The sequence below is a fragment of the Urocitellus parryii genome, chromosome 4 (assembly GCF_045843805.1).
Source record: "Urocitellus parryii isolate mUroPar1 chromosome 4, mUroPar1.hap1, whole genome shotgun sequence".
Taxonomy (NCBI): domain Eukaryota; kingdom Metazoa; phylum Chordata; class Mammalia; order Rodentia; family Sciuridae; genus Urocitellus; species Urocitellus parryii.
The window spans coordinates 210,872,024-210,974,822 of NC_135534.1; the positions used below are offsets into that span (position 1 = coordinate 210,872,024).

The following is a 102,799-nucleotide window of genomic DNA, read 5'->3' on the forward strand; positions in this document are numbered from 1 at the left end:
TGCCGCGCGTCCTCCCGCCCAGTCCGCCTCGCGCGCCTCCTTCCTGCCCGGCGCTGGGCCGGGTGGCATCTGCGCTGGGGACCCTCCCTTCCCGGGGCCATCTTCTAGTCTCCGCTGGTCTCTTCCTGAAGTAGGATAGAAGGCGTAAAAGGAACAGGTGGAAAGGAGAGACGGAGGAAGGACAAGGAAAGATTTTGGCGTAAAGTTCCGCATACTTGCCGGGCCTGTCATCCAGCCTCTCCGGAGGCTAAGGCAGGAGGACCGCGAGGAAAAGCCAGCCTCGGCAACTTAGGGACCCTGTCTCGAAATCAAACTTGAAAGTCCTGGGGATGTGGCTCAGTAGTTAAGCCACCCTGGGAGCCACCCTGGGTCCAATCCCTGGTACCAAAACGGTTTGGGATACTCTTCCAGGCCTGTCCCTTCCAAGTCAGTGGGAAGTCACTCGTGGTAATCACCTTGTCAGTGTTCTTCGGCGCGCCGGTAAATAGGTTCTGCCAAGAGATGTCACTTTCAGAAAGCTATAGTCTATGGGAGTTTGCACGTTTGCTATGAAGTAGATGGTGGACGAGACCACATCCCTACACACCTCTCACACCCACTTTCACCAGGTTTGCTCTAAAAGAGCTGGATCCCCAAAACACTCTCTCAGTGCGTTCTCCCTGGAATGTGTATTTGTTTCCTAAATAGATCCTCGTCTGTGTCTCTGGTGCCTGTGGACGTTCTCCATCACTGGTCCCGGGATCCTGTGGGAAGTGTCTGGTGTGAACTCCTGTCCTTAGAGTTCTCCCTCTGCTCCCTTTACTCCCCCCGCCCCGTGGTGCTGGGGACTGAACCCAGGGCCTTGAGCCTGCCAGGCAAGCCCTCCACCAACTGAGCTGTGTCCCCAGCCTCACTCTCTTTACTTTCTTTTTTTTAAATATTTTTTTAGTTGTCAATGGGCTTTATTTTGTTTATATGCGGTGCTGAGGAGGGAACCCAGGGCCTCTCCCATGCCAGGCAAACGGCCCCTGAGCCCCAGCCCAGCCCCCCTTTACTTTAAAGGGTTAGGGTTAGTCCTGTTTCCAGGACTGCCTAGATTCTTCAGAACAGGGTTCAGCCAAGATCCTGTGGGGGTATGACTTTTGGGGTGATAACAGGGGGAGTGAACCCCGATATTCACCACATGCAAGCCCAACTTTCACTGCCAGTCTCTTTAGGCTTCTGCTGTGATAGTTCTGAAGGTGGATTCTCATAGTACTCTTGAGGTACTTCTGTGATACGCACAATCGTGTTTCATGCTCCAGTTAAACTGGTCTGTCCTGAGCTGCTACTGGTAATGAGGAAGCATTCTCAAACCCTGCTTTGCTAAATCATGCTGATAGTCATGTGAATTTTCACCTTCTCTTTGCACAATATTTGCCCAAGTTTTGCTTGTTTGTTTTTGGTTCTGAGGTTTGAATCCAGGGACACTTAACCATGCTTAAGCCACATCTCCAGCCCTTTTTATGTTTCATTTTGAGATAGGGTCTCACTAATTTGCTGAGGCTGGCTTTGAAGTTGTGATCCTCCTGCCTCAGACTCCCAAGCCGATGGGATTACAGGCGTGTGCCACCATGCCTGATCCTGTTGCAGTTTTAATCCCTGATGTTTGTGTACCTGTGTGTATATATACACCACCCACACACACATGCGTGCACACACATGTATTATATGTAAATATATGTATTTCTAAAAGAAAATGTCCTCCTTGACCACCTTAGTCAAGACAGACCCACACCTTACTGGCAGCCCCACCTCGGGGAGCACAGTGGCGGTACTGACGTGGTTTGTTTTGCGTCTGACCTGGCCATGAAGAGGCATCTGCTGTAAGTCAGTTTTTACTGAATCTTACCTGACCACCCCATCCTGGAAGGCCTTTAGATATTCCTAAGGGCTACAAGGTCTGTGTGTCGGCATTGTTTTTAGGATCATAAGTTCTCACACAAAAGAATTACAAATTCAAGCACACCTGGATTATTTAAGATCTCAGGATATTCTCTCCGCCTCTGGTGTTTATTTATTTATTTTTGAAAATCAGGCATCGAATTGAACCCAGGGGTGCTCAGCCACAGAGCACACACATCCCAGCCTATTTTTTTTTTTAGTTGTAAATGGACACAAGACCTTTATTTTGTTATTTTTATGTGTTGCCGAGGACTAAACCCAGGGCTTCACATATGCTAGGCAAGTGCTCTGCCACTGAGCCCCAGCTCAAGTCCCCAAGCCTGTTTTTTATTAGAACTTTATAGTCTGGGGCTGGAGATGTGGCTCAAGCTGTAGCGCAGTCGCCTGGCATGCGTGCGGCCCGGGTTCGATCCTCAGCACCACATACCAACAAAGATGTTGTGTCCGCCGAGAAATAAAAAATAAAAAAAAAATAAAAAAAAGAACTTTATAGTCACACATAGCTGGATTCATCCCGACAAACTCGTACATGCATGGAATTCGATTCAGTTCCTGATCCCCCCGCCTTTTCCCTCCCCTCTTCCATTCTCCTTCTTCTGCTGGACCTCCTTTTGCTATTTATTTATGGATGATTGGTTCTTCCACCCATGCATAAAGATCATAACAGGGTTTTGTAAGAATTCGCTTTGCATTGCCTGCTCTTTCCCATCCCTGTAATCTAGATCTCCTACATTACTGACCTCTGATCTTCCCTTTATGTAATCCAGTCCTGTAACAGGGATTGAACCCAAGGCTCAACCATTGAGCCACATCCCCAGCCCTTTTTATTTTTATTTTATTTTGAGACAGGGTCTCACTAGGTTGCTTACAGCCTCGCTAAATTGCTGAGGCTGACTTCAAACCTGTGATCCTCCTGCCTCAGCCTCCTGAGCTGCTGGGATTATAGCATGCACCACCATGACCAGCTCTCCTTCCTTTAAAGATTCTTTTTAAATATTTATTTTTTAGTTGTAATTGAACACAATATCTCTATTTTATTTATTTATGTGGTGCTGAGGATCGAACCCAGGGCCTCTCATGTGCGAGGCGAGCGTTCTACCGATGAGCCGCAACCCCAGCCCTAAAAAAATTTTTAAGTCAGTGTCTCACTAAGTTGCTTAAGGCCTCTTTAAATTGCCAAGGCTGGCTTTGAACTGGGATTCTCCTGCCTCAGCATCCTGAGCTGCTAAGACTGCAGGCGCCTGTCAGTAATTTTCAAACCCCCAGTGTCACCTGGAACCAAATTTCCACCTTGATGGTTTCAATGTCTGCCAGTAGGTGGCAGCAATGAGGCAGGTTACTATTATCTAATTCTGCTTTAAAGGTTTAAGCCTTTTGGATCCTGGAATATGGGATAGACAAAAATTGTCTGATCCCCAAACCCAGTTTGTGGACATAAATTATCCTTTCCTTTTCCCCGAATCTTTTCAGAAAAAAAATGCAAGGAAAAAAACTCTTGAAGTGTGCAAATTACAAGATTATAGGTAATTCAGCCTCTGTCACTGAGAATTTACCCCATGGAGCATAGTAAGTAATGGAATAATTTTAAGGCAGAGGGCTTAAGGAGTTGATTTCCTTCTGTGGTTCAGCCTTGCCTTCATATGTGTTAGGCAGTGGAGAAATATGGCCTAAAAATGGGACTCAGATTTAACACATCAACTTGATTCATTCTGTAAAGGGAAATAAAAATGGACAGAGATCCCACATATTCAAGCCTTTATGACCCTGTATCAAAACCTGAAATCACAGAGCTTGTAAGGTGTCATGCTCAGACCATGGAGGATTCATTTTTAGGTGCTCCCAACAGCTTCCTCGAGCACCCATTGCTCAGAATGCAGGACCAGCAGCATCCCAGAGCCTTCGTTTGAAAGCCCTGGACAAAATTCTGAGCCTCCCTCTCCCTCTTCTCCACCCCTTCCCCTCCCACTATCTGCTCCTCAGCCTCGTTACCAGGAACTAGCCCTGCAGGGCAGTGAGGCCCCTCCTGACCCAGCTTCTAAGCCCCCCAACATGGCCTTCTCCTGGAGGTGCTGGGTGAGACTTGACCCTTTTCCATGACTGACTGGCACAGGTGCTTTCTGGAGGACCCTGATGTATTCCTGGAGGAGCTCCAGGCCCTGACGTTGTGCGTCATCCGTGGGGGCGGACCCAGTCATCTTCCCACCTGCTCCCTCCTGAGGGAAAGACCCATGAACGGGCAGCAGCAGGGCAAGTGAGCAGCCTGTGGGAAAGGATACTGTCCCCAGCCAGAGTCCAGAGTCCACTGGATTGTCAGAAACAGAGCCGGGGCAGGAAACTAGGGACCAGCCTGAGTGGACCATGTAGTCATGAGGAGGTCAGGGGGACACTGAGACAAGGTGGAGATCCTGCTCTGTTTAGGGGGCATTTAACTCACTTAACTGAAACCTTTCAGAAATGTACTGATATTGATACTAACTCAAGTGAGGGATAAATGTTAGGGACAAACTTGATCAGCGAATCAGCTCTTGATAGTAAAAGAAAACTTCAGACAGAAACAGGTGATGGAACTTCAAACTAATCAACTTAAAAAATTTGGCCTCTGGAGTTTTCAATAGTAGGGAGACAAAGTAGAAAAGGACTTATGAGCTGTGTGTTGACCTTGCCTGGAATCCCATTGATTCAGGAGGCTGAGGCAGGAGGATTGCAAGTTCCAGGCCAGCTGGGCAACTTAGCAAGACCATGACTCAAAAAATAAAAATGGCCAGGGATGTGGCTCAGTGGTAAAGCACCCCGGTTCAATTGTTAGTACCTCAAAAAATAAAATAAAAAATAAAAAGCTCAGAAGGGATGCATGAAGACTGGAGAAGTAGCCCAGGTGCCCTAGCTTGGGGTTCTAGGACTTGGACTTCAGAGATACCCAGAGGCTCCTTACCAGGAAAGGGGAAGTAACTTGAGACCTGGAAATTGGTACTGCTGCAAAAGCATGGTCCTCGGAGCAGACAGCTCCAAGTGAGGTCCAGCCACACCTGGGTTATGCCCCTCTGCAAAGAGGGAAATCTCTGAAGATGAGATCGCTTTCTTTCCAAAGAGAGGGGAGGCCCTCTGCTTCCATTATGGTTGCCCTGGCAGACCAAGGCTGCCTGAGCCTCTGAAAGCACTCTTTGGTCAACTGACATCATGGCAGAAGAGTCCCAGGTGACTCTGGAAATGCAGTAGAGATGTTAACTTCCTTTTGGACACACAGGCTCAATTCTCTGCTCTGCTTGAAACTCCTGGACCCCTTTCTATCTATCTATCTATCTATGCTGTCGATGAACACAATACTTTTAGTTTACTTATTTATTTTTATGTGCTCTACCACTGAGCCACAACCCCAGTCCTCCTGGACCCCTTTATAATCAAACTTGGGTTGTGACTGGTGTTGATGGCCCCCATGAGGCCCAGCAATTTACAGTGTCTTCACCTGGAGATCTGGAGAACTAGTTTCACTCAAGCCTTAAGTTCTTGCAGTATGCCCCTCACCTTTGCTGGGAAGAGGTTTTCCAGCTTCTCCAGGTGCCCCTCTGTGTAGCACCAAGACAGCCAGCCTCCTTGTTTGGTAGGTACATTAGTAGCAAGGCCAACAGATGAGGGAAACAGATCTGATGGTGTTTTATCTTAAGCAGATCCTCAAGTCTGGGGACCTAAAATTCCAGGAAAAGCAGTTAACACCCAGCTTGCTTCTGTTTCCTTGAACCCCAGTTTATACCCATAAATGGCAATATCCTAAACAGAGACCCGCCCAGGACTTCAGCCTCTCATCTCTAAATCTCAATATGGTCTTCTAGTTCATGCCAATCCCCACGTTACACCCCCATCCTTTCTGTGTCAAAACCAAGTAGGGATTATGGGTTAGTCCAGGATTTGGGGGCAGTTAACAAGGCTGCAATCGCACTGCACCCTGTAGTTCCTAACCTGTCCATGGTCTTTACTCAGAGACCCAGTGGATCTGCCTGGCTCACTGCTCTTGATCTCAGATGCTTTCTTCTGCATCCTGACTCACAACCGCCATTTCTTTTGGAATGGACTGATCCCGTTGTCATGGAAACTGCCTGGCATACTGTGCCCGTGCCGCCTCCGGGACTGAGAGGCATCCCCACTGGGTTGGAAATGCTTTAGCAAAGGAATCAAGATCTCTAACTCTTAAAAATGGGGTTCTGCTCCAATACACAGATGATCACCTTATCTGCATCCCCACCAAACAGTACTCTGGTAATAACACTCAGACCTCTTCACTTCCTGGGAGCCCCAGGATATCGAGTGTCTCCACAGAAGGGCTCAGATCTCCCAACAAAGGGCAAAATGTTTGGGCCACATCCCAGCTCCAGGGAAATGAAATCTCACCCCTGTGAGAAAAGGATCCTTTTAAAAAAAGACTACCTCAGACCAAAAGGCAGCTGAGAGCCCTCCTGGGGATGCCTGGGTTTTGCAGATTCCCAGCTTTAGACTTGCAGCTGAGCCACTCTATGAAGTCACACAAGGGGCTGATTATGAGTCCCTATATTGGACAGGAAAATAGCAAAAGGCCTTTCAAAAGCTCAAGGACTTGCTGCTATCTGCCTCAGCACTGGGTGTTTGCCAGTTGGGAAAGCTGTTTGCCCTACATGTGGCAGAAGACAGGGAGTGGCACTGGGAGTCCTCAAAGCCTGGGCCACCCCGAGACCCCCCGTGGGTTATTTTTCTAAACAGTGGGGTTAGGAGGCCTTCAGAGCCCTGACTTCATTTACCACCTGCTGCTCTGCTGAGAACCAGAATTGCTCCTGAGGCCTCTCCAGCTGAGCCCTGATGAGATGCCTTGCAGGAGACTTTCCTGAGCTCAGATCCTGTTGCTGAACCTAAGACACAGGAAACCATTAAATGTGTCATTAATTTAGACCAAGTTAAAAAGCTTTATTAGAATACGGCAACAACCCTGGCTCCTGATGAATCAACCTGTATATCAAAAGTACAACCTGCACAGGGCACAGTGGCCACACCTAGGGTCCCAGCAACTCAGGAGGCTGAGGTAGGAGGATGAAAAGTTTCAGGCCAGTCTAGGAAACTTAGTGAGACTGTCTCCAAAGTAAAAAGGGGAGGGATGCAGATTGGTGACAAAGCACCCCTGGGTTTAATCTCCAGAACCAAAAAAAAAAAGTACGACCTGGTGACTGCATCTTACCCAATGTCTGGAGAAAGGACTCCCTTTGGATTAGTTTCTTCTAAAACAAAAGGGTCCCTCTCTGGTTCTCCTTGATACCCGACGGCTGTTAAATCACAGGAACACAGTTTGTGGGTTCATGCACTTAGAATTAAACCTGTTCCTTCAGACACTGTAGAAATAAACTTCATTTTCTTCTTCTTTTTTTTTAATATTTATTTATTTATTTTTTAGGTGTAGATGGACACAACACAATGCCTTTATTTTTATGTGGTGCTGAGGATCGAACCTGGGTCCCGCCCATGCTAGGCGAGTGCTCTACCACTGAGCCACAATCCCAGCCCCTCTTCTTTTTTTTAAATTGATTTTTAAAATATATGACAGCGGAATGCATTACAATTCATATTATGCATATAGAGCACATTTTCATATCTCTAGTTATATATAAAGTATATTCACATCAATTTGTACTTTGGATAATGATGTTCATCACATTCCACCATCATTTCTAACCCCCTGCCCCCTCCCTTCTCCTCCCACCCTTCTGCCCTATCTAGATTTCCTCTATTCCTCCCATGCTCCCCTCCCTACCCCACTATAAATCAGACTCCTTATATCAGAGAAAATATTTGACATTTGAAACAAGCTTCTTATGAGACCTGGAATCCATCTCAAGATTCCTACAGGGCCTGCAATCAATATTATTCTGAGCTGTTAGAAGATATAAAAGTATTGTTCAAGAGAAACGAGAATTCAGGATAAGCCTGTTTTTGTATACCACTAAGTGGCTTTTTGGTGCTTCTATGATCTACTTTCTAGTTACTTTGGGGCTCACAGCATATCACCAAGTATCAGCGAATCTGGCTCTTTATGCCATCAAATTGTTTTTTGGCCTTGCATATAGTTTTTATAACTGCACCATGTCTATTTGAACTCAGGCTCATCCACTAGCTTGCCTCCTGACCCTTACATCAGTCTCCCAGGGAGAAACTAACTCTCCTTGACTGGGCCCTACAATATGTCAGAGATATTAATGAGAATGCCTCATTCAGGACATCTGAGTGGCCTGATGCGTCCATGAGAAAGGCCATCTTCTCAAGCCAAGTGGCCCTTGCAGGAGCATGTTTGGATCACTCTCCAAGAACTCATGAGAAAGCAACAAAATGAAACTACCACTTCAAGGCTCACACTGGATCTGATGATTCCCAGGGTCCTGTCCAGTGTCTTGTCCATGAGACCTTAGGAAAGAGCCATGGAAAAGATTTCTCTCTTACTGAGACTAATGCTCAGATGTGGCATTATGCTGGGCCATATTTTTCTCAAACTCCCAAGACATCTGGGATAAAAGGTGATAATGATGGATACCTGAAAGGTTATCTTGAAATGTGGGATAAAAGCATTTGGCTAACATCCTTGTGGGGCAACTCAACCAAAAGGCATCACCCTGTCGGGAATAGAAATCACTCTCTTGATCCTTGGAGCAATTCCATGTGTAGAATGGGATGATCCCCTGCAGAAAATTGCAGTTACACAGCTCCACCCAGAGACGATGGTTGATGCTGGTTCCCCACCAACTGGCGGTGGCGGGCAGGACTGCTTTCCATCCCCAAATGGCACCCAGTGGCTGTGTGCTACCGGCCTTTGACCCTGGTTACCTCCCAGCTGGATGGGAAGGTGTTCGGGATGTCCTGGGGCACAAAGACACTGGGTTGACTGTAGAGGGTCCAGCTGACTTCCCAAACTTGCCACTCCAAGGGGCACCATCTGCCTTTCCCTGGTGCAATATTCTGGCTTCTCCTGTCATTCCCTAAGTCGGGCTTGAAGATGTGATGAGGCACACCAGGTCTGTTAGCCGGTGTACACAGAAGGCCCTCCAGACACAGTGCTAGCATCTCCTGGTTAAACCATGAGAAAGGCCATCTTCTCAAGCCAAGTGGCCCTGGGTATATTAACTGCAGCACAGGGAGGAGACTGTGCAGTCAAGGTGGACTGTTGTGCTCCTGTCCCGATAGCCCTGGGAATATGTGTCCTGCATGACAAGACCTTGGTGCTCAACAGGAAGTCTGATTCTGCCTTAAGTTTTAATGCCGTCCTACCCACCTGGTCTTCTGAACAACTGGGTGGGAAAAGGCTCTTATTTTCTTAGCCATTGCACTTTGCATAGAAAGCTTCTTTATTTTCATTTACGAATATCTTTCATGCCCATGCCTTCTTTTCTAGGCTACCAAAGAATGCTTCTAAAACCAGCAAATCCCGACCTTCCTTTGTCAGGACAAGATTCCCCACCCTGGCTAGGCAGAGTCATTGTCCCTTATCAGCCTGAAGCAGCCAAGGAAGATGGACCTGCTTAGTAGGGATGCTACCGACCACATTATATTGTGTGCATGTGTGAATATGTTACAGTGAGTCCCAGTGTTATGGGATTGTAATGCACCAGCAGAAACATGTTTAAAAAGACAGACCTTCTCCCTTCATCAGTTCTTTTTTTCTTAAATATTTATTTTTTAGTTGTAGTTGGACACAATATCTTCATTTTATTTATATATTTTTATGAGGTGCTGAGGGTGGAACTCAGGGCCTCACAGGTAACAAGTAAGCGCTCTACTGCTGAGCCATAGTCCTAGTTCCTTTGTCAGTTATTTTTTTTTTAAAGAGAGTGAGAGAGGAGAGAGAGAGAGAGAGAGAGAGAGAGAGAGAGAGAGAATTAGAGAATTTTTAATATTTATTTTTTAGTTCTCGGCGGACACAACATCTTTGTTGGTATGTGGTGCTGAGGATCGAACCCGGGCCGCACGCATGCCAGGCGAGCGCGCTACCGCTTGAGCCACATCCCCAGCCCCTGCAGTTATTTTTTTAAAATATTTTTTTTAGTTATACATGGACACAATATCTCTATTTTGTTTATTTTTATGTGGTGCTGAGGATGGAACCCAGGGTCTGTCACGTGCGTGCGAGACGAGCGCTCTACCAGTGAGCCACAATCGCAGCCCCCCTTTGTCAGTTTTTTTTTTAATTGTTATGTTCTTTTTTTTTTGAGAGAGAGAGAGACAGAGAGAGAGAGAGAGAAATTTTTAATGTTTATTTTTTAGGTTTTTTTTGGCGGACACAACATTTTTTTGTTGGTATGTGGTGCTGAGGATCGAACCCGGGCCACACACATGCCAGGCGAGCGCGCTACCCCATTTGAGCCACATCCCCAGTCCCCCTTTGTCAGTTCTTAAGAACAAAAACTTGAGGCTGGGACTGAGCTCAGTGGAGAAGCTCATGCTCAGTGTGTGCCCTCGTTCCATCCCCAGCCTCAAAAGTAAATAAATAAATAGAATTTTATAAAACAATAAGGGACTGATGTCTGGGAAGAGAGGATGAGGTAGGATAGAAGACATAAAGATGTAGGTATGGGCTGGGGATGTGGCTCAAGTGGTAGCGCGCTCGCCTGGTGTGCATGTGTCCCGGATTCGATCCTCAGCACCACATACAAACAACCATGTTGTGTCCGCCAAAAACTGAAAAATAAATATTAAATAATTCTCTCTCTCTCTCTCTCTCTCTCTCTCTCTCTCTCTCTCTCTCTCTTTAAAAACAAAATTAAAAAAAAGTTTAGGGCTGGGGATGTGGCTCAAGCGGTAGTGTGCTCTCCTGGCATGTGTGCAGCCCGGGTTCGATCCTCAGCACCACATACAAACAAAGATGCTGTGTTCGCCAAAAACTAAAAAATAAATATTAAAATCCTCTCTCTCTCTCTCTCTTAAAAAAAAAATGTAGCTAGAAAGAAGACATAAAATAAGAAAAATTTTTTTGTTTGTTTGGTTTTGGAGTTTTTTGGTACCAGGGATTGAACCCAGGGGCACTTGGGCACTTGGCCACTGAGCCACATCCCCAGCCCTATTTTGTATTTTATTGAGAGACAGGGTCTCACTGGGTTACTTGGCACATCAGTTTGGCTGAGGCTGGCTTTGAAGTCCAGATACTCCTGCCTCAGCTCATGGCTGCTGGGATTATAGGCATGTGCCACCCCGGCCATCAGAAATATAGTTTTAATTTAAAGTTCTACATGTTTTTCCACGACTGTCACTCCCAAATTTTAGGGAAATCTGTAAATCTTAAAGTTAATGGTAAATTCACTCAGTTATGATAATCACCTTGTGTGCTGTTAATTAGAGATAATTTGAGAAACCTACAGTGTAGGGGACTTTCCAGTGTTATCTATTGATCAGACAAGGGGGACCAGGTCAGCCTAAGGCCTCTGAGAATGACCAGATTGACATCATCCCTACATATATTCTCATACCCATCTCTCATCAAGTTTCCTCTAAAAGAAGAGCTGTGAACCCCCAAAACATGTCTCATCCTTTTTTGGGGGTGGGGGTACCAGGGATTGAACTCAGGGGCACTCACTCACTGAGCTGAGCCGCATTCCCAACCCTATTTTGTATTCTAGTTAGAGACAGGGTCTCGCTGGGGACATAGCTCAATTGACAGAGTGCTTGCCTTGCATGCACAAGGCCCTAGGTTCAATCCCCAGCATAAATAAATAAATAAATAAATAGATAGATAGATAGATAGATAGATAGATAAATAAATAAATAGCTATAGAGACAGAGTCTCACCGAGTTGCTTAGCACCTTGTTTTTGTTGAGGCTGGCTGTGAACTCTCCATCCTCCTGTCTCAGCCTCCTGAGCTGCTGGGATTACAGGCATGCGCCACCATGCCCAGCTGTCTCACTCTTGAGGTGGCCCACATTCTCCCCTGAGTGTGCTTCTGCTTTCCTGGATGAATTATCTCTGTCTGTGCCTCTGACTGACATGAACTGAAATTATTTTCCATTATGTATGTCAAGGACCCTACTGGTCTTTAGTCCATTTCCCTGCTCTCCAGGAATTCCTTGGGACCCTCTCCTGGTGGCGTCTCTTCTACAAGGACATTCTCGAGCACAACTCTACCAGCAGTCCCTGCAGTGCCCTCTAACGTGGCTCCAGGGAAACCATGTATCTCAAGGAGGCCTGAGCAGGAGCCCCCAGCAGCTGTGAGAGCTCCCAATGCCTCCTAGCCCCTGGGCTGTCTCAGCCCTGGTGAGGGGCCGGGCAGGGGCACGAGGGGGTTCCTAGGCACCCCAGAGCAGTCTCCATTCCAAGTGTGGACTCCAGTTCCCACAAGGCCCCCAAGCTCCAGCCCTCAGACAGCTGTGCACACTTGGCCCCCTTTCCTACCACCTGTGTGCTCCCCGAAAACTGTTCCCGCCTGGGTAGTGACCAATCTTAGCACCTTGTTCATTGCAAGTGCCCATCTGTGGAGTGAAGATGGGGCAGTCTTTCAAGAGCCGATTGCCTCTTGAGAGTGGGCTGGGCTCGTAGTAGGGGTGTGAATAAGAAGGGGAGGTCTGTGATGGGGACAGTCCTGCACCTCGAAGGCACCCTGCAATGACTTGGAGCACCGTACCCACGTCACATTCCTGAAGGCTCTTTCTTTTGCTTTTGTCTTATGGAACCCAGGGCTTTTTGCATGCTAGGCAAGTGCTCTGTCCCTGAGCTGCATCTACAGCCCTGCTACATTCCTGCATTTCCTACTGTCCTGTGTGTGTGAGATGCAACCATTGGGGAAAACTGGGTGAAGGGCACTGGAGACCTCCCTGGCCCTTAGGGACTGCTTAGTATAAGGTACCCTCACCCCTTAAGCCCCTGCAGCCCTTGCATTCAGGACAGACCCCAAGCAAACATCAGAGAAACTGCATAACTGAGTGTGGTCCTGTGATCCCAGAGGGGTGATCCTCCTGTCTCAGCCTCCTGAGCTGCTGGGATTACAGTGGCTGGGAGGCTGAAGCAGGAGGATGGCATGTTGATAGTTCAGCCTCAACAACATAGACCCTATCTCAAAATAGGGTGGCTCAGGGGTTAAGTGCCCCTGGGTTCAATCCCTGGTACAAACAAAGAAACAACCCTAGAAGGTGAAATTTTCTCTGTTGAACATAAAATTTCACAACATTTTTGTTTGTCACCAGAGAATCGTTTAAGCCAGATGTGCTCTCATGTGCCTGTAATCCTGGCTAGTCAGGATACTGAGGCAGGGCCTCTAGAGCCCAGGAGCTTAAGGACAGCCTGGGTAACAGAGAGAGACCAGCTCAAAAAAGAAAAAAGAGCAGGTGCGGTGGTGCACACCTGTAATCCCAGCCACTTGGAAGGTGGAGGAGGCAGGAGGATTGCAAGTTTGAGGCCAGCCTTAGCAATTAAGTGAGGCCCTGTCTCAAAAAAATGAAAAGGGCTAAGGGTGCGTCTCAGTAGAAAGCACCTCTGGGTTCGATCTCATTTAAAAAAAAAAAGAAAGAAAAAAGACATCAAGTGCAGTCCCATTCAAGCAGAGGGAACAGGCTCCACCTTGGAAGGGGTGGTGTGCTGAGAAGGTGCAGATCTGTTGAATACCTGTCTGTCCCCATAGCTCTCTGTCCCTTCATGCTGCTTGTGTTTCCTCAGAGTGAAGCCTGCGTAACATGGTCCAAGGTACCTGGCTTCCCTGCTGCGCCCAGTCCCTAGAGCGGTGTCCCAGGCGGAGCAGGTGCCTGGGAAGTGGGATGTTGGGAAGATGTCCTTCCCGAGAGTGGGAGTTGGAGATGTCAGAGAGGAGGGATTTGTGGGGGAGGAGGCCAGTACAACAATGTGGATGATGGTGTGGGAGCTGGCATGGGCACGGGGCTGGACAGAAGATCCAGTGGTGTCTCGCTGTTCTCTGGGAGGGCCTTGGGGCTCCCCCAGATCAGGGACAGAGGCCTGGCTCTAGTCAACTTCTTTGTCTGGCAGCCAGGCCTGATGATGACAGCCGCATTTCCCCGGTCCTGATGTGAAGGCAGCTCCCCAGCAGCTGGACTTCAGATGAAGGCCTATCCTCTGCCCTTGGCCATGTGGGCAGGGATGTAGAGTCATGGCTCAGTAGGCACTGAGTAGGCATGACTCTGTGCGGGTGGGGCTGTCCCTCTTCCCATCCTGTCAGATTCCTCCTCTCAAACTGGCTTCCTCTTCACAGAAATGCATACACAGGTGAATCTTGAGCCCTAGTTCTCAGGGATTCACCTCTCAGACTGGACACACAGCAAAGATCCTGATCCAGTTTCCGACCCAGTCAAGAGACGAGGGAAGAGGCTCGAGAGGCTGAGGCAGGAGGATTGCGAGTTCAAAGCCAGCCTCAGCAAAAGAGAGGTTCTAAGCGATTCAGTGAGACCCTGTCTTTAAATATAAACTACAAAATAGGGCTGGGGATGTGGCTCAGTAGTTGAGTGACCTTGAGTTCAATCCCCTCTACTCCCCCCCCAAAAAAAAAACTAAGAAAGAACCCTGATTGGTCCATTTGGGTCATATGACGACCCTTTGGCCAATTAACAGAAGTCAAGGCGAGGCTAAGGAGAGCTGTTTGGTGATTGGGCAGTTGAGGTTGAGGTTGGGGACAGCCAGAGGCATGAGGTGGGGCCAAGCTGGGAGGCCCAGCATCCTCTGTGTCCTCCACCACTGGGGACCTGTCCAAGGAGTTTGGAACAAATACTTGAGGACCTTCTGCAGGAGAGGTGGTGCCTTTGACTCTCCAAAGGAGGGGGAGCCCTGATTTGTAGGGTTTGATGAATCCCCTGGTATAAATGATTCCATGGCTAATTTCACGTTCCCAAGTGTAGCAACTGGCTGACAGATTTCTGAAATATCAGCAATAAGCTCTTCAGTGCCAGTCCAAGCCACCTCCATCCCCCACTGGAGGAGTGGGATGAACAGGTGACCCTGGAAGGATCCCTTCCCCCACCTCCGTTCTGTCCTGGAATTGCCTGAGCCCAGGCCATCCCCACAGCCTCCAGGCTCTGACCTGCCAGAGGCCACAGACTTCAAAGATGGGCTTGACCCTGTGCAGGTGGGGCTGACTCTGGGACCTGAGCACCCCCATATGTGCTGTTGGGAACAGCAGGGTCCCAAGGCACTAGATGTTCCTTCCATCGTGTTCCTCAGCCCCGGAACAGAGCAGGGTGGGAGCTCGCAGCAGGATGCGTGCACACAACTTCCGGCAGCTATTCCCTTGCATTTGAGAGAGGAGCCAAGAAAGGGAGCTTGGCAAATGCCAGGGTCCCCCTGCCCTTCCTCTCCTCCAGAGTATGATGACAGTGGGGGGAGGGGGAGGGGGAGTAGGGAATCTAGCTCTCCCCACTGCACTGCTCGGACAGACTTAGATGTGGACACCACCCTGCTTTGTCCCCCTTGGGGGCTTTTGCAGTTGAATGTGCAGAATCCTTGGTTGCTATTGGAAACAGTGATGTCAGCAGCAGGGGGCGGAGCTTCATCTGTCCTTTGAGTTTGGGAGGGGGAAGCACACTCCAGGGCTGGATGGGGACAGGGAATTAGGATCACAAGGAACAGAGGGACAAGGGAGGGTCTGGGAAGGGAGTCCTGACACACCAGAAGAGTGGCTGCGGACCCGGTGTGGAGTTCATGCAGGGCATGGGCCATGCCTAAACCAAACATGGCATGCTGGAGCCCCTGTAATGCTCCTGTCTTAACTTAGTCCCGACTGCTCAGCTCCCTTTGGCCTTGGTGTCTTCATAGCTAGTTGGATCCAGGTCCCAAGACTCTCCTAGAAGGTATGGTTGCATGATGGAGCAGCCACTGTCACTCCTTCTATTCTTAATCCTCTGGAGGGATTTTATGTCACATGGTGAAGCCCATGAGGTCTCTCTCACATTTTTGAATCTTGGGTGGAGGGGAGCCCCAGGGTCCCTCCCCCAGAAGCCTGGCTTAGGGCCTTTCCACACCCTGGGTCTCCTTCCTGTAAGAGTTAGGTCCCAAAATATAATGAACTATGGGTGAAGGCTCGTGCACGCACGCACACACACAAACCATCACGACACACACCCAGTCATGCTTACAGAGGAGCAAGGGTACAGGTGCACAACGTCACATGGATTCTTTTAACCTTCCATAGCTCGGCGCCCGCAGGCTCGAGACAGCACAGTCGCTGTCTTTGGACCCCTCTACACGCGCGCACACACGCGAGGACGCGGGTGCTCCGGTTCACGCGCGCAGCTAGTGCTCTCGCGAACGCAGGCGCACGCTCTGTCGCGGGAGGCGCCCCCTTCGGCTCCGCGTCGGGAAGCGGGGGCGGCGGGAGGGGTAGGACGCGTTGGTCCCGCTCGCAGCTCCGCAGCTGCCGCAGTCGCCGCAGCCTCCGAAGCGTCGGGACCGGGTCTAGCAGTCCTCGCTGAGTCCTCCCCGCGCGCGGCGCTCGGGGCGGCCTTGGGTCCCGCTTCAGCACCGCGGACAGCGCCCGCCGCACAACCGGACGGCGGGCGGGCCCTCAAGTACCCGGCGCCCCCCGCCCGCGCCCGCGGGGCCCGGCGGGAGCCGGACCGCAGGGGCACCCCACGGGGCATGCACTTAGGGCGCCTTACTCGTGCTGCCCAGAACCAGGCCCGCTGTGGCCGGAGCCCATGAGCACCATGCGTCTGCTGACACTCGCCCTGCTTTTCTCCTGCTCCTTCGCCCGCGCCGCCTGCGACCCCAAGATCGTCAACATCGGTGCGGTGTTGAGCACGCGCAAGCACGAGCAGATGTTCCGCGAGGCCGTGAACCAGGCCAACAAGCGGCACGGCTCCTGGAAGATCCAGCTCAACGCCACCTCGGTCACCCACAAGCCCAATGCCATCCAGATGGCCCTGTCGGTGTGTGAGGACCTCATCTCCAGCCAGGTGCCTGCCGCCTCCCTCCTTCCCGCTCTCCTGCCATCCTCTCACTGGCCGGGTTCATTCCTTTTCCCCAACCCTTCCTTCCCCTTAAGAAAACGCAAGCAAGCCACTGGGCTTCTTCCAGGAGGCTTAGTTTCACTGGGAACAAAACACCAGGTTCTGCTGGCTTCCTCATCTTGGCTCCCAGACTGGTTACCTACTACCTTGGCAGGTCCCCAGAAGGGCTCTGGGGCTCTGTGTGCAGACTTGTGGCCAATTCGGGTGGTTTGTTTCATGGTGTCAGTGTGGGGCCAGGCGCTGGGGGAGTTGGGCAGAGGTGCGCTGCAGGTGTCTGAACAGGATGGGCCTGGGGCCATCTTTGTTTCTGCTCCTTGATTCTTTCCCTTTCTCCCTTCCCTTGGCCCCTGCCACAGGCCTGAAAGGGGAAGCATCCCAGGTGTGGGAGCAATGTGCTTGGGGGGGGGGAGTGGGGACTGCGCATGTGAGAGGCGCTGGGCACAGCATGGGAGCTGTAGGCAGCTAGCACTGCGGGGGAGGATGCGGCTCCCCAGATTTTGCTGGAGCCAGCTCCTGGCAGTCGCCTGCAGAATTCCAATGAAGCCTGAGGATCACTGCAATGCAGCCCTTCCTGTGAGAGGCAGGGCAGACTGGGCCAAGCACTGTTCACGTGCTCCCTGACAGAAGCACCAACCCATGGACACGCATGCTCACACACACCACAGGAACACATATTCAGGCACCTCAGTGTTACACAATCAATCACACGTGCCTACTGGCACACACATGCACATCTGTGGACACACTGGCATGCCCAGGTGCACATACAAACATGTGTTTACATACATGGACAAATACAGACACATTAGGCACACAATATGTACATGACATGTGTGCTTACACACCAGAAGTGCAGACATGTTGAGCATGTAAGGTACACATGTCCTGGCATGTGCTCATGAACTCCTGCACAGCCCCACAAAGCACATGTGCACCCCTGCCCATGCAAACATCCATCTGCTGCTCTGTTGGGCACCTCTGGGTGCTGACTGGAGATGAAGATGGGGGAGGGAGGAGCAGTCTGAGAACCCCATGCAGAGGCCATGCCAGAGTGTTTCTGAGAAGCTCCCCCCACCAAGAGGTGTGGTGGTGCACACCAGTTATCCCTGTGACCCGGGAGGCTGAGGCAAGAGGAGTGTAAGTTCAAGGCCAGCCTCAGCAACTTAATGAGACATTGTCTCAAAAGAAGAAATAAAAAGGGATGGGGATGTAGCTCAGAGGCAGGACACCCTCACCTCAAAAGTCACCCCCCATGCTCTAGCCCAGGAGGCCAAGGTCAGGACTGGGTAAGGCACTTGTGGCCAGTGGCTTCTGTCACGTGTTCTACCTGGGATGATGATGTGGGTGGGTGCGGTCAGGGGTTCCAGGCAGGGAGGGCCCTTTGAGGGAATCCTGTCACTCCCTTGAAGCATACCTTCCTGGGCCTGGGCCTGCTCAGCAGCCAGGGCCAGGAGAAGCTGTCATTCACAGAGCATCCGATGGGCCAGGCACTGTTAGCACAGCAGCCCCAGCCCAGTCATGTGGGCAGGTGCATGACACCCTGTCCCCATTCTGAGAAACTGGAGGACCTGTGTTCCAGAGCCCCAGGTAGTTGGGGATAGACATGGTCCCTTCAGATGTGACAGTGACATGGAGCCCTCGCATTCCTCCTGCCACCTGGGGAGGGGCTGAGGAGAGGGGGACATCCGCTCTAGGGGCCACTGACCTTGAATCTGCCCTCAGGGATGAGGTCAGCTTCAGTCAGGAATGGGCTTGTGTCATGCCACCCTATGCCCAGCCCCTGGGAACACTAGCAACAGGGCCCACAGTACTCAGTGGCAGCCCCTGACTGAACTTCCCCACAGCCCCATACAAACTACAGGGCCACCTGCCTTGCTGGACCCTGAGCTCTAACCACTTTTGACCAGGGGGAGGCTCAGCGGCTGGTGTGGGTGTCCATGTCAGCATGATGCAGGACCAGCTGCTCCCCCAGGCCACCCAGTGCACCCCATGATCTGGGCGAGGACATGAGCAGACCCAGGGAAACCTGAGAATAGGCCTCCCCCACCCAGATCTCCTGGCATGCTCAGGGCAGCCCCTTGGGTCCCTCGTCAGCAGGGCCAGGGCCTGAGGGGCCAGCTGGGCAAGTCCTGGAGCTCCCTGCATGTGTCCCTTTGGCGCCTGGAGTCTTGCTTCACCAGTCTCTATGGTAGGTTCACATGACCTACCAATGGTGAAGCCTCTTGGGTATCTGGGGTTATTTGCACATGAATAACACCACCTACCAGGCCCAGACTCTGTAGGCCCCTGGTCCCCCATGGAGCTGAACTTCTCTCCTATGTCCACAGGTCTATGCCATCCTAGTTAGCCACCCACCTACTCCCAATGACCACTTCACTCCCACGCCTGTCTCCTACACAGCTGGCTTCTACCGCATCCCCGTCTTGGGGCTGACCACCCGCATGTCCATCTACTCAGACAAGGTAAGCCCAGGTGATTCTCTGGCCCCCATATTCAGCCCTGCACGGTCCAGGGCCATTGGCTGCTGCCCCACACAGGATGGAACCAAGCACTGGGTCAGGGCAGGGCAGGGTGCTCCACTACCCTGGAGGAGCCTCCAGGCCACACACACTCACACCTGAACTCAGAGACGTCCACGCCTGCACCACAATCTGTCTCCTGTCACCTCCAAACACTGTACTCACTCACTCAACTTGTGCACTGGGGTTTGTGCTCTGGCACCCCCACACACTGTCCACATTCACAAGCACCCCATACACCACAGGCACCTGGTCCTCCCACACACATGCTTGTGCACACAGGTATCCCTGCAGTCTTACACATAGGCAGGTGGCCTACTGGGGTAAAAGGTGCCAACAGCACCCCCTCTGGGGAAGGAGAAGGCCCCGTGGGCTGGAGAAGGGATGGGCCGGGAGGCTTCCTGGACAGAGAGACTGCAGGGGGCAGTGGGAGAGCTGCGGGGGGGGTGGGTGTCCAGGAGGAAGATCCACCTGGATAGAAGGGGGTTATTCAGGAGGGCTATGGTCACCAGCCTTGCTCACCACAGGGTGGGGGTGGGAAATGGTGTGGGGTGGACAGACCAGGTAGCTCATGGCAGAAGGCTCTGTGCCTTGGGGGTGGAGGCACCCCGTCTCAGCATCCTGGAGATTCTTCAGCCACAGGCCAGGGTCAGGTCTCCGTCCAATCTGGTGCAGCCCCAGGAAGGGCAGAGAGCCCTTCCAGCCAGCTTTACAGGGTGCTGCAGCCCAGAGAGGCACAGGGGCTGACCAGGCATGCAGCCCTGGTCGGCCAGGATTCTGGGAGGTCCCACCAGCTGGGAGGCTTTAAGGGCACCACAGCCTGCAACTCATCCCCCACGGGCACAGGGCCACCCACAGACACACCAGGGAGGCCACTCACCAGAGTATTGGTGCCCAGTCCAGAGGGCCGGCTGGTTTCTGTAGCTGGACTTCCAGGCCTTCCTGCCCTCTCCAGATTCCTCCTGCCCAAAGCCCACAGTTCTCAATCAAGTTGCCTTAAGGCAGAGAGCAACCCAGGCATGTCTGAAAGGCCCCGGGTGGGTCTGCCTTCAGGAACAATGTCATGGAGACCTGAGCACCAGTCAGCATATGCTGCTGGGGACACCAAGCCTCCACCTCTCAGGGAAGGGTTCCCTGGGCCAGAGGAGGGTCATCCAGGAGGACCCCAGAGAGAGGGGGCCACACAGAGTCTGGAACAGCCACTCCTCCTGAGCTCTGAAGCCCTGCTCACTGAGGCAAACAAACTGCTCCTCACCATGCCCACGACCACGAGAAGCAAGACTCTCATCCTGGAACCCTCTGCCCGCTGCCTCTTTCCCCTCCTTGGCAACAATGCCTCACAAGCAGAGAGAGAAATGGCCCCACCCCAAAAGACAACTGCAGCAATAAGAGGTCAGAAGGGACTCCACAGACAGGGGCAGCCAGACGCCAACCAAGGGCCAGTTCCATGAGCCAAAGGTGGGGGCCAAACCTCACTGCCACAGCCTGGCCCCTCATGGTCCCAACCACAACCAGCCTTGTGCCCAGCACATAAGCCAGCAGAACCCCATTTACAATCTGCCTACACCATGTCACAAAGACAGGAAGCATGCTTGTACTTCAAAGCACTATTGCAGGCCACCACAAAGGAACCATGAACAAGGAGCCCAGAGCCTGAGAAGACCATGAGCTCAGCCTGGGCTGCAGGGACACAGAAGGGACAGTGCTCACGCGGACAGGCTCAGAGAGCCCCTGGCAGTTAGCGTACAACAGGTACAACATTGTACAACATAGTGTACAATGGAGTCAGGGCCTCTGGACTTGAAAGAGACATTAGTCCTGAGATTGAAGACTTCCTAATAAATAGTCATTGGAATTTGGCAGACTCCATGTGCAACCCAGTGGGGGTCATGTTGATGCTCACATTAGCCACAAATTTATGAGCTGAGGTGTCCCTCAAGGGAGCAAGCTTCTGGGGAGGTGATGAGCTTCCCCCAGGAACAATTTCACAGACACCTGATCTGTCAGCCTGCTGCTGGGGACACCAACCTCCACTTCTCAGACCAAATGTGGGGAGGGGGGAGGAGAAATGTGAGGACAGTGGAATAGGGACTATCCCGTGTCAGAAGGGTCACCCCAGTGCTGTGAGGGCAGAGTGGGAGATGGGGGGTCCCTGGGTCAGAAGGGTCCCCCAGGCTGTGAGGGCAGAGTGGGAGATGGGGGGTTCCCAGGTCAGGAGAGTCCCCCAGGCTGTGAGGGCAGAGTGGGAGATGGGGGGTCCCCAGGTCAGGAGAGTCCCCCAGGCTGTGAGGGCAGAGTGGGAGATGGGGGGTCCCCAGGTTAGCAGGGTCCTCCAGGCTGTGAGGGCAGAGTGGGAGAAGTGGGGTCCTGGGTCAGGAGGGTCTCCAGCCCTTGTGAGGGCAGAGTAGGAGAAATAGGTTCCCCGGGTCAGGAGGGTCCTCCAGGCTGTGAGGGCAGAGTGGCAGACGTGGGGTCCCCAGTCAGGCAGGTCCCCAGTCTGAGAGGCAGAAGCTGGCAGACGTGGGGTCCCCAGTCAGGCAGGTCCCCAGTCTGAGAGGCAGAAGCTGGCAGACGTGGGGTCCCGAGCCAGGCGGGTCAGGTCAGGGCTGCTATGGCCTCAGCACCCTTTGCCACCCACAGAGCATCCACCTGAGCTTCCTGCGCACCGTGCCGCCCTACTCGCACCAGTCGAGCGTTTGGTTTGAGATGATGCGCGTCTACAGCTGGAACCACATCATCCTGCTGGTCAGCGATGACCACGAGGGCCGGGCTGCGCAGAAGCGGCTCGAGACGCTGCTGGAGGAGCGCGAATCCAAGGTGAGGCCCGGCCGCCGGCGGGGCGCCCCGGGCGCGCAGGAGCAGGCGGGCCGCGCCGTGTCTGTGGCTCGTTGTGAACACCTCTCTCTCCATCCTGCATGCTCAGCACCACCGCGTCTGGCGGCGCCCGCCCCGGCCTGTCCTCGGCTCATTTCACGTGCTTTTGCCATTAGTCGAAATCTCCTTCGTGTCAGTCCCTGCGGGGCGAGGGCTGAACCACCTGGAGCTCCGCAAACACCCCTGCCCCGCCCCTCCGCCGGCCCGCAGGCCCCTCGCCCCAGGAAAGTCGGCCAGCCTGCCCTCCCACCCGTCCCGAGACCCAACCTCTGCCCTGGGGCGGCTCACCAGGGTGGTGGTCACCCTGCCATGTCCCTTCCCAAAGAACCTGTCCCACTTCTTTTTTAAAAAAACTTTCTTTCTTTATTTTTTTTTTTTAGTTGTAGTTGGACACAATACCTTTATTTTATTTACTTTTTATATGGTGCTGAGGATGGAACCCAGTGCCTCGCTCATGTTGGCAAGCGCTCTACCTCGGAGCCACAACCTCAGGCCCCCTATCGCACTTCTTGGTGGAATCCATTCCATGTCCTTACCTCCGTTAGCCTCCTCCCACCCACTCACTGCTGCCCTCACCAAAGCCCCACCCACCAACACCTGCCAGCCTACCTGCTGCCTGGGCACTCCCCACCAGGACACCCCCGCCCAGGGCTGGGCTCTGCATGCCTGTGGGACCAATCAGATCCTGACCCCAGAACACACTGACACCCCAGCCCAGCCCAGCCCTCCTTCTGTGAGAGGGCCAGAGAACAGAGCCAGGATTTCTGGGGGTCTAAGTGACCCCCTCTTGCCTGGCCACGCCTGTGGCCAGCCTGAGGAGGATCTGGTCGGGGGTCACCTCTACCCATTCCCAGAACCCTGGGCACTGAGCAGAGCCTGTGACTCTGGGATCAGGCAGGAGGGAGGAGGCCCAGGCTGGGAGTCCCAGGAGCCAGACGGGATGGGGCATGTTCTGTCTGTGAAGTCAGAGCTGGCCTCCCCACACTTAGTGCAACCTGGGCTCCCTAAGGCATCATTGCCCCCAGAGCAACTAGAGGGTTTGGGTGGGGGTGAGGCCAGAGGTAGAGCCAGAGGGTCCTGGGGAGGGGTCCTGTCATGGGGGACTGCTAAGTCTGGGAGGGAGGGCTGGCTACAGATTCAGAGGGCCCAACCGTGCCCATAGGCATCTCCCCTCCTGGCATGCCCACCCACGGCCACATAGGCTTCTCCATAATCACACACCTGTGTGCCCAGCCACCTGCCTGCATGTTCACAGGTACACCACAGTTCCCTGGAAAGATCCAAACTCCACCTGCCTCCACACACCTCCATGTGGTCCGGGAAGGGCATGCTCACTTGGACACACAAGAGTGTCCTCTTCGTGTGCACTCTCCCTGGCACACACCCACTCACTCACACACATGTGCTCGGTCAGTCCTGGCCCTCCCCCTTCCCCATCCCCATCGAGGATTCCCATGCAGATGCCCATGGACACAGGTCACCCCGCAAGGACACATGCACACATATCCCATATTGCTCACTCTTGGGCGCACATGTGGGCTGTTGGGCTTGGGCACACAGTTAGTGAAAAGAGAACACCTCAGCCTTCAGGGGCAGAAGGGAGGACAATGGGGGGGAGTGGGAGGGACATGGGGCAGTGCCCCAGGGGCTGCTTTTCCCTACTCAGGGTGGGTACTGCTGGGGCCACACAGCAGGTGCATGGCAGGGGTGGGGGCGGCAGGCGGGACCCAAAGAGTGGATGCGGACAGGGCCTCCCTTCCTCCTGAGAGTAACCGTTCCAAGAGCACAGCTCCGTGGTAGGGAGCCTCTGTGGCAGGAGCCTCTGTGGCCCCCGCCCCCGTGCCCCTCTGTCCCCAGTTCCAGCCCGGCCCCAGCCCCGTCCCGGGCCTCGGTGTTTGCGAGCTCCAGGTACGTGCCCGTCTGCAGACGTGCCGAGGAGGTGGTGTGATTGCTTTAGCGCCGTCATTTTCAACCGTTTATAATCTTCTTCTGTGTCTGCATATTTTCTCTGTGCACATTATTCATCAGAGTAAAAAAAGGAACTATGAAAACCTCGACCAACTGTCCTATGACAACAAGCGCGGACCCAAGGTATATATGCATGGACGTGCACGCCACCCACCGACTAGCCAGCCCCGGCCTGCGGCTCCTGGCCACTAGGGCCGCTGTCTGGCCCCGCTGTGCCGAGCCGCAGGCCTGAGCAGTGAGGACAGCCAGGTCGTGAGGCAGCAGCAGGCAGGCAGGAGAGGGCAGGCGTGGGCAGCCTGGGTGCCCACGGCCCACCGCTGTGACCCTGGCCTGCATCCTCGAGGCAGACACGGCCGCAGGAGGAGCTGCTCTCTGGGAAGTGCATGCGAATCTCCAGGACCCCCAGGGTTTCCTTGAGGAACCCTGGAAGGGAGCCCACCCACCTGGCCTCTGCTGGGTTCCGGCTGCTCCTGCAGGGGCCTAAGGAATGAGGCCTGAGCTGAGAGGATCTCCCGCGGTTTTGGAAAAGTCGGCCCCATCTCCATTCCCGGGTGCATTCCAAAACTCTTTTTATTTCCTGTCCGCTGCACGTCTCTTCCTGAATCTTGGTCCACTTCAGCTTGCATGCTCAGTGCAAAAGTGAGGACAAGAGTGAGGTGGAGAGAGAGCTAGAGGAAGCAGAAGGAGAGCAAAGAGTGAGTGCAGGACGGTGAGCAGGCTGAAGAACGGACAGGAGGAGAGGCCAGGCCAGACCCCGAAGGAGGAAGGCAGGTGGACAGTACAGGTGGCAGACGCAGGCCACGGCAGCTCTAGCTCAGCTGCCTTGGGGTTCCTAGTGGCTTCGGCCCCCCCCTCTCGCCACTGAGGTGGTATGTCCCCTGCCCCAGCTGCCTGCTAACACTCCTGCTCACATCGCAGGCAGAAAAGGTGCTGCAGTTCGACCCTGGGACCAAGAATGTGACAGCCCTGCTGCTGGAGGCTCGAGAGCTGGAGGCCCGGGTCATCATCCTCTCTGCCAGGTGAGGCTGGACTGCGCCCTCTCACATCACTCAGGGCTGTGCCTGGGCCGGAGCCCACCCTCAGCCAGGGCTGGGCACCCATGGGCAAAGTGAGCTTCAGCCTCCAAAACACCTTCACAGAGGAAAACCCCTTCTCACCTCCCACACCTGGTGAGCTGGCCACTTCCATCTGCCCACCCCCTCCTGGCCCTCTCCCTCCATAGCCACATGTGCCTGCTGTCTCTGAACTGAACTTGAGGTGAGGGATGAAGACTCCGCCCTTAGGAATCCCAAGACTCATGGAGGACACACATGCAAACACCTTGAGTGACATGCAGGTGGGCAGGTGAGCCCAAGTGGCAAGGCCCACACAGGGAGAGGGCCGCCACTGCCAACTGAAGGATCAGAGCAGCTAGGACGAGAAACCAGGTAGGGAACTGTGAAAAACTGGCTGCACCTACATAGGCCAGCCCCACACAGTGCCTCTGGAACAGTCCCTCAGGGGACCCGCCCTAGTTGCAGATGACTAGGTTCTCCTGGGAAGGGAAAGAATAGGTCACAGGGGCCTGCGGCGGGGGCTCAGCCGCGGAGCGCTCACCTACCTAGTACACGTGTGGCCCTGGGTTCCATCCTCAGCACCACATACAAATGAATAAGTAAAAGTATTGCGTCCAACTACAACTACAAAATAAATATTTAATAATAATAATAAAAAGAATAGGTCACCAGGGACAGGAAAGGAAGCCTGGGAAGGATGGCAGCCCTGTCATGGACAGCAGGGGCCCTGGTGGACCCACTCTCTGTCCACCCCAACCTGAAAGCTCTGCTGGGAGTGGAGAAAAACAGCAGGTCCTCAGGCCCAGAGGAACGCACCCAACCTGCCGTCCTATGGCAGGGAAGGGCCAGCGACACCCAGTCACAGGACAAGGGTCTGTTTGCACATTTGGTCAACAAAATCTTTGGCACAATGCCCGCAGCACTCCACCCACTATCCACAGACAGGTGGGGCCAACTAGGGCTCCTCAGGCCATAAGGTAGGACTTACCCCTCCCCAGATGGCAGGACTGGGGCCAGGGGTCCCACTCCCAGCGAGAAGGCAGAAGCTGGGGCTCATACTGCCCCTGGCCTCTCCTTTCTGCAGAGCTGTGGCAGACAACAGTGACTCCCCACTGCACTCTGGATTTTACAGTGGCCAACCTAGACCTCGGAGTCAGGGTCACTTGCCTTTGCCTTGAATGCAACTATGGGCACCTATGGCAGGCTAGGGTTTCCTGAGAAAGGATGAAAGTTGGGCCCAGGCAAGGGGGCAGAGCCGCAGAAACCCCTCTGAAGGAAAGTCACACCCGAGGGAAGAACCCTTCCCCACACAAGCTTTGCCCAACCCAGGGAAGTCCTGCCCTGGTAAGCCCCGCCCAGGGAAAGCCCTGCCGGACCCTCCTTCTTCTTTTCCTTCAGTACTGGGGATTGAATCCAGGGGCTGAATTAACACCATTGAGCTATATCCCCAGCCTTTTAATTTTTTTTATTATTTATTTTGAGTCAGGGTCTGGCTAAGTAGCCCAGACTAGCCTTGGACTCATGATCCTCCTGTGTCGACCTCCCCAGTACCTGAGATGACAGGTCTATGCCACTATGTCCTGCTCAGACCCTCCTATTTTCTGATCCATTTGCTCTTCTTTTCCTCATTGCAGGATTCAAGGGAGGTTTGGTGGGTGTGATGGAACAGAAGGCTAGGTGGGCATGCCTGTGACCCCAGAGCTCAGGGGCCAAGGCCGGAGACCACAAGCTCCAGGCCAGCCTGAGCTAATTAGCAAGAACCAGTCTCAAAATAAAACAGAAAGGACTGAGATGAAGCTCAGTGGTAGAGTGTCCCCTGAGTTCAATCCTCTAGTTAGTGGACAGATTAGAGCAAGCTCAACTACCTGATCCATACCTTGTAACTGGGGTGACCAACAGGACCCAGACCAGAGAACCACATGTAACACTGATCCACGGAACCTCTTCATCTAGGTCACAGCAGAGGAATGGACACTTTCTCTGGGTTTTCTCTCTGGTAAATGGTCCCTGGTACCACCACTGCAGCCACAGGGAATTCCCTGTCTTGGGACACAGGCTGCAAGGGGCCTGTTGACAGATCCCAAGGTAAAAAACACTATGTTTTGTTAGACATAGCTCTAAGAGAAAGGCCAGACTAGGGAGGAGGACACTGTCATGCTAGACACACATACACACACACACACAAACACATGACCTTGTGCAAGCTGCACACTCACGCACATACAATGCACCTCACACACACACCTGCATGTCATACACATCCATACACCTGCACATACAAGTGCCTACCCCTCACCACACATGCACATGTGTGTACACATGTGCACATGCACCACACACATACCCCCACATGCCCCACATCACACATGCACACATGGACAGGCATGTGTACCACTACATACACCACACACACTTATACACAGGCACCCACAGAATCGCATGCCTACATCCATATGTACACCACACATACCCTCGCACACATACTCGTGCATGTGTGCGCACACCATGTTCACGCCAGGCACTGCATACACATACACGCCATGCTCTACACCTGTGCATACACAGCACACCTATCAACCACACACACACCTACGGCCTTCTTATAGAACCCAGGCAAGACCCCTGGCCTGTCAGGGATGGCAAGGACCCTTCCGCTCACACTCTGGGCCCTTGGGACAGAAAAGTCAAAGTCCCACAGCAGAGGATCATTGACCCACCCAGCAGCACCACGCTCAGGAACACAGGAAGGCAGGGCCCAGGCAGCAGCAAGCACAGGCATTCTTGACCCTGACACCATTGTGTGTGTGTGTGGTGCTGGGGTGGAACCCCGGATCTTGGGCATGCTAGGAAGGTGCTCTTCCGCTGAGTTGCAACCCAGACACCAGTCACACTTTGGCTCCTCCTTCATGAGGGTTGTTGAGAGCAACACAGTATTGAGACCCCATTTGTGCCAGTCTTAAATTCTCGTCAGTTTTCTGTAGGATGTAGAGAAATCACTTCCCAAACTTTTCACTCTCATCAGCGCTTTCCTGAAATTCCCCTACTGGAGTCAGCTGTTTCATAACGTAGTCTGATGAGGTTTTGATGGATGGATAAGGCTTATCACTCTCCAAGTGGCACATCACAGGTCTGGATCTTCCCCAGCTGCATGGTGCTGGGCTCCTCTGATCTGTGTGCTGGCTGCCCCGCTTCCTGCCACATGTTCTTGCCTGGATCTCTGTGAGGTGCTGCTTGCAACATCAACCCAGCGCTGCCATAGAGAGCAAAGACTGAGGGCCTGTGTTTGTTAGCTAATCCTTGAGAAAATTGAGGGCAGGCCCTTCAGAGGACTGAGGATCCCCTGCTGGCTGAGAATCAGCCATTGTGAAGCCAGCCCAACCCATAGGTAATCCACCCAACCTTGCTGTATCTGCACTGTGCTGTAAAAAAGCAAAGTGTCCCTTGAAGTCCAGGCCCTACTGGGATTGGCTCAGACCCTGCAGGGAAGAGTCTGACAAGTGGAGGGTTGCAGGAGGCCCCCAGTGGGCCCAAGTCCTTGTCATGTCCAGGGAGGCCTAGCTCCAGGGGAGGGGGTCTTCTCCTTCACTGTGCACAGGAATTAACTCTGAGGATATCCCAAGAGCTCAAGACCACATGTCCCTACAAGGTGGGGCCTGCCTGGCCACCCTGACCTGTGTGGAAGGGGGACACAGCTGCTGTGCAGACCCCAGAAGTGAGAGCTGGCCCTCCTCTGCCTGGCAGCCTCTGTGGGATGCTTAGGGCAGCTTCCCTGGGGGCTGGTTCCTACCAGCGTTCAACTCAGGGAACCCCAGTCCTCTCACTTGCATATTTGAACAGGAAGAATCCGAGGAGGGGTTTGGCTTGTCCAGAAGGTCACAGGTCATGAGATCTGGGGTGGACAGTCCAGGCACAGACCTCACTCTCCCATTTACTGCCCCTGTATCCCTCAGCATCCTCCTGACAGAGGGGGTGTGCGCCTGTCCAGTAGAGGTGTGGTGAAGAGGCCTACAAAGGCCTCAGAGCGCCTGGGGAGCAGGAGTGCACAGTGATCCCTCACAACCTGGGCCACCCAGCCCAGGGCCAGCACCCGGCCAGTCCTGTAAGCAGGTGTCCAATCCCATCCCTGCCCTAAAGGCAGGTTGCCAGTGACCGGCCTGGGAGGCTCCTGCGCAGGGGTCTCCCAGCCTGGCTCTGGGTGGGGCAGGCCCAGGCTCTGAGATGCAGAATCCAAGCAGAGAGGTTTGGGTGAGAGGGCCAGAGTCCTGGCCCGTCAGCCCCGTCTGCCCCACAGTGAGGACGACGCTGCCACCGTCTACCGCGCGGCTGCGATGCTGAACATGACGGGCTCGGGGTACGTGTGGCTGGTGGGGGAGCGCGAGATCTCAGGGAACGCCCTGCGCTATGCGCCCGACGGTGAGTGCCTGGCCTCTGGGGCGGGGCAGCGGCCCCCTGCAGGCTCTAAGCCCGCCCTCCCGCAGGCATCATCGGGCTGCAGCTCATCAATGGCAAGAATGAGTCAGCCCACATCAGTGACGCGGTGGGCGTGGTGGCCCAGGCGGTGCACGAGCTGCTGGAGAAGGAGAACATCACCGACCCCCCGCGGGGCTGCGTGGGCAACACCAACATCTGGAAGACCGGGCCGCTCTTCAAGAGGTGGGCAGAGCAGCGGCCCACTCCTCAGGGGAGACCAGGGTCCACTGCTGTCCCCACCTTCCCACAACACCGTCTTCACTGCCATGGCTACTGCCCTCCTGCCCAACAAGGCCACACGTAGCTGGGCTGTCTCTGGAGTTGTGATTGTCTCCGTGGCTCCGCCCTTCCTGTCCTAGGGCAGCCACCCTGAGACTCCCTGGGGCCTCTCACTGTGGCTGGTAGCCCTTGGGAAGCAGCTCTGGCTACAAGTGGGGACTGGGAGTTTCTAGGGACCCAGGAGGTCAGAAAGGAACCCAAGGACACAGAGAGCCAGAGACCCAAGGGAGTGACTGCACACCAGGCCAGGAGCACACACACACAAGCCCCCACACAGGCACACACGTACACACAGACTCTTTACATGACACGTGTGTCACAAGTACACTCATGAGTGTGCACCCCACATGGGGCCCACATGTGCACACAGATTCATCCATTCACTTGTATGTCCCAATAAGTACGACACATGGGCACACACACAGATGGAACTGACTGCCTGGTGGTCAGAGCTGATGCCAGGCTCTGTCGGCCTCCCCACCTTGCTGGCAAATGGGCCTGGTGTCCTGGGCTTCTGCCTCCTCTGTAAAACCAGGATGGCTGCTATGAGGACCAAATGTCCCAACCCACAAAAAGCCCACCCAGGGTCTGGCATCTAGGAGCCACTCAGCTGTCACTAGCTGTGCTGTCCATCTGGTGAGGGCAGACACATGATGTCCATTATTCAGCATGAGGGTCTGTGCTCTGCTGATCTTTCCTTTCATGGGACTGGGGCAGAAGGAATGGCTTGGGCAGCTCAGGAGGCCAGGGAGAAAGAATACTGCTGTTATGTCTGAACCACGCTGCCTTCCCAGGGTGCTGATGTCTTCCAAGTATGCAGACGGAGTGACTGGCCGTGTAGAATTCAATGAGGACGGGGACCGGAAGTTTGCCAACTACAGCATCATGAATCTGCAGAACCGCAAGCTGGTGCAAGTGGGCATCTACAATGGCACCCACGTAGGTGGGGGTCATGAGGGGGTGGGGGCTGGGGCCTTAGGGTCCTGGGGCCAAGACCCCTGCGTGGCCACCCTCCATCTCATACTCCCACCCCCAGGTCATCCCTAATGACAGGAAGATCATCTGGCCAGGTGGAGAGACTGAGAAGCCTCGAGGGTACCAGATGTCTACCAGACTAAAGGTGGGGCCCTGCCAACCTGCCCCAGCATCCCCACCCAGGATATCCCATCCAACCCCCTCAGGCCTGGAAGAAAGGGCAGTAAGGTCAGCTTAAGGAAGTGGACCCGGGGCCCGCCCACTCCTGGCTGCCTCTCTACATGCCTGGCACAACAGGAGGCAAAGAACAGGCCCAGGGAGGAGAGCAAGCCCCCATTCAACAGGCTCTCTCCTGACCCATCCTGACCCAGTCCCAGTTAAGCCTGGGGAACAGCTGATGGGGACAGAGGGACAACTGGGAGGTCACTCTCTGCTCAACGCAGACCTTGGCTCAGTGCCCACTGACCTGGTCCTGTCTGGCCCTTCACATGGCTCCCTGTGCTCCAGCTGGCTTCTCCCCCGGCTCTGGGAGCACCCTCCTCTGGCTGACTTTCTCCCTCAGAGCATTGTTTCTTTGGCCTGTCTGTAGGCCCCTTTGGGCTCTCCCATGGCTCCTCTCTCCTCCCAGGTGCTGTTCCATCCCTATGCTGAGCCACACCAGCTCCTCTGGTGCCATAGGCCACCAGAGACAGAAACTTGAGTGCAATGTGCACAACTAATCTTCTCCTAGTGTCCCCAGGTTGTCAAATGTCTCTGAGTACTGTCTGATCTCTGTGCCCACCTCTGCAGCCTGGAGATAGCCCCATGACCTCACTCTGGACCCCTTTGCTATGACAGAGTGGGATGCACCACTGTGGCATCTTCCTGCAGCCAGGCACTCAGCACTGCAAAATCCAAAGTATCACTCAAAACACTTAAGGAAGCAGCTGCAGTGGACCATGCCTATGATCCCAGGCACTAGGGAGGCTGAGGCAGGAGGATCACAAGTTTGAGGCCAGCCTGAGCAACTCAGCAGGATCCTGTCTCAAAACGAAACATAAAAGGGACTGGGGATGTAGTTCAGTGGCAGAACATCCCCGAATTCAATCCCAAATTCAGCAAAAAAAAAAAAAAAAAAATGCCAACTGTCAGAAGGCTGCATCTAGGCTGTGAAGTGCAGTGGGTATCTACAACTTTGTTTCCCATACTTATATAACAAAAAAATGAAAAAAACTTAAAAGTAAATAAGTGTCAAGCCCACACTTCAAAGGCTCACAATTCTCGCCTGCCAGGGAAAAAATCTAACCATGCCTGCAATGGAGGTGAGGCTGGGCCCTCCCACCTCCCCCAGCTTCCCAGATAAGACCTCAGCTGAGGGTACCGCTCCCACCCAATACCATGTATCCCACCCTTGCCATCCAGTCCTGCCTGATCCACCTGCCCCTCTGCCCACTTTGCAGGCTCAACTCCAAAATCACCTCCCCCCAGAGTCCTGGTCAGCCAACCCCCCACCTGTATCTCTCCCCCCATCCCTAGAGTGAGGGCCCTGAAGGACAGAGAGGCGAGAACAAAGCTGAGACCAGGTTGATAAGGACCTGGCAGAACACAGCAGCACCAGAGAGAGGCAGGGGTGGAAGACGGGGGTCAGCCCGAGGGCTGTGGGCCGTAGGCTGTGGGCCTCCAGCGGGCAGCGACCAGGAGAGGCAGGGGACAGCTTAAGGAGAGAGAGGCAGGCCCTGCGGGTCTCTTCACGGTCTTCATGGCACAATGAGGGTGGGGTGGGCTCAGGGGAACGGGAAATGTCTCCTTCCTGAGAGGCCCGGAAAGGTACCCAGTACCTGGGGAAAGGGAAGGGTGTTTGAGGAGATGCTCGTCAGGCAGGAGGTCCGGGAGTCCGAGCCAGGTGTGGCTGGGAGGCAAACCTCGTGGAAGGCTCCAGGCAGGGCCCGCCCCGGTGCTGGTAGACCGGGATTGGGAGCGGTGCCAAGGGGGCTGTGCGCTGAGAGGGCAAGGCCAGGTGGCACAGAGGGCCGGTGGTCCAGGCTGGGCCTTGTCTTCCCCCAGATCGTGACCATCCACCAGGAGCCCTTCGTGTATGTGAAGCCTACACTGAGCGATGGGACGTGCAAGGAGGAGTTCACAGTCAACGGAGACCCAGTCAAGAAGGTGATCTGCACGGGGCCCAACGACACGTCTCCAGGCAGCCGTGAGTGCTGGGCTCGGTGGGGGAGGGGCAGGACTCGGGACAGCAACCGGGACCTGCGGTGACCACCCCTCAAACCCCCAGCACGTCACACGGTGCCTCAGTGCTGCTACGGCTTCTGCATTGACCTGCTCATTAAACTGGCAAGGACCATGAACTTCACCTATGAGGTGCACCTGGTGGCAGACGGCAAGTTCGGCACACAGGAACGGGTATGCCGTATGCCGTACCGCGTGGGCAGTGGGGGCGGAGCCTGAAGCGGGATTGGGCGGAGCCTTAACAGGCGTGGCCTTAGGCGGGGGTGGGACCTGGAGTGGGAGGGGCCGCAGGCTGCGGCCCATCTGGAATAGAAGCACCCTCCGGCCCCTGTCTCCCCCGACTCCCCCCCATCCCCTGTGATGCGCTAGGCTGATCCAGGGTCAGGGCGCCTGTCGCAGAAGCTGTGCCAACCACATCGGCTCTGTCTCCCACAGGTGAACAACAGCAACAAGAAGGAGTGGAATGGGATGATGGGCGAGCTGCTTAGCGGGCAGGCGGACATGATTGTGGCACCGCTGACCATCAACAATGAGCGTGCACAATACATCGAGTTTTCCAAGCCCTTCAAGTACCAGGGCCTGACCATTCTGGTCAAAAAGGTGGGCAGGGGCTGGGTGGTGGTGGAAGGGCACTGGAAGTCCAGGCAGCACTGACCACCTGTCCACCTGTAGGAGATACCCCGTAGCACACTGGACTCGTTCATGCAGCCCTTTCAGAGCACACTGTGGCTACTGGTGGGGCTGTCAGTGCACGTGGTAGCTGTGATGCTCTATCTGCTGGACCGCTTCAGGTGAGAGCAACACGATGGGCCTGGACATCCCCATCTTTGGGGCAGACTGAACTGAACAGGAGAGGGACAGGGCTGCCTCTCCGCCTTCTCTCCCGCCTGCCCTTTGTGCCCTGCAGCCCTTTTGGCCGGTTCAAGGTGAACAGTGAGGAGGAGGAGGAGGATGCTCTGACCCTGTCTTCTGCCATGTGGTTCTCCTGGGGCGTGCTGCTCAACTCCGGCATTGGGGAAGGTGAGGTTGTGCGTGGTCCCTGTCTGCTCCATCCCTGCCTCCAGGAGCTGACCCAAACCTCTACCCCCAGGTGCCCCCAGAAGTTTCTCCGCACGCATCCTGGGCATGGTGTGGGCTGGCTTTGCCATGATCATTGTGGCCTCCTACACTGCCAACCTGGCGGCTTTCCTGGTCCTGGACCGACCGGAGGAGCGTATCACAGGCATCAACGACCCTCGGGTGAGGCCCAGTCAGGCTGGGGAGAGCCATGGGAGGCTGAAGAGGAGGGATTCTGCCTCGGGTGGGGTCTGGGGAGCAGCCACGAGCCCACCCTCTGCCGTGCAGCTCAGGAACCCCTCGGACAAGTTCATCTATGCTACTGTGAAGCAGAGCTCGGTGGACATCTACTTCCGGCGGCAGGTGGAGCTGAGCACCATGTATCGGCACATGGAGAAACATAACTATGAGAGTGCAGCTGAGGCCATCCAGGCCGTGCGGGACAAGTGAGCGGCCTGACGGGGAGGCCATCCTGGTGGGACAGGGCAGTGAGGGGAGAGGCAAAGGGGGTGTCCACTCATAGAGTTAAAATGATCAAGGAGAGTGTCCAGTTGCCAAGGCGAGGGCGTGCAAGCAGGGCAGGGGGAGCACACACGTGGGGACTCCAGTGACCCTGCTTCTGCCAACAGCAAACTCCATGCCTTCATCTGGGACTCAGCGGTGCTGGAGTTCGAGGCTTCGCAGAAGTGTGACCTGGTGACCACTGGCGAGCTGTTCTTCCGCTCTGGCTTCGGCATCGGCATGCGCAAGGACAGCCCCTGGAAGCAGAATGTCTCCCTGTCTATTCTCAAGTGAGTTTGCCCTTGCGTCTGCGGCTTATCTCCCTTCTGGATCAGGAGCTTCCCCCAAGGAGTAGGACCCCCTCCCCAGTGCCCAGTCGCTGGGAGGCAGCTCACTGGCCCTGCTGGCCAGGAACTGCTACACCACACCTCCCACCACAGTCCTGGACCAATCCCGACGCCCACTCCCAGGACGCATCCCCACCCCACCCCGCCCTGACTCATGACCTGCTGGTATGCCAGGTCCCATGAGAATGGCTTCATGGAAGACCTGGACAAGACTTGGGTTCGGTACCAGGAATGCGACTCGCGCAGCAATGCCCCTGCGACACTCACTTTTGAGAACATGGCAGGTGGGCACTTCATTCCCCTCCAGGGCTGCTCCAACACTGGGGAAGGCCATGGGATGTGGCCTCTCCACCAGCAACTGAGGCTCGGATTCCTGCTCACAGGGGTCTTCATGCTGGTGGCTGGAGGCATCGTGGCTGGGATCTTCCTGATTTTCATTGAGATCGCCTACAAACGGCACAAGGATGCCCGAAGAAAGCAGATGCAGCTGGCCTTCGCCGCAGTGAACGTGTGGAGGAAGAACCTGCAGGTAGGGCGGCCACCCTCCGAGGCCTGGCGTCCAGGGCTCGGCCTGGCCACGGCCCTCCTCCATCCCTGCAGGCTGTGGCACTGGCTCTGGCTCCAGTGGGCAGGACTGGAGCTAGGAGCCATGGCCAGGGGCAGTGGTGAGTGCTCCCAGGGCACAGGGGCAGGGGGCTGCCTGCAGGTGGCCACATACTGCCAAGCTGGCTGAGGGAGGCCATGCACCCTACTCCAAGCCTCTGCCTGACCCCTCTGTCTCCAGTCGCCTGCCAGCACCCATTCCCTAGGAAGGCAAGCAGGCAGGGTAAGACGGGCCACCTGTGTTAGCACGTGAGTTCCAGGTGCATTGGGCCTCCGGCGCCCAAGCCCCGTCCACACACTTAAGGGACCCCCTTTCCTGCTGTGTCCTTCTGCTCCGTGACTGCAACCTGAATGGGGCTGGTCCACTCCTGCCTGGTGTACCAGGCTGAATTCAGGGAACCTGCTGACAATAGGGGCAAGGCTGCATGTGGGACGGCCCGCCATGGCCCACCTGAGACGGGGCTTGGGACTGGGTGGGCCAGGGGTATGTGTAGGTCTGAGCCTGGTGGCCCTGGCTGCTACGCTCACTCATCTCTTCTCTTTCTCTGGGTGCCTTCTGGAGCTGTCCTGGGGTGACGCTGGCATTGAGGGCTGTGGGGTGGGGCTGCTGGAGCCCCACACCTCTCATCTATCCCATTCTTGCTCTTGGCCCCACAGGTCCCCTGGGGACCTAGCCACTGCTCTTGCTGGCAGGCACAGGGCCATGCTGGCCATCAGACACAAGGCCAACATCCTGGGAGCTGCCTCTGTCTATCACTCCATCTCGACACCTGCTTTGGGCACTTGGCCCCTTCCTCAATCTTGATGTGTGCCCCTTGGGGTCTGCAGCTTCTGCACAGAAGGGCTGGTGTGGCCTGAGCAGCTCCTCTAGTCCTCAGGACGCCTGTAAGCCAGGGCCGCCCGGGACCCAGGGAGCCAGGCGGACCGCCCAGGAAGAAAGCCAGCTGGGACCCTCAAGCCCAGCCCCACACAAGCAAGTTCTGGCCCGAGACCTCGGGCAGGAGAAGAGGCCACCCTCGAAAGTCCAGCCATTGTTTGTCTGTCCAGCACAGAGAGGCAGGCAGGAGTGAGGGCCCAAGTGGCCAGCCAGGCCGGGCAGCGGCCCCCGAGGAGCAGGCGAGGGCAGGTGTGGCCACCACCCTTAGCCATCTAATCACTTATACATATTCATTTTAGGATAGAAAGAGTGGTAGAGCAGAGCCTGACCCTAAAAAGAAAGCCACATTTAGGGCTATCACCTCCACCCTGGCATCCAGCTTCAAGAGACGTAGGTCCTCCAAAGACACGGTAAGGGGGAGAGCACCCCAGTCCCACGTCGCCAACTCCTCCCTCGCCCCCTGTCTGTCTCCCTCTCCTTCACCATCCCACCCTTGCTCCCACCGCCAGCCCCGGGCCATCTGTGCCTCTGCCCCCGTCAGCCCCGTACCCCAAGTCAGCCCTCTGCCCCCACGTGGGCACTGTCCTTCGGGACTCCTCAGGCCTCTCCCTGCCCTCGCTGTCCTCAGCTTTCCCCATGTGTCTCCACGTTAGTCTGCCCACCCCTCTGCCCATGCCATGACCCACACACCATCCTGAAGCCGTCTCATGTTGTTGGTCAGTCAGTCAGCCTCTCCACCCCGCTGCGCCCAGCCGAGAGCCCAGAGCATCATGTCCCAGGTTTCCCTGCCAGGAGGCCACACCACTTCTTTGTGACATCCCTGTTTCTATCGCCTCCCTCAGAGGGCCCTGCCACCCTCACTCCTGCCCTGCAGGGCTCTGGAGGGGGTGGCTGTGATGTCCCCAGACACCTGTCTCACCTGTCTCACCAGAGCCATGCCTGTCGCACCCTCCATGTGGTCTCTGTGTGGGCCGGGGCTGGGGGCCGGGCCTGGGCCAAGCTGGGTGGATGGCTGGGAGCCGGTGTTGGAACTGGCCCCAGCCCAGGGGACTGTCAGGTGGGGAATGGGGCGGGACCAGAGGGTGGCTCCGCCACTGAGCTGAACAGGACACTGCTGGTGAGGCTGCAGCCCCCAGAGGGTCTGAGAGCAGGTAGGGGTAACCCCACAGCCCTGACCTACAGAGCCCAGGATGATACTGAGGTTCCCAGATGGAGACTCTGGAAGGGGACGCTGATAGGCACCTCTGTTCTGACCCCCAGGAATCTCACAGGGCCACTGTCAGAACCAGGCCTTCTGCCTTTTGAACCAAAACTCCTGTCTCCTGCCTTGGGCAGCTTGTCATTGCACTGGAAATGCACTCAGAAAGAAAAAGGCCCACAGCCAGGTGTGGTGGAGCACACCTGTAATCCGAGTGACTCGGGAGTCTGAAGCAGGAGGATCACAAGTTTGAGGCCAACCTCAGCAATTTATGGAGGCCCTAGGCAACTTAGTTTAATAAAAAATTCCAAGTACAAGGGCTGGGGATGTAGCTCAGCAGTAAAGCACCTCTGGGTTCAAGTTGCAGTACAAAGAAAAGAAAAAGGTCCCCAAAGGGACCCTGCCTTACTAGAGGTACCCTGTCCCAGGGAGCCCAGAGGGTCAGCATTACCCTGCAGCCCAGGGGCCAATTTGACCTCCAGTTCACAGGAAGGCCCTCTTACCCATGGGCAGCATCACCCAAAGGGGTTTTATACCCTGGGGAGGAATTGGGATTTTCAGCTCCTACCCCTTATACAGGAAGTGGGGCAGACCTCCAGGACACAGATAGGACTTGGCCCAGAGCAGCCCAAGTCCCAGGGCGAAGTCACCAGGATGCCCCAAGAAGGCGTGGGACGACTGGCTGCTCAGTTCCCTGAGGCAAGGGCTGGGCACAGAGAGGACACATGCATAGTGAGGGTCCCAGGGCTGTGAGCAACTAGAGGTTCCAGCCACTGGTGGCAGCACAGCCCTCAGGGCTGCCTAGGCCAGGGAATGTGGGCAGGACCTATGCTTTAAGATCTGAGCCAGGGTCCCCACTAGGGGGTGCTGTGAAGTGGGAGGGAGAGGACTGTGGGTAGGGGTAATCAGGGAGCAGGATGTCTGCTTGCAGACAGGAGAAACAGCACTTCTTGGGCAAGATGGCCAAAGGGGGGGACACAGAAGTCATGCAGGTGATGGGCCACTTTCAGAGGGTGGCACCGAGTCCCAGCGCCAATGCCTGGAGCTGGCCCAAATACAGATCAAAGCCCTGCATGGTACCTTTCTGGGGACATACTCCTAGTGGAATCCTTGCCTGATCCTGGGCACCAGGGACCGCCCTCTGGGGCCAGCCCTGGCGCCAGGTGGCACCTGGGGCTGGTCCCCTCCTGCAGTGTTGACTATGGGGCACTGCCACTGGGATCTGGGCGGGGTCGGGCAGCCCAGCTCCCACCCTGTCTCTGGAGCTGGGCGTCTGTTCAGAGGGAGGCCTGGGTGGGGGCTCCTGTGGGTGGGTGGGGTCGGTCCAGCTGCTGAGATCCTCTGCCCCTGTCCTGTGGCCGTCCGGGCCAGAGTGGCACTGGGCGCTCAGGGCTGGGATCCCTGGCGGCCAGGGGCCGGCGGGTATTGATTGTTGGTTCTTATTTATAGAGCACCGGGGGTGGACGCGGCGCTTTGCAAAACCAAAAAGACACAGTGCTGCCGCGACGCGCTATTGAGAGGGAGGAGGGCCAGCTGCAGCTGTGTTCCCGTCATAGGGAGAGCTGAGACGCCCCGCCCGCCCTCCTCTGCCCCTCCCCCGCAGACAGACAGACGCGGGACAGCGGCCGGCCACGCAGAGCCCCGGAACACGACGGGGTCGGGGGAGGAGCACCCCCAGCCTCCCCCAGGCCGCGCCTGCCCGCCCGCCGGTCGGCCGGCTGGCCGGTCTACCCTGTCCCGGCCCGCGCGTGTCCCCGGCATCAGGGCTAACGGCCGCCTTGTCTGTGTATTTCTATTTTGCAGCAGTACCATCCCACTGATATCACGGGCCCGCTCAACCTCTCAGATCCCTCGGTCAGCACCGTGGTGTGAGGCCCCCGGAGGCGCCCACCTGCCCAGTTAGCCCGGCCAAGGACACTGATGAGTCCTGCTGCTCGGGAAGGCCTGAGGGAAGCCCACCCGCCCCAGAGACTGCCCACCCTGGGCCTCCCGTCCGTCCGCCCGCCCTGCTGCCTGGCGGGCAGCCCCTGCTGGATCAAGGTGCGGACTGGAGCGGCTGAGGACAGGCCGAGCTGAGCCGGCTGGGCAGGGCCACAGGGCGCTCCGGCAGAGGCAGGGATCTGCCCTGGGGGCTCTGAGCATTGGGGCGAGGGGCCTAAGTGGCCCCAGGCAGAGGGGCTTGGGGCAGAGATGGCAGCCCCATCCTTACCCCCAGTCACCACCCTAAGCCACAGGGGGGCCCATGGCCCCAGCTGGCTGAGTCTCCCCTCCTCCAGCTTCTGCTCTCTGCAGCCTAACTCCACCCCTCTCCTCTTTTTTGCTGCACCTCCCCCCACACCCCTCCCCCCCACCCCGACCCCATTCGCTGGGCTGGCCCTGCCCTTCCCCACAATTATCCCTGACTCCCCAGCTGGCAGCGTCACCCAGGGGCTTTTGGGGCACCCCGATGCCTCGGGCCTCCTTCAGACTCAGGGTTGAGCCTTCTGTTGACCTGCAGCCCACGGTGGGCCCCAGATGCTGGCTCCTACAATCTTCTACCCTGCTCCGCACCTAGGGCACAGGGAGCGCCACCAGCCTGCCCTCCCCTTCGCTTCGGGTGTGTCACGCGCCTGCCACCATGTACAGACCAGCCTTCCTAGTGTCTGAGCGCGTGTCTTTTCCCTGTGTGGCCCGTGCGCAGTTGCGCGCTGCCCCTCTGCCCCAGGGGCCCCGGTGTGCCCCTCGCCGTGTGCAGTGGTGATGCCTAAAGGAATGTCACGAAACTTTCGGTCTGTGTCGCTTGTTTGTCACCAGCAGGGTGTGAAGGAAGGACACGGGGTTGGGCAGTTTCTAGGGCTCCGGGCAGTGTGGGAGCGCCTGGGGCAACAGCTGCGCCCTCAGGCTTGGGCAGATGCGGCGGTGGGGCTCACAGGGTTTTCGGGGGAGGCAGTGCCGTCGGGGGCGGGATCCGGCGGTCTCCTAGGCGGGCGGCGGGCGGCGGTACGGCAGCGGCGGCGGCGGCGTGCACGGCAGGCGGTGAGCACGGAGCCCAGCGCCAGGCAGGTGGCCAGGCTGGCGAGGAAGGAGACAGGGCCAAGTGCGTAGACCACCGCCAGGTCCCGCGCTGCTAGTGGCTGCGCGCAGTGTCTGAAGGCGGCGTCGGGAAAGGCGGTCAGGGGGCTGAGCGTCTGGCGTCCTGGTGATACGCAAAGCAGGGTTTCGGCTTCTGCGGGATACAGGCGCGGCGTCAGGTGGGCGGCAGCCACAACCCGGCCCTGCGTGATACGGCCTGAGCCCCGGGCGGACAGCTCACCTGACGCCGGCCGTGGGTGCTTACGAAGCCAGGCGCAGAGCGAGCGCAGCGCGCACCCGCAGGCCCACGGATTACCGCGCAGGCGCAACGCATCGAGGGCTGGCAGGCCGGCCAGCAGTTCATGCGAGATCGCTGTAAGCGCGTTGTCCTGCAGGCTGAGCGCGCGCAGCAGAGGGAGCGCGCCCAGCGCCGAAGGCTCCAGGAGCGCTAACCGGTTGTCGGCCAGCGAGAGGGAACGCAGCGCCCGTAGCGGCGCGAAGGTGCCGGGCGCCAGCGCTTCCAGCTGATTGTCGCTCAGGTCCAGCCGCTGCAGCACACTCAGGCCCCAGAAAGCCCGTGCGTGCACCGAGCGCAGCCCGTTCTCGCGCAGGTCCAGGTACAGCAGAGCGCCCGCGCCCGCGAAGGCTCCCGGAGGCAGCGCACGCACGCGGTTGTGATCCAACAGCAGCGTGCGCACGCGCCGGCTCAGGCCCGCCGGCACCGCGACTAGCACGAGTGCTGAGCAGTTGGCCTGGCCGCCGGGCGCGCAGGCGCACGCCTTGGGGCAGTCGGGAGCGTCCGGGGTCCCGCGGGTGGCCGCCCCAGTGGACACTTGGGCCCAGATTGGCCGCATCGGCGGCGGCGGTAGCAGCAACAGCAACAGCAGCAGGGACAGTAGCGGCGGAGGCCGCGAGATAAAAGAGGAGCCCCGCATGGGGGCAGCTCCAGAACCCAAGGTGGGGGCCCTGCTGTCTGTGCGTCCTTGGAGCCCGGGCGTCCCAGAAGCTCGTCCTTTTGGCTCCTACACAAATGTTAACTGTCCGGCCGGATCACTGGCAGTTCTTGTCCCACGGCTGATCCCGCGCCTGGGGCGGGGGCCGGGCACAGAGCCAACGCCTGGCATTGTCAGCCACCTGTCCCAGAGCTTCAGGGTCTTGGCTCTGTGCCGGCCGCGGCACTAAGGAGACCACCGGACGCTCAGCTGTGGATTGAGCAGGACCACACCTACTCGCACCCACCAAACGCGCTAAATGGCAGAACCCAGTGCATCCTGCTCCACTCCGTGTCCGCTCCATTCTGGCTCAGCAAAAAGGGCCCCAGGTAAAGAATGAGAAGTCCCCCGCCCCACCTCTGTGATGGATGAGTGGGCAGGGCAGGAGCACATGATAGGGCCTTGAGCTCAGGGGACAAACTTTGAGGGGGAGGAAGACTGCACACCAGAGGCAGGGGAGGTGGTGCAGGAGGGGAGTGGGTGCCTCCACTCCTTAGAACCTCAAGGGGGCACTGTGAGTGGCGAGGGGCACCAGCAGGAATCCTGCCTCAGAAGCAGCTCTCTTTAGAGTTTCGGGGTTTTCTTGGGTCGACAGGGGCCCATGGTGGGTTCCTGCTGGCTTCGGGGAAGAAGCAGCAGGAAGCTTCAGGGAGGGGGCTGGGCTGGCCAGCTGTGCCAGAAGGTGGAAGCACCAGGGGGGTGGTTCCCTGCCCCATAACCGAATGTATACACACCACAGTGCAGTCTCCAGGCACCTTAGGAGCTTGCAAGGAGGACAGCACACAACCACTAAATAATGTTTAATTCCCCTGCCCAATTGCCCTCCACCCTATTCAGGGGGTGGGGGTGGGGGCGGCTCCTCTAGAGTAGCCTCCATGGGGATGGTCATGAGGCCATGGTCCTCCAGTGATGGCATCATGGAAACCTCCAGTTCAGGGTCCATAAGGTGGGACTCCACGTGCACTGCATGCAGGTCCATTCGATCTTCCTGGACCCCGAAGTGCCCCACCAACCTGCACGATGTGGGCCCAGTCAGCAGGGGCTGGCGGGGCCTTGGCCACCCTGGGAAGGCCAGCCCTTGGGGACAGTGCTCTGTGTCCCTGTGACCGCACTTCCAGTGAGGCACAGGTCACCCCTGGGGCCCTCCTGCGGCACTCACCTGTTGTCCACATGTCTGGTGCTTGGTTCACTGTAGGGATGAAGGTAAGCATGAATACTGCAGCAGTGCGCTGGCCCCTCCCAGGCACACTCCGCCAGGGAGCGCCATTCCCAGACCCTCATGACACCCTACCCAAGGGGTGGAGGCCCTGGAGGCTTGGCCTCACTCCCATTGCTCCCAAGCCTGGGGCTCACGCACCCCTTGGCTCGAAGGACTCCAAGTGCCACAACCATGAGGGCGCAGAAGCAGCTAGCGCTGACTCCTGCCAGCACCACAATGAGAGCGATGAGGGCCTCGCGGCTGAGGCCCAGGCTGCAGTCACAGTAGGTTCCAGCTGCAGAGACAGGGCCACAGGGCAAGGCCAGTCACCTGCCTGCAGGGGATTTCTAGCCCACCCTCACCCAGAGGCCACCAGAAGGACATAGGCAGGTTGGCCCTGCCTGCAAAAGGGAGGGGCTATGGCTGGGGGCCGAAGGCAGGAAGAGGCACCTGCAGCAGGGATGAGCAAAAGGGACAGACATATCAGGCCCAGGGGGCTGCCAGCCAGGCAGCAGTCAGGTTGGGGACAGGGGGCCATGTCCAGCCCCCAGCCCCACGGCACACCTGTGGACAGAACTTGTCGGAAGGCTCTGACCTCACAGTGGGGCTATGAGGCAGGGAAGGTGGGGGCAGGGCCTCAGCATCCAGGCTGGCACCTGGATTCAAGGAGTCTTAGTAAGGGGCAGGTAGGGAGGAGCCCTGGCCAGATCAGAGGCAGGCAATGGTGGGGCTGCGGCCTTGGTGGTACCAACCGACCTGCACAGTGAAGGGGGGTGTGGTCTGATGTCAGCCTCTGGTGTTCAGGGGCCTTGGTTCCTTTTGTCAACACAAGGACTGCAGGGCTGGGTGGGCCTGAGCCCTAGGCAGCTGCAGGTCACTGCTGCACAGGGCTGGGGCAGGAAGGGGCCAAGGAGGACTGCCTTCATCTGCCTTTATTGGCTGTTCAGGAGAGGGTTGGGCCTACACTGCCAGCAAAGCCAGGTCAGGAGGGCTGCTGGTTCCTCCAAGGGATGGATCCCCAATCACCCAGGAGAGGTTGACAGGGGGCCCTAGACACACCTGCCCAAGCAGGACCTCAGGCCATGATTCCCTCTGGGGGCAAGTGGTCAAAAATGGTTGCAAGTCTAAATGTCACTGAAGTTAGAGACTGCTGCCTAGGTGTCTATTCCCTCTGAGACCAGGCAGTCACTGCTCAAGGCAGCTTGTCACCTTGGGCTGGCATTGTTAAACCTCCCCCTCCTCTCTGAACCTGTGGTTCCAAGGTGGGATGCAGAGTAGCCCCACCCTGCCACCACACCCACCCCTCCCCTAAGGACCTGCCAAGCAAACCACAAGACAGCAAGAGGAAATGCCCGAACTGTGGTTGACCAGGGTGGGGCCTCCTACCAGCTGGGCCCCACAGGGATCAGGGGAAGGGCACAGCCTAACTCCATGGCTCTGATCACTGGGGGTCCTGTCTGACTGCCGGTAAGGTGTTCTCCTTTTGGGTCAGCACTGCACAGGTCAGCAGCTCCTGGTGAGGCTGTGACCCACAACTCTCAGAGATCTCCAGGACACACCCTGGAGATAAATGCAAAGGCACACAAGAGCAGGGGCGTGTCAGAGGCCAAGGCTGGCACAGCCACCCTGCCAGGCCAGCCTAACAGGTTTGCATCCTGGTTACATGCCCCCCCCCCGGGGGGGCAAGTGGTAACCAGGGACAGCAGGGCCCAGGGAGGGCCACCTGGTGGAGAAAATGGTGGGTGTCACAGCTTTCAGGTGTCTGCTTCCACCAGAACTCATGTAGTGGCAATGACACAAGGGCAGTCGTGGAGTGGAGGGGAGCAGGTAGGGGAACCCAAGAGAGCAGACCATTCATGCTGTGGCCACGCCTGTGGGGCATTGGGAATCCTCAGACCATTGCTGAGACTGTGTCTAGCTTGTACTGCTTCCTGCTCCAATGCTCTAGAATAAGAGGGTGAGGGAAGTGCCATTCAGGACCCCAATGCAGAATAGGCCAGAGCTGGAACTGTGGGAAGATAGCTCTGCACCCCAGGACAGCGGACATGAGGGGTCCAGGAAGGGTGTCTGGAACAGTGGCAGCGACAGAGCTAAAGCTGGGTGTGGCTCATGGTCTGGGCATGCACCCTGGGCAGGAGCAGAACAGAGGCAGTGGTTCCAAAGGGCCTTTGTCACCTGAGGACAGGCCTTGGAACAGAGCACTGCCTACCTGGGAACAGCAGCTCTGGGGCTGGGACACCCTGCTCAGTTTGGAAGTGTCTCAGGCCAGCCTAGACCCAAGGGATGAGGACAGTGCTGGGACCTCTCCCTACCTGGCCTCTTGGACAGAGACTGCCAAGAGTGGCTGGTCCCTGATGTGAGGGGAAGGAGAGGGCTGGCCCATGGTGCTTTCCTCTCCCTGTGCCTGGCCCATACTTGGGATCTCAAGTTTGGGGGACATGGAAGTAACTGCCTGAGAACACATTCACTCATGAGCTCTAAGCACAGTGGCCATACCACTCCAGTGTGGGGCAGGTGGACAAATGGCTGATCTCAGGCCACTAGGTTGTGTCCTCATGCAGCCCTTCAAAGTTGGAGTGCACAGACTTCTTCAGGCCACCTTGCAATTCAGGTTCTACGGAGTTTCCAAGCCCCAGCAACACCAGCTGCAGAGCCAGACAGACTGCAGAATGGGGGCCCCAAGGGCTCCTTCCAAAGGACGGTGGAGAGGGAGGCTGAGGTGTGGCAGGTGGCTGGCTGCAAAGCAGGGCACTCCTAGGCAGCCCGTCCTCGCTCACTCCTGCTGGAGATACATGCCCCAGAGGTGAACATGTGCAGGCTGACTGCCCAGGGCTTAGACCCCAACAGATGTGCGGGTCTGGGATGGACCTCACCTATTGCTGGGCTCTAGGGCCAAGGAGGAGTGGCCAATCCAGAGGGAAAATCTGGACATGTCCATGGGTTCACAAAGCCAGCAGGACACTGAAGGATAAGAACTGACCTACTTTAATCTGCATTTGGAGGGGGTGGGGCTGGAAGGAGCTGGGCAGGAGCGGGAGTCCTATTCATCCTGGGGTCATACTCAGCTGGGGGGTGTCCCAAGCCTGGGCCTGGCAGGCAGCATCAGCTGCAGCTCTTGGGCAGGCGGTAGACACCGGCCGAGTAGATGAGCTGCTGGTCACGCACTTTCTTCTGCAGGTAGCCCTGGAGCTCCTGCAGGTCAATCTCCGCCAGTGCGGGGCCGGTCATCACAAACATCCGCAGCATGCTGTAGATGCGCTCCAAGGACAGGCTCTCCAGGTTGGTCAGCATGGCCTGGATGTAAGTCCAGAAGAGCTGGGGACAGCAGCAAGGTGGTCAGTTGGCCTGCCCACTGGGACTGTACCGCTCCTCCCCAAGCCCACCAAAGGCACGCACCAGCAGTTCCTCCTCTTTCTGGTCAGCCTGGGAGGCCATGCCTGAGTCACTCTCCTCGTCACTGTCTATGAGCACCATGCTGTCACGGTCCTGAGGTCGCTCCTCCTCGATGACAGAGAAGGTGCCAGGAGGCTCCTCGCGCAGCACACCCTGCTGCAGCCACACGGACATGCGCCGCCGCAGCAGTGCCACAGGCATCTTCACCACCTTGCTCAGCTCCTCCAAGGTCCAGATGGCTGTGCACAGTCACAGGCATGCATCCTGACAGCCCAGCATGGCCTCCCAGAGGTCAGCGGGACCCTCAGCAAAGGGAAAGAGTCATTGCCCCATGGCCCAGGACTGCCCCCACTGGTCAAAGTGCCTCACCCCATGGCTGGTTATGACAAAAGCAATGCCTGGCCCTGGCCCCAGGGTGGCAGAGCCAGGGCAGACTGTTGGGACCTGTGGGCTCACCTTGATCCTGGAAGTACAGCAAGACTACTGCCTGCACGGGGGTCACTGCCACAGATAGGGTGCGGTCAGCCAACTCTACATCCATGGTCACCAGGCCCAGGGTGTGTTTCCAGCTAAGGGTTCGCATGGCCTGAGGACAGAGGTCAGCATGCACAGCCTGTAGTCCTGACCAGGCCACAGAACGAGGCTCAGACTGATGGGCCATGCCACCTGGCACATGTGAGAAAGGGGGTCCCTGCCCACACCACTGCTAGCCCTGGCAGGGAGGTGGTCAGCAAGAACAGACTCCCGAGTTCCAGTTTCTAGCTCCTCAGCTACCATAACGTAAGAGCAGGGACCACTGTTATAAGTGACATTGTGCCACCTCAGGACAAAAGTCCACACCCGTCCTCTCAGGACCTTAGAATGTACCCTTCCCTGGCTGGAGTCGGCACCAAGGAGAACCTTTAAGAGGAGATCATGTTAAAGTCAAAGGGAGGATAAGGTCAGGACAGGCACACAGGAGCCAGTGCCTGTAGTGATGTGGCCACAAGCCAGGAAACATCAAGGACTGCAGGCAGACACCAGAAGCAGGGGGTGACTAGGAAGGACATATTCCTACAGGTGCCAGAAAGCGAGACCCTGCCACTGCCTCGATACTGGATTTCGTCTCCAGAACTAAGACAATACATTTCTGTTATTTTAAGCACTCAGTTTGTGATACTTTTACAGCAGTCACAGAAGTGGATCAACTTTGGTACCAGGAAGGGGTGCTGCTGCATGTAACAAATACCTGAAAACAGAAAAGGCTTTGGAATTGGGCCACGGGCAGAGACTGGAAGAGTGGTGGAGTGATGCAGGTAAGAGCTGGGATGCCTTGGAGGTACAAGTGGATAAGAATGATGTTGGTGAAGGCTCAGGAAGGAGCGCTGTAGTTCCTTAGAGAACACAAACGTCAAGAAGGGAAAGCTAGTAGAAATGGAGACCTTAGAAGGTGCTTCTGAGCTGGGCACAGTGGTGCATGCCTTAGATCCCAGTGACTTGGGAGGTTGAAGTGGGAGGATTTGAGTCTGAGGCCAGCTTGGGCAACTCAGTGTGACCTAATCTCAAAATAAAAATCCTTTAAAGTGCTTCTGGTGAAGTTTCAGGTGGAAATGAGAAACATGTTATTGGCAACTGCAGCAAAAATGGCAGAAAATCTGGCTAAACTGTCCTGCTCTGTGATGATAAGTTGGTACACGCCTGAGACTCCCCAGCAGTGTGTGGGAGTGCAGCCTGGTTACTCCTTGTTGCTTACCACAAAATGCACAGGTAGAGGAATAAACTGAGGAAGCAGCTGTCAGGAAAGGGGAAGCAGTACTTGATGACCTGTAGCTCTGAGACAGAACCAGGGTATGGTGGGACAAGTGTCTACTGAAGTCAGGTGTGACTTGTGGGTTGACTGGCCACTGTGGCAGATCAGGAGCAGAAGGGCACTCAGGAAGGTCTATGTATCATGGAGAACATGGTGCTTAAGAACCAGACACCAGCACAAATGCTACAAGCCAGACTGAAACCAACACAAAAGGAAGGGCCACCAAACCACCAGGACGACCAGTCAGATCTGCACTGCTGAGGTGGGCTGCCCTGTAGGCCAAGAGGACAGAGTAGCAGGCATAGTACCAGGCTTTGAGATTCCCTGCAGCCCTTGCTGGGTTTCACTCCTTTGGGACTCATGACCCTTCTCTCGAATTTTTCCTGTTGGGAGTATCTACCCTAGGCTTGTCTCACCAATGTATTTTGGAACCAGGTAACCTCATTTCACAGCTGGACAGGGAATCTGTCCCAGACAGATCAGACTCCCAAGTCACAATTAAATCTCCTGAGATTTACATGCTGAGATTTGGGACTTTGTGTTCATATACAAGAGAACACACTTAAGAGTTGACGCTAAAGAGTTATGATTTTTAGGGATGTTGGGAGATGCATGCATAAGAGACCTGAATTTGGAGGACCATAGAGCAGACTGTGATGGATTGATCTGTGCCCTGCCCCACATTAAGAGATGTTAACGTTCTAAATCCCAGAGACATTGGGAGAAACACAGCACCCCAAGTTCTCTTGGGGCCTTGGGTTAGGAGGGAAGGAATCTTCCCTAGAACCTCAGAAGGGAGTGTGGCCCTATGACATTTCGCTTGTGATCCCTTAATGTTTCTGTTCTCAGAGACTCTAGTCTGTGGCACTTTGTTATGACAGCCCCAGAACACTGGTTCAGCTGCTCTTGGGACCAAGTACTGCTCTGAGTCCTTCTGGGACTCTTGCAGCCCTAGGGACAGGCACCAAGGAACCCTACTTCACAGACAGAAATGGGAGCAGAGCCAGTGGCTTGCCATGTTGCAGCCAACAGAGCCCCCCCCAGCTCTGGTTGCAAGCAGGACCTTCCCAAGTGCCACAGCAGGACAGACATGGCAAGACACAGGTGTAGACAATGGGTCACACAGCCATACACATCCATCAAGGTCCTCATCCAGGAGCTCTTCTGGCAGCAGATAGGAATTATGGCCACAGGCCTGGCCCCCCTCTCAGCATGGCCCAGGTGTCCTCCTAAGCCACTCCAAAGTCCAGCTAGAGCTGAGAAGAATACCACCAAAGGGTTGTATTCCAGCACATTAGGCCTGAGCAAGAGGGTGTGGCCAAGGCATGCCTGGGACCCAAGGTTCAAGCTGGTGGGAGACCAATGGATGCCTCACACCAACAGGGCAAGCAGAAAGGGCAGAGGGAGAGGGCGTTGAGGGTGTGGGGCCTGGCCACCCAGAAGTTCTCGACCAGGACGTGGTGGGCTGGGTGCCTGCAGACTGTAAGCACACGTGCCACTGCACGGGTAGGAGCTGGAGATTCCAGGCAGCCAGCAGCCCACCTTTCTACCTGGCATCTGGGAGGGCCATGCAGATGCAGCTCTTCCAGAACCTGAGCTGAGGTGTGGGCAGACAGCCAGGCTCTCATGGCCACTAGCACAGGCCCATCCCCTCCGTGGCTTCCGAGCTCAGGACCCTCTGCCCGGCTCCCCTTGTCTACCTCTGGAAAGCAACACTCTCTCCAGTACTGAGGGGACTCACTGTCCCGTCCAGTGGTAAGTCAGCCTGTAAGCAGGACAAGGCCTTTCATCTGCAGGAGATCCAGCACCTCCTCACAGTGAACAGACTACCTGCCATCGCTCCCACAGCCCAGCTCCCTTGCCTCAAGCTCTGGCTACTGCCGGTTCACCCATCTCCAGAGGTCAGGGTTTACCTCCCAGATGCTTTTGTTCCAAGGCCACCTCTCACATTCTCTGCCTGCTCTGCTGGGGTGCCCAGCTCTTTGCAGGCTCCACCACTCACTGGTAGCACCACATGGACTGGATCCTGTGTTTACTCTGTGTCCAGAGCCTGGATGGATATCTAGTTGCTTTCTCTCCCCACAAGGCTAAACCCTGAACTCCCCTACCCACCTTCAAGTGGGACTCCAGCTCCTGGTACCACTGGGCCCATTTATACTTCAGGAAGCATATACCACAGGGGGCCAATCCTATTACACCAGCTAGTGACCTCCAGACCAGTGGTCCCCTCTCCCTGGTATGCACTGCCTGCTCCCCTCGCTCTCCTTGCCCTACCCCTGTGCCTCCCAGGGCTCTTATCACAACTGTACAATTCTAGTCCCTGAGTGCCTTTGAGAACTGGAAAGCATCTTTGGGAAAAGAAAGCCAGGAGGAAGGTTGAGAACAGGACAATGGAGGCCAAGGGGGCTGGAGAGTGGTGATCACTGCAGAGATGCAATCTTGAATGACCCTAACAGAGGGGAGCCATGCACAGCAGAGGAGAGGGAGCTCAGGGGCAAGGGCTTGCTGTGGTCCCAGGTCCCTGAGTCGGGATGACAGCTGAAGGAGCACCTGCACACACACCATAGGAGCACAGCCATGCCCACGCCCCTCCTGCAGGGGTGGCTGGGCAGGGACCCATCCAGAGAGAGCAGGGGTTGATGGTGGACTAGAGACAGGAGAGGCTTGGCAGCCATACCTTCAGCTTCTCATACTTCTTGCAGTAAACCTCCAGGGCTGCCCTGATGTCCTCGGGGACCTCCAGCTTCTCATCCTTAAAGGGAGGCCAGAACTCACTGGACAAGATAACAGCATAAACCCCAAAAGGTGGCTGCTCCTCCACAGGCCGCTTCTCATCCTCCTCTCGGATGTTGGCATTGATACGGCGGGAATCTGCCATGTCCTGAGAAGGGCAAAGCATATTACCAAGGTCCTGGCTGGAGGAGTAAGGTCAGGGGCTGGGGAGCCGGCTGTAGACACCCACCTTCAGCATGACCTCACAGAAGTGCATTGGGGCCTCACCAAAACGCAGTTTCAGCAGCTCCACGTTGCGGATCTCCCTGGAAGATTGCGTTTCTGGGAGGGGCTGTGGTGTGCCCCACCCCAACTGACATGTGCAGCCCAGAGCCTGCCCAGGCAACCCACCACCAGGACAGCAGAAGTACAGCTCCTGAGGCTGAGAGAGCAGCACGCAGCACCCCCTGGAGGTCAGCGGGCACCTCACAGGCCTTACCTCTCAGGGCTAAAGCTGAACTGGTGCAGGAGCCGGTCAGCCAGCAGGGAGCGGTACTCGTTGATGAAAAGGTCCTTGCTGCCATAGATGCTGACCAGCAGGCTGATGATATCTGAGGAGCGCCGCTTGGAGCTTGACTTCCCTGGCCCAGGGGGAGTCACATCATAGGCACCTCAGCAAGGACAGGAACACCCCAGAGCCCACCTTGCTGGACACTGCAGCCCAGCACAGCCTGAAGGGCTCACTGCTCCTTGATGTGGCTGGGAATGACCCAGTGATTCTCAACAGACCTAGGCTCTGATCCCCCTGCCCAGCCGTCTCACAGAGACCTTGCTGAACCCCCATCCAGGCTCAGGAACAAACTAAAGGACCTTGGGTTTTACTCTCAGAGACCAAAGACTAACTATGCCAGGACAGGAGCAGGGCAGGGACCCACAGTCATCAGAGACCCCACACAGAGGAGCCACAACCCTGCCATGAACCCAACTCCTCCACAAGCAACATCCACAAGAGGCGGGGTACCTCCCACAACTGAGATGACCAGTGAAGGGGCACAAAAAGTTGGCTGATGTTGACAAGGCTCTGACCTTGGATCCCGAGCTTAAGGTGATGGCTGCTCCAGACAAAGTGAAGCAGCAGACCCCTAGACAGGCCCGGGAGGGGAGGGGAGGGGAGGGGAGGGGAGGGGAGGGGAGGGGAGGAGCGAAGCTAGTGGGGCAAGCTGACCTGGGTCAGCATCCACAGGGTCAGGCACCCAGTCTTCAGGCTCTCCAGAGTCATCCTCACTGTCCTGGCCAGTCTCCAGGCTGGCTGGGTCGGTCTTGGACAGCTCAACAGCCAAGTCTCCAGTTCCATCAGAGTCCCCAGTCAGCCCTGCCACAATCTGTCGTACTGTGTCCTCCCGTGTCCTGCCAGGGTGAGTGCTGCTATCTCCACTGTCTGAATGGCCTTCACAACACCCACCCTTAGACCCAGTACAGCCATGCCAATACCACCTGACCACCCCTATGGCCAGTGCCAATAGATTGGTACTAAAGACAAGCACATCTGAATTTCCAAAACAGATTCAATACCATTATGGGACCAGTGAGGACCAATACGATCAGAAACCCAAAGACTAGTCTAGTTGTGGTCAGGAAACAGCAAACTGACCAGACACCTGCCAGCTCCTGCTGCTCAGGTCCTTGGGCCCCACTCCCTGAGCCCAGGACCTTTGCTGCCTGAAAGATTTCTGGGCAACTGTGCCAAGGCACCTGTTCAAACGCAGAGCCTAGTTCTCTTCTCTACTCTGCAGGAACTGGTCAGCAACAAGGCCAATGCCAAGTAGAGAAGTCTTTCTCTCTGTGCTAAGAGGGGTGCTGGGAAGAAGCTGAGGTTGGGCCTGTGGCCACTGCACACAGAGCGTACAGTGATACCATAGCGATGTGGACAGGTACCCCATACTGGCAAGGGGAAAGGAGCCCCTGGCCTGGGCCAGTAGACTTTGTCAATCAGGATATCCTCAAGTTCCTGCTGTCCTGAGAACCTCTGGCTTCCACTGGACAGAACTATAAGAAGTTCAGTAGGACAAGAAAGCTAAGCACAGTGGCTCCCAGGCAGCCACAGCCCTTACCTCAGGTAGCGGCGGATAGGCTCACAAGCCACTTCCAAGATGACCATGGAAGGGTCCAGGACGCGCAGCGCCTTGATGGCAGAGATGTAGAGAGTGATGATGTCGCATGTGTTGACGCCTACGGCCAAAAGGATAAGGCAGAGCTCACACAGTACCCCAGATAAGAGCCTCCCTGGTGCCAGCAGATCACTACCCTGGGTCCCATCCCCACCTCCACCCACTTTCAGGACTCTCCAAAATTCTTCAGCAGCAAGCTCTCCCTCTGCCAGGCACTCTGTTCTGAGACCATGTCCATCCCAGGTCAAGCTAGGCAGGTCATGATTTCAGAGAATTGAAGCTGAGGTTGGCCACAGCTCCCCTGAGAATCACAAAAAGGCTGCTTCCTACCCATCGCTTCCTTAAGGCTACAAGTCTAGGGCTTGGCATCTAGGAATGGCATCTGAGCCCAAGGGCTGAAGCTGGCAGTGACTGTGTGGGGCACCTGGGTGGAGGAGCCGAGTCTCCAGAGCAGCCCTGAGGGACACGAGCAGCTGCTGCCTCTGGTCAGTCCGCTCCAGGCAATATTTGAGGTCCTCGATGGCTGGCCGGGAGTCTGGAAAATCTGCAAAGAAGGGACATCACTCAGGGACAGAAAGGTGTGTGAGCATGTGGCTGGTGAAGGTGTGCCTAATGTGCAAGAGGACATACAGTTTTGCAGAGGCCCTGGATGAGAGCCACCTGTTGGGCACTGGACCTCAATCACACTCAACACTTTTCCGTGTTGACCATTTGACCAAAGAATCCCACAGGAAAGAAAAGACAAAAGTGATGCCCAGGACCAGTCCCCAAGCAGGAACCAAGACTGAGACAACAAAGGGGTATAGACACCCAGAAGCTACAGTAGGGAGGGTCCCGCTTCACTTAATGCACCACCCTGCAAGGGCTGTAGGTGCAGCTCTAGAGGGGACACAGCAAAGGTGCTGAGGAAGGCCCTGGTAAGTGATGCAAGAGTTGGGGCAGGACAAACCTCGGATGATGCTGAAAAGCTCCTCAATGCGCAGGCTGGCATAGATGCGGTAGAAGAATCTCTGCACATGGCAGCGCCAGCGGCGCAGCGTGCTGCCAGCCTCAGGGGATGCAGGTCTGCTGGGGCCATCCTGCAGGAACACTTTGCCCAGCCAGCCAACCACCCTCTCGATCCACTGTGGGAGAGCACTGGTGTGTGAGGCACTGGGACACTGAGCAAGCTCCAGCTGACCCAGCAACTGCCCACCATCTGGCTAGATAACAGTGAGCCCCCAAAGCCAAGCATCCGGGGAACAGAAATACATCAAAACATGCAGGATAATAGGCTCCCAAATGGGCGTTTCTGGCACCCCCAAAATCAGTACAACACTCATGGATGTCAGTGCCCGCATGCATCTCTGGTAACAATGATCCTAGTGTGAAAAGATGGCACACATGATCTGCATGCCATCCAATGACTTAGTGAGTAAAACCACTCTTGGAACCACAGATGTGACTATCAAAAAAAACTCCTGTGCTTCTCCACAACACTGGGAACCCAGAGCAGAGTCACAGAACACACCTTGAGGTCCTGCACTGGGACCACCAGCCCCTCATTGCAGGTTGGTCCATAAGGAAACTGCTAAGGGAGCCCACACTTAGGGAAGCAGAGAGTCTGAGTCAGGCATGGTGGTGCACACCTGTAACCCCAGCTACACAGGAGGCTAAGGCAGGGGGACTGCAAGTTCGAGAACAGCCTTGGCAACTTAGCAAAACCCTGTTTCAAAATGAAAGATAAGAACTGCTGAGGATGTAATGTGGTGATAGTGCATGTCTGGGTTCAATCCCCAGCACAAGTGGATAAGTCCTCATTGTTACCAGAGACCAAAAGGACTAAGAAAGCTTCAACTACCACCTGGTCCTGGACCTGGTCCACCGAGGCCAACACACTCTGACTGCTTCTACATTCAGGGTATGTTTTGCCCAAAACATAGTCCCACCCCTAGTGTGGAGGAGCACAGCCCAGGAGGGGGATCCTTACCTTGTGGAACTCTCGGAGGAAGGAGCGCTCATACTCGCCCCGACAGCGGTCCTCCATCCTCTCCCGGGTCACCTGGTGCAGTGTAGTGGTCACCGCCTCAGCACTGACCCGCTCCAGCAGACTGAGCCTGTGCCTACAGGAGAACCCTGCCCGTGGAGCACCCGTAACACACACCTGCCCCTTGCCCAGGTCAGCCCTGCCTAGAGTACATGCCAGGTACACACTACCCAACACCCAGTGCCCAGAGAATCTCTCCCCACAGCTCTCCTGATGTGGGGAGTGAAGGCAACTCTACTAATGACATTGAGGAAAAGCTGCTGGCAGGAGGACAGAGCACTGGCAAAGCACTGCCCTTTCTGCCTAGCTGGTCTCTGCTCAGACTAGGGCACTGCTGTTCCCCGTGTAATCAATCAGTGGCAGTAGGCACAGCCACGAAGGCACAAGTCTCATCTAGGGAGGGCTCTGACACACCACTGCCCTGCTACATGAGTACAGCTGCTAATGCTCGTACTTCCAGTGCAGACCTAGACCTACAGCAGCAGATGAGATTCGGGAGAAGAAAGAAGGTTACTATGCTAAGTTACACCTGGGATGAACATAGCAGAAGCTCTTCAGGGCCTCCTCCATGCTGGCCAGCCACAGAATCACTCCCTCAGTCACCTAACAGACTTTCCCAAACTGCATCACTGCCTGTTGTTCAACGTGGCAAACCACCACAAATGGCTACAGAGGAAGAAAAACTCACTAGAAGACCACAATAGGATGTGGCTCTAACAACAGCAGAACTTCTTTTCCCCTCTGAAGGACTGGGAAGAAAACCTGTTTACCGACACAGTGGCCTAATCTCCGACACATTTGGGAAAGAAGAACCAGCAAGCACATCCTTCACAATTACAAAGTGAGGACTCCCATGGGAATGAATGCTATTTCTACCTCAGTGAGTCTACAAAAAGCACAGTAGAATTCTGTGGAGCCCAGCAAGTCTGGAATCAAAAGAAATCTGCTAATGCAGACGCAAGCCATGTGGGGTCTCAGCAAGGCCAAAGCTGAAACCCTGGGATAGATGTGAGTGACAAAAGGCACTTCTGTGTCCAGAATAGAGTGCTAACTTGCCACACAAAGATCCCTCTGTCATGTCTCTGGCTATCAGGACAGGTGGAAGAAGACAAAACCCAACCCCGCCCCCATCTAGCTCACCAGCTTCCTACGAAAAACAGCTGGACCCAGAGGAGTAAGTGGGTCATTAGGAGGTGCAGGGGCACAACTACCAGGCAGAAGTACTCACAGGACCTGGCTGAGCTGGTGGAACTGCTCCAGCGCCTGCCGGCACCAACACTGCTGTTTGTCACTGCCACATCCTGCACACAGAGGGCTCTGCAGGAGCCGATAGTACCGACGTCGTGCATACCGGCTGTCCAATTCCCCCTCCAGTTCTGGATCTGTGCCCCCTTCCCCTTTTCTCTTACTCTGCATATAGACTCTCAGGAAACGCCCATAGAGGCGCTGGACCATCTCCTGGAAAGTCCTAGGGGTGGAAAAGAACAGAACTCCCCGCAACATGATGTGGACCTTTTCCCGCAGCCCTTGGGCACCAGTACCCATCAGCAAGCCCAGACGAGTCCATTTCTCCAGGAGGTCTAGGCTGCGCAAGTAGGGATCCAGGCGGCTCTCCAGCAGGCCGAAAGCGTCAAGGAGCAGCAGAAGGCACTGGGGTTCATCGGCAGAGTTCTCGCGCTGGGAGATGGCATTCCAGAACTCGGGAGAGATGTTCGCCTGCAGGTCGTTCTGGAGCACCTCCACGAACCACTCCTCCAGGACCGAGTGCAGACCATGACCCCTCAGTACCTCCACCGCCGCACGGAGCTCCTCCTCCTTTGGCGGGACCGCACCGCTGGTCCGGGAAGACGCCTGGAGCGCGGAAAACCGTTGAGGAAAGGGGAGACGGCGCAGACGGGGGAGCGGAGGAGCGGAGGAGAGGTTGCGGAAACCCCGCTGCTCCCACCCGCGGCCGACGCTAGGGAAGGGCTACCAGGGGAGCGAAACGAAGCGGGACAGTGGAGGAAAGAGGCGGCGCCACAGCGCGCAGCGGGCGAAGCCGAGTGGACCCTGAGATGGACGGCCTAAAGCGCGCAGGGTCCCGGGAACCTCGCGCGGGCCCGCCGCTCCCTTCCCGGGCCTCACCAGCCCCAGCGCAGCCGGCGGCACCAGCCCGGTGCTCACGGTATTCCAGGCCACCAATAGCTCTTGCCCAGGCCCGCCGCCGCCGCCGCCTCCCACTGCCGCCGCCGCCGCCGCCGCCTCCGTCTCCATCTGCGCCCCCCGGTTCCCTGACCCTCCCTACGTGGCTCCCGGCGATGACGTACGCTGGGCGCGGCAAGTCGACGTGTGGCACGCGAGAGGCGCACGGCGATGACGCCAGGCGGCGCGCTACTGGGGGAGTGCGCAGGCGCGAGCCGAGCTACGCCGGCGGCGGTTGAAGCGGCGGGACGCGTTGCTGACCATGACCCAGCAGGGCGCGGCGCTGCAGAACTACAACAACGAACTAGTCAAGTGTGAGCGGCGGGGAGTGGGGGGCAGAGGGCAGCGGGGGGGGGATCTGGGCTCCGCCTGCCTCCGGGAGGCCGCGCGAACCGGCCCGCGCGAGCCCAGAGCCGCGTCTTTCTGGACCGCGCCTGGCACGGTCCTGCGCCCCTGAGGCCCGGCCGGGACGTGCGCGGTTCGAGCCGGCCTGCACCGCCGACCTCCACCCGGGAGCGGAGGCTGCCTCCGCCTCGGGCCCACGGCGCGATCCCCCCCCCCCGCCCCAGGTATCGAGGAGCTGTGTCAGAAGCGAGAGGAGCTGTGCCGGCAGATCCAGCAGGAGGAGGACGAGAAGCAGCGGCTGCAGAACGAGGTGAGGCAGCTGACGGAGAAGCTGGCCCGCGTCAACGAGAACCTGGCGCGCAAGATCGCCTCTCGCAACGAGTTTGACCGAACCATCGCGGAGACAGAGGCCGCCTACCTCAAGGTGGGGCTCCTACCTGTGCCTTGCTGGCATCTTCGACTGGGGCAGCGTGGGCAGGCCAAGAACCGCGGCCGCTACAGGCTTAACCGTGGGGCTGCCTGCGAGGCCCTTGCGTCCTGCATCCTCCTTAACTGTGGTGCGCTGTGCTCAAGGAGAGGAGCAGAGCATACCGCATGAGCCAGAGCTAGCCCAGCCTGTTTCACAGGGCGGGGGGAGAGGGTTGTGGGTCAAACTTAGGAAGGAAGGGGGCCCTTCCCAGATTCCAACACCTCATGTAAGGGGGCTGAGGCAGAGGGACTGATGGCCAAAAGCAGCAGCAACCTTCTTTCTGTGGCTCCAGATTTTGGAAAGCTCACAGACTCTGCTCAGTGTCCTGAAGAGGGAAGCCGGGAACCTAACCAAGGCCACAGCCTCAGACCAGAAGAGCAGCGGAGGCAAGGACAGCTGATGGGCTGGGTGGGCAGGGGCCTGTCTCAAATGTGCCCCATGACCACTCAGCCCTCAGCACATCTGTCTTAAAGCATCCACTTCATGGCAGCAACTGTCTTCTCACTGTTTCAGGTGCCCAGAGGGGCTGTAGTCAACCTCTACCAGCCTAGGGTGATAAGAAAAACCCTAGGCACAGCCCACAGGGGTGGGAAGGGTTCTACCTCTGACTCATCCAGGCAATGAGGATGTTGGGCTCCAGGTCAGCTCTGCAAGGAGCCTCTCTTTTGAGGCCCCCATGTTCTCTTGGGCTGCCAGAAAGATCCTGGTTCTAATTTCAGCACTGTGGGAGCCCCTTACTTTGTCCCACCTCAGTCAGCAGGGTCCAGGCGAGACAAGTGGGGAAAGGGGCCTCCCTCACCCCAGAACCCAAATTGTCAATAAAGGTTGTTTTGTACAGATCCTTACCAGCCTCCTATCTGCCTAGTGCATGGGCTGCAGAGCCAGAATGCAAATCTTGTCCAGCTGTGGGGGCTCCTTCTAGGGAGGGGAAGGCCTGTAGTGGCTTTCCCTGTGACTGCTCCTCATCTCAGGGACACAGAGCTGAGGGCCCACCTTGCCTAGGCCAGCCCCAGCCTCAGCTCTCCCAGCAGAATTGCTGATCCTGTCCCCTATCCTATGAGGGTTTCTACCACACCCTATTGTCAAGCAAAGAACCTGGGCTAGAAATAACTAGTGACCCCTAAGTACCCACACCAGCCACTGGAAGCCCAGGTCCTGCTCAGTAGGGAATAGGAGGACTTCACCCGTGCCCGTTCCTCATGCCAAGTTCTGCTGCTGGCAGGGGCTGGTGTTCCTCCCTAGCCATACACCAGTCGTTGCCCAGTTCTATCCTTCCAGGCACCCTGGGCCCAGCTCTGTTGGCCTTCATGGGGTCCCTGCAGCTGGGCTTGTTTGAAAGCTTGTGTTGGCCAAGAGGGTCCAGAGGAAATTGGGCCCACCCCTCCTGGGCAACCAACTACTCTCCTCCCTCCAAGAGCCTGGTTGGACAGCACCTCTGATCTTGGGTTCAGCTCTCCAGGATGCAACACTTGCATTTGGCGCTTGAGTAGCTATAGACAACCCCAGCTCTGCACTGCAGCTGAGCATGTTGGACTCCAGCTGGGGCTGCTCCCAAGCAGGTAGCCCTGTCTCTCCCTGGCATCTGCAAAGCTGTCTGCTGCCAGGATCTTGTTGTAGGCTATTGTGGGTCAAGGAGCTTCCAAGGCAAACATAAGACAAGATCCCCAAGGCTTCTCCCACCTAACACTCTTGCACCTCCCACTGTGTCCTGCCTTGGCACCCTCCTAGGCTCCTGGCTCCTGACAAAGCCACTTTGGACCTGATAGCTGAAATACACTCACCTTCCCACTTGGAGTTTAGGCCCCTGGTTCTAGATTTCATCCTAGGATGAAATCCAGGATGAGTTCCAGACCTGACTGCTGCTTCCCACTGTGGGCTCCGGAAGGCTGGGAGAGTGGGAAGCAGGATAATGGGTTGTGGTGGATAAGAGCTGGGACTAGTAGGACCTCAGATGAGAACCACTGGAACTACCTCTCACCCTCCTTGGCCCAGGCTGGCCCTTCACCCTGTTCTCAGGCTAGGGAACAAGCAGGGAAGCAGAGGCCGCCTTGTCCAGTGTTGTTTATTGAGTCCAACATCAGAAGCAAGAAAACACTTGCCATCTGTCAGAGGGTAGGCTGAGCTCCACCGTGGTAGGAATGTGAGCTGAGGACAGGGGGCTAGGAATCCTGCAAAGGACAGCAGCTGGGACAGCCTCTGACCCCCACATGCCTGCTAGTTGCCAGGCACAGCAGCAGGGCTGGGAGGTAGCCTTGGAGGCAGGACAGAGGGCAGCCTGGGTTGGAATCTGCCCAAGTCCCTACCTGATCATAGACAGACATGTCCAGCAGTACTCCAGCCTTCCCCACAAGAAGTCCCCCACTTGTGCTCTTCCTTGAAGTCCCCAAATCCAGGATGAAACCCAGAAAGACTTGACCTGACAGTGGGAGGAACCCAGTTGCTTCTGGGGCCAGCGTGGGTATGAGGCCATAGGAAGGAAGGGCTGGTGAGCAGGGCCAAGAGGCACAGGTGCAAAGTAAGGGTAGGGCTCTTGGGTACTGTCTGGCTCCCAGGGTCACCACATCTGGGGCTCAGCCTTGGCCATCCTGGCAGCACAGGGGTCAGAAATAGAGGGCAGGCTCACTGCGGAAGTCGGAGAGGTCGTTCTGACTGGCAGGTGTGAGCTGAAGAGGAAGGACAAAACGAAGCCACTGGGATTTGTCTAGGCACCAACCTGCCCCCTGTCCCCCACCAGATAGCCCTTGGTACTGTGGGTATGTACTCCTGTTGTGCTAACTCACCATGACCTCCTTGGGTGGGGGCTCTGCCTCCCTTGGAGCCTGCACCAGTGTCTGCTCCTGCCACTTGCTGAAGGCCATGGAGTGCTTTGGAGTATAGCTGGACAGGCCTGTGGGCCAAGGAGCACATGCATGGACACACAGATACGTGAACGTGTGGCCCAGGTACCACCCCCTCCCAGCTGCCCATCATAGGACACTCACCTGAGCTGCCCTCTGGCAGCCAGGGGCTCTCGGGCCCCACGCCGCTCACAAACGTGGCACGGGGCAGGAAGAGGGTAAAGGGTTTCTCCTCTGAACCAAGTCTCTCGTCTTCCTCTTCCCCCTCCTCTCCTTCTTCCTCCTCCTCCTCTTCAGCCTCCACCTCTTCCTCCTGCACTAGGGAGCTTTCGGAGGGGTACTCGAATGTGGTCTGTAGACTCTTGTCATTAAAGGAAATCTTCATCTGGGAGTGAGGAACATGTCTAGTAAGGGCCCATCAGCCCTTTGGAGGCTTTAAGCAGGTGGAAAGCACCCTTTACCTGGAGCCGAAGGCCTCACGCAGCCCCTCAACCCTTGTCCTCCAGCAGCTCCTAAAAACAAGTTTATATCCTGGCCATCTAGGCACCTGGACAATCCTGGATAGCACTGACCACCATACTATCAAGGGCCTGCATGAAAGGCCAGCACCTGTAAGGGCCTCACAGCCCTCCCTCACCCATTTTACAGGCCAAGTGGTGGGTCTGCTTCTGTAAACCTAGGGTGCCAGTGACCTCCAACTCCCACCCTACTGCCCACGCCACAGGCTCCGGAATTTCACACCTGAGCAAATTCTTCCCACTTCTGGTAGTCTCAGAGCCCAAAGTGGGCTTCAGGGGGGGAGGCAGAGGGCCATGGGCACTCTTGGTTAGGATCCTCCCCTTGTTCAACCAGGTCAGGCTCTGCTGGGGGCAACTCAGTCTCCCCAGACCTGCTCAGCTGAGCTTGGCCTGAGCCCGACTGGACCGTAATGAATATGAGCAGCTACCAGCCTGAGCAGATGGGAACAGCCCTGCTGGGGCTCGAAATATTAAACTCCTGGGCACAAGACACCAGCAGCCAGCTCAAGTTCCCCCACCTCCCCTGGAAGGAGCTGGAGGCAGGAACAGCCCCAGGCAGAGAACCAGAGCAGCCCAGGAACAGCAGAATGGGAGAGTGGCCTGGCAGGAGGGCTTGCTCCAAAGCAGCTGAGATACAGGATGGCAGAGGGACCAGGTACAGGCCACAAGGCATGCACACAGGGCCCACCAGGGGTAAGAGGCACTTCCTGTGAGGAGGCCTCCAGAGATGAAGGCACACACTTCTGCCTCCTGCTTCTTGGCCCTGACAGCTGCCCTCACAGCTATGGTTAGCCTGGCCCTTCAGGGATGAGGGGTGACTGCCTAAGCTCCCAGTGCCCCTATCTCTACCTGCTCACACAGAGCCTTGCAAAGCAATGCATTACCAAGTCCCACTCCCACTCAGCCCCCCAGCCTAGGTGTCCGCACAGACGTGTGGTCAGGGAGATGAGCAGATGGAAAGACCACCTGGGTCAGGCAGAATAGAAGGAAGACATCTAATGTCAGGTGAAGGCAAGCTGTCCCTCGTCTGACCCTGCCCTCTAGTAGGCCCACCCAGTCCTCCAGCTGTGGTCCCATGGGAGATGGGACAGAGACAAGGCCATGACAGTGGGGTAGCCACTAGACCCCACAGACATCTACCTGTTGCCAGTCAGCTTGAGGACAGTGTCACCTGGCCCTCATGAAGCAGTCCTTGAGGACAGATACTCCAGGAGGGGCCCAAGGTAGGATGGAACTGGGCTCCTCCTGCGCCAAGTCCCATGGTGAACTGGGCTCCAAGTGGCCCGTGGGTACATGGAGCTCTCTCTGCTGACCCTGACCCATCCCCCACCACTGAGGACACAGGAAGGACCAGCTGCCAGGGCCTGGCGGGATTAGTGAGCCCTCGTTAGTCCGCATGACTGGCTCCTACCAGAGAGGCCTGGGGGTTGGATGCACGTGGGCACCGAGCCTGGCACTGCCTGGCTGGGCTGAGCGGGAGGTGCTCACAGGCCCATCAGTCCCAGCTGGGACCCAGGGTCCCCGTCACGTCTTGCCTCCCTTGTCTTCTCTACTGGGCCAGTGCTGTGAGGGCCTCACAGCCCTCCCTCTCCCTTAGAACACAGGTTAGTGGGTCACAGGATATCCCATGACTCATACTGCTGTGGAGTGGGGCACCCTCCAGACCCTGGGCTGCCAGGATGGGTGGAGGGTGTGGCCAGGGCTGGTACTGCATACACCTGGTCACTGGCCTCTAAGGGACTTTGCCCATCGCACCCAGCTCGGCAGGCAGGTGGTAGAGGAGCCTCTGGGCGTTCACAGGGCCCTTTTGTTCTCCCTCCACCCACCCTGCCGATGCACACCCAGCTTGAATTACTGAAGGGTGTCCACACTGGACTGAGGGCCAGCGAGCTGGGCTTAACCTGCCTGGAAGTGTGCACTGAGGTTGGCCCTGCCCTCCTGCCACAGCCTCCAGTCAAAGTTCCCATGGGTGACAGGACACAGGACCAGGAAAACCCAGCTGGGATGTACACAGCTGCTTGTTCCCAGAGGCACACTTGGCCTCCAGCACTGGGCAGATCCTCTACAAGTGAAGAAGCCATCTGGAGTAGGTCCTGGGGTTCCTGGCCCCAGAAAGACCACCTCCGGGGTGCTCATGGGAAGTGGGAGGAGGGAGCTGGAAGAAAAGGACAGTAGGTGAGAGGTTAGTGTCCTGTGGGGGAGGGAGCATGCCCACCAGGCTCAGGGTTCCAAGCTGGCAGGGAGGGGTGACTCAGGGCCGGTTCATGAGGGCCACACCCTGGTGTCTACAGATGGGAATGAGGCTGAGAGCCTCAGCTGAACCATGGAATTTGGGGTGAAAAAAGTTAACTGAAGGTGAGGTGGGAGGCCTGGGTATCAATGACTGAGTTCTGGGGACACTGACATGCTTGGGTTGGACAGAGGACCAGGAGGTGGGGAGGGGAAGCCACTGCCAGACAGGAGTCAGGACAGGTGGCACTCCACAGTGTCCATCCCTTTGGGAGGCAGCGTGAGGAGGGGTGAAAAGACATTCCCAACCTCTAGGAAGACTGCCGAGTGGGCAGAATGACTGCAACTGCGTTGGGCCGCCATAGTGGAAGTATGCTCTCCAGCTCACGGAGGGATGGAAGAACAAGGCATCTCTCTGCTCTGCCAACAAACAACCTAAGTGGAAATGTGCCCCTGCCAGGCAGGCTCTGTGGGGCACAGGCCAGCGAGGAGGTGCCCCCACCACTCAGAGCACGTCTGGGCCTCTGAAGTTAAGTGAGGGCTGTCAGGCCAGGGCCAGGCTCTCCCGCTAACCTTGCTGCCAGACAGTTCCTGAAGAGCTACCCCTCACCTACACCCTGGGAAAGTCACCAGCACTTCCCACCATCGCCCAGGAGCCACCAAGTGAACAGTCTGCCGAAGGTCCTCCAGGCCGTGCCCCCCCAGCCCACCCACTTCCCCAAGGGAGAGCAGGAAAGTGCTTGACCAAAGGCTGTCTCAGCAGCTGGGGGCCTGCCAAGGTACCCCATGGGGTGCTCGTGGCCCAGGGACTACAGGCAGGAGGGATGCCCGGGAAAAGGCAGAGTGTTCTGAAAGGCTGGGCATGCCCTGTCCTTTCCCAACAGGCCTCCCGGCTCTTGCTGAGTAGGGCAGCTGGTGTGGGCACAGGCAGGATGTCCACCAGCAGGTGGTACAGCTCAGGCAGGGCCCTGGCCAGCCTGCTTAACCATGCCTGGTGCCATCCATCTGGACCCTCAGCGCTTCGGGCTGGCATGGAGACTGCTTCTCAGTCTCAGCCCTGCCTCCCACAGTTCCTTCTGCCCTACCCCTCTCACTCCAGCTCAGCTGCAAGTGGACCATGGTTCTGTTGCTGGCTGAAGGCAGAAGGCCATGCTCTGGCAGCTCCCCCCAAGTCCCAGGAAGAGGCCAGGCTCACGGTGGACAGGTAACACTATTAGGGGTAAGGCTCTGGAAACAAGAACCTGGACTCAGCTCCTACCCCCAGAGCTCCATGGCCCCATAAACCTCCTGAGCCTACCTCTTCATCTATATGAGCACACTGTCATCCCCTCTACTTCTGGTGCAAACACGGGGAGGGACCACCTGACAGAAGGGCAAGGTCCAGTCAGGAAGCAGGGAGGGAGGAACAGAGGCTGGATACGGGCAGAGGCTGGAGCAGTGACTGCTCAGGCTACAGCCCAGCCTTCCCTCAAGGGCTCAGAGTGAGCAAGGCCAAGAGTGGGAGAGAGCCCCACAGGGCACCCCAGTGTCACAGCCCTGACCCTCCAGCCTGGAACCCTCAGGGAGATCATTATGGGTTTCTGACCCAGCAGATGGGAGTCTGCAGGAGGGCTAATGTTAAGGCCAATTCCCAGGGCAGGAAATAACCCACCGTCCCAAGGAAGCAGGTGGGGAGAGGTGGGCTGGGCCGACACCAGGGGACTCTGGTTATCCCAGCAATAGGGGAAGGCACACCCAGGCTGGTCCCAGCGACAGCAGAACACACTGGACTCCTACAGCTGACAGACTCAGGCAATGGGACTTGGAATTTGCCCTAGGGGACAAACACTGGCCCGGAATGACCAGGAAGAATCTGAGGAATGCTTTCCTTGTGCCCAAAGGGTTCCAGGCCACTGGCTAGAGATGGCCAAGAGTGAGGCTCACCTGGCTAGCCTGCTGTGAGCCTCCAGCAGGGCTGCTCTTGGGTCTCCTGACCAGGTCTGGCACACATCGTCAGTGTTCAATACACTCATGCGCAAGGCCAGGGCCTGCCAAGCTTTGGGCCATGGACTTTTGGGCAACTGAGAACCCCTTCAACTAGCTCATGAGTTCTGCCCCCATGCTGATCTCAAGGTAGGGATCTGACTGCACCGACATCATTGCCTTCTGTTCTGTCCCCTTTACGTCCTGGTCCTGACAAACTGTGCAGGATGAGATCCACAGGACCATAGCAGGCTACCCTTCAAAGCTAAGGCCAGGGCAGAGCCAACAAGGCTCAGCCAGACCCACAATGGCACAGGCCTATCCAGCCAATTCCAGATGGGGCCATAAGAACTGTCAGGAGGCTCTGCACTAGCTGGCTGCCCACCCATTCAACTCTGCAAAGTATATAGCAGGTCAGTTGGGCCTTAGAACTCCACAGGGGCCCTGGGCCTAGTCACAGCCCCAGTTCTCCTCTAGTCCAGATAGAAGCCTTCCCCCACCAGGTCAGGTATCCTGGGAACTGGGCTCACACTCTACCTACAGCTCCCTGTCCTTCACTCTCTTCTCCTAGAAGGTAGTCCTGCCCCAACCACTGACCTTCTTTCTTGAGGAACCAGCCTTGGTGAGGCAGGACTTCTGCAGGGCCAGGTAGCCACCAATCACCTCAATCTCATGCACAGTAGGGTAGCGCTTCTTCAGTGTGGTACCTAGGGCAGCAAAAGATCCCGAGAGACTACCAGCCTCCTCTTCCTCAGGCTTCTGTGGCGGAGGCTCCCCATTGGCTTGATCCGACTGTGGCATCTGCAGGGCCCCTGTCTTTCTCTTGGGCACCACTGTGAACGTGTTGCTGCCTCGATGCTGGAGCTCTGAGGAGTGCTCAGGCCTGGCACGGTGCAGGTGGTACTGGAGAGGGACCTCAGCCCCTGAGCAGGGTAGTTTGGCTTCTTGGGGAGCTTCCTCCTCTGAGTCCACCTCATCAATGAAGGTGATGGGCAGTCCTGGCCTTGAATGCTCCCCATCATCCTTGGCGCAGCTGGGAATCCCCAAACTCTCAGCAGGCTCTGCCTCAGCAGTGACTGGTAGGCATGGGGGCGGTGAGGATGGCCTCTGCCACCTAATGGACCGGTCTGTGAGGGTGATGGCTGGCCTGGGACAGCCCCCCTCCTTGGCTGCCCACTGCACCTCAATCCTAGAGGGGCTCCTTGGGAGGGCAGGCACACCATCCCCTCCAGACACCAGCTGGGCTCTGAGCTCCTCACTCTGAGAAGCCCAGCCCATCTCTGGCTTTGGCAGCTCCACCAACTGCTTCCCCTGGGGAAGAGGGACCCTGGAGGCGTTGCGCTTGGGGATGAAAACGAAGGAGTTGCGGGAGTTCACACGGAGGCTAGCCAGGGCTCGTGCCTGGAGGTCCCCCAAAGGGATGGTCTCCATGTCTGGCTTGGGAGCTGGCCTTATCTCGAAGGAGTTGTTGGCGCTGGCGGCAGCAGAGACTCTCAGACAGTGGCTGGGAGTGGAAGTGGCACTGGCAGAGCTGGGCGCGCAGAAGGCAGGGGGCGCGGCTGTAGTGGCACTCAGGGTCCCAGGGCTAGGGGGCGGGTGGAGGGAGGGCTCCCCCGACTCCACCTTTGGCTTCCACTCGCCCGGCGCAGTTGGGGAGACCGCGAGCCCGTTGGCAGGGCCGGCCAGGGGATCGGGGTCGGCGGGCCCGTTGGAGAGTGAGCGAGTGCCCACGCCGCGGGCCAGGCCCCGAGGGTGGACGGTGAAAGAGTTGCTGCCGGTCTTCTTCAGAAAGTCGCTGCGCCGGGTCACGGGTCCGGCCCCGCCACCGAGGCGCCCCGGCTCGCCACTGGCAGTTCGCCGGCCCGCGAGCGGAGCGGCGGGCACCGGCTGAACAGGGGGCGCAGGGCGGGCAGGGGGCGCGGGCGCCCCGGTGAGCGGTGGTGGCGGCGGGGCGGGGCGGGCGCGCTCGGGGCTCCCGCGGCGGCGGGGCGCGGCGGGTGGGTCGAACTTCTCGAGCAGGCGGCTGACTCGGCCGGGCGGCGGCGCCTCGAACACCAGCACCTCGGCGGCGCGGATGCCGGCGGACGGCGGCGCGGCGGGCGGGAAGCCGGGCGCCGACTCGATGATGAGTATGTTGTCGGCGCGGATGGTGCGCACTCCCGGCACACGGCGGTACAGCTCCAGCAACTGCTGCGCTGGCCGCGCCCCACGCCGCTGCTCAGACTCGAGCCGCATGAACGGGTTCTCGCGCAGCGGGCCCAGGCTCTCCGCCAGCACCAAGCGCTCGTCCGGCCCCGCGGGCGCAGGGCCGGGCCCCGGACCCGCGCCCAGGGCAGCCAACTTGGCCCGCTTTCGCTCCAGGATCTCTCGCTTCCAGGCGGGCATTGCTGCGCGCGGCCCTGGGCCCGGCCGCCCAAGGCCGGCCATGCTAGGTACGCGGCCGCCGACGGCACTGGGCGGACGGCCCCAGCCACAGGCGCCCGGCACAGGGGCGCGCCGGCCTTCGCGCCACGCCACGCCCATGCCCTACCGCTGCCCATTGGGCAAGTGCACTCGGACCCGCCCCGCGCCCAGCCGCTCCACCTATGGTAGGGGAGGAGGCCAGCAGCTGTCTAATGAAGGACGCTCACCTGGAACGCCCTCCAGAGGCCTCATTGGACTATGCCTGGCGCCGGCCATTCCCTGTTGGGGGAAGGGCCCCGGACACGCCCCCGGTCCTGGAACTTCATCCTAGTGGCCCCCACTTCCGCCTCTGCGCTCTGGGGCTCTAGGCGCCTTGGGCGGGCCAGAGGGCCGGGGCCTGGAGCGCCCTCGGGCGGACTCCAGTCTCGCGCTGCGGATGACCTTGGCTGAGCCTGGACTTCCTCGTTGCACTAGCAATCAGCCTGCATGTTCCATCCACTGAGAGCACAGCGAGGGAGCTGTCAGCACGACGGCGGACAAAGTGCAGGCTGTACCGCCCTCATGACCTAGGTGGGGAGTGCTATTGAGTGCACAGCTTCTAGGTCCTCCCACCTGCCGTCCAACAACAGTGGACTCTCAGGCGAGGGCCCCTGAGAGACGTAGGTGCCACTTCTGAGCCCCGCCCCGCCCTAAGGAATGGGTTTCTTTGCAACCCTAGGTTTTGCAGCCTCTTAGACTGCATTGTTCAGAAGTGTGTGAATCTGTTGTTACAGGTGGTGCTTCCCAGTACCTACTACAGTAGGACCTATCTTCGAGGAGACACACCAAGGAAGCCTACTTGCTCTCACACATAAGCAGGCCCGCAGGGCCCTGCACACTTGGACAGCTCTCCGATGCAGAAAATCACAAAAGCCAGAAGCTTCGCGTGAGCAGCCCGTTGTCACACCCTTTATCTGTTTAACGTCCCTCCCCGCAGGCTGGGTGGAAGTGCCTTTAACGCTGAGGGCACATCTTTGAGCTGGTATCTTGGTGACACCAAGTTTTCTTCTCTGGGGAGGACTGCATAATGCTCACTATATTCTTTCCAGCCCAGGGACAGTAGGGAGATTGCTTGGAGCCAACAGGAAGAAGGGGAAATTGGAAAGCACAGAGAAGTGGCAGTCTGTCCTTCACCTGTCCTGTAGTTAGCAGTGGTCTCAGTACAGACATCACCGTCTTCCACTCCACTTACCTTTCAGTAACTCTTCCCAGCAGCACCTGGGTCTCGGCAAAGACACCAAGTAGGCTTTGGCCTAAGGGTCCCTTCTCAGCTTCAGGGTCCCCTGCTACCATCATAATTCTGCCTCACCCTCCCAACTGCTCCATTAAGCTGGAGAAAAACTGGATTTCAATCTTCCAGAAGCTTTTCAATCCACCTTTATAAAGCCTCATGCTTCTCACTTCTGCAGCAGCAGAATGCCAATTCCAAATTACTGAAATAAAACAGGAGCACACAAAACAGTGACTCTAAAAATAAATAACCTATGGGCTGGGGCTGGGGCTCAGTGGTAGAGCACTTGCCTAGAAGGCAAGTTCGTGAAGCACTGGGTTCAATCCTCAACACCACATAAAATAAAGTTATTGTGTCCATCTACAACTAAATACACACACACACACACACACACACACACACACACACAAACACATATATAAAAACAAGGGCTGGGGTTGTGGCTCAGTGGTAGAGCACTCACCTAGCACGTGAGAGGCCCTGGGTTCAATCCTCAGTACCACATAACAAAAAAAAAAAGGTATTGTCTCCAACTACAACTAAAAAATAAAATTTAATAAATAAATAAATAAATAACCTACAAGAAAAACCACTCCAATGTTCAGCTTGTATGTCTTTAACAAAATTTATGCCAAACTTGGTAGGAGACATCTTTGTAGCTGTGAGACAAACTATACACGTCTCCAACTCAGGTATCCCAAAGGCTAACATGACCAGGCAAAGGGGAATGAAGCTTAAGGTTGTCCAAGCTACTGTACTGGTGCAACAGTCAGCAGGCTTGTTCTTAAAGGGCCAGACGGTGTTTTAGCCCAGTGGGTCTCAACGGGACAGTTGAGGACTTGCAAACATCAGGCTAAATTTTTGGTTGTCATAAGCAAAGGGTGCTGCTGGCATCCATTTTAGCAGAGGCCAGGGATGATGCTAAACCTCCTACACATTCAGAACAGTCCCTCCTACACCCTCAATAAAAATGATCTGGCCCAAAAGGCTTAAATGATGAGATTGAGACCCAGGGTCTCATATATTTGTTCTCTGTCACACTTTTTTTTTTTTTTTTTTTTGGTACCAGGGATTGAACTCAGAGGCACTTGACCACTGAGACACATCCCCAGCCCTACTTTGTATTTTGTTTGTATTTTGTTTAGAGACAGGGTCTCACTGAGTTGCTTACTGTCTCACTTCTGCAGAGGCTGGCTTTGAACTCACAATCCTCCTGTCTCAGCCTCTCCAACTACTGGTATTACATGAGTGCTTCCCCACACCCAGCACACATTCATCTTTGCTGTTATTTTGGAGTTTGTTTGATACTGGGGATTGAGGGAGACCTTGTTTCAAAATTTAAAAAAAAAAAAAGATTAAAAGGGCTGGGGATGTACCTCAATGGCTAAGTGCCCCCAGGTTCAATCCCCAGTACCAAAAAAATAGCCTCAGGCCACTGGGTGCAATCCTGCTCTATAGATCCCCCCAATAATAGCCATGCACTGGCAAGAAGTCAAGGGCTTTGGTGTCACACGAACTATTTAGCAAGTTGTCGACTCTGTCCTGGACTATTGTCTTTATCCTGCAGGGCAGAGTTGACAACTTCCTATTCTCCCAGAAGTCCACCACCACACTTTTTGGTCTACCTACAACCTCAACTCTGTAATGAATTTCCACTCCACATAGTAGGGAGTATCTTAGCATTTGTCTTATTCAAGAGAGGTATGGTGACAATATTCATGTCAGGAAAACATTCTCTTATTTTATTTTCATCTCAGCAAATGTTCTCATTTGGCACCTAACTGGCATCAAACCAAAGACCTCAAGGCCAACAATCTGGGCTGCTCACAAGGCTCCATAAGTAAGTCTCTGTGCCATGAGCATCAGAGCACCTGTTTCTGTCTTTGGTCCCTTAGAAAGGCCTAAATCTGTCCCAGATGCACTAATGGTGCTGGCCACAAGGTGGTGGGAAAGTCCTGAAATTGCAATCTGCTGGAACAAAAAGCCAAGCTATGACTTGCTAGTAGAGTGCTTTTCTCAGGTGGCAGATATCCAGATGGGGTCATAATCATGCCGGGAGAGGTGGGGCGGAGCTTTGAGCTCTTCCCTCAGTGCTACTGGCTGGACAAAATCCTAATCCAGTTTTGCCGCCTTCATAAAGAAGTACATCCCCAGGATCCATGCTGAGTATTCAGAGCCCACCAGGACATTTTAATTATGTGCAGTTTCCTACTGTTAGAGTAGTTCAGGACCGGCTGGGCTGGGTCCCTTCTTAGGATCACAATTCAGGATTAGCTACTCAAAGCATTAATAACAGGAAATGCATTTCAAGGATGGAGTCTGCTCTTCTTTAATCCTGCTGAAGAAACAATGTTAGACTGGCATAGAGAAAACTGGACTCTCAGCCGGGCACAAGAGGACGCTGCCTTCAAACCAGTGTCTCTTCTCCAGCGTGATGCAAGTAGGGCCTCAGCAGGAGTCCAGCAGTTCAGTTGTGCAACTCTCCTTCTCCAATCCCTGAGAGACTAGTTGACGCGACAGGCGCGGATCATGAGCAGCTGCAGCAGAATGAAGACTGGAGATGCGATCAGGCCGAACCAGAGCTCTCTTGTCTGCTCCACCAGCTTCTGGCACAGCAGCATCTCAAAGACGAACTTGAGGCTAAGGACTGTGAGAACCCAGAAGAGGCGCAGCACTGCCAGCCGCTTCTCCCCGTCTTGGAAGAGGCGCACAGACACGATAGTGGTAAAGTAGGTGCTGAGGCCGTCAGCAGCGAAGAAGGGCACGAACACGTTCCACCAGGAGAGGCCCGGGGCGAGGCCATCCACTCGCAGTGCCAGAAGCACGGAAAACACCAACAGGGCCAGCAGGTGCACGAAGATTTCGAAGGTGGCAAAGCCCAGCCACTGAACCAACTCCCGCAGTGAGAAGAGCATCGCGCCGGCGGGGCGCGGGCCAGAGCCCGGCCGCCCGCGCCCCTCGGGGCGCCGCGCCCACTCTGCCCGCGGGCCCGCCCGCCGCCCGCCGCCGCCGCTGCGACCGACAAGCAGCGAGCGGCCCCGCCCGCCCCGGCCCCCGGCCCCGGAGCGCCGCCGATCCCCCGGACCCAGCCCGGGACCCAGCACTAGTTGCCCGCAGACGCCCGGACGCCATGCCCCGCCGGCACGGTCCGTTGGCGTCACTTCCGGGCGACCACAGAAGCAGGAAGTCGGCCTGCGACTTCCGGGCCGGTTCTGCTGCGGGGCTCTCCGCGCTGTGCGATGACGGCCCCGCAGCTCCTGGTGCTCTTTGGCAGCCAGACGGGCACGGCCCAGGATGTGGCGGAGAGGCTGGGCCGCGAGGCGCGGCGCCGGCGGCTGGGCTGCCGCGTGCAGGCGCTGGACTCGTACGCCGTGGTGAGAACCGGCGGCCGAGGCGGACACCCTCCGCCCTGCCCCTGCGGGTTTGGGCGAAGGGGGGCTTGGCACCCGGGCTGAAAGAGAGAGGCCGCCGGCCCCGCTCCCCTGCCGCCCGGAGTGAAGGAGAGGGGGCAGATCGGGAGCGTGCCTGACGGTGACAGCCAGAGGCCTTACATCTGTGTCTTTTTGTTGAGGCCAATCTGATCAGGGAGCCCCTGGTGGTGTTTGTTTGTGCGACTACCGGGCAAGGAGACCCTCCTGACAACATGAAGGTAAGACCGGCCTGATGTAGCTCCCTCCGCCCTCAGCCGCGTCTCCGTTACCTGGAGAGTCCAAGTAGCACAATGAGCAGTTGCCCTTCGATAGCAGGCGCGCGTTAGAGCCGGACTGGAGAGAATGCCTTTGAGTGGAGCTGATGGAGGCTCTGCTTGTCCTCTCTAACGAACTCTTCGCAGCCACCAAATAACCTTGTTCTCCATTTTACCTGTTTGTGTGCTTTCAGAACTACATAGGAACCGGGCTGGGTTCTTTTGAAGGCTGTGCAGCATTCGGGGAACGTTTAATTGTTTGATCACCTCCGAGTGCATATTATACCCCTGGCACCAATATGTGCTGGAAATCTAGCTGTGAACCCAGTAGTCACATTTCTACCCTCACACTTGCAGAAACAATAGATCTAATGGACTACTACAATGCCTGGAAATGCCTGCTGTTGGGGAAAGTGTCAGTTGCTACGGGAGCCTAAAGCCTTAGGCAGAACTCTCTGGAAGGAAGGAGTATAGGTTGAGTTTTGGGATGAATGGAATGGGACAGGGAAGAGGAAACAGCCTGTGCAGAGGAGAAGGATGAGATAGCCTCTGTGAAGAGCAGAAGACAGTTGAGCATGGCCAAGCCAAGACAGCACTGGGAAAAGAGCAGGGGAGGAAAAGCAGGAAGCCTGTCTGGTTCCAAGAGGTGGGCTGCACTAGAGATGACTCGGAATGGGCTGATACTGTGAGACTGACACAGTCACACTCACACTCTGCCAAGAACACCATCTGTTTGTAGGGGGCCAAGAATAATGATAGGAGATCACAGCACAGGCAAGAGAAGCCGGTGGTCTGAGGTGAGGTGGTGGTAGAAAGCAAAGCAAAGTGGACACATTCCAGAGAATTTTAGAAGGTAAAGTCAACAGGACCGGTAATGGAAGGGAACTGGAAGATGGGGAAGAAAGTTTACTAGCAGCAGGGATTTGGGCTTGGGAACTAGGTAGTTCTACCTGCAGAAAGAGAACATGGTGGGGCCAAGTGCCTAGAGACATCTGGGGAAGTACGTAAGTTGGACCTCCAGGAGGGTCCTGGGGTGAAGCCAGTGTGGGATCAAAATATAGAGGTTTGAGCCTGGCGTGGTGGCACACGCCTGTAATCCCAGCAGCTCAGGACACTAAGGCAGGAGGATCATGAGTTCAAAGCCAGCCTCAGCAAAGGTGAGGCACTAAGCAACTCAGTGAGGTACTATCTCTAAATAAAGTACAAAATAGGGCTGGGGTGTGGCTCAGTGGTCGAATACCACTGAGTTCAATCTCTAGTACCCCCCCCACCAAAAAAATAGAGATGTCTGAGAAAAGGAAGCCCCTCCCTTCCCCAGGACTGCCATCCTGAGCAAAGCATAAAATGGGGCAATGGGGTGAGGAGATGAAGAACAGCTTCCCCAAGGCCAGCTTCCTCAAGTGGGTGCTTCAAGTAGAACTATAGTCATTAAAGCCACACGGAAGTCCAGAAATAGGCCTGAGAGGGAGTTCCTGGGATTGCTGGTAGTAGTCAGGGAGAACAGTTTCAGTGGCTTGCAGGGAGAAAAGACCCGTAATAAAATGAGTGAGCAGGTGGGAGGATCATTGACAATATTTAGGCATTGATTTAAAAACACATTCTGGCTATGAAAGGACTAAGGATTTCAAAAGAGGACATTTATAAGGTGGAAGAGACTGGCATGCTAAATGTTGATGGGAAAGGGTAGCGGGAAGAAGGCAAATGCTGTGGGGAGGCTGGGGTAAGACCTGAGCACATCTGGGATCCCCACAGACTGAGAAGGACAACAGAAAAGGAGGCTGGGGGAACGGGCAGGAGGTGTGTGGTGGGAGGGGCCTGCCTGGGAGGTAGAGGAAAAAGAAATCTTCCTCAGGTCTTAGGTGTCAGAGCAGCCAATGGCACCAGGGAGACGATGGGTCATACCAGAGTTTAGATGACTAGAGAGAAGAAGAATGCCATGGCAAAGAGCCACAGCGGGGAGCCAGTGTTGGCTGCCTTCTCAACCACAGCAAGAACTGGGGCTGTCTGAGAGGCCGCTGGGCAGGAAGGCCCTGGCCTCTGCTTGGGTCTCATGGCGAATGCTGCAGTAAAGAAGCCAGAGCCCTGCTCATCCCCTGGTGGCAAAGCCCATTGTGTTACAAGTGTATCCCCAAGGTCTCCCATCAGTCTCAAGTACAGGTAGACCACAGCACAGTGAAGCAAAGACCCCAGTAAAAGGTAGAGACCTAGAGAGACAAATGGAACTCAGGAGCAGAGCCCAAGACCCTGAGGGAGGCCATTAAAGACTGGGCAGCACAGCTCAAGAATCGTACCAGGCAGCATAACAAAAAAAGTGGAAGGAAAAGGGCAGAACTCAAAGTTACTCCAGGGAAGGTAGCAGGGGGATGATCATAGAAAGTAGCAGAATGTCCCTGGACTGGAGGACAAGTTGCCAGCCTGAGAGTAGCAGTGTACCTGGAGAGGGCCATGCCAGCTGCAGAAAGGGCAACAAGGCATTCCATGTGGTTTCTGCTGCTGGGGACAAAGCATGTTCCAGTGGCTGACAGGGACAGAGGGGAAGCAGGCATGTGGCTCTGGCTTCTCAGGCCTGAGGGAATGGCCCCAGCCCAGCAGCCCCAGGCTGCTGAGGGTATGTAGAGGATTCTGGTACTTTGAGATAGGCCAGGGTACAGGCTGGAGCAGGAATGAGCCCTGAGGCTTCAGGAAACAGGTCTCAGGAGGCAGAGCCTTTGTTGGCCATATGTGGGACAGGCAGCAGTACAGAGGTGTACCTACATGCACAGGCTGCCCTGGGCTGAAAGTAGGGAGGTGACCAGCATGCTCCTGGCAAGAGGGCCTCTGGTGCTATGGAGGAGCAGGAAGGCTGCAAGGTAGGTGTGAAGGGGAGGCACTCTTGACCTGTGCCCAGCCAGCTCCTGCTCCTCCAGTCAGGGATGGACAAGGACAGTACCCAGAGGCGCTCAGCCTCAGACCTCAAGGTCTGAGTATAGCCCCCAGGGGAGGAGAGGCTTACACTTCTGCTGGGAATGGCAGACATGGAGGTGAAGGTCCCCATGGGGAGGGGGGACAGTTTGGGGAGCCAGTACAGAGCAAGGAGGGAGTTGGGGTCCAACAGAGGATTCCAGGGGTGGCTCAGAACCCATCAGAGGGTCCAGCCCAGAGGACTGCTGTGACCAAGCAGGCCCATGCCCAGCATTAGCCTGAGAACTGGCTCAGGACTTGTGGTGTGACTGGGAGAAGTCAGTGCCCTGGGGGGGCCTGACTGGGAACAGAGGGCTGAGGAGTGGGAGTGGGGACAACCATGGCCACCTGACCTCTTTGTGATGCTGATTCTGGGTAGTGGTGGGGTAGCTTTACTCCTTTACAACTGTACACATTTTCTGAAGTTTCTTGTCATCCTCTTAGAATAAAAATAGTTTTTAAGAAGGGAAGTCTTAAGCAGCAGGCAGTCGGGCGCCCTGGGAAGGTAGGCTCACAGTGTGCAGCCTTCCTCCCACTGGCAGGCAGCCCTGCTCCTGCCGGCCTTCCTGCATCCTGGGGATCAGCCCAGCCCTGCCCTGTGGTCAGATGTCCTATCTCATTTTGCCCCATCCAGTCCTCTTCCCCTTCCCTGATCCCTCCTCGCCACAGGGTCAGCCTAGAGGTAGAGACCCTAATGTGGGTTTCCTGTGCCTCTAGAACTTCTGGAGGTTCATATTCCGGAAGAACCTGCCTTCCACTTCCCTCTGTCAGATGGATTTTGCTGTCCTGGGCCTTGGGGACTCCTCCTATGCCAAGTGAGTAGGGGTCGATGGGCATACTGGCCAGCATTCTGGCCTGACAAGGGACAGTTCTCCAGGCCAAGTGAGAGGTGCCCTGGTGGAGTGACACGTGACCTGGCCTCCAGGCTATGTGGGCCTCACAGTAGGGGAGAGACAGACAGGGAGCAGGCAGAGGAACACAGCACTACCTTGGATCCAGGCCAAGGCTCAGACGAGTGAGCATCACATCCCAACCTGTGGTAACTCCAGCAGAGATCAGCCTGGTCCTGTTCCTTACCAGGTAGGGAACAGGCTGGGCCTGTAATCTCAACGGCTCAGGAGGCTGAGGCAGGAGGATTGCAAGTTCAAAGCCAGCCTCGGCAACTGAGCAAGGCCCTAAGCAATTTAGCAAGGCTCTGTCTCAAAAAGGGCTGGGGATATGGCTTACTGGCTAAGCGCCCTTGGGTTCAATGCCCAGTACCAAAACAAAACAACAACCAAGTAGAAAACACTGTGAGGTTTCAGGATTTGGAAAGAGCTCTGAGATGGCAGCCCACTCTGTGGGCCTTACCTGGCAGGGCATGGCTCCTGGCTTTCCTCTTATAGTGTCTTTGTGACACACAGCCACTGTCCCTAAGCAAAAAGTGGTGTTACTTTGCATCATTTCCTAAGGAGATGATGAGGGGTTTGTGTCCAAGCGTACAGATGGCATCTTATGACACCAAAGTTTTGAAAACTTCCTGTGGAAGGGAACCAGGGCTTTCCAGTGCCACATGCCATTCTGATACCACAAGCTGTGTGCTCAGTAGGGTTCTTAGTCACTAGACAAAGGGGAGAGAATGGGAACTCCACAGCCATGTGACCAGCTCTGCTGCAAGATCTTGTTCCTTGGCAGTGTGCACACATACCAGAGCAGTTGGAAGGGAGCCCCAGCTGCAGGGCTCACACCTAGTGTGGTCCCTGGAGGTTGTGGTGTGATGTGGTGCCTACAGGGTCTAATTGTGCCTTTGTAAACCAAAGAGAAATGAAACCAGCCTCCAGGAGGACCTCTGACTTTTCCCTGCAATTCAGGGTCTCTGGCCAGAGAACCTGGAGGCTATGGTGGTCTTCAGCCCCCACTTGGGGATGAAATGATAGGTGAACCAGACTCTGTCTCCCCACATGGGCTCTTGGCATTGCAAGGCCCTGCTGTTCATGGCACCTGTAGGGGCCCTGGTCTCCTTGTTTCCCCTGACATGTCACAGCCCTGCCCTCTCTGATGGTGCAGTCAGTGTGGGACGTCTCCACCTGAGGGAGGATCTTGTGCCCCAAGCAGTGGGTCAGCCTCGCTGTCTCCATAGGTTCAACTTTGTGGCCAAAAAGTTACACCGCCGGCTGCTACAGCTTGGGGCCAGTGCCCTCCTGCCTATATGCCTGGGGGATGACCAGCATGAGCTGGGGTAAGCATGGGTGGTGATGCCCCTGGGGGCTCTGGCCAACAGGCCAGCCATTGCCCTTGACGATGCTTGTGCTCTCTCAGGCCTGATGCCATCATCGACCCCTGGTTGGGAGACCTGTGGGAAAAGGTGCTGGAGTTATACCCGGTGCCCATTGACCTCCCTGTGATCCCCCATGGAGTCCCGTGAGTGTGGGCCTTGGGTCAGCACTGGAGCTGCCACAGACTGGGTGTGGCCGAGAACCTCATCCTGGTCCCCTCTGGTGTGGGTATGTTGCCTCCAGGAGGGAAGGCCATGGTCTGATGTCTCTGCCATGCCCACAGCTTACCCTCCAAGTTCACCCTCCAGTTCCTTCCGGAGGTCCCCAACCCAAGATCCAAGGAGTCATGCCTAGCCATCTCAGACTCTCTGGGACCCCCGTCAGAGTCCCAGCCCTTCCTGGCACCCATGGTCACCAACCAGAGGGTCACAGGTCCCTCACACTTCCAGGATGTTCGGCTGATTGAGTTCGACATCACAGACTCTGGCATCAGGTAGGGATTCAGAGCAAGCCTGAGACCTCAAGCAGGCAGAGGGGACAAGGTGCTTAGGTATCCTAGAAGCCAAAATGGGCAACAGTGGGCAGTGGATCTGGGCTTCAGAAGAGTCTGCCAAAGCTGGGGAGGAGGCTTGACAGCAGGGAGGCCTCTACCCACAGACCCCCAGCCCTCCCTAGACATTTGCCTCCTTCCTCTGCAGTCTCCTAAGCCCCTACATATTCCCCCGAAGTATGATTTCCTGCCCTTGCCCTTCCTGCCCCATCTCCACGCCCTGGTGGCTTTCCCACACAGCTTTGCTGCAGGAGACGTGGTCCTGATCCAGCCCTCAAACTCGGCAGCCCATACCCAGCAGTTCTGCCACGTGCTGGGCCTGGATCCCAGCCAGTGCTTCGTGCTGCAGCCCCGGGAGCCAGGTGAGTCGGAGCCAGGCCAGACCTCAGTGGTGACTGCCCATCTACTCTCCCACATCCAAGGCCCCACCTGAGGTCCCAGCACACCAAGGTCTTCTGCTCCCACTGCAGATGTCCCTTGCCCACCGGGACTGCCCCAGCCCTGCTCTGTGTGGCAGCTCGTATCCCAGTACCTGGACATTGCCAGCGTGCCTCGTCGCTCCTTCTTTGAGCTCCTGGCCTGTCTCTCCCCACATGAGCTGGAGCGGGAAAAGCTGCTGGAGCTCAGTTCTGCCCAAGGCCAGGAGGATCTCTGCGAGTACTGCAGCCGGCCTCGAAGGACCATCCTGGAGGTGGGCAGGTCCGTGGGGGCCACAGAACCCTGAGCTGTGTTCACATTGTGGCTGTGCTGAGACTCTCTCTGTCCAGGTACTGTGTGACTTCCCACACACCGCGGGTGCCATCCCCCCAGACTACCTGTTGGACCTCATCCCGCAGATCCGGCCCCGAGCCTTCTCCATCGCCTCTTCTCTGCTGGTGAGGCCTGGCAGGCAAAGCAGGGACTGGCCCTCGGACTGGGGCAGGGGGTGCAGGCAGGGGCCACACTCTTGACAGGAATGGTCTTCCTGCCCAGGACTGCCACTGGGTGGAGTGGGTGGTGGGCAGGAGTGGCCTAGTGGGCAGGGCACCTCTGTTCCCCAGGTTCATCCCAGGAGGCTCCAGATCCTTGTGGCTGTGGTACAGTACTGGACACGCCTCAAGGAGCCCCGCCGGGGCCTCTGTTCCTCCTGGCTGGCATCTCTGGACCCAGAGAAAGGTGCCTCCTGCTCCTGGGAGGTGGGAGAGGGAATGCAGCCCGGGTTCCCCCGTCTTTCCTGTGCAACAGTTGGTGCTAGGTAGATCCCTAGCAGGCTGCTCAGTCGGTCCTTTGCACCCTTTATGCCACCTCTCTCATGGCAGGACCTGTCCAAGTTCCCCTGTGGGTGCGTCCTGGGGGCCTGGCTTTCCCAGAGACCCCAGACACACCTGTGATCATGGTGGGGCCTGGCACTGGTGTGGCCCCCTTCCGAGCAGCTGTTCAGGAACGTGTGGCCCAGGGCCAGACTGGTGAGTGCAGGGTTCCAGGGCAGGGTCACCATGGGCTGGCTTGACTGAATCCCCAGGGCCTGTGTCCAGTCTTGAGGCCCCCTGTATTTCCCAGGAAACTTCTTATTTTTTGGCTGCCGCTGGCGGGACCAGGACTTCTACTGGGGAGATGAGTGGCAGGAACTGGAGAAGCGGGGCTGCCTGACTCTTGTCACAGCCTTTTCCCGGGAGCAGGTGGGTGTGTTCAGGAGCCAGGGCAGGGCAGGAGAGAAGAGAGTCTAGACTTACCCCTGCTACTTGCAGGGGCGGAAAGTATACGTGCAACACCGACTCCGGGAGCTAGGACCGCTGGTTTGGGAGCTGCTGGACCGACGTGGTGCCTACTTCTACCTGGCTGGGTGAGCCCTGGTCATGGTGTGGTGGAATGGGCCCAGCTCTCTGGGGCTCCCAGCCATACTGAATCCTCTGGCCTGCTCCTCCAGCAATGCTAAGTACATGCCAACGGATGTCACGGAAGCCCTGATGTCCATCTTCCAGGAGGAGGGTGGGCTCTCCCACCCCAATGCAGCTACCTACCTTGCCAGACTCCAGCGGACACTGCGCTTCCAGACTGAGACCTGGGCTTGAGGAACTACCTAGCAAAGGGGCCTCTTGCCCCTGTTTGATACCTGAGCCCTAGAGTCCATATCAAGACCAGGGCTGATGCTCCTAGGCCTCAGCTGGCTTAGAGGGCCCTCCTTGCTCACAGCCACACCCCAGGGGGACCCAGGGCCCCACACTCTCAGCCTTGACTCCACTGGCTGCCCCTCACCTACACCATCCCATCCCATTTTTCCATCAGGTTGGTGCTCTGGCCTGGTGCAATGCTCCAGGAAGGCCCCTACCCTGATGGGTACCAGGAACCTAATGAACCCTTCCTGAAGTTTAGGGTCCTGTGAGGGCTCCCTTTCTTCAGTTTGCAGGGACCATGCTGTCTCTAGTCACCCTGCAGCACCCACAAAACTCCGGTTATTGTTGGAGGCCATCAGGACCCCCGACTTCCTGAGAAGCAGGAAGAGGCCAGCCCCTTCCTTTCCTGATTCAGAAAACCTTGGCAATAAACATGACAGTTGGGCAGCTGCTCCCAAGTGTGCTCCTCTACCTTCCTGATGCTGGCGGGGCGGGGGGGGGGGGGGGGGGGTGGTCACAGCTCCTCTGCATGGGTTGGGTTGAGGATGACCCTCTGTAGGCCCCTGCACCTGTAACGATGCTCGTATGCCATTGGTCAGCTGTCTGCCTGAGCACTCCTGTGGTGGAGTATTTTAACTGGATGGTGAGCCCTGCTATTGCACACTTGTACCTAGGGCCTTGAATTCCCCCCTAAAAGAACCCTGCCCCACCAAGCACCTGGGCGTCCTAGAGCCATGGGGAGGCTCTGGGGCTGGAGGCGGGGCGTGCAGTCCCGCCCCTGGGTGGGGCCTCTGGCTCTAGGAGGGGTGCACTGTGGGAGGAGTCAACTCCCCGACTGGAGCCCTGGAGGAGCGTCTGTTTGGTCAGCTCTCTGGAGGGATCACTCCACTTGGGCCCAGGAGCCACCTGGAGCTGGCACGCAGCAGGGACCTACGCAAAGTTTACTTCCAGTGGTGACTGTGAGCTCAGAGGTACGGCTGGAGGTCAGTGTTCTGAGGAAACGGCGGGTGAAGTGCAGACGCTGCCCAGTCCTGGAGGGCCACACGGACTTTTCACCCCACCAACTGCCTTTGCCAGGCTGGAGTCCCCTCCCATCCATCCTGATTCCTGCCCTGGGTCCCCCACGTTGGGCCCCAGTGAGCACAGCTCTGGGTACAGCAGTCCATCTTGGGCCCTGCTTGACCCTGAGCACTTGGACCCACCAAGCCAGCTCCCAGCAGAAGAAGGGAGTGATCTCCGGGCCTCCCAGGGTTCCAGAACTCTAGACAGTGAGTCCCTGCTGGAGACCAGAGTCCAGGTTGGCACCTGGTCCCTGCCAACTGGGCAAGAGCAGGAAGAGGGTGTGGGGGAGGAGTGCCCTATCTGCACAGAGCCCTACGGGATGGGCGAGCACCAGCACCGTCTGGCCCTGCTGAACTGTAGACATGGCCTGTGTGTGGGCTGCCTGCACCAGCTGCTGGGCACCACCCCCAGCACCGACCTGGGGCGTGTGCGCTGCCCCCTGTGTCGCCAGAAGACACCTGTGCTGGAGTGGGAGATCTGCCGGCTGCAGGAGGAGCTGCTTCAGGCTGACGGGCCCCAGTGCCCACCACCTCCCTCACCCCCAACACCTTCCCTTCGTGGCCCTGGGCCCTGGGGCTTCCTAGAACACCGCTACCAGCTGCGTTTCCTGGCAGGGCCTGTGGGTGGCCGGGGCTGCCTGCCCTTCCTGCCTTGCCCGCCCTGCCTAGGCACCTGGTTGTGGGCACTGCGGGAGCGTGGGCCCTGCACCCGCCGCCTGGCACTGCTGAGCCTGCTAGTGCTTGAGCTGCTGGGGCTGCTGCTCATCTTCATGCCACTCATGCTGCTAGGGCTGCTCTTCATGCTCCTGGACCGCTCTGGCCGCTGAGCAGAACCCAGGCACTGGCCTTCAGTCCAGACCTACTATCACTGAACAAGACCAGGACCCAGGGCTACCCAGAAGCCCCACTCTACCAGAAAGCCCCCTCCCCCCACCCCCACCCCCGTGACCCAACTCTGACTGAGCCCAAGGACATCATGCCAAGGACAGCTGCTAGAGGAGGCCAGTCCAGCAGAAATGTCTGTGAGCAGGGCCCCACATGCTTGCAAGTGACAGTCTGGCCATGGGCACACACTGGCCCACACCTCCCCCTTCCAAGGTCCAACTGAGCAGGCAGATGTGAATGTGAACAGAGATCTGGCAGTGAGTCTGTTCCCTGGAGAGGACAGGGGCTCACCCATCGTACAGGCCAGTGTGCATCCCTGAAGGTCAGGGTGGCCAGCAGGAGGAGCCTGCACTGTACATGCCCAACCTGGGCCAGGACCAGAGGGTGGTCTGGAGCATCCAGGGTGCCACCACTAGATGTGTGTTGCAAGGGACAAGGGCCCGTGCAGGCCCTGGAGCTTGAGGAGTGCCAGGCCCAAGCCCCTGCTCTGCCTGCCTGCACCACCTCCCACCTCCAAGCCTAAGGCCCTCACCTGAAAAAGGGGACAGCTGTGGCCTACCTCACAGCTTGTTGGTGATGTAATGTGAGGCCCAGCACTGTGTGCTAAGTGCTGTCCTGGCAAAAGTGGTTCTCAATAAACAGTAGCTGCTAATACCATTGTTGTCCCGCCTGTCCTTGCTGTTACCCCACCTCCACCATCCAGGCTGCTGTCCCTATAAAGTACCCTTGCAAAGGTACTTTCTACAATCCCAAGTGGTCCAGCCATCAAGACAGGAGACCTGGGTCCTTGTACTCTCATCACAGTCTTGGGCCATCTGGAAACCACTGCTCATAACTGGCCCAAAGGTTTTTCCCACATAACCGTGGTAGACCAGCACAGGTACTCAGGACCAGGTGAGTTCTCCATACAGCCACTGGCTGGTGCCAAGGGAAGGTCCTAGTTACCCGGCTGGGCAGTTCTGGACACTTGCCACACAGCCCTCTGTGGTGCACACTAGCAGCCCTTCTGCACCAACATGAAGGGGACTTGTTCACAGCCAGACCCGGTCCTCCCAAGGACATGCTCACCAAGCTTGAGAAAGCCAACCCTGAGCAGAAGGTGGCCTCCCTCTTGCAGGTGCCCACCCTGTGCCCAGGCTTGGGCATAGCCCATAGCTCTAGTCCAGGGGACAGGTACAAACTTTGGCAAAGAGTTTTAATGGCAAAGTTGGCTGCAGCGACAATGCCACATGGGGTGGGGCCAGAAGCCATAGTGGGTGAGGAAGGGTCAGCAGGCAACAGGGCAGGGCCAGATCCCTGAAGCAGCATCAAGCGAGGACTGGCACGCAGTAGTGGGCAGGTGGGCACACTACATGATGGAGCAGGCGGACAGCGGGTTCCGCACGTGGCAGGTGCACGCAGCTCCACAGTACTGCCGGAAGGTCTGGTAGCAGCTGCCCTCAGGCTCACCCCCCCACTGGCCACCGGATGGGGCAGTCAGTGCCTCCGGAGGCAGGCGACTCAAGATGGATGTATTGACAGCCAGCGCAGCCAGGCCATAGTCAGTGAAGAGCACAGTCTCACGGCGGCAGGTGGGGCAGGAGATGAACTTGTACTTGGGGCAGGACTCATAGAGAATCTGCAGGCACTGCTCACACACAGAGTGCAGGCAAGATAGCACTCGGGGCCGCCGCTGGGTAACGTTGTATGTGTGCCCGCAGGTGGGGCACTCCAGGGGCTCACCTGCTGCAACTGTCCCAGTCCCTGATGAAGAAGCCACAGAGGCAGCCGGTGCAGGCCGAATCACATACTGATTCACAATGACCTCGTCCGCTGGCGCCACTCGAGGGAAGCCCAGTTCAGAGCTGCCCTTTTGGGGCCGCCGTGGCAAGGGCGGGGTGTGAGGTGCCCCTTCCAAGGCAGGCATGTCCCCCCCACATGCCTGGTTGACAATGATCTCTGTGTGTGAGGGCCAGGCACGCTTGGGTGCCAGAGTTGGGGTGGGCCGGGGTGCAGGTGGGAAGCAGGGGGCAGCTGCCGGGAGTTCAGGGAACTTTTCAGGATGGACAATTTTCATGGCCTCCATCTTGAGGATGACATGTGGGCCCTTCAGGCAGGACATGAGGAGGCCCGGCCAGCCACTGCCCACCTCGGGCCCAGGGTCAGCTGGCATTCGGCTGTCTGCAGTCAGACTGGATTTTCGGGTAGGAGAGGGTGTTGGTGAGGGGCAGGGAGGAAGAGAGGGAGCAGCATCCTGGTCCTGCCAGGCCTGGTGGGGTCCCCGGCAGCCCCGTGGACTCCTAGGGGCAGCCGGTGAGAGCTGGGGGGTCAGCCCCCCGCCCAGTGGCCACAGTGGCTTCTCTGGTCCAGTCCTGGGAGGAGGAGGAAGTGGTGGTGGGGGGGGAGGCAAACGGGGACAGGGAGGTGTAGGGGGCTGCCCTGGGCTGGAGGTCTGACCTAGGGGCTCACCCAGGGTCGCTGGCTGCTGAGGCTGGCAAGGGGGCGTGAGGGGAGCCCCCCCAGCAGCCGAGGTCAGCAATCCCTGGGCCGGGACATCGGGGCAGGCAGGGGCTAGGTGGGCCCCATGGCTCCAGGACAGGGCGCCCAGAGAAGGCAGCTAGCCTGGGCACTGGTTGCAGGAGGACCTGGGCGGCAGGCTCCGCAGCACGATCAGAGGAGAGGCCTGCACCAGGCCTGAGCTGAAGGTGAGAAATAGCATGAGGGGCGCACTCCGGCCCATTTCCACCCTCGCCCTCACTCCCTCCCTGCACAAAGGACGGACGCCCGACCTCTGACCCTGACCTCGGGCGTTAAGAACCCCACCTCCGCGGGACCCAGTTCCCTCCCCAGTCCCCGCCTCCAAGGCCAAACACTGGGTCCGGAGGGCTGACCCAGCCAGGGTGGATAGGGGCGATGAGTCGGACCCCCGCCCCTCCCCCGCTCACCTGCCCCAGCCTGGCGTCCCCGGGCCGCGCCGCCGCCGCAGAGGTTGTCTCAAAGGCAGGCCCGGATGCGGCGCCCGCGCCTTGGCCGGGTGGCTAGAAGGCTCGGGAGGTTCAGGCAGCTCGGGCGGCTCCGGCGGCGACCTCGGGCGATGGCGGGCGCGGGCGGCACCCAGGGGCGCCGGCGCGGGGCTCGGGGCGCGGGGCTCAGCTCGGCGGCGGCGGCAGGTGCGTGCGGAGCGTGGCGCGCTCTGCGGCGGAGGCGCGGGGACCGCAGTGCGCGCGGCGCCCGCCCGCGCCCGCAGCGCCACCCCCTGTCTGGGGACCCGCGCGGGGTCCGCGGGGCGGGGCCAGTCTCTCGGCCGCCCCTCGATCGGTTCCAGGCCCTGCGCCGCTCCTGGGGTCGCCCTCCCCTGTAAGCTGCGTACGGGTCAGGACCCCCATTTTGCCCCCCAATCCGTCCCTCCCCTGCTGGCTGACCCTGGGTCCTGGCAACCCCCCACCCCCAACTCTGGAAGGAAAATCCTCGTTTTTTCCTTGACATTTTGAGGTCTCATAATGCCCCAAGTGGGGAGGAGAGAGGACCCCAGAGGGGTTTCTAGGAAAGCTGGGTCCCACCCACCGCCCCACCTTGTGCCTGCCCTCGCGTGATCCCCAGGAGTATGGTCTCTGCTTGTCCTTCCATTCGGTCCCCCGTGGAAATGCCTCGTGTCCTGCTCATCCACACACCCACGCGCGCCCAGTCCTAGATGGCTCAGAGAGGGATGTGACTTCAGGAGGGATGAGCATGGGGAGGTCAAGCAGACACCACAAGAGTGGACCAAGGGGTTTCGGGGGTCAGGAGACTTGGAGGAGTGGTGGACAGATGGGTGGGGTGAAGTATGCGGAAGGTTGAAGATGGCTGGATAGTTGGACAGTTCACGTGTTGGGTGGAGAGAGCAGCCCACGGAGGACACTCACCTGCCCAGGATGGGAGTGGCCCTCCTGGCATCCCATCAGGTCAGAAGGAAGGCACGCCATCATCGCGCGTTGTGTGCTAACCTGACCCCACCCAGCAGAGAGGCCCCATTCCTTTCTGTTTTCTCCTCAGCAGGGTTCCCTGTCCATTGGCTACAGTCTCTCCCCACCCGTGGGGAGCCCTCGCCTGAGGAGAGGACCTCCGGGTGACTCTCCTGCTGGATGACCCCTGCTGGTAACTGCAGGGCTGGGGATCGAGAGCGTCAGGGCCTCCGGAGTGCCATCCCTCGCCCTGCAAGGCCACCATGTAGCACGCTGCCACTTCAGTGACCAGGCTCTGTGCCTGACCCTAGACAGCCAGGCCTCCTTCAGGGCCACAGCCTCTCTCCTTTCTACAGGCCAGACCAAGGGAAAGGTGTTCCTGTGGAGCAACAAGGGGCCGCCTTGTGGCTCTGCGGGACTCATTCCACAGAGCAGATGTGAGAGGTGTGCAAGTGAGCAGGAATGCATCGGAAGGGGCGGCATTATGGGGCCTACCATGACGGTGGGGCAACTGAGGTGCTGCGGCCAGAAGGCCTAGAGCACACCCTCGGCTGCAGGATCTGTGCACTGACCTGCGGGCTCGCCAGTCCCGCACGTGAGGAGGTACCCGGCCGTCGACTCCACCCCTTGCTTGAGGCCCCGCCCAGTAGAGCGTGGCCCCGCCCCGTGAAGATTCAGGCCCACCTCGCCCCGCCCTGCCGGGAGGCCCAAGCCAAATATCTAAGCTTCCGAACCGGATCTTTTGAGAAACCCTGAAGCGCTGAGGCTTCTGGGGGAATAGTCTCCACTGAGCGCCCCAGCCCGGATTGCGCATGCGCCAGACTCCGCCTTGTCGCTAGGGACGGGGTCTGAGGGAGCGATGGGCGGGGCCTCCGACGCCTGCGCAGTGTGTCCCCGTTTTCTGCCTCCGAAGCCGGAGTTCCCAGGCCCAGTTCACCACACGTTCTGGTTAGCCAGAAGTCGTGTCCGGACTGATTTGACCGCCTCACGCAGGCCATCCCGTCACCCTGGTCATCGGGCCACCTCCCATTTGGTCCCTGTGCTTCCCAGGCGGGAGTTCTGCAGGTGCAGGGTCTAGGGGAGCCCACCAGTGCCAAGCCGGCCCCCCCCCAGAGCTTGCACCTGTTATCACCCCCACGACCCTGCGTCGACTGCTAAAGACCAGGGAGCCGAAGCTGCGGAGTTGGGAAGGGGCGAGGGCCAGAGATGGGGCACTGGGGGCAGGTTGGCCCAGCCCACCAACTGGAGGGAAAGTGTGGTTGGGGAAGTGAGCTGAAAACACTGTCACTTGTGTCTGAAGTCCATGTGGTCAATTGCAAGCTAAGTAAGGTTTACCTACCAAGTTGTGTCAAACGTTTGTTGTTAACTAGAAAAGTGGAAAATCCCCAAGTAGCTGGTGTAGGCTAGGGAGGAACTCAGCCCCAGCTGGGGCACTGATGGATTCAAACAAGGTTTGGGGACCCCAGACCACTGGCAGGCCCTAAGATCTGAGGGCTGATCCCACTTCCTCTGTGGGGCCATGACCCCAGGTTTTCCTTGGTGAGACATCGAGGGTGCAGAGCATGCCCTGGATGCATCCTGCCTGAGTCACCCCAGGTTGGCGGTGCCCCTCAGAGCCCAAACCTTGGCCACACCTATCTGAGAATGAGGGGTGGGCGGGCTGCTGTGCTCCAGTTGCTGGGGCCTCTAGGGATCTTGGGAGCCCCATCTTTGAGCTCCACCCCAGGGCCCCACCCCTCCTGAGGAGGGAAAAGGGAGCTGCCAGGCTGCGCTCACAGGCTCTGGGAGGACTGGGAGGACAGACTGCCACCACTGGCCCTGCAGGTGAGTTCTGGCTGTGGGTTCTGATCTGTTCTCAGGGTACCCAGGAGAGCCCCTGCCCTTCCTGGACCAACCCAGCTGTGTCTCCTAGCCTCCCCAACCCCATTTCCAACTTCATCCCAGGGGCAGGGCCAGAATACTTTGGGGGTGGCAGCTGGAGGCTCTGGCCTTCACTGTTGGTAAGCTCACACCCGGGCTCACCTCTGTGAAATGTGGGCCTTGCATATGCTGAGGGCTCTGTGCCCATGAACACTGATGCCTTGGGGATGCAGGCCCTGACTAGGCAGGCCTCTCCTGGGCTGCAGCTCTCAGGCAACTGTCCTTCTCTTGACATGATGTCTGCATCTCTGCTTACTCCTACAGCCTGTGCCATGGACCCTCACGAGATGGTGGTCAAGAACCCCTATTCCCATATCAGCATCCCCCGGGCTCACCTGCGGCCTGACCTGGGGCAGCAGTTAGAAGAGGGTCCCTCATCCACATCCTCAGAGAAGCAGCCTCTGCCAGAGGTGACCTGCACCCCAGAGCCAGCCTGTCTCCTGCGGCCCATCAAAGGCCCAGGACCCAAAGGGGCCAAGGGGACTGCTCCTGACCAGAGCCAGCAGGCCTGTCAGCAGCCCTGCAACCCCTATGGCAGTGGACAGCGCCCAGGAGGACTGACCTATGCCGGTCTGCCACCTGTGGGGCGTGGGGATGACATTGCCCATCACTGCTGTTGCTGCCCCTGCTGCTCCTGCTGCCACTGCCCACGATTCTGTCGCTGTCACAGCTGCTGCTGTGTGGTATCATAGCCTACCCACCCCATCAGGGCTGTGGGCCTAGGCCTCTGCTCAGCAGCCAAGGCAGTGCTGGACATTAGGGGCGGCCATGTCATGGGCATCTCTAATTCCTGCCCCTGGACAATGGGCATTTGCCCACCAGGAAGACTACCAGCTCAGACTGGGCCCTTTGGAACAGAGTCTTGGACACTGGCCGTGTTGATGGTGATAGGGACACCCTGATGCTTCCCACAAGGCCCTGGCAATAAAGCAGTGTGAGCTCTGTGCCAGCAACCCCTCCTTTGCGGCTGGCCCCTTTGGGAGGGGTCCCAGGCTAGACAACAGCATCTTCCCACATGCAGACACTATGCACACACAGCCTCCCCAGCAGGCTCCCGGCCTCCAGGGGATGGCCAGGCTGCTTTGTACTCCCTGCCTGAGCCTGAGACCCTGAGCAGGATCAATCCCAAGTCACATGGCAAAAGGATGCTATGCATGGTTCTTGGGGTGGGGGATCCCCAAGAAAGGCAGAAAGATCAGGTCGGTAGGATGGTGGAGGGAGGGGCAGGTGCAGGGCACTCATGACAGCAAAGCCCAGGAGTCAGGATGGAGCCCTGCCCCCTGTGAGTCACCTCCCAGTCTGAGCCAGGTTGTTTTTCTGGTTTCCCACAAAACATGGAATTCCTGCACATCCAGATCCATGCTTCTTGCCTGCTGTCCCACACCAGGCTGGGCTTCTTGAAGGCAAGGCAGGGAGGGGGCTGGGTGGAGGAGGGGGCCACAGTGCCAGCTCCCCTGTCATCGCAGGGTGCCTGTCCACATGTAAGAAGCTAGATGCCAGGGCAGGGAGTGCATGAGAACTCCCCCTGTGGGCATCCTGACATTTCCGGGGCAGGGCAGAGACATGGCACCACATGGAGGTGGAAGTTGAGCTGGCCTCACAAGACAGACGGGTCCTCTGTGGCCAGCCCTCCCCTGCCACAAAAGGACAGGCAAGGCAGGTGTGTTGTGTGTGGAGGTCTCTGGGCGTGAGCGGACAGGTCATTACTCTACCTCTGTGCTGGGTTCCTTGTCCCTGCTCCATGGCTGGCCCCCACCCAGGCAGGGGAACCTGTCTGACCAGTCCTGGAGGCAGACTGCCAAGGTGGTGGGCAGGAGGAAGAAGAGCACTTCTGCCCTTGGACTTCCTCCCAGTGGGGCTGAGTGGTCCTTGGGACTCTGCTAGTCTGTTCCAACTCTACTGGGTGCCCCCAACTCTGTTGTGCCTGTGGTCTTTGTCACGGGGCACCTCACCACACCTTCCAGAACCAAAGCTTCCTGGGCTGGCCTGGAGGTCACAGTCCAGCAGAGGCCAGCTGGGAATGTTGGAGGGGGTCTGAGATGGTCCCTGTGTAAAGGGGTCTGCCGCACATGGTGTGTGAGTGCCACCTTGTGGCCTAAGGGGCTGGCCACTGCATATGACTGGAACATCACTGACCCATCCTGGCAGGCACTGGGGTGAAGGACGTGCACCCCTGAGGGAGGCTGCAGGAAAGCCAGGACCCTCGGGCTCTGAGTTAGCAAGGTGCTGGGCAACCTTCCTGGAGAAGGGGACATGAGCTGGGGACTAAATAGGGACTTGTCCCAGCCTGAGGCCAGAAAGCTGTGTAGTGAGGAGAGTTTGCGTGAGCAGGGAGGGTGTGGGAGAAAAAGGGTGAGAGTGGGGTACATGGGGAGGGGGAGAGGTGAGGAGGGGGAGTTTTGAGGAAGAACTGCGGAGGCCAGGTCTGCTGGGGTTTATGGCAGACAGGAAGGGAGTGGCGTGAAGGGGAGGGGTCAGCCTGCTTCCTGCCAGTGGGTGTGCCTCAGATCCAGTTGCAGGTGCTTGGTGGCTGAAAGGGGAGCCCACTGCTGCTGCAGCCACCAGCTGCCTCCTGCCGCCTTGCCCATGCTAGGGCCAGTAACGCGAGCCCAGGGAGGGAGTCCCAGGGTGCCCTGGGTCTTCACCCTGTTTCTCTGGCCACCCACTGGCTGGGCATAGCTACCCAGTGGAGCTGAAACAGGTAAGCGCCTCTAGGGCTGAAGCAGCCTGGGCAGGGTGGGCCAGGGTTGCACAGGAAGGCCATGGGTGGAAAGGGACAGGATGCTGACCAGCCAGTGGCCACAAAAAAACAGAGAGCACACCCGGCCCTAGTGTCTGATCGCCTGAGGGCTGCTACCCACCCTAGAAGTGCAGCCCTGTGGCCAGCCCCCGAGCTCTTGGTCCTAGCACCCCACCTGTGCCAGATGGTCACAGACACAGGTGGATGTGAGCTGTGACCTGTGTCACTGCCCCTGCCAGCTTCCCTGCACATCTCCCCTAGGATGCTGCAGCCTGAGACCCCCCAAGCCCTGGAGGAGGGGACAGGCCCTGGGACCCTGCGGGACGACTGTGTCATCTGCTACTCAGCCTACGACCTCTCTGGGCACCTGCCCCGCCGCCTCTACTGTGGCCACACCTTCTGCCAGGCATGTGTTCGGCAGCTGGACACCCTGGCCCACGAGCAGCACTGGATCCCCTGTCCACAGTGCCGCCAGAGCACACCCACACCCCGTGGAGGGGTGGCCATGCTGGACCTCGACCTGGCTGCCTTCCTGGCAGTCAAGGCTGAGCAGGAGCCACCAAGAATGGAGCGCCGCCCCCCTGGGCCCCTCAAAGGCAGCGCCCCGGTCACTCAGCAGCCAGCTGGGCTTTGCCCCCCCACGGGCCTCCAGCCTCACTTTCCCCAGCCCAGAGGCTGCTGCTGGGGCTGCGGCAGCCTGTGCTGGAGCCCCCAGGGCAGCCCTGAGGTCTGGGCTCCTTCCCACTGCTGTGGGGGGCACTGCTGCCCAAGCCTGCACTGGAACCGCTGAACACAGGCGGTCCACCCACAGCTTGGTGGCAGAGCATCCTGGGTACAGCCTCACATGGCACAGCATGATGCTGCCACCCCAACTGTGATGCCCTCAGGTCACAGCCTAAGGTCGGGGACTATTAGCCATAGTGCTGCAGACTCCACAGGAAGCTGGTGACCTCCCACCAACCTGGCCAGATTTCCTTGTGTGCTCAGATGGCTGCCGCTGAGGCACCTGCAAGCCAGCCCAGGCTTGGACTCACCCAGAGGTGGTTGCTAAGCGGCTCTGGGCCGCGGCTGTTCCTGAATGGATGTGGGCCTCCCTCTCTTGCACATGGTCCGAGGTGTGAGCCAGGAGCGGAGGGCAGGGCCATCTCCTCCATCCCTGACCTGCACAGGAGCCCTGTGAATTTGTCTTTCAACAACGTTCACTGAGCTCTACCACGTGTCAGGCACTGTTCTGGGAGGGTCTCCACAGCACACAGCCACCAAACAGGGTGACAGGCATCAAGGAGAATGCTGTGGGCAGGGCCAGCTCCGAGTCTCAGGGGTGACCTACCTCAGGTAACCCAGCCCAGCTGGCCACAGACCCTTTACAGGGGTCAGAGGCTGTGGACACTGATGACCCCCCAAGACAGAGCTATAACAGCCTTATCCCCATAGCAAGGAGCTGTCATTCAGGAGACCTGGGGGGCTCCTCTTGGCAGTGTGGGACAGAAGAGGGAGGAAAGAGAATTTGCTGAGTGGACAGAGGCCTCTTTCTTCCCTGGGGCAAAGTCCCCTATGCACCTGGTGGTGGGGATGGGCATGAGCACGGCAGGGTGCTGGAGCCAGTAGGGCTTATGGGGAAAGAGCCAGCCCATATGCCAGGGGCAGCAAGGAGCCTAACCCCAAGAAAGGGCATCCCACAAGTTATAGGTCAGGCCATCAGCTGGGGAGCAATGTTCAAATGGGAGGATCAGGGAGTCAACTGGGCAGTATGGCCTGGGATGGGCTCTGTCCTCCTCCCTCCCTCTCTGCAGATGCAGCCACCATGCCCTGGATCCCACTACTGGCCATCACTAGGGCTGAGCCTGCTGAGAGCCTGGCCAGGCCCCACCCTGCCCTGAACCAGGATCCAAACCCTGGCCAGTTGCCTCTCCAGGCCACCTGAGGAAGCCTGTCCTCCCTGCACAACTACAGCAAAGGGCTTCCTTCTACCTTCTGTCAGGGCAGGGATGACCAGGATAAGGTCCACAGAGCACCAGCAGCCTGCCCTGCGTGGTAAAGTGTCCTTTAGTCACACAGACACCTATGGAGGACCTCCAGGGTCCAGCCCTGCAATGCCCCTGACCTAAAATGGGGCCCATCTTTGGGAGGCACCCCACTTCAAGAGAGCTTGGCTGGGGACTCAGAGCTCCTAGCTCCAGGGGGACCAGGGCCTGGGCAAGGCCCCTGGGCCTTGGAGCCAGGCAGGGTCTCCCCTCGGGGGCCTCAGCTCCTGGGTAAACATTAATGGGGCTCGGCACACAGCAGGTCATGTGCGCACCCAGTGGATCTTTGACCTGCAGCTGCTCCTGCTGGCTCCTCCCCACAGGTGCCCCTCAACACGCACACAGGTAGGAGCCCCTAGAACCAGGCCCCTCCAAGGATATGGAGGCCTAATGACTGCCAGGCCCAGGGCTTGGGCCCCAATCTGGGCCCCCAGGATCTAAGGCAAGTGAGGCCATCTTAGGACAGAAAGGAGGGGTGACACAAAGGACCCCCAGACCTGAGTTCAGGGGTCTGGGAAGGAGTCAGGGTAGAGGGCTCAGACAGGCAGTTCCAGACCCAGCAGACAACAGGTGCAGGAGCTGTGGGGAGAGGAGCCTTGTGTGGGCCGGGGTGTCCAGGACCCTTGCTCTACTCCTCATCCTGGGGGGTGGAGCCCTTATCAAGTGGAGACGTCACCGTTTGGTATCAAATGCCAAAGTCTAAGCTGGGACCATCGCAGTGTCCCCAATGACACCTGATAGGAGAGGTCTCAGGGTTCCCTACCTCCTGCACACTTCTCGCCGGCAGGCACCCAGAGCCCAGCCAAGTCTTCTTCCAGCTGGGACCAGTGGGGAGCTGGGGAGACGGGGCCTCTTGACTCTGCTGCCCCAAACTGGACTAGGCTATCGTGGCAGCGGCCTGAGGTCACTACAGCTGCCCCCCTGTGAGGTGCGGGAGGGGTGGTGGTGAGGGGCAGCAGCCAAGGCCTCGGGTTGGAGGACCTAAATTCAGCTGATGGGCATGTGGGGTGGCAGGGGAAGAGACATCTCTCACTGTCTTCCCCAGCAGATCTGAGCTTGGGCCTTGGTCTCTCCCTGCCCCAAATCCATGCCGAATTCCCTCGCTGGTGATCAGGTTCCCCCCCCAACTCTGGACACCGTTGACCTGGTGGACTGGAGTCTGAGAAATGCAGGTACCGGGAGCCTCAGGGAACACCCATGTCCACAGCACACCCTGAGCAGGGGAGGGAATCTGGCTGACCACCTGAACCTGAAGAGCCATGGGGGTTACTGACCACTCTGGTCAGAGCCAGAGCCCCAGTCCTCACCTTTTCCTGCTACTGCCCCAAGCCCCTTATGCCCCAAGCCTCTTATGCCCAGTCCCTCCCCTTGCCTGTCCTTTTTTGTCCCCTTTCTGGGGACTCGACTCCATCCTACAGGAAACTCCAGTTCTATTTCAGTCTTAGACGAGGGGACCAAGGACCCATGGGCCCTTCCTCAGCTGAAGGACACTGGCCAGCTGAAAGGTAGGCCTCTGGTACTGGGGGTAGCAGGTAGCAGACCCTTTACTCCCCAGATCTGTGAAGAGAGAACAGGGCAACTCATGCCTGCATAGGCCCCATGGAAATTCACTGCCCAGGGAGACTGCTGCCCCTCAGCTCAGCTACCTTCCCTGCCCTGAGGTGAAGGGCCACGCTGCCCACCTTCCCTCCTCTTCCTGCCTGCTGGTGATCACACTTCCAGGAACTACTAGGGTTGTGGGCTTGGCCACCCTGCCAAGGAACAGGAGTGGGGAGCCAGTCCCCACCTTGGGGACCCTAAGAGGAATAAAAGGGGCCTGTTCCATGGGACAGAAGGGGTTCCTGGACTCTACCTGAGAGGTGACAGAGAAGACAGCTCCATCCTGGAGGACAGAGAGGAAAGGGGGGTGGGGGCAGAGTGCGGGCTGGCTGAGGACAGTGCTGCCCTGTGTTCCCAGCGCTCAGTATGGCCAGCAGACTGCGCCACATGGGCATCAGCTTCCTGAAGGCCTGTGGGCTCCTGGGCAGCCTCTATTTCTTTATCTGCTCTCTGGACATCCTTAGCTCTGCCTTCCAGCTACTGGGAAGTAAGTGACCAGATGGGCAGTTGGGGCTGGGGCAGGCTATCAGCCCTCTGTAACTTCAATGAAACTCTTTTGGACACAGGCAAAATGGCAGGAGAGATCTTCAAGGAGAGTGTGGTGCTGTCCAACCCTGTGGCTGGACTGGTCATAGGTGTGTTGGTCACAGTCCTAGTACAGAGCTCCAGCACATCCTCCTCCATTGTGGTCAGCATGGTGTCGTCCAAGTGTGAGTGTACCCCCCTTATCCATAGTGGTGGGGGTAGTGGGGCAGGTGGGGTGGCTGACACGGTGTCCCCACAGTGCTGACCGTCCAGGTATCTGTGCCCATAATCATGGGCGTCAATGTTGGCACATCCGTCACCAGCACCCTGGTCTCAATGGCACAGTCTGGGGACCGGGACGAGTTTCGCAGGTGAGTCAGGGCTGGGGGGCGGGGCGGGACAGGGGCTGCAGCCACCGTAGCCCAGTCTCCCAACAGCCCCCTGTGGGTATAGGGCCTTCAGTGGCTCAGCAGTGCACGGGATCTTCAACTGGCTCACGGTGCTTGTCCTACTGCCGCTGGAGAGTGCCACCGCCATGCTGGAGAGGCTGAGTGAGATGGTCCTGGGCGCTGCCAGCCTGCAGCCGGGGGGGCAGGCCCCTGACATCCTCAAGGCGCTGACACAGCCTCTCACACACCTCATTGTGCAGGTGAGAATGGCCATATCCTCAGGAGGCCCGTGGGCCTGGCCACTGAAGGGAAGGAGGTGGAGGCCCTGCCCTGGACAGGGGCCAAGGAAGGTCTGAGCCTGCTCCAGCTGAGGGAGAGGGGAAGGCATAAGTAGGCAGAGCAGGACTAGCCCTGTGGACTTCTGAGTACAAATCACAATCCCTCTGTCCCCAGCTGGACAGCAATGTGATTGCAGGCAGTGCTACTGGCAATACTACCAACAGCAGCCTCATTAAGCGGTGGTGTGGCATCAGGGCAAAGACGGTGAGGTGCCCCTGATCCCAGTCCTTCATTTGACATCTGATCCACCAAATCACCCCACCCACTCTGACCCTTGAGCCCTCTGATCTCCTCTGCTCATTGACCCTGTCCTGAGTTCTGTCTCCTGCCCCCCTGTTCCCCAGACGGAGGGTAGCAGCAACCAATGTGGAGCCTTTGGTCCCTGCACTGAGAACAACACAGTCCCTGAGGACAGGCTGCCCTGTGAGCCCCGCCCTCAGTCCCCCATCCTCCCCCACCCTTCCCTCCCCCCACCTCCCCCACCCTCCGCCCACCTCCCCTCCCCTCCCCCTCCCCCTACCCTTCCCCCTACCTCCCATCCGGCTGGCTGGGGCCAAGCTCACTGCTCCTCCCCCAGGCCAGCACCTGTTTGCGCACTCCACGCTCACAGACCTGGCGGTGGGCTGCATCCTGCTGGCGGGCTCCCTGCTGGTGCTGTGCCTCTGCCTGGTCCTCATCGTCAAGCTGCTCAACTCCCTGCTGCAAGGCCGCATAGCCCAGGCTGTGAGGAGTGTCATCAATGCAGGTGGGGGGGGTCCCTTCCCCGGGATCTGGGACCTGAGAGCAGGGCAGGGACAAGCCCGTGACCCAGCTGCCCACCCCCAGACTTCCCCTTCCCCTTTGGCTGGCTCAGCGGTTACCTGGCAATCCTCGTGGGCGCTGGCCTGACCTTCCTACTCCAGAGCAGCAGCGTCTTCACTGCAGCCATCGTGCCGCTCATGGGTGAGCCCAGGAGGTAGTGGGTCTTGGGGGGCTCAGCATGGGGCCTTGTGGTGACCTCCCCTTCCCCAGGTGTTGGGGTGATCAGCCTGGACCGGGCATACCCCCTCTTCCTGGGCTCCAACATCGGCACCACCACCACGGCCCTGCTGGCTGCCTTGGCCAGCCCTGCTGACATGCTGCTCTTTGCTGTCCAGGTACCAACCTTAGCCCCTTCCCTGACTGAGGTCTCTTCCTACTCCCAGCCACAGCCCAGGTTCTCCCTGAATTCCTGGAGCTCCACCCACAAGCCTTGGCCTCTCCTTGGGCCCCTCACACCCTGCAGGTCTCATGCCCCTAGTCCCTGCTCTTCCTCCTGAGACCTGTCCTTTCTAGCTGCTTTCCCAGCATGGCCTGGGGCTTTACCCATACCCTCCACTCCTTTCTCTTAGCACCACCCGGGGTTCCCCTGTGTGGCCCCTGCTCCTCTACCATCTACCTGTGCTCGGCACTGTGTGCCCTGGAGATATGCCCTGGCCTTGGGGGGCTCCAAGCCTCTGTGCCACACTCCCAAAATGCCTTCCTGTGAACCCCTGCTCCCCCATGTACCAGTCCCCTAAACCCAACAGTTGGGCCCCTGGACAATGACCTGCCTTCCCAGGCGCCATCTTGCAGAGGCCCCATCCACCTGTGCTGGGCACTCCATGCCACCTGTGCCTGGCCATGGTTCTGTCTACAGGGTGCCTCCCACCAAATCTGAGCCCCCCAGCTCTGCACCCTGCTCCCAGACGACAGTGCTGCTGACTCTCTAAAGCACCCTGTCTCTGGCCCACTGCCCTGGTTGGAGCATCCTGGGTGCCTGGACAGGCTCAACTCCTGAAACCCTGGCAGGAAGGGAAGACTAGGCTTTGCCCGACTCCAGCCTGTGCCCAGCCTCTGCCCCAGCTGTCCACTCAGCCCTCCCAGTGTAGGGCCCTGCTCTACCCCCTTCCAGATGCCTGCCCGACTGCACCCCTCCTGGAGAGGTTGTGTGTTCCCTGCCGGTGTGGCTCTGGGCCTGCTCGCAGGTCATGCCTTGATATTGGCAGAGATGCAGTTACCCCACAGGGGCTGACCCAGATGTGTGCAGGAGGGTGGTACAGTAGGAATGTGCCCACCCCTGGTCAGAACCTGCTCTCCCAGGTGGTCCATCTCAGCCTCTGAGCAGAATGCCACAGACAAGCTTCAGACTTGGGCCCTTTCTGCAGAGTGGGAGGGCCAGGAGTTCTAAGAGCCCAGGTGACCTCCTATTACATGGCCCAGGCTCCTAACCCTCCTGCCATTTTGCCCTCCAGGTTGCCCTCATTCACTTCCTCTTCAATCTGGCCGGCATACTGCTGTGGTACTTGGTGCCCATCCTGCGGCTGCCCATCCCATTGGCCAAGCGCTTTGGAGACTTGACTGCTCGCTACCGCTGGGTGGCCATTGTGTATCTGCTCCTCACCTTCCTTCTGCTGCCCCTGGCAGCCTTTGGGCTCTCCCTGGCAGGGAGCATGGTGCTGGCTGCAGTCGGGGGTCCCCTGGTGGGGCTGGTGCTCCTTGTCATCCTGGTTAATGTTCTGCAGCAGCGACGCCCATCTTGGCTGCCAAGCTGCCTGCGGTCTTGGGCCTGGCTGCCCCTCTGGCTCCATTCCCTGGAACCCTGGGACCGCCTGATGACTCACTGTTGCCCTGGTAGAGCTTGTGGCCCCTCTCAGAGTACTGCCAAAGAGGCTCACTGCTATGATAACCCTGAGATCCTGGCTTCCCAGCAGTTGTAAGGGGTGGGCACCACAGCAGACCACCCCAGCCCTACTGGCCTCAGGGTCCCATAATTGAGAGCGAGCTTGCCAGGCACCCCTAGGGGAGGGGTGTGGCGCAGACTCCTGAGTCTCCGCAGCCCCTTCTTTGAAAATAAATGAGCCTGTTACCCAGGAGTAGTAGTCTTCTCCCCCAGGAGAAGCAGCGCCAGTGCTGCCCCTAGCGGACATCAGGGGCTGGGGCGGAGGTGACCCGCCGCGTCCTAAGCTGCCGCTGGTTTCTCTCCGTGGCCCATGGAAACAGTGGGTTTGCAGGGGCAGGCTTCCCTCGCGAACTCCCGGGAGTTGGACCGGCTGGCGGCCTTGGGCGCTGCAGGAGAGCCCAGCAAGTAGGGCGACCGGCCTCCCTCTGCGCCGCCTGGGGTGCTCGGAAGGAAGGCGGCCGGGCACTGGACGTCGCGTTGGAGAAGGGGGTTGAGGGAACTGCGAGGAGGACCAAGTTGTCCTCGAGGCACCACCCCCCGCCCCCGGGTCCGGGTCCTTGCTGGGGAGACGGATGCGGAGCCCCAGGCGGTGCTTAAGAGGGCCAGGGTTTCGCTTGGACGCCAGGGGGCGCCCCTCGGCCCGCGGGAACCTGCTCCACCTGCGCAACCGCCGCCGGAAGGCCCAGGAGGGAAGGCGAGGCCGAGCCACTGTTCCCCACACCGGGTTACAGGGGAGGGGACGGGCACCCCGGAGGGCAGGGGAGCCCTTGGAGGCGATGCGGGTGCTGGCTGGGTGTTCGGTCTTCCCCCATGCACCCCCACTGTGAGGTCTGGTTTCCACACTGGAAGGCTTGTCTCCCTGCCAGCAGGTGACTGGATACCTCCTGCAACCTGCAGCCCTGGGCTGCCTGCACCCACCCCAATCCCACCACCCCCACACTTCCATCAAGGAAAGCAAGATTCGGTCACCTCATCATTCAGTCACCAAGTTGTGTGTGTGTTGCGTGTGTAGGGGGAGGTGAGAGCAGGAGCTGACCCCAGACAGGAATACCAGTTTGCCCATCTGCCACTCACATCCTCCTGGCCCAGAACCTTTCTTCCCAGCCTAACTAGACTAGTAGGCTACGGGATGTGGCTATCAGGAAGATGAGGCCCCGGGCCAAGGCCATTTCTTGCCTGTGGACCTGTCCTTTTACCCTTTGATTCCCTTAGTGCTCCCCATGGCTCCCCAGGCCCTCTCTGACCCCTTAACCCTGGTGTCCTCTAGGTCCTCCCCCAACCCCCCAGCCTCCTAGGCCTGGGTTTCCAAAGAAGGTGACTGCTTGTTCTGGAAACCCAAAAACGTGCAGGAATGGGCTCGAGCCAAGACAGAACAGCCCTCACCATGGCTAGCTCATGCATCCAGCTTTGACTCCCCCACCCTGTGACTGTAGGACCCTCCTGCTGACGCAGCATCAGGTCCCTCTGAGATCCCTGGGCCTGTCTGGCTCCCCAGGGAGACCCATTTGGGGAGGCATGCCTTTTCATGGAGAGGGGAAGGAAGCATCCTGGGCACCTCTCCTTCGGAGACAGAGGAGGCCTCCCATAAAGGCTGACCACAGGGTCTTTTAAGGCCATGAGGACTGTCTGCCTGCTGCCCCTGCCTGGTGGTAATGCAGCCTCCCACTGGGACCATGGCCACCAGTAAACAGAGCCTTCCTTGTGGATGCCTCCAACAGCTGCAAGCTGGAAAGGGAGGGCAGGTGCTTAGTGCTCCCGCCACCCATCCCACCCTGCTTCCCTGCTCTTCTGGCCTTCTCTGGTGTGCATCCTGCCTGGCCACAGGCCCAGAATCAGGCCCTCCTAGCCCATTCTGTCCTCCTCTCCCCCACAGGGGCAGCAGCACACTTGGTTCAGAGTGGGAACCTGCATCGCCTCTCCCCATCAGCTCTGTAGTCACTGTCCTTGTTGAGCTCAGGCCCAATAGGCCACAGGGAGTCTTTTGCTATCTTTTATTCTTTTCTTTTCTTCTCTCTCTCTCTCTCTCTTTTGGTACTGGAGATTGAAACTAAGGGCACTTTACCACTGAGCTACATCCCCAGCCCTTTTTGAGAAAGATTCTCACTAAGTTGCTTGGGGGCTCACTAAGCTGAGGCTGGTCTTAAACTTGTGATCCTCCTATCTAGCCTCCTGAGCTGCTGGGATTACAGGCCTGAGCCACATGCCTGGCTTCTTTTGCTGTCTTATCCCCAGCTAAAGTCCACCTCACAAGGGCAACATGAGGAACAAGGCAAACAGCTTTGTGCCAGGAAGAGTTCTGACTCATGCAGGCAGGTGGCACAACCTATATTCTATGACTTGTTAAATAGAGTGCCATGCTGACCTCCTACCCCTGTGGGTACTGGTCAAGGAAGCAAGAGCTTTTTCTAGTGAGAATGGGCCCTCAGTCTACAGACTGGAAGTGGGGTGGCTTTAACAGGATGCCAGAATGCTGGGGACTCAAACATCTTGAAGGGCAAACTGCAAGGTTCTGTTCATTTGGGGAAAAACTGAAGCTTCTCCCTCCTTGACCATTTGTAACAACTCACTACAGGGTTTAAAAGGACTCCCTATCTACTGCCCAGGCAGTTAAGCTACTCTGTATGGCCCTAAGCCAACTCATGGGATGCTAAGGGCACCGGGAGGACCCTAGGATGCCTGGCAATGACCCTGCACGCCCCACATGCCATTGCAGGACTCCAGCCCTTCTGAAGAATGGGTCTTATTTCAGTGCTCAACAGGAGCCAGCCCCCTCTCTGGACCAGTCTGTCCAGAAGGGGGCTCATCCCCCAGGCCCTGCTGGGACAGTTTGGCATTGATGCTGAGTCACCCTCTGGGTTCAGTTGGCAAACTGGCAAACGTGGGCAACAGAATGCCCCTCATACCCCAAGAGCTACAGATTACGGGTCAGGGGTGGGGGAGGGGATGAAAATGCTGATGTCGCTACGTAGGCTCAGGAGACTGCTTGTTTGACAATATTTCAGTCATTGGATACCAAAACAACACAGTGGTATTGCACATCAGGTGATGAGGAAAGGGTGCATTTCCTCTACGTAGACAAATAAGAAGTAGAAATTGCCCTCAATACCTTCCTGTTGGTAGACAAAGGGTAAAAGGTTCACCCGGAAGGCCAGATCCAGCGATGCCCACAGGCCAAGCAAGGGCAGACCCCTACGATGTAATTTATCCCTTTTAAAACGTTACAAAAACATAACTGAAATACACTGCTTTTAAAGTGCTTGATGGTGCAACCACATGTAGTTTAACTGTTTTTCCTTTATACGTTTTGTTTTCCCTCTGAAGTACAAACAGAGACAAGGCCAGGCATGCCAGGCCCTGCAGTCTCCACGCAGCTCCGCGATCCTGGGCCGCGGCTCCAAGGCGACGGGCGCCTGGCCAGCACAGTCTCCACAACACTGCGCACCGCCGCAGAGGCGGCCGGGGCGGAGTCCCTGCGCGTCCGGGGAGGACCCAGCCGCGCCGCCGGACACCAAGCCGGCTTCTAATTTAACCGTTCATAGCTCGCACCCCGAGCTAGGCTTGGAAACTCCCCAGGACAGGGCCGGTTCCGCCTCTATCGAGCTCGCCAGGGCCCAGGTGTATCGCTAGCTGCCCGCCGGGCCCCGGTGCTGCGTCACTCTGCCGCTTCCGTCCTCGAGAAGGCGCACGGTCGGGCTCCAACCCTAGTCCAGCCTACACCGCCCGCTCCCAGGCCCCGAGTCCGGCCGGAAACCCGCGCCCCCGCCCCCGCGCGTCCCGCTGCATTGCGGCGGTTACCAGGACGCCAACCCAGCGCAGCCAATAGCGCCAGCGCGTCGGCGAGCTTCCGAGAGT

At 57.6% G+C, this 102,799-nt stretch overlaps 13 protein-coding genes across 25 annotated transcripts; 7 read left to right on the plus strand and 6 right to left on the minus strand.

Annotated features, from left to right (window-relative positions):
* The first annotated feature begins 16,545 nt into the window (after positions 1-16,545).
* Grin1 (glutamate ionotropic receptor NMDA type subunit 1) lies at positions 16,546-39,671 on the plus strand. 8 transcript variants are annotated; one of them, XM_026395411.2, is made up of 21 exons: positions 16,546-16,803; positions 19,185-19,319; positions 22,017-22,193; positions 24,279-24,341; positions 25,137-25,237; positions 29,565-29,686; positions 29,752-29,926; positions 30,817-30,961; positions 31,059-31,142; positions 33,041-33,182; positions 33,264-33,391; positions 33,653-33,817; positions 33,890-34,008; positions 34,125-34,237; positions 34,308-34,456; positions 34,562-34,719; positions 34,903-35,064; positions 35,296-35,405; positions 35,505-35,650; positions 36,901-37,011; positions 39,603-39,671. In XM_026395411.2, exons 1-21 carry the CDS (start codon positions 16,546-16,548, stop codon positions 39,669-39,671), a joined length of 2,832 nt encoding a protein of 943 aa, XP_026251196.1. The 8 variants fall into 8 exon arrangements, with proteins under 8 accessions (XP_026251196.1, XP_026251195.1, XP_026251200.1 ...); XM_026395410.1 differs by lacking the exon at positions 39,603-39,671 and adding an exon at positions 39,249-39,365; XM_026395415.2 differs by lacking the exon at positions 36,901-37,011.
* A 902-nt stretch (positions 39,672-40,573) lies between these two features.
* On the minus strand, positions 40,574-42,155 carry Lrrc26 (leucine rich repeat containing 26). Of its 2 annotated transcripts, none has more exons than XM_026395409.2 (2): positions 41,092-42,155; positions 40,574-41,001 (listed from the first exon to the last, which is right to left on the minus strand). In XM_026395409.2, the coding sequence occupies exons 1-2, from the start codon at positions 41,783-41,785 to the stop codon at positions 40,676-40,678; spliced, it is 1,020 nt and encodes a 339-aa protein (XP_026251194.2). In that variant the 5' UTR covers positions 41,786-42,155; the 3' UTR covers positions 40,574-40,675. The 2 variants fall into 2 exon arrangements, with proteins under 2 accessions (XP_026251194.2, XP_026251193.2); XM_026395408.2 differs by having other exon boundaries at positions 40,574-41,004.
* A 516-nt stretch (positions 42,156-42,671) lies between these two features.
* Positions 42,672-43,759, minus strand: Tmem210 (transmembrane protein 210). The gene is made up of 4 exons (XM_026395603.2): positions 43,491-43,759; positions 43,200-43,335; positions 43,002-43,031; positions 42,672-42,855 (listed from the first exon to the last, which is right to left on the minus strand). Exons 1-4 carry the CDS (start codon positions 43,576-43,578, stop codon positions 42,672-42,674), a joined length of 438 nt encoding a protein of 145 aa, XP_026251388.1. The 5' UTR covers positions 43,579-43,759.
* Positions 43,760-46,008: 2,249 nt separating this feature from the next.
* On the minus strand, positions 46,009-57,478 carry Anapc2 (anaphase promoting complex subunit 2). The gene is made up of 13 exons (XM_026395406.2): positions 57,253-57,478; positions 56,357-56,979; positions 55,072-55,204; positions 54,052-54,226; positions 53,527-53,646; positions 53,046-53,163; positions 52,160-52,341; positions 51,434-51,575; positions 51,185-51,260; positions 50,900-51,103; positions 46,890-47,019; positions 46,437-46,672; positions 46,009-46,355 (listed from the first exon to the last, which is right to left on the minus strand). Exons 1-13 carry the CDS (start codon positions 57,379-57,381, stop codon positions 46,143-46,145), a joined length of 2,481 nt encoding a protein of 826 aa, XP_026251191.1. The 5' UTR covers positions 57,382-57,478; the 3' UTR covers positions 46,009-46,142.
* A 24-nt stretch (positions 57,479-57,502) lies between these two features.
* Ssna1 (SS nuclear autoantigen 1) lies at positions 57,503-58,957 on the plus strand. The gene is made up of 3 exons (XM_026395407.2): positions 57,503-57,623; positions 57,879-58,078; positions 58,416-58,957. The coding sequence occupies exons 1-3, from the start codon at positions 57,572-57,574 to the stop codon at positions 58,521-58,523; spliced, it is 360 nt and encodes a 119-aa protein (XP_026251192.1). The 5' UTR covers positions 57,503-57,571; the 3' UTR covers positions 58,524-58,957.
* A 1,222-nt stretch (positions 58,958-60,179) lies between these two features.
* On the minus strand, positions 60,180-68,170 carry Tprn (taperin). Its single transcript, XM_026395436.1, has 4 exons — positions 66,267-68,170; positions 61,105-61,345; positions 60,904-61,010; positions 60,180-60,786 (listed from the first exon to the last, which is right to left on the minus strand). Exons 1-4 carry the CDS (start codon positions 68,094-68,096, stop codon positions 60,724-60,726), a joined length of 2,241 nt encoding a protein of 746 aa, XP_026251221.1. The 5' UTR covers positions 68,097-68,170; the 3' UTR covers positions 60,180-60,723.
* A 2,893-nt stretch (positions 68,171-71,063) lies between these two features.
* On the minus strand, positions 71,064-72,322 carry Tmem203 (transmembrane protein 203). Its single transcript, XM_026395453.2, has one exon. It carries the CDS (start codon positions 72,255-72,257, stop codon positions 71,847-71,849), a length of 411 nt encoding a protein of 136 aa, XP_026251238.1. The 5' UTR covers positions 72,258-72,322; the 3' UTR covers positions 71,064-71,846.
* Positions 72,323-72,543: 221 nt separating this feature from the next.
* On the plus strand, positions 72,544-81,317 carry Ndor1 (NADPH dependent diflavin oxidoreductase 1). Of its 4 annotated transcripts, XM_026395509.2 has the most exons (14): positions 72,544-72,716; positions 72,914-72,991; positions 76,685-76,782; positions 78,087-78,185; positions 78,266-78,367; positions 78,506-78,715; positions 79,013-79,134; positions 79,243-79,463; positions 79,540-79,647; positions 79,813-79,927; positions 80,071-80,217; positions 80,312-80,430; positions 80,500-80,594; positions 80,679-81,317. In XM_026395509.2, exons 1-14 carry the CDS (start codon positions 72,582-72,584, stop codon positions 80,821-80,823), a joined length of 1,794 nt encoding a protein of 597 aa, XP_026251294.1. In that variant the 5' UTR covers positions 72,544-72,581; the 3' UTR covers positions 80,824-81,317. The 4 variants fall into 4 exon arrangements, 3 of the variants coding, with proteins under 3 accessions (XP_026251294.1, XP_077653312.1, XP_077653313.1); XR_003301443.2 differs by lacking the exon at positions 80,679-81,317 and having other exon boundaries at positions 80,350-80,430; positions 80,500-80,586; XM_077797186.1 differs by lacking the exon at positions 80,071-80,217.
* Positions 81,318-81,442: 125 nt separating this feature from the next.
* On the plus strand, positions 81,443-82,799 carry LOC144254355 (ring finger protein-like). Its single transcript, XM_077797371.1, has 2 exons — positions 81,443-81,508; positions 81,596-82,799. The coding sequence occupies exons 1-2, from the start codon at positions 81,443-81,445 to the stop codon at positions 82,751-82,753; spliced, it is 1,224 nt and encodes a 407-aa protein (XP_077653497.1). The 3' UTR covers positions 82,754-82,799.
* Positions 82,800-84,004: 1,205 nt separating this feature from the next.
* Rnf208 (ring finger protein 208) lies at positions 84,005-85,923 on the minus strand. Of its 2 annotated transcripts, none has more exons than XM_026395458.2 (2): positions 85,736-85,923; positions 84,005-85,162 (listed from the first exon to the last, which is right to left on the minus strand). In XM_026395458.2, exon 2 carries the CDS (start codon positions 84,961-84,963, stop codon positions 84,160-84,162), a length of 804 nt encoding a protein of 267 aa, XP_026251243.1. In that variant the 5' UTR covers positions 84,964-85,162; positions 85,736-85,923; the 3' UTR covers positions 84,005-84,159. The 2 variants fall into 2 exon arrangements, with proteins under 2 accessions (XP_026251243.1, XP_026251242.1); XM_026395457.2 differs by having other exon boundaries at positions 84,005-85,489.
* Positions 85,924-88,923: 3,000 nt separating this feature from the next.
* On the plus strand, positions 88,924-89,343 carry Cysrt1 (cysteine rich tail 1). Its single transcript, XM_026395396.1, has one exon. It carries the CDS (start codon positions 88,924-88,926, stop codon positions 89,341-89,343), a length of 420 nt encoding a protein of 139 aa, XP_026251181.1.
* A 2,310-nt stretch (positions 89,344-91,653) lies between these two features.
* Positions 91,654-92,181, plus strand: Rnf224 (ring finger protein 224). The gene has a single exon (XM_026395609.2). The coding sequence runs from the start codon at positions 91,654-91,656 to the stop codon at positions 92,179-92,181; it is 528 nt and encodes a 175-aa protein (XP_026251394.1).
* A 2,321-nt stretch (positions 92,182-94,502) lies between these two features.
* Positions 94,503-98,984, plus strand: Slc34a3 (solute carrier family 34 member 3). The gene is made up of 12 exons (XM_026395534.2): positions 94,503-94,587; positions 94,834-94,920; positions 95,373-95,501; positions 95,581-95,724; positions 95,799-95,910; positions 95,993-96,188; positions 96,382-96,471; positions 96,612-96,690; positions 96,845-97,012; positions 97,093-97,209; positions 97,279-97,403; positions 98,520-98,984. Exons 1-12 carry the CDS (start codon positions 94,503-94,505, stop codon positions 98,982-98,984), a joined length of 1,797 nt encoding a protein of 598 aa, XP_026251319.2.
* Positions 98,985-102,799: the final 3,815 nt, after the last annotated feature.

What these genes read in the sequence shown, in the direction of transcription:
- Grin1 (XM_026395410.1), top strand. Translation starts at nt 16,546, where the DNA reads ATGAGCACCATGCGTCTGCTGACACTCGCCCTGCTTTTCTCCTGCTCC. An exon ending in AGGACCTCATCTCCAGCCAG is followed by an intron (nt 16,804 to 19,184) that starts GTGCCTGCCGCC and finishes CTATGTCCACAG; the next exon opens with GTCTATGCCATCCTAGTTAG. An exon ending in TATCTGCTGGACCGCTTCAG is followed by an intron (nt 34,009 to 34,124) that starts GTGAGAGCAACA and finishes TGTGCCCTGCAG; the next exon opens with CCCTTTTGGCCGGTTCAAGG.
- Lrrc26 (XM_026395408.2), bottom strand. Translation starts at nt 41,785, where the DNA reads ATGCGGGGCTCCTCTTTTATCTCGCGGCCTCCGCCGCTACTGTCCCTG. An exon ending in GCACCCACGGCCGGCGTCAG is followed by an intron (nt 41,005 to 41,091) that starts GTGAGCTGTCCG and finishes TGTATCCCGCAG; the next exon opens with AAGCCGAAACCCTGCTTTGC.
- Tmem210 (XM_026395603.2), bottom strand. Translation starts at nt 43,578, where the DNA reads ATGGCCCCCTGTCCCCAACCTGACTGCTGCCTGGCTGGCAGCCCCCTG. An exon ending in TTTGCTCATCCCTGCTGCAG is followed by an intron (nt 43,336 to 43,490) that starts GTGCCTCTTCCT and finishes CTGTCTCTGCAG; the next exon opens with CTGGAACCTACTGTGACTGC. An exon ending in GGAGTCCTTCGAGCCAAGGG is followed by an intron (nt 43,032 to 43,199) that starts GTGCGTGAGCCC and finishes TCATCCCTACAG; the next exon opens with TGAACCAAGCACCAGACATG.
- Anapc2 (XM_026395406.2), bottom strand. Translation starts at nt 57,381, where the DNA reads ATGGAGACGGAGGCGGCGGCGGCGGCGGCGGCAGTGGGAGGCGGCGGC. An exon ending in CCCTGTGGATGCTGACCCAG is followed by an intron (nt 51,576 to 52,159) that starts GTCAGCTTGCCC and finishes CCCCTGGGCCAG; the next exon opens with GGAAGTCAAGCTCCAAGCGG. An exon ending in TTCAGCTTTAGCCCTGAGAG is followed by an intron (nt 51,261 to 51,433) that starts GTAAGGCCTGTG and finishes GCAATCTTCCAG; the next exon opens with GGAGATCCGCAACGTGGAGC.
- Ssna1 (XM_026395407.2), top strand. Translation starts at nt 57,572, where the DNA reads ATGACCCAGCAGGGCGCGGCGCTGCAGAACTACAACAACGAACTAGTC. An exon ending in CAACAACGAACTAGTCAAGT is followed by an intron (nt 57,624 to 57,878) that starts GTGAGCGGCGGG and finishes CCCCCGCCCCAG; the next exon opens with GTATCGAGGAGCTGTGTCAG. An exon ending in CAGAGGCCGCCTACCTCAAG is followed by an intron (nt 58,079 to 58,415) that starts GTGGGGCTCCTA and finishes CTGTGGCTCCAG; the next exon opens with ATTTTGGAAAGCTCACAGAC.
- Tprn (XM_026395436.1), bottom strand. Translation starts at nt 68,096, where the DNA reads ATGGCCGGCCTTGGGCGGCCGGGCCCAGGGCCGCGCGCAGCAATGCCC. An exon ending in CTGGTTCCTCAAGAAAGAAG is followed by an intron (nt 61,346 to 66,266) that starts GTCAGTGGTTGG and finishes CCTCACTCCCAG; the next exon opens with ATGAAGATTTCCTTTAATGA. An exon ending in CCCCACCCAAGGAGGTCATG is followed by an intron (nt 60,787 to 60,903) that starts GTGAGTTAGCAC and finishes CTTCCTCTTCAG; the next exon opens with CTCACACCTGCCAGTCAGAA.
- Tmem203 (XM_026395453.2), bottom strand. Translation starts at nt 72,257, where the DNA reads ATGCTCTTCTCACTGCGGGAGTTGGTTCAGTGGCTGGGCTTTGCCACC.
- Ndor1 (XM_026395509.2), top strand. Translation starts at nt 72,582, where the DNA reads ATGACGGCCCCGCAGCTCCTGGTGCTCTTTGGCAGCCAGACGGGCACG. An exon ending in GGGGACTCCTCCTATGCCAA is followed by an intron (nt 76,783 to 78,086) that starts GTGAGTAGGGGT and finishes CTGTCTCCATAG; the next exon opens with GTTCAACTTTGTGGCCAAAA. An exon ending in GCTGCAGCCCCGGGAGCCAG is followed by an intron (nt 79,135 to 79,242) that starts GTGAGTCGGAGC and finishes CTCCCACTGCAG; the next exon opens with ATGTCCCTTGCCCACCGGGA.
- LOC144254355 (XM_077797371.1), top strand. Translation starts at nt 81,443, where the DNA reads ATGCTCGTATGCCATTGGTCAGCTGTCTGCCTGAGCACTCCTGTGGTG. An exon ending in TGGAGTATTTTAACTGGATG is followed by an intron (nt 81,509 to 81,595) that starts GTGAGCCCTGCT and finishes TGGGCGTCCTAG; the next exon opens with AGCCATGGGGAGGCTCTGGG.
- Rnf208 (XM_026395458.2), bottom strand. Translation starts at nt 84,963, where the DNA reads ATGCCAGCTGACCCTGGGCCCGAGGTGGGCAGTGGCTGGCCGGGCCTC.
- Cysrt1 (XM_026395396.1), top strand. Translation starts at nt 88,924, where the DNA reads ATGGACCCTCACGAGATGGTGGTCAAGAACCCCTATTCCCATATCAGC.
- Rnf224 (XM_026395609.2), top strand. Translation starts at nt 91,654, where the DNA reads ATGCTGCAGCCTGAGACCCCCCAAGCCCTGGAGGAGGGGACAGGCCCT.
- Slc34a3 (XM_026395534.2), top strand. Translation starts at nt 94,503, where the DNA reads ATGCCGAATTCCCTCGCTGGTGATCAGGTTCCCCCCCCAACTCTGGAC. An exon ending in GGACACTGGCCAGCTGAAAG is followed by an intron (nt 94,921 to 95,372) that starts GTAGGCCTCTGG and finishes CTGTGTTCCCAG; the next exon opens with CGCTCAGTATGGCCAGCAGA. An exon ending in CAGCATGGTGTCGTCCAAGT is followed by an intron (nt 95,725 to 95,798) that starts GTGAGTGTACCC and finishes GTGTCCCCACAG; the next exon opens with TGCTGACCGTCCAGGTATCT.